The 128989-nt window shown below is 36.3% G+C and overlaps 3 protein-coding genes and 1 long non-coding RNA gene across 7 annotated transcripts; 1 reads left to right on the forward strand and 3 right to left on the reverse strand.

Moving 5' to 3' along the window:
* Positions 1-7209: 7209 nt before the first annotated feature.
* On the reverse strand, positions 7210-33799 carry LOC149803866 (heme-binding protein 2-like). Of its 2 annotated transcripts, none has more exons than XM_089953676.1 (5): positions 33666-33799; positions 23894-24184; positions 18530-18659; positions 11923-12103; positions 7210-9460 (listed from the first exon to the last, which is right to left on the reverse strand). In XM_089953676.1, exons 2-5 carry the CDS (start codon positions 24164-24166, stop codon positions 9283-9285), a joined length of 762 nt encoding a protein of 253 aa, XP_089809802.1. In that variant the 5' UTR covers positions 24167-24184; positions 33666-33799; the 3' UTR covers positions 7210-9282. The 2 variants fall into 2 exon arrangements, with proteins under 2 accessions (XP_089809802.1, XP_089809803.1); XM_089953677.1 differs by having other exon boundaries at positions 33568-33707.
* Positions 33741-53084, forward strand: LOC149803867 (heme-binding protein 2-like). Of its 3 annotated transcripts, none has more exons than XM_089953680.1 (4): positions 33741-33868; positions 37289-37374; positions 48934-49069; positions 50895-53084. In XM_089953680.1, exons 2-4 carry the CDS (start codon positions 37291-37293, stop codon positions 51248-51250), a joined length of 576 nt encoding a protein of 191 aa, XP_089809806.1. In that variant the 5' UTR covers positions 33741-33868; positions 37289-37290; the 3' UTR covers positions 51251-53084. The 3 variants fall into 3 exon arrangements, with proteins under 3 accessions (XP_089809806.1, XP_089809805.1, XP_089809804.1); XM_089953679.1 differs by lacking the exon at positions 33741-33868 and adding an exon at positions 33890-33909; XM_089953678.1 differs by lacking the exon at positions 33741-33868 and adding an exon at positions 34055-34214.
* An 83-nt stretch (positions 53085-53167) lies between these two features.
* LOC149803868 (uncharacterized) lies at positions 53168-53966 on the reverse strand. The gene is made up of 2 exons (XR_016420269.1): positions 53508-53966; positions 53168-53442 (listed from the first exon to the last, which is right to left on the reverse strand). It is a non-coding gene; the product is annotated as an uncharacterized LOC149803868 (long non-coding RNA).
* A 6693-nt stretch (positions 53967-60659) lies between these two features.
* Positions 60660-69402, reverse strand: LOC149803869 (heme-binding protein 2-like). The gene is made up of 4 exons (XM_089953681.1): positions 69306-69402; positions 68415-68470; positions 63056-63197; positions 60660-61051 (listed from the first exon to the last, which is right to left on the reverse strand). The coding sequence occupies exons 2-4, from the start codon at positions 68463-68465 to the stop codon at positions 60723-60725; spliced, it is 522 nt and encodes a 173-aa protein (XP_089809807.1). The 5' UTR covers positions 68466-68470; positions 69306-69402; the 3' UTR covers positions 60660-60722.
* Between the last annotated feature and the right edge of the window lie 59587 nt (positions 69403-128989).

Genomic DNA, 128989 nt, shown 5'->3' on the forward strand with positions numbered 1-128989 from the left:
TAAACATCCTCTATGTCGCAATTCTCTGTTTTCCGAATTTGCGTAGTATTTAGATTTAATAAAGATGTCTAGAGAGATATTTCTCAGGTTTGGGCTTTTACTTTACACTGGAAAGTGTCTATTTGTGACCAGTTTGAAGTAACATTCTAATTTGTATTCAAATTATTTGGATTCTAAAGGATAATTCTTTTTCTGGAAATATTTGAGTGCTCATACAGAATTCTTGGAAAAAGACATTTATTTAAATTTTATTCGGAAAATCAAATACCGGAATAGTGTTTGTGGATTTAAAAAGAACTGTAGACACATCTGTACAAGAAAGGCTACAGTATACGTCATCGTCTTCCCAGTGTATCCCCCAGGGGTGTAAAACTGAGGGTAAAAAAAACGAACCTTGGTGTCAGAACTGGGGGTCAAATAAAAAATGTGGGGGTCAAAAATATACTGATAAATTTTCATCCGACTCGTACTTTTTCAGCTTGAAATAGGATATTGCAACTTGCACAACATACTCTCTCTCTCTCTCTCTCTCTAAACATACAAATAAACCAACATGCACAATTAATAAACAAATGCATTGTCCATTCAAAGAATAATTTTATTAGTTCATTTTTCTTTTAACAGTCTCCTTATAATATTTTTGAAGCATTATTATAGACCAACATATTACATACAAGCCAATACAAAAAGCTTAATAAATCTTTTTAACCGAATAGCAGTCAGTTTACTGCCTGTCATAAAATGTGTGCTATTATCGGTTTCATTGTACTTCGTCCTAGAACCAATTTATGCAAAAATCAAGGAGGCTAATGATTCATCTTGTTTCTAATAAGTTGCACTTGAACTTTAAGGTCTTTTTTTTATTGCAGCAAAGTTAAAAACCAACAAAATCTACAATGACCCCCTGACTGTGTAATCCAAATAAACGCATTTGTCTCGGCAAGTTTACTGATTTCTTTGTTGTGAAAGAATGTAAGAATGTCTTGGGTTATAATGTGTTCTCCAGATATCTTGTGGCGAACGAGGGCATATTTGTTAAAATTCTTAAACCCTGTCACGAAAGGATTATTCGCTATTGCAGTCTTCGCAATCACGCTATCAGAAGTTACACCGGTAATCCTAATGGATGTGCCGTATTGCAGTCAAGGGAATTATTTTCTCCATTTTTCATTAAAGTTAGATCCACAGTTACTCTTTTGTGTTCTGCTTTTTTCACTTTCTTCGCTAATGATTTTTAGTGCACGACGTTTTAATCTGGAGATCACTTTCTAGTGCAACAAGCATTGAGGTTAGACATCAAGATGACATCTTGCTAAGCTCAATGAAAATCGCGTGAGAGCGCGCGAGATTAGGGGAAGCTATTCCGTCATGACATTGCCTATGCTAGTCTGGTTCCTTATTTCGTATGTTCCCTGCGTTCCACTCCGCTATACGAATAGAGGAGCCCAACACTGGGAGTAAACAAAGCGGGGAACCAGTCAATGCCTATGTTCGAAGTATACACGATGCCACCCTTCGCCCAACGCATTGGATATTAAATAAATCCTGATCGCATTATGCGAATCCCTTGCGTCAAAAAAAAATAAAAACAACGCACGGCAACAAAATGTGTGCGTCAATTTTCTCCAGCGTGCGTCCCTGACGCACAAATGTGCGTAAAGGGAAACACTGAGTCTTCCATTTTGGATCTTTCGTCGGGACTCGAACTTGAATTCATTAGAACATTTAATTACTTGGACTTCTAAAATTTAATTCGTGGATTATTCTTGGATTATTTTTTTATTTGAATCTTAAAACCGTAAGTTCTTATTTTTTCAATGTTACAGTGTTTTTCCAGGGAAATACATTATTTGTTAAATGTTTCAAAGTTTGCTGTTTTCACTCTTTCTTTTGGTACTGTTGATTAGAGCCTAAACACCTAACATAAGACTGCTCATAGGCAAGATGCAAAAATTAATTTAAAAAACCAACCTTTATCGGATATCTTGTGCGTATACACGTATAAGCACAATCTTACACATGTCGCCATTCGTCTCTAAATATGTAACAAATATAAAATTTTCATAAAAATATCCCGGAGATACTAGAAAATTGTACGATTTTTTCATCCTGGTTAGTAGTTTTCTAGCTACCATTTTCTACTGTTAAAGTCTGAAATAACAAGTTTTTTTACCGTCCTCAGTCGTCAAAACTGTCCATTTTCCACTTGTGGAGCCCGAGAAATAGGAAAAACCTGAAATAAAAACTGATCCAAGTGGGCCCGAGATCGCTCGCCTTTCTAACATATACATCAAAGCCGTCTGCTACGGCAGATGCCCAAGAATTCTTGGTCATGACGAAGCTTGTTGATATTTAAAAGTTGTTATATTTTAGTACATATCCCAAGTCGGAATAACGTCAATTTGTACAAACTTGTAGAGCATTCATTCCCGTATGATATCAGTCCATTCGGTAAAATTCTGTTCAACGGTTTTTGAGGAGTCATCATTGAAGGCTTATTCTACTAACACAGCTGCCATATTGAATGACAACAGATCGGTATCGTTTGTACACATCTGAAAGGCTTTTTGTGCAAGGTTACTACCTTTAAAATTTGGTTAAATTATTCTCAACGGTTTATAGCAGCCCTATTTGGGGGTAGATCGGGATCTTTTGTCGAAACTCTAAAGACGTCTGCGCAAGGATGCCGAATGTCAAATTTGATCTGATTCTATTCAGCGGTTTGTGAAAAGTCGCTAAAGTTTTTTTCATTTGAAGTAATGGCAGCCACATTTGTTTGTATATCAATATCATTTGTGTAACTTAAAGGCTTCCATGCCAGTAGACGTTCTGTCAAATTTTGTCAGATTCTATTCAGCGGTTTGGGAATAAGTCGTTATTATTCTTCTGTTTTTAGGATATGTGATGTCAAATCGGCATTATTTGTACAAATCTTAAAGGCCTACATTCCTGGATGCTCTCTTTTAAATTTTATCAAATTCTGTTCAAATGTTTCTAAACAGTCATTTTAAGGTATTATATTATTTTAGAAAAAGGGACTAATTTTATAGAGCGGCTCGAATATTCACTTCACCAATTTTTGAGAAGTCATTAAAGTTTTGCCTATTTTCAGTAATGGCGACCATATTTGATGGCAGATCGGCAATATTTGTTCAAAATGGAACGGCCCTCATGACCGAAAACTATCTGCCAAGTTTGGTTGAATTGATTCGGCTGAGTTGTAGAGGAATTTGATGAACGACAAACGCTAAACAAATGGCTATTCCTTAAGTCCAGTTTGCTTAATGGACAGGTGAGCTAAAACTTCTTCAGACCATTAAGGTCCATCCATTTAGTACGTACGCATGGGGGTGGGGGTGTTTAACCCAAATGTATTGTGTGTGTGTGTCTACTGATAATGTACTTACACATAGGAAACGGGGGCGGGGTGGGTTAAACCTCGATAATAATTTGTCAACGTTGGTCTTCAAATGAACCACAGTTACGCAGCTTATTTCTTTGATGCAGCCAGACATTCAACGTCGGTGGACAATCTGTTTTATTAAACACGTTAATATTATTAATCCTTGATCGTTTCTGCGTGGATTAAATATAGGCCGTTCTATTAAATTCAGGAGGGGGGTGCGTCAAGCGTACGTACGCAGGTGTGGTGGGGGGGGGGGTTGTAAAAAAAAGTACACGTGTACAAGGAGGGGTCAAGCTTTGCCTGATTTTTGTGTACGTACTAAATAGATGGCCCCTTAATGAATTAGGTCCAACATGTTTAGAAACCAGTCCATTTGATCATACTATTAAAGCAGTGATATTTCAGCTCAAAATATATTCTCTTGCAGAGTTCATAAAAGATCTATGAAAATGATAGCGTCATGTCGAATAGCTAATCAACGAAAACTTTAACGAAAGCCAAGAAGGCAAATCTTATTAAAACTGTATAAAACTTATATCAGGCCTATCTTGGAATATGCCAGTGTAGTCAATGTCATGCCTATCTTGGAATATGCCAATGTAGTCGATGTTTGATGCTCTTTGATCGATTCAGAAAAATTGGAAAAACTACAGCTCGAAGCGGCAGGAATAGTTACAGGACTTCCAAAATGCTCTAGTAGGCAATCTCTCTATTTTTAAACAGTGTGAGAAAGTCTGCAGTTTAAAAGAAAAAGACAAAATTTACTAAACTCTACAACATTAAACTGAGCCAAACTCCACACTATCTTTTAATTACTCCCTTCCCCTGCGTCCGGACAAACAAATTATAACCTCTGACGTTAAAATAACATGATCATTTGCAGTTTCAGGCTAACTTCTACCAAATCATCTTTCATACCATCAATAGTATCTTTCTGGAACAATCTTGAACAGGATACTCAACGTAGTTTGTCTAACAGTGCTTTGAAAAAGTGTTTAGGTCCAAAAAATTTATCTAGCAAAATGCCAAGTTTTATTAATCAAACACTGGATATTATCCATACTAGATTACGACACATTGTAAGTTCATTAAAAGCTTATCTTTACCGTGTTCAACTTGCTGACACTCCTTGTTGTTCATGCGGTGGGATCGAAACCACCATGCACTTTGTTATGTTCTGTCCCAACTACATAGTAGATGACGAACTGAGTCGACGAGAAATTTGTCACGTTTTGTCCCAACTAAAGTAGACAACGAGCTGAGTCGATGAAAATTTCTCTCTCCGTATCATATGCAACTATTAACTTAGATTTACTCTTTTAGAAAAGGGCGACGAGAATGAAAAATATAGAAGTTTGCATCATGTATGCAAATATATAACATCTACTGGACGATTTCAATAACTTACTAAAATCGTGATTACTGTCATTGTTGAATATGTTGCAATTCTTGTGTCGCGTAGGGGGAGGTCTAATTTAAGTGTTAGAACTTGTGGCCAATCCCATTGTATCCTACTGTGACAATGAAATATGTTTAAAACAATAAAGGATCTATAGAAATTCAAGGGAGCCGTATGGGTTGACAAAATAATTCAAAGAAGAACACAGCTGAAATTTAAATGGTATGTTACATAATCTACAGTTAAAAACTACCAGACTTAAGTTTTTAGAGCGTCCATCTCGGATGTGATAAGTTGCGGGTTCGAACCCCGGTACCAGCAGCAACCTCGCTTGGTGCTCAGCATTAAGAGGTTAGTGTTAAGAATGGTCGACCTGATGTCAGGATAATGTGCCATGATGCTACATGTTTGCGGATATATACCTCAGTGCTAGACATCATCATAAACTAGCATGCTGCAGACATCGTAGAGATATGACTAAAATTGTAGAGACTACGATAAAGATCCAAAACAAAACACACACTCTGTTCAAAACTACCTGTTCAAAATTTATGTTATATTAACGTTACCGTGTTGAAAACGTGTATCATTAGTACGTAGCTAAATTGAAATTCTTGTAAAACAGAGATTTAAAGATCAATTTAGATTTTTATGTCATTTACCAAGTGTATTATTTACTATATCTGCATTTAAATTTTTCAAAGCTTTATACTAATTTCATGGGCATATTGATAACCAAAACCATCCACCACCCCTGTCCCCCACATGCACTTCCATAACACTGACACCATCCACCCCACCCCCCACATGTAATTACATAACAATGAAACCATCCACCACCCCTGTCCCCCACATGCACTTACATAACACTGACACCATCCACCACCCCACATGTAATTACATAACAATGACACCATCCACCACCCCTTTCCAACCACATGTGCTTATATAACACTAACATCCCACACACACCACACACATAATTATAAAACAATGAAACCATCCAAGGCACCAGTCCACATATTACTTATATAACACAAACACCATCCATCAAATCACATGTAATTACATAACAATGAAACTATCCCCACCCTACATGCACTTATATAACACTGACACCACCCACCTCCCAACTTGTAATTACATAACACTGACACCATCCACCACCCCACATGTAATTACATAACAAAGAAACCATTCACCACCCCTGTCCCCATATGCACTATGCACTTACATAACACTGACACCATCCATCACCCCACATGTAATTACATAACAATGAAACCATCCACCACCTCACATGCACTTACATAACACTGACACCACCCACTTCCCCACATGTAACTACATAACAATGACATCATCCACCACCCCACATGTAATTACATAACAATGAAACCATCCACCATCCTTGTCCCCCATATGCACTTACATAACACTGACACCATCCACCACCCCACATGTAATTACATAACAATGAAACCATCCACCACCCCTGTCCCCCACATACACTTACATAACACTGACACCATCCACCACCCCACATGTAATTACATAACAATGACACCATCCACCACCCGTCCCCCCACATGTGCTTATATAACACCAACATCCCACACACAATTATAAAATAATGAAACCATCCAAGGCACCAGTCCACATATTACTTATATAACACAAACACCATCCACCAAATCACATGTAATTACATAACACTGACACCACCCACCTCCCCACATGCACTTACATAACACTGACACCATCCACCACCCCACATGTAATTACATAACAATGAAACCATCCACCACCCCACATGCACTTGCATAACACTGACACCACCCACCTCCCCACATGTAATTACATAGCAATGACACCATCCACCACCCCACATGTAATTACATAACAGTGAAACCATCCACCATCCCTGTCCCCCACATGCACTTACATAACACTGACACCATCCACCACCCCACATGTAATTACATAACAATGAAACCATCCCCACCCCACATGCACTTACAAAACACTGACATCATCCACCACCCCACATGTAATTACATAAAAATGAAACTATCCACCAACCCACATGCAATTATATAACAATCAAACCTTCCACCATCTCCCATAATGGTGCACGCAATTATATAAAAATGAAATCACCACCACCCCATCCCTACACAAAACAGTACAAGCAAACTGAAAGGTCAACACAGGGCTAACACAGCAGACTGAATTTTGTTTTACATGTATTAAGTATAACTGTATTCATACCAATAAACTTACAGGTATATAGATGTATCACATGTACATGTATAATAAACAGAAAAAGGACATGGATTAGGCTCCATTGTTATAAACCAGTCACTCATTGTTGAATAGGTGAAATAAGACACAGAAAAACATATCTGCTGTATGAACTTTTATTAGAAAAAACATTTTCATAAAAATGAGGTACAGCATTTGAAAAGGTTTTCATATTTCAATTTATAACATCAAACAAGTTTATTACTAAATAAAATATATGTATAGAATATAATGCTCAGCCTCCTGAAAAATAAGTCTTGGGATTGCCAGACATCACACAGAGGTCTAATCAGAACTGAGATGCAAACAAGATTTGGATGAAACCCAATAATTCTTAATAAAGTCAAACTGCAGAAAGCAAATTAATGAGGATGGGCAATCAGGGGCCATAACTCCTACACATGATGTTTTGGAATGCTGGATATCCAACTAGGTTTTGTCAACATCAAGTGGCTAAATTGGGTTGAAATCCAACTATTCGCAGTTATGTAATGCTGCTGAAACAGAAGTCAGAAACACAATGAGTAACTCCTGTAAAATATATAGCAGAATACAAGAAACTAAACTAATCCAAGGTCTTATCAGAATTTGGTGCTACGATAAATTTGGTTGATATCCAAGAATTTTTCATAAAGTTATGCTGCAGAAATGAAAGTCAGCAGGACAGTAAAATCAAGAACCATAATGCTTCAAAATGAAGTGGTGGAATGTTGAACAACTAATTCAAGTTCTTGTTAATATTAAACTCCATACCAAATTTAGTTGTAAGTCATCAATCCCTTGTAGTGACATGTTGCAGAAGCAAAAGTCAGAAAGATGATTTATCAGGGGTCAGAGTTCTTGTAAATGAAATCCTGGTGTTCTGAAAACTGAATTCATTCAAGGCCTTATGAATATGTACACATGAATGCATTTTGTTTACTGGCATGTCAGCACAATAGTTGATATTTAGTTCTAATTACATGGAAAGTCCTAAAAATGTCAATATTTATTGGCCAAAAATTATTTTATGAAGATAAAAACCATTCCAAATAAATATAAACAAGAGATACAAAATGAAACATAACAGGTAGAGATGTTACAGTTCTGAAAAAAGGGATATCAAATAAATAAAAAAGGATAAAAAATATAAAATCCTTTATGAAAAGGGTCACAATTTGTCATATGAATATGAAATCCTTGAAGAAAAGGGTCACAAGTTGTCAAAGGAATGCTTTTTGATTACGTTCACTTCTGCCTCATTGGGTGAAAGACAATACATTCAACAAATGTCTTCCAACATCAGTGGAACATGAAGCCACATGCCAAGTTCACATGAAATCCAACATGCCTTGGTAAAGTAATGCTGCAGAAACCAAAGTCAGAAAGGGCATTCAGAGGAAATAACTATTGTCAGGGGAAATAACTATTTAAATTATGCTGTGAAACATCAAGAATCAAATTCATTCAAGTACTTATCAATATCTGGCCACAACAAATTTAGAACAACTTCAAATAACCTAGGTAAAATTATGCTGTGGAAACTTGTCAGAAACAAAGCAATCAGGGGTCATAAATCTTGTAAATGACATTATGGAATAGTGACAACTGAACTCTTCAAGGTCTTACAAATATATAGCCTTCCTGTAAATCTGGGTTGAAATCTGATAATTCAAGGTAAAGTTAAACTTCAGAAACAAAGATCAGTACTATAATTAGTCGGAGGTTAAAATTCCAAATTATGATGATTGTTGTAGTACTTGTTGTTGTAGGGTTTAATGCCCTTTTTCAGCACATGATAGGTTATACATGGCGGCCAGTATAAATGCTGGAGGAAGAACCCGGGAAAACCCAGGAAAGAACTACCAAACCATGTGAAGCTACTGGCAAGCTTTCTCACATACCCACATTAGGTGAACCCGAGATTTGAACCCTCGCCCAAGTTATGATGAAAATCAAACTCCTTTGAGCTTCGATAAATAAAGATCTGCATTTAATTTGATCCAAGCAATGCTGTTTTGCAGAAATCCAAACTGTCAACAGCCAGATAGCTGGACCAAGTGATATCACTGAACAGGACTTTAACAATCCAACAGACAATTATAAAAATGTAATACATGAGAAAAAAGAAATTTTAACTTGTCAAAAATCACTGTACAATGATTATCTAAATTATTAGATGTTGATACATCATCTATTTCTTGAGGAACCAGATCTCATTATGCCTGTTGAAGATCTTGAATGGGCTGTCATACCCAGCTGTGAAGTAATACTCGGCCTCAAAACTGCGTCCCTTGTTACTCAGAGCCCTGTAAAGGACCTCAGCTTGCGTGGTCCATTTTTCCTCTGAGGGGGTAAAGCCTGAAAAAGATCTGTGAAAAGAATATAATTTAAAGATAACTGAAAGTTCTTTTTATATAAGAACAAGAACTAGCCGCTATAATGCTATAATTGGAGTTCCAAACAAATTGAATCACATTAATAGTGGGGTCGCGTTAATGCAGGGTTTTATAGTATTTTACTTATTTCACAGAAGAACTCGTTGGCACATATACATGTATTCATGTCTAATGTATATGATGAATAATGTATCAACACCGTTTACTATCGTGCCATTGTGGCATGCAGTTCATCCATAGTAATTCCATTCAAAAATTTCACACAGATTTACATTATTCAATAATTTTGTCCCAGATCATTGTCTGAATTCAACATCTAATATACAGCAGGAACAAAGTATTAACAGCGTTTACTTGCCATCTGATATCGTACCATCGGGGCATGCAATTATTCCATAATACATATAATTCCATTGCAAAAACTGCATACATATTTAAACTATTCAATAATTTTGTCACAGATCATTATGTGTCTGAATTCAATGGGAACAATTAACAGCAAAATTAGGTTCAGAAAGACAAAGCACATGTACAGTTCATTATGTTCCAGGGTCTATGAATGGTGTCTGTACAAATTTCATACTGCTAAAATTTTCACATATGCGTTTCCGTGTACATTTATCCATTGCAAATTTCCAATAATTAACGCTTGTACGTCCATTTGTTTGAACGACTACAGCAAGAATGATTAACAATCAACACATACTTTCAGCATGCATTTAACTTCTACTCCAGATTTTGTGAATATCGAAAGAAACGTGTGAATATTACTATACTAATCATTAGGCAAAATGCAACGAATTACTTGCTTTTCCATAATGGTAAAATATTTTTACAAATTATGGGAAATTAATGATGAGCTCATAAGCAAACACAATACACATGTAAAACCAGAGAACTAAGTGCAGTAGGCCTGCAATGCTCACGAGTCACTTTTATAAAACAGTTTAAAGCTGAACGCATGTACAATTTCATGCCCTTTCAATTTCCAGCTAATAAAGCGAACATTATTTACTGGTCAACTAATTTGTCTAATAACACCACCAAGCATGTTGGCAGCTTTCATTTTTTTATGTTTATTAAATTGTGAGAAAATTTCATCAAGCACCGCTTTGTCTGCTGCTTGGCTGTATATGCAGCCAAAGAAGAAACACATGTCGGCTATTGTTTGAGCAATGATTGTATGCAGAATTAATAGAAGACAATCACAAAGACGACTTACTGGCTTTACTCATGGATATAAGTAACATTTCTGATACTGTCTATTTTGGCATAACACTTCAAGAATCTGGTGAAATTGTTAAATTTCAGAAACTACACCACAATCGTATTTATATTAAAATTCATACAAGAACTCTTCCCCAAAATGATAATAAATGTTTTATACACTATTTCTTGTACTTAAAAAAATATACGAGAAAAATACAGATACATGTATTTAAAATGTCATGAACCACACCACAATTGTATTATACTTGAATTCATAAGTGATCTCTTCCCCAAAATGATAATAAATGTTTTATACACTATTTCACGTACTTGGAACCAAAAATATTTTTTCTTGTGCGAATGAATATACAAAATTTTGGGGGCCAAGCCACAACCGCATTATATCCGAATTCGCATTATGGGGGGTAGCACTGTATATGTGTGTGTGTGTGTGTGTCTCTCTCTCTCTCTCTCTCTCTCTCTCTATATATATATATACACACACAAATCATATGGCAAATAACAATCCTTTCAAGTGTACTGGATCCAGCAAGGGATCACGTGTGTCAGGGATTGATTAAGATAGATGCAATAATTGACAATGAACAGTGCGAAACTAGTATCTAACTAGCCTGAGCGCTTTCGACTCTTTCATGAGTCTTTTTCAAAGGCAATTACAAAACATAGACAAGGCAAACAAATAAAACAGAGAAATGGTTATGTTTGCGAAACTTTACATGGCTGTTTCTACTGGAATTAAACCTTTTAACTTTATTATGTTTCAACTAGTTTGTTTCAGCTTGTTGCTGATACTGGAAAATATTTGTATTACCCTAGAAATTGATGATTCGTAACAACATGTTATTTTATGTAAATTTATGTAAGCACAAATTATATCCCAGATATTTCATTGTTATAGTAGTCATAGGCTATTAACCAAATTTAGAGAATTATTTAAAAGAAAATGTGTCTGCTGCAAAAGATAATTTTATTTGTGCATGGTTGTCTTTTTCTAGTCTTCTTGGTTTAAACTGCTTGGTTTCAATGTTCTAAGGCAGTGTGTCCAGTAAGATTCCTTTTCTTTCCTGGTTTGGGAACTCCTGTTGGGGTTGTGAGCAATTACAATAAGTGTTATATGACTAGTGAAAAGGAAAAAACAAAAATATCAAAGTCATAGCAGATTATTGCTCTTGTACTTTATGTAGTACCATAAAGCCAAACATTACCTGACATAAACTGTGTAATTCTGTGGGGTCCTGGTAATCAAAACCCTTGTATCATTGGGCCTTGGAGGAAAACCCATGTCAAGATCAACAAAGAAGGACATAGTAAAGTTGTTTTCACAGGCAGGTCCTGGTCCTGGTATTAGTTTTGTTGTAACAGGAACTGTCATCTCTATCTTGATACCTGAACAAAACAAATAATAAAGATTATTGTGTATCTAACATGTATACTGAACTGTAAAATTTGTAGACCAAGATCAGTCAATTCAATACATCGTTGCAGATGCAATGTTTTTAAACTTTTTTTTTAAAGAAAAGGTGGGGCCTTAGTGGCCGAGTGGTCTAAAGTGCTCACCGTTACGGATCACTGCCATCTCACCTCTGTCTGCGTGAGTTCGAGTCTCAGCCTCGGCTAACATTGGTACGTGAGAAAGCCTGCCAGTAGCTTCTCATGGGTCGGTGGTTCTTCCCGGGGTTTTCTGGAGTTTTCCAGGGTTCTTCCTCCACCAATTATACTGGCTGCCATGTATAGCCTATCTTGTGCTGAAAAATTGCGTTAAACCCTACAACAACAACAACAACAACAACTTTAAGGAAAAGGCACATTAAGTATCAGTAGATGTAGCACAGTGTGTGCAAAGACTACACCTTTACAATATTAACTACAAACATTTCATCTTGCTGCTGTTCATTTACAAAATACAAGATTATATAGTTGTCTGTTAAACCATATTAGTTTTTTTTTTTAAAATTCACATCCATTTGAACTCTTCTCTGCAAACATTCCTCAGAATTTGGCATGAAAGCTAGCCAGATCACAATCATGGAAAATTGCTTTAAAACATTTTGATGTAAGGACTGTAAATTCCATTTCCGACTGCAGTATTCATTAAGACTAAAACGAATTATCCAGGACTATCAAACTGTTTAGTACATAAAACAAGAGTCCCTCAAAAAAGGACTAGCCAAAATGAATTCCAGAAATCCAAGCTAAGACTTATTTTAACTTCTGAAAGTTAAAACCATTTCTGATATTCTTGGTCAAAAAAAAAATGTCATGATGTCCACCATGGTTATCATAATGGTTACAAGACAGGCAATATTTTCACTTAGGGTAAAGCAGACATCAAATCAAGTAGTTTAGTGAAAACCCAATGTCAACATACAGGAGAAGTACTGGTAATCATGAAAAGATTTTCAAGACGCCACAATAGTGGCCATTTGTGAGGTAAGGTCAGTATCACTGTCTTTAGGGCAGACACCCTAAGAAGCCTTTTCTTGAATTTGTGTCCATATACCCTTCTTTTTAAAACTGCTCCAGTGGTTTAAGTGGTTAGAGCATCCACCTAAGATCCAGGAGGTTGTGAGTTCAAACCCTGGCCAAGTCATACCAAAGACTAATAAAAATGGTACTAGTAGCTGCCATGCTTGATGCTCAGCATTAAGAAGTGTTAGGACTGGTGTCTGGATAATGTGACTGGGTGGGACATGATAATATATGACTGTGCCAGGAAACCCAAGTGTTAGACATTACTATAAACTGCATCACTACAAACATTTCTAGTGATATGAATGAAATATTATTAAAGCTATGTCAAAAATCTAAATCACACACATACACACCTTTTTAGGTGGAATACCAATAAATAAAATTTCAAGGTGCTGAAAATTCCACATCTCTGTCCTTACGTTTACAAGCAGCAGCAATAACTATGTTTTCAAGATTACTGCCATGGTGGCCATATTGGAGGCATGATGGGCAATATACTAAATTTAGGACTAACTATACATCATAAGAAATCTTTTGGTGAAAACCTCAAGATATGACCAAACAAGATTAGAAAAAAAAGAGCAATTTTCAAGATGATTACATCCCATGTCAATATGAGTTTCTGTTTACAAGTAGCAAAAAATTGACTTTCATAAGAGGGAAAATCCCAGGTAAATGTGACATTCTGTTTACAAGTAGCAATAAACTGATTTCCATGAGAGGGAAAATCCCAGGTAAATATGAAATTCTGTTTAAAAGCAGAAGCAATTAATTGATTTTCATGAGAGGGAAAATCCCAGGTAAATATGACATTCTGTTTACAAGTAGCAATAAATTGATTTCCATGAGAGGGAAAATCCCAGGTAAATATGAAATTCTGTTTAAAAGCAGTACCAATTAATTGATTTTCATGAGAGGGAAAATCCCAGGTAAATATGACATTCTGTTTACAAGTAGCAATAAATTGATTTTCATGAGGGAAAATCCCAGGTAAATATGACATTCTGTTTACAAGTAGCAATAAATTGATTTCCATGAGAGGGAAAATCCCAGGTAAATATGAAATTCTGTTTCAAAGCAGTACCAATTAATTGATTTTCATGAGAGGGAAAATCCCAGGTAAATATGACTTTCTGTTTACAAATAGCAATAAACTGATTTTCATGTGAGGGAAAATTCCATGTAAATATGACATTCTGTTTAAAAGCAGTAGCAATTAACTGATTTTCATGAGAGGGAAAATCCCAGGTAAATATGACATTCTGTTTACAAATAGCAATAAATTGATTTTCATGTGAAGGAAAATGCCAGGTAAATGTGACATTCTGTTTACAAGCAGTAGCAATATATTGATTTTCATGAGAGTGAAAATCCCAGGTAAATATGATATTCTGTTTACAAGTAGCAATAAATTGATTTCCATGAAAGGGAAAATCCAAGGTAAATATGACATTCTGTTTACAAGTAGCAATAAACTGATTTCCATGAGAGGGAAAATCCCATGTAAATATGACATTCTGTTTACAAGTAGCAATACATTGATTTCCATGAGAGGGAAAATCCCAGGTAAATATGACAATATGTTTACAGATAGCAATAAATTGATTTTTATAAGAGAGAAAATCCCAGGTAAGTATGACATTCTGTTTACAATGACTTTCAAGAATGCTGAAATGCTGAAATGATGACCATACTGGAGACCAGATCAGCACCATTTTCAATCAGGACCAACTGAAAATCACAAGAAGTCTACTAAGATAAACCCAACATTGAAATGACTTTCCTGGAGAAGTAGCTACAAGAAAATTTTCAAGATGGTTGCTCTTATGGCTATACCAGATTTCAGATCAGCACCATTTTCATTTAGAAACAGCTAGACATCATAAGTAGTCTTTTAGTTAAATCTCAATCTCACCTTCAATTCCGGAGGAGCAGGAATTAGAGTTTGAAGATGGCAGCCATATTGCACATCCAATGGAACCAATTTTGTTTAGGACCAACCAGACATCATGAGGAGTTTTTCAGTAGAAGCCCCATGGTCCTAAGATTTTCAAGATGGCTGCTGTGGCATGCTTTCATTTAGGACCAACAGGACCTTGGATGTAGCTTCCTTTCATTTAAGACCAACATGACATTGGATGCAGCATCCTTTCATTTAAGACCAAAAGAACCTTGGATGTAGCATCCTTTCATTTAAGACCAACAGGACCTTGCATGTAGCATCCTTTCATTTAGGACCAACAAGACCTTGGATGTAGCATCCTTTCATTTAGGACCAACAGGACCTTACATGTAGCTTCCTTTCATTTAAGACCAACATGACATTGGATGCAGCATCCTTTCATTTAAGACCAAAAGAACCTTGGATGTAGCATCCTTTCATTTAAGACCAACAGGACCTTGCATGTAGCATTCTTTCATTTAGGACCAACAGGACCTTGGATGTAGCATCCTTTCATTTAGGACCAACATGACCTTACATGTAGCATCCTATCATTTAGGACCAACAGGACCTTGCATGTAGCATCCTTTCATTTAGGACCAACAAAACCTTGGATGTAGCATTCTTTCATTTAGGACCAACAAAACCTTGGATGTAGCATCCTTTCATTTAAGACCAACAGGACCTTGCATGTAGCATCCTTTCATTTAGAACCAACAGGACCTTGCATGTAGCATCCTTTCATTTAGGACCAACAGGACTTTGGATGTAGCATCCTTTCATTTAAGACCAACAGGACCTTGGATGTAGCATCCTTTCATTTAGGACCAACAGGATCTTGGATGTAGCTACCTTTCATATAGGACCAACAGGACCTTAGATGTAGCATCCTTTCATTTAAGACCAACAGGACTTTGGATGCAGCATCCTTTCGTTTAAGACCAACATGACCTTGGATGTAGCATACTTTCATTTAGGACCAAAAGGACCTTAGATGTAACATCCTTTCATATAGGACCAACAGGACCTTGGATGTATCATCCTTTCATTTAAGACCAACAGGACCTTGGATGTAGTATCCTTTCATTTAAGACCAACATGACATTGTATGCAGCATCCTTTCATTTAAGACTAACAGAACCTTGGATGTAGCATTCTTTCATTTAAGACCAACAGGACCTTGTATGTAGCTTCCTTTCATGTAGGACCAACAGGACCTTGGATGTAGCATCCTTTCATTTAGGACCAAAAGGACCTTGGATGTAGCATCCTTTCATTTAGGACCAATATGACCCTGGATGTAGCATCCTTTCATTTAAAACCAACATGACCTTGGATGTAGCATCCTTTCATTTAGGACAAACAGGACCTTACATGTAGCTTCCTTTCATTTAAGACCAACATGACATTGGATGCAGCATCCTTTCATTTAAGACCAAAAGAACCTTGGATGTAGCATCCTTTCGTTTAAGACCAACAGGACCTTGCATGTAGCATCCTTTCATTTAGGACCAACAGGACCTTGGATGTAGCATCCTTTCATTTAGGACCAACAGGACCTTACATGTATCATCCTATCATTTAGGACCAACAGGACCTTGCATGTAGCATCCTTTCATTTAGGACCAACAAAACCTTGGATGTAGCATTCTTTCATTTAGGACCAACAAAACCTTGGATGTAGCATCCTTTCATTTAAGACCAACAGGACCTTGCATGTAGCATCCTTTCATTTAGGACCAACAGGACCTTGCATGTAGCATCCTTTCTGTTAGGACCAACAGGACTTTGGATGTAGCATCCTTTCATTTAGGACCAACAGGACCTTGCATGTAGCATCCTTTCATTTAGGACCAACAGGACTTTGGATGTAGCATCCTTTCATTTAAGACCAACAGGACCTTGCATGTAGCATCCTTTCATTTAGGACCAACAGGATCTTGGATGTAGCTACCTTTCATATAGGACCAACAGGACCTTAGATGTAGCATCCTTTCATTTAAGACCAACAGGACTTTGGATGTAGCATCCTTTCGTTTAAGACCAACATGACCTTGGATGTAGCATACTTTCATTTAGGACCAAAAGGACCTTAGATGTAACATCCTTTCATATAGGACCAACAGGACCTTGGATGTATCATCCTTTCATTTAGGACCAACAGGACCTTGGATGTAGTATCCTTTCATTTAAGACCAACATGACATTGTATGCAGCATCCTTTCATTTAAGACCAACAGAACCTTGGATGTAGCATCCTTTCATTTAAGACCAACAGGACCTTGTATGTAGCTTCCTTTCATGTAGGACCAACAGGACCTTGGATGTAGCATCCTTTCATTTAGGACCAAAAGGACCTTGGATGTAGCATCCTTTCATTTAGGACCAATATGACCCTGGATGTAGCATCCTTTCATTTAGAACCAACATGACCTTGGATGTAGCATCCTTTCATTTAGGACCAACATGACCCTGGATGTAGCATCCTTTCATTTAGGACCAACATGACCTTAAGATATTTTTGAGTGCAAAGTTACCTAATAATCTTCTACATCAGTGGTTCATAACCCAGGGTTACAATCCAAAACTGCATCTCTAGCTGTTTTGAGTGGGTTGCCAGAGTTCAACCATAATAACTTGAAATATCCTACCCAAGTGGGTTTTTTAGCATTTAAGGGTGGCGAGGCTAACACCTCAAACCTTATCTGGATCATGGCCCAAAAATCACTGTTCTTAACAGTTTAGCAGGACCAGAGATAACAAACTTGTGCTAACGGACAGATGGACAACTGACCAGACACCATTCCCTAAGCTCTTCTAATCCCAGTAGAGCTAATTAGTGATAATTATATGGTCCATTGACCTTAGCTCCCCACTTCACATGTCCAGGTCTGACCCATGAGGATTACCCCAAATCGGATACACAGGTTATGTATCCTCCTGCCATGACTGCATGTATTAAGTTTGGTAAATAAACATTCTAACAGCACTGCTGTAACATAACTCCTTCCATGGACTAGCACAAGGTCAAAAAAAGTACCAAGTTTTGGAAAGTTCCATTATACACAAGTCTGATATGTCTATCTTAAATATCACTGTAATTTAACCCTATCCAAAGGACCCCCCACCCCACCCCTGGGATAGGCACAAGGTGAACATAAACACCAAGTCTGGGGAAGTTGCATTGTAAATAAGCCTGAAATGTTATACAACTACAGGACCCAATCAAGAATGAAATTTAAAGACAAATACTGTCAAAGTCATCTAGCATAAACGGTACTAATGACCATAATTAGTAACCATATTGCTGATGACTTGGCTTGTTTGCTTGGTCACTGAAGAAAAAAAAATTAAAATTTATTTACACATAAGATATAATCTTCTAACTAGTTTCTTACCTTTTTCATTATTGCCTTGGATGTATTTAAACAGTCTCATAAATGCTTCATATGTTGCCTGTTTGAAGTCTATTCCAGCAACATTTGTTGTCACCCACAGACTATACTTGTAGCTTCTTAGTTCATAATCCTGAAATATTTAACAAAACATATCTCTGTATGTTCAAAGTCTACTTCCAAATTAGATTTGTGCATGTAAGGCTGCAGACTGAAAAGTCAATTAAAGAGTTTGACAAATTGATACAACATAAACAAGAGTCCCTCAAAGGTATTGTTACTCTACCGACATAAAAGAATTTCCATGAATTCAAGATAACACTGATCCTTTCAACTGCCAAGTGTTGGAACCATCTATGATATTCTTTGGCAATAGCAAGATTTTCAAAAAAGCTACTGTGGTGAACAAACTGCATGTCAGATTAGCACCATTTTCATTTAGGACCAAACAATGCATCATTCTGCACCACCAAAACATCATAAAAAATCTTTGGTGGAAATCCTATATGGATATGATTTTTTTGTTATTTTGGACAAACACTAACAAGATTGAAGTCATCGTGGTCAAATTAGATATCAGATGACACCATTTCCTCTAAGAACCAAGTAGACAACATAAGCAGTCTTTTGTGAAAGCACAGTACTGTATCAATATAACCAGCCATCAAAGAGAAATAGCCATAACAATATTTCCAAGCTGGCCATTGTGGCAGCCATATTAAAAGTCAGACTGGCACCATTTTCATTTATGACCAGCCAGACATCACAAGATGTCTTTCTGTGAAAACCCTATCCAGATATCACCATTGTTATGACTATGTTCTTTAACTAAGTAACAGAAAAGAGTGAAAGTAAACAAGTTTTGTAAAATGCAACAAATAATTTATTTCCCGAAAATACAAAATGAAAATTTAAAAAGAACTTACAGTATCGTAAATTAAATCCCACATAGTCCAAAAAGTTCTATAACAAATCCAAAAATTATAGAATATTATGACTGAATTCCAGTGGTATTCCGAATGAATTCCAATCTTGAATGTGCTGATGAACCAACAGCCTGGAATAGTGCTAAGATGTGCTAAGAGTCTTGATGTATCACAATGAATAATCCTGAATGTCTCTCAAGAATTCAAAATAATACCAAAATAGTGTGTTATGTATATTTTATTTAATTTATATTTTATTTAATTGCCTGTGAGTTTTAAAAAATCTTTTTATTACATGTTAAAGTAATGTAATTTTGTTTACTGGAATTTGAGTGTGTGTGTGATTTGGATTTTTAATGTAGCTTTAACAATTTTTCAGTCATATCGCTACGATGTCTGCAGTGTGACAGTTTACAGTGATGTCTATCACTGGGGCATCATGCTGCAGACATGTAGCATGATGTCCCACCCAGTAACATTATCCTGACACCAGGCCGACCAGTCCTAACACTAACCTCTTAATACTGAGCACCAAGCGAGGCAGCTGTTAGTACTATTTTTGTAAGTCTTTGGTATGACTCAACTGGGGATCGAACCCACGACCTTCTGCATCCAAGGCAGACGCTCTAACCACTAGGCCACCAGAGCGGTCTTACTGGAATTTTATATTTTCCAGAAATTAGTTTGACCTGACTGTTCTGTCAAAAACACCTAAAAATAGAAATTTGTATCCTTATGCTGACCTAGTTCCTGACCTTGATTGAGAATCAAGTAAACAACTTCTTTTTTTATTATTCATTCACAATGTGGGATTGATAATAGTGAAATCGAGGCTGACTGGGACTATGTGACTTTGGACATAAATAGCTTCTACAATGTTCTAGAAATTCTGGTGTTACCAGAGGGTTGACCCTCATCCAGGCATCTGTTTTGCACAGTATTCAGGTTTTATACCGATGTCTATAGAGAATGTAGTCAGTTGGGTGTTTTACTTTCGAGGTGTTTTGTTGTGACCAGTTGAGTCGTAATTTTGTTTTGGAATTATTAATTCATTTTCCTGGAAATATTTTAGTGCTCATACAGAATTCTTGGACACAGACATTTCTTTAAATTTTATTTGGAATTTAAGCACCAGAATATTATTGTCTGTGGAATAACAAAGAACTGTAGACACAACAGCACTATACTAGCTATAGTATATGTCATCGCCTTCCATTTTCAATTTTTATCAGGGATCAAACTCAAATTTCATTAGAACATTTTATTATTAGTACTTCTAATTTTTTAGTTCTTGGATTATTCTTGGATTATTTTTGGATTTGATTCTTAAAACCTTAAGTTCTTTTCCTCATTTTTACATTGTTTTTCCAGGGAAATAAATTATTTGTTAAATTTTACAAAGCTTATTGTCTTCACTTTTTACTTGTTTTCTGTTTATTGGAGCCTAAACACGTAACTAGTGATTTAGGAAGAGGGCTTCATAATTCCAATGAATATAAATAAATAAATCCTCTCAAATTAAAACTGAAGACAACTTAAAGACTTATTCCCCTTCAGATGGTAATGGTAAGATAGAAATTAGTAATTCTATTAAAACAGAAACAACCTTAATATAAAAACCTAAAACACAATACAAGGACCAGGATGAGGATCAAAAGTTCAATTCTTGAACATTCTAAGTTCTCAACAAGATCAGGTCTTTAACTTAAATTTAAATAAAGCACATGGCAAACATCAGGAAGACCTGAAATTCCTGAGGAAAAAACTAATGTCTTGAACTCAAATCCAAGTAAACATGTTTACCTATAAGTAATAATTTTTCTTAATATATAATCTACTATCATTTACAAAAATTAGGTATAAAAAAGCCCATTCAGGTATGCTCAAACTACTATCCTCAATTATGGACAAAGGTCAATCAAACAATACAAATTAAATATACATAAACACCATTCATTCAGGAGTAGTGGACAGGGCACCAAAAAAATGTGTGCTTCTGGTTGCTCAACCATCCTTGTTTTTCGGTGCCAACCCAAGCACCACCCCCCGTTAGAAAATTTATGAAATTGATTTGTGCATCTGAGCCAGTTTTGCCCAGTACTTGAAGTACTTAGTACATTATAAATACTAATCATTATTATGTATATATTTAATGCAAAAAAATTAAATAAAAAAATTCTCGAAAATTGATTTGTTTATCTAATTGAGCCAGTTTAGCCTAGTACTTGAAGTGCTTAGTACATTATATATATATATATATATATATATATATATATATATATATATATATATATATATATATATATATATATATATATATATTAATCTTTATAATATATACAATGTTTAAAAAATACTTCCCTACCCTAATTTTAAAACCAATGCAATAGAAAACACACATTTTATTTTGGCCTGGTCACTAGGGCAGCCTAATGGCTCTGAATCAGCACCATTTTCAACATTGGCCATATTGGATGTCTAAAGGACACCATTTTTTATTAATGTACTTGTAATTGCATTTTTGTTGGTTTTAACATCACTTTAACACATTACTGGCATTAACATGCCAGGGAAACAGCAGTAAGGTATATTTCCCAAGAACACACTGAGGTAGCTTTCATTCATGACCAAACAGACCACGGGATTAATGTGTAAAGTTTTGTGCTAATCTTACCAGCAGTTTAGAACCACTCCGGTGGCCTAGTGGTTAGAACGTCCACCTCGGATGCAGGAGGTCATGGGTTTGAATCCCAGCCGAGTCATACCAAAGACTTACAAAAATGGTACTAACAGCTGCTTCACTTGGCGTTCAGCATTAAGAGGTTAGTGTTAGGACTGGTCGGCCTGGTGTCAGAATAATGTGACTGGGTGGGACATCATGCTACATGTCTGCGGCATGATGCCCCAGTGCTAGACATCACTATAAACTGCCACAAATCCAGATCAAACATACACCAGCAGTTTAGATGCAGTATGATATCAAGCTTGTACAACAGACAGAAAACCATCACATAAGCTTTTCTGGTTGGTAATTAGCAGAGCTATTGGTTAAATTATAATTCATAATGCTTGCCATGTACTGTCTAGTTTTACTATTTGGATGAAAGAGAAAGGATACAAAAATTAAAAGAAAAAAATGTTGTCAAGCTCTTAATCACCCACCTTTCTACCTTGATGAAGCATTGGAGTACACAGTATTTGTTTGCCATGCAATAAATATTGGCAAAAAAAATGTCACTGACTCCACTTTTCTGGCTTGTTAGTAAATACCGATCCTGCATGAACTATTCTGAATCTTTACACATCCCAATTTTTCACTGATGCATCAAGGCAAACAAAAGACACTTGCATAAATTGGGTATGTATGCATCATTACACAATGAGCATGGGATGATAGATTTTCTGCAATTTATGGTCACATGTCTTTCAAAATTTTATCCATCTGCACCCCCTCCATTGCATCACTGTTTCTAATATAAACAATTATTTGTCTCTTTGCAACATTTTGTATTCCCAAGACATTATTCCTAGCTCACTAAATCCTAGTGTACAACTACTAGACATTTACGATTTAAATAATTTGGCATTCAAAAATAAACCTTTTGTTTAAAACTCAACAAATCTGTCGCTCAGAACACATTTGTGTTGTAGCAACTTGGCATACAATTACAGGTATACTGTAACAGTGAAAATACAATCCCATTTAGATCGATCATTCTAGCGTTCTCCTAAATAAAGTTAGACTGTTTTAATTCTGGGACTTGAGACTGGATTTGTGTATAATATGCTTAAAAGAGGTTTCCCAAGTATAGTGCCAGATCACGGGCAAGATCCCAAGTATAGTGCCAGATCATGGGCAAGAACGGAGGACAATGTAAAAAATATATAGCCAGTTCAATTACATCAGTTTTTAAAACAGAAGAGCAGATCAAGAAAATGTGAAATTCAGCATCTAAATCAAACACTTTACTGACTTGGAAGCAGTATTACAAGACAACGACATGCACTGCTGCGTGTGATTGATACTGCTTGTAGTAATATGCACACAAAATGTCTAATACGGCATGAGCTGATTAAAAATCATGCTTTATTAATAAAATGCCTTCCACAGGAAGAACCAACAGCATCTTCCATGTCTGCAAACACAACTGTACAAAGAATACACTGGCATTCAAAGTCTGTCTACTGTATTGGCCTGGCATTCAAAGTCTGTCTACTGTATTGGCCTGGCATTCAAAGTCTGTCTACTGTATTGGTCTGTATAACTGTGCCATATTTCTTGTTTTCTGCATTTGCCTTCCATTAGATATTTGAAAGAGGAAGAAGATCTGCTGAGAAGAGACATCTTCTTTACAAAAACTTAACTGTACTGTCCAATAGACTTGTTTCTTAAGATATTTATTGCACATGTGAAATACAATACCAGATAAACATGTCTTACCTCAGTCCTTTCAAGTAAATCATAATATGGACACTTCAGCTTATGACAGAATGCTGGAGGCCACTGGGCGCCAACCGGCACAGACTGCTGTGAAATTCCATCATTGTCAGAGCCCACAATTTTCTTCACTCCTGACTCCACCAGATTCATCAAGCTATCATCTGGGCTGCTAACTGGAAACTTGGGGAGGTATTTCAAGACATCCAAAGATGAAACTATGGCAAAATGGCAAGTATGAAGAAACAAACCCAGAAGGTAGATGGTAATCTGCATCTTTGGTTTTCTTATAATCTGAAATTTGAAGTTAATACATGTGATGAGGTCTGCGCAATAATGCAGATGAACAAAAATTCTTCTTCTACTGATGGTTTTATTTATCTATCAATACAGTCATTATATATTACTAAGCTCAATACAGCTTTTCTTAACCATTATTGTCTCCTCAGTCTTTATTTCTGACAGAATCCAAATTCAAGCCTTTCTTCTGATGACAAGTGCTAGCCATCCAGAGTCTGGTTCAGGCATGTCATATAGAACAAATGCTATTGTGTAGAGACAATTATTTATTCTTTCATTCACAGCTACCATGAATTTGACCTTTTGACTCAAAAAATCAATAAGGTTCTTAATTACAATGAGTACAAGTGATCCAGTTTTTTTTAACTGTAGATGATGAAAAACTGAAGTTAATCTGCAGAACCATTTTTCTTTTCTCCATCCACAAAGTATGCTAACTGTATAGGGTAGACACAATAGTTACAGGTATTGTGCTGGAACTATTTTCCTTCCTTCAGTCACAATGTCTACGTGGATTTGAGTCTCGGATTCGGCCAATGTGATTATGTGAGAAAGCTTGCCAGTAGTTTCTCGTGGGACGGTGGTTCTTTCTGGTGAATTACCGGGTTTTCTTCCACCATTTATACTGGCCGCTATGCACAGCCTTTCTTGTACTGAAAAATGGCGTTAAACCCTACAACAACAACAACATCAGTCACAGTGACCTTGACCTTTGATCTTTTGAGCCTGAAACTGATAGACTTTTTCCTTACCCCAAGTGCAAGCCATCCACACAGTTTGGTAGCTGTATATGGTGGACAAATAAAGTTATTGTGCAAAAACAAAATTGATAACACAAGGATAAATTGATGGACAGGTGGATAAACATAACATAAACATGATTGCCTTATGGTCAGAACACAAAAATGTCCATGATATCTTTTATATCACTGTCAAAGAATGGTAAATCTTGACATTAAAAAGTTTAAAGTCCTCTCCTGAAGACTGTTCTGGAAAATGCTGACCAATGTTGAATGCAAGAGAAATACAAGAATTAGAAAAAAGCATATTTCCTAAATTGCTTTATTGCATATTTTATTTCTCTCAAAATTATAATAATCTTGTGTTAATTTTTAAGCATTTCTTCTCAGATATGTGACTTGGGAATGAACATCAGAAGAAAATTAATTAACAAGGTCAACAATGATGTCCAATATACTAATTGCAATCATGACCATAATAATTAATATTTATACAATGTGGACACTGAAAATGCATGTATGAGTATTTTTCATTAAAAAGATAATAATAATAATACACGTAATATTACTAATAATAATAAGCACATAAAATTATTATTATTATCCTAATTATTATTATCATTATTGTTATTATTATTATTATTAAAAAATGAACAATAATTTTATTTTCTCACAATTTCCTATATGATGTCCAGAGAAATGTGGATAATTACAATTAGCAAAATATTTTCTTCAGAGAAGTTAATTTGAAGATATGAAAGCTTTGAAGAAAAGAAAAAGAAAAAATGAAATGTGCTTGTTAACAGTTTATGAATGTCCAAATTATACAAATTTACATAATCCAGTTACACTTTGTGATTATTGTATTAGACACATACTACTAGGTTAATCCTAGTTACATTTTGTAATCGTTATATTAGACATGTCCTACTCAGTTAATCCTAGTTATGTTTTATAACCATTGTATTAGACATGTGCTACTCAGTTAATCCCAGTTACATTTTGAATTATTGTACATATTAGACACGTGCTACTCAGTTAACCCCAGTCATGTTTTGTAATCATTATATTAGACATGTCCTACTCAGTTAATCCTAGTTATGTTTTATAACCATTGTATTAGACATGTGCTACTCAGTTAATCCCAGTTACATTTTGAATTATTGTACATATTAGACAAGTGCTACTCAGTTAATCCTAGTCAAGTTTTGTAATCATTGTATTAGACTAGACATGATACTCAGTTAATCCTAGTCACACTCTGTGCTCACTGTATTAGATATGTGCCACTCAGTTAATCCCAGTCACATTTTGTAATCATTGTATTAGACGTGCTACTCAGTTAATCCAAGTAACAATCTGTGATAATTGTATCAGACATGTGCTGCTCAGTTAATCCGAGTTAGACTTTGTGATCATTGTATTAGACATGTGCTACTCAATTACTCCTAGTTACATTTTGTAATTATTGTACATATATGACATGTGCTACTCAGTTAATCCTAGTTACACTTTGTGATCACTGTATTAGACATGTGTCACTGAGTTAATCCCAGTCATGTTTTATAATAATTGTATTAGACATGTGCTACTCGGTCAATCCTAGTTACATTTTGTAATTATTGTACATATTAGATGTGTGCCGCTGCTACTCAGTTTATCCAAGTTAATCTCTGTGATCATTGTATCAGACATGTGCCACTCAGTTAATTCTCGTTACATTTTGTAATCACTGTATCAGACAAATGCTACTCAGTTAATCCTAGTTATGTTTTGCAATCATTGTATTAGACATGCGCCACTCAGTTAATCCTAGTTACACTTTGTGATCATTGTATTAGACATGTGCTACTCAGTTAATCCCAGTCACGTTTCGTAATCAATGTATTAGACATGTGCTACTCAGTTAATCCCAGTTAAACTTTGTGATCACTGTATTAGACATGTGCTACTAAGATAATCCTAGTCATGTTTTGTAATCATTGCATAAGACATGTCCTACTCAGTTAATACTAGTTACACTTTGTGATTATTGTATTAGATATGTGCTACTCAGTTAATCCTAGTTACATTTTATAATTATTGTACATATTAGACATGTGCTGCTGCTACTCAGTTAATCCAAGTTAATCTTTGTGATCATTGTATCCGACATGTGCCACTCAGTTATTCTTAGTCTCATTTTGTAATCATTGTATTAGACGAATGCTACTCAGTTAATCCTTGTTACGTTTTGCAATCATTGCATTAGACATGTGCTACTCAGTTAGTCTGAGTTACATTATGTAATCACTGTAGTAGAAATGTACTACTTAGTTAATCCGAGTTATATTTAATAATCACTGTTGTCATGTTTGCTCACCCCAGTTCATAAGTCGTGTATAAACTAAGGTATTAGTACAAGCCATGGTTGTTGTCTAAACATGCCACAGGCTAGAGTTAATCTCTTATGCAAGGTTACTGTGACCAGAAAGATGATCCAGCATCCTGAATCGGCACAGGCGTTAGATCGAGCGACTTCCCACCTATGTGTTACAAGGATCAGAGGAACCAGCAAGAATCGGGGCGTATTCTAAATCCGTCCCCATGTGGACAAACAGCGAAAAGGACATTGTCCGCTAAGTTTGATTGGATCAGATCAAAGAGACATCGAATAGGAATTGAGCTGAAGGGTGTGATAACAATTTCGATCCAAATTATCACTTCTAACTAGCAAGTGAAAATGTAGTTCTCCTGGAAAGACTGCTGAGCAAATACGATTACTCCGCGAAAGCCACTAGTAATTTGACGGGAAAACTTGGGTGATTCTAAAAGCTTTGTAAGGGTCGGTAAGTTATTTGCTCGATGTTTGCAGAATATTACAGCATTGTAATTGTAATTATGTGTAGTATGTATACTTAATTACTAGGATCGTATAGTACGTAGAATTACTTTTGTAGTGTTTAATTTACACGCATATTTAAGAAATGTATTTGAGTATTATGTAGAGAATTATTTAGACTGTTAGCTTCTGGTCAGAATTAATTTTGTAATTCGTTATTAGGTTACTTCGTAGAAAACTAGTGCATTTATTCATGTGATATGTTTCATTTTAAACATGCTTGAATTGAATTGTGAATTTGGAAAATGGTTGAAGTGTGTAAGATCAGTTAATATGGATGCATGGACATTTGAACATTTGTGTACTCTGTATGAGTTGTAATGCAAAGAAATGCGTCTGATTGCTGTGATATTGTAAAGTATAATGGAATAAGGAATATGTACTGATGTGATGCAATTTACTGATGTATATATGAGAAGTAATACCGTGACTTTATTACGATGTGGTTTTATCATACAAAAGCGTACAAGCATTTCGATGTGAATGAATGCGTGACCGAAGAAATTTAATAGCCATTATCTAATGATATGCTAGTTGTAGTGTGAGATGAGAGGGCTTAGGAAAATATTGTACAGTCCATGTGTTTTCACAGGAAGCTTTTTGGAAGACAGAACGTCTGGTTCAGTGAGTCCCAGGTCTCTAAGAGGGGAGACGGAAGTAAGACTAGCACAGCAGTCAGAGTCAACAAGTCTAGTCGGTATAGAGTTGAGGAGGAGGAGGAAAAAAAGTCGAGGAGGAGAAAGTGGGGAAGGATGAGAAGTACAGAGAAGTCGAGAAGGAGAAGGAATTTGGAGAAAATCAGGAGAAAGAGGAGAAGGAATTGGAGGAATATGAGAGAAGAATACACAGATGAGTAGAATACACAGACAGGTGGAAGTCTATCTCACACTACTAATCAAATGATGCAATATGCTATCACAGAGTCGACTGGAAGGAGAGTACTTGGGGAAAATTTTAATCATTTGATTACTGAATTGTCATTAAATTGCTATTAGTTGAATTTCACATTTTTGTATATTCAATCATTTAACCATCGACATTGCTGACTGGGGTCTCTGAGCTTTACATCTATCTTCCACTAATCTAACTTCCAACCAAAATCGAGCCTGGGTGGGACTTCGATATTAATTTGAATAAATATTGGAAGCACCCACCCCACACCTACCACAGTGTCGGCAAAACAAACCCCATGACAGGCCACAACTGTATTAGATATGTGCTACTCAGTTAATCCGAGTTACATTGTGCAATCATTGTATTAGACATGTGCTACTCAGTTAATCCGAGTTACATTGTGCAATCACTGTATTAGACATGTGCTACTCAGTTAATCCGAGTTACATTTAGTAATCACTGTATTAGGCATGCGATGTCATGAGAGTGATCCTCTTGCACATAAAGAGCATCTCTCAGAGTTCATGATCACAGTGGAACACTGTATCAAATATCAACGGTCAATTCAGGGTCACATGTCAAATACTTCTTACAAATGTATTCAGTTTATTTGTCAAAAATAATAATTCAAAGTCACTCAGAGTAATTGTAAGTATTCATAATTTGAAGAGCCTCAGACATGAAGTAAGTAAAAAAAATTTACTGGTGTGTTAGAAGTTGATCAAATGATTGTTGGCAATGACTTACTGCAAGAAAAAAGATAACAAGAAATATTTAAGAAATAGTTTTTTTTTTACCAAAAGAAATTGCACTGTTGACAATTATTGATGAGACTACTGTAAGGGTGCAAATTTCTGTAGACCCATAAAGAGCACATTAACTTGGGAAAGAGAACAAATAATTAGATTTATGGGGGCCGGTGCATGTTAAATCGCTATACTGCAATGATTTTTAATGTCTGTATCATGAGAGGAAGTGATTCTTAATTAAGCCTTCGTTTACTTAACAGCCAGACAGACGTAAGGAAAAGATTAACTTCGACCTTTGCATCGAAAATGTCAGAGTTGAAATTGTCCAGAATCAGTTATTTGGAAATCTAGAAGTCAGGCTGACCACAATTTTGGCGTCTAGTTATAAAAGGCGGTATATATATTTAATCTTGACTGGTTACGCTATATAAAGGGCGTGTTTCACACAAGAATGTTCTTGATTTTGATATGCCCCATCGCAAAATTTAGTCAGTCTACGTTTTCCCGTAAGAGGAAAAATATAGGAGACTCCAAGATTGAATTTTGAAGAAATTCTCTCGTAAAATATTTATCCGAGGGGCTGGATGTCTGGAAAGTCGACGGACACAATTCTGCCGGTAGAAGAGAACAAAGCTTGAAAGTACGATGTATCTGCGTCAATCTTATGTAATTCGTTGATAACAATATAATGATTTGCTTGATTGTATTTGCTCATATCTGCATGAATTTATTTGTTTAAATCCGTAAATCAATTATCTTGATACGAGTAGAACTGTTTGATTTCATCTATCTAAATTCGTACAATGATCTTCTTTATATAAGTTTGACGAATTGTTTGAATTTGTCGTCTTGATTGTTATAAGGAATCAGGTATTCAAAGAATTTCATGCATTACTTTAGTTGATATGAGTTACACGAATTTGTGTGAATTCTCCCATCTTAGACGATTTCAAGTATGATAAAGACTTTTGTGCGTACTGACTGAAATTAACGTTGTTAAGCCATGAAGTGAGATTTCATGTATGCTAAAGACTTGAATGTGTGTATTCGCTGAAAATAACCTAATTAAGTCATGTAATGAATTTCATTCATTCATTTGTGTAATTGAGATAAGAACGGAACTGTTATATCTTGTGTGATGTTAATGTGAGTCAGTGATGAAATAACCGTTAGGAAGTACAGTAATCTTATGAAACTAGGTTTGTTTATGGTCTATCATGTTTGGCTAAACCAGATAGCCTTTGGTTTCTGTTTGAATTCCGATAGGACGATATCTGACATAACGAGAGGGGAGAAATTATATATTCCAAGTAGGATATCTGACAGAAGATTTAGGTTGCTTCTCTGTTTATTTTGAAAGGGGAAATATCTCCACTGAAGTATCCACGTATCCACACAAAGTTTGAGAGCTGAAAGAGGCGAGACAATAGAGAGTTTGGAGAAGCAAAAAACAAAAAAACAAAAAAAAAAAACGAAAGGACCAAGAAGGACAGCCACAATAAAGTTGGAGTGAACCGGAAATAAGCAGGTTATGAAACTGTACAAGGCAATGACTTCGATTGTTCACTCGATTATATGATGAACCAATTCTATCTTTAAAACAGATCGGCTATTTATATAAGTATATTTGTGTTTGAGATTCGGTGAGTCATTTATTTCAAAAGAAAAGTGTATCTTCCTAATGTAACGTATTATCACAGCTGTTTATGTAATTGATTAAATTGGTGTTTTTTCATGTACGGGTGCTCGTGTCATTCTGTTCTATATATCTGCTCAGATTTCTATTTATTCCATCTATAAGTTTCACACTTTATATTAACATTTACTAGATCCCAATCACAACACCGAAGGCGATCACCATCTAGATAACTATAACCAAATAAAGCGCACACCTTGTAAAAAGGTACAATCCGCCAATCAACCCCACCAACACTTCTAGCCCCACAAATATCAGAAATTCAATTCGAAAGAAGAACGTGCACGACTGACAAAAGTGTGTGCGCGGTATTATTGGTATATCACGGTATCTTTTTTTCCCGTGATACCGTACCATGACACTTTTTCACTGAACAGCATACGTGGGTAGTTTCCGTTAATAAGGAATGTACTGAAATCCCCCAATGAATCTTGTTACAATTACTAATGACATGAACAGCTTCCATTATTCATTACAAAATGTTTTTAAAAATTTATCTTTTTGTTTTTACAAAATGGATGTAAATTAATGATGATCATTCAATCCCGTCTTTGACTCCATGTACGTATGCCAATGTTGGCAAACGAATTGTGAAACAGGTTCGGGCAAAACTCCAACTTTCAAAAAAATTCGGACGAAAAAAAAAAGAAAACAAAAACACGCGATTTTTTAAAAGTATATTCATTCCTTTGTAAGACTACGAATCATCATACGATTTTCAAGAGCGCACGTTTTCTCTCTGAACTATACATAATTTCTCAGGTCCTCGAAATATTTTCATGTTGCTAAGTAAGCGTGTTGAATGCTTACTAGTCCTCTGATAAAAAAAAATCTTGCCTGGGTATTGGCATCACACTCAAAATTTCCCTTTATTATAGCTATGGTGTATCTAGAAATGTGTAGGCTTCAGTATCAACACAACATATATTAATCAACAGGCTCTCTAATGTCAGCACTGACTTACACAGTATCAGGTACAGTAAACGCCGAATCATCCCACTGTAATTACAGCTTATACAACAATGAACACACACAAAGCAAATTCATTTACTAAGGTAATGAACATTTCATGGGGGTGGGGGTATTTTGAGCTGAAATATTTTCTTTTTTTTACCTCAAGATAATTAATACTTTTCCTAATAATATAATGGATATAATCTGTGTCAGTTTGCTAAAAAGCTGAACAAGATATTTTTTCCAGTTATTGACAGACGGAATTAAACAACAAAGTGTCAGGCTTCTGTCCAGAACACTGAGTTGTTCGTCCTTAATATAACTGCCACATACCGCGGTACACAGTTTTATGGAGGTACCCAGCTCTATCAGTTATAGTTTCAAGATGGAAAGTCAGTTATATAAAGTTTGTAGCAAAAATTTCAATGGAAAATTTGTTCCAATTATTCTAAACAAATACAAAAATTTCACCGAACAACCCAAAATGCCTCATAAAATGCATTACCTGAAAATAAAGTGTAAAAAAAATAATGGAAATAATAACTTAAAAGTCGGTTTCTCGGCATGTACAGTCAAGTTAGCGCAAACCCAACATGCCTGGTTTTAAACAAAAGAATGACACTTTTTATAAATATTATTTAAAATGTTTATAATCAGTTATTTTCGTCAATATATCACCGAGACTTGCAAAGTCTCATGACAGAAGACAAAACCCATTGTGCCATTTGTAATTTCAAGAGAGTCAATAGCAAATATGATACAGTGCAGTGTCCGGTCAAAGGTGACCTTTAAGCTTTATGTGTCCTTCTTGATCAAGACTTTGTCCAAAAATCAATATTTTGTTTTGAATTATTCCCCTAAAGATGTAGATCTAATCTGGAGGTTACTCATTCATAACATGGGTGACAGCCATGGTTTGCTGACATGTATATTCAAGCGGTTGTCAAAATTCGTTTTCAAAAATGTTTTCGACTTTTCGTTTTTCTAGTGAAGTTTTAGAGACTAAAAAAAAAAAATTGCCTGTTTAAGTGGCAACTAATTAAATACTGTTACCTTATTATAACTACAATACTATAAACTAGGTACTGCTCCCATATGATAAAAATAATTTTCAAAAAAAATTCTGTAGTTCGCATTGGAAGTCATACGGCCAATATACAGTGTAGTCATCAAACCTTGGACACATAACGGTTGTTTATTTAAGTCGAAAATTAAGCAATTAAAACCCGGAAATGAAAGAAAATACATACATTACGATAAAAGAAGTGTAAAATTATATTTAAAGGACGAAAACTACCCATGGACGAATTCGATTTGGTATGAAACGTTCCTTGGACAGATTTTAGTCGAAGTTTGTGAAAGTATCAGTGTAGCAATAAAAAATCGTCAGAGTTCACACGTGTGTGTGTGTGTGAGAGAGAGAGAGAGAGAGAGAGAGATTTTACAAATGATAGTTACTGTACCTTGATCTTCAAGGCCTTTTGTGGGAATGGTGCATGTGCACTAAGCGCGCTGCGACTGGTTCAAGTTATAAATCAATGAGCGCTTATTTCATACTTACAAGTTACAAAACAGCAAATGTCGTGAAGGAATCTTATTCCTGTGCAACGTCTGGTCTTAAACTGAAGTGTGATTCTATATATAGCAAACCCAAAGTTCTGAACTTACATAAGCATCAGTTATACAACGTCCTTCACTAATGCGCAGTCACGCGTTACATGTCTTATGCGGTACAATTGCAGATTTGGGGTGATCTTTAAGAATGTGTGTCACACAATTGATTGTATAGCTAATTTTAACATTAAGTATGAATGTTTGTAGATTTCTTTATTATACAAGCCGAAAACTCAGGAAGCTGTCGTAATTATATTTGAAAATGTGACCTTGTTAACCACACTTCTATACCTATAATTCCTCATTCATATGATAGACTTGTCCGACGTATTGTAATCAAAACAAAGTCACGTGTCTTTTATATAAGCTATGTGTACCGCAGCCGCTGTCGGTTACTTTACTTCAGTAATTTTTATGTTATTATCGTGTATAAATTGAATTTGTACAGTGTAGCCTGGTCAAACCCATATTACAATAATTGCAAGAAGCTGCTGAGGTAAGTATGTTTACGCTTGAATTAAAATGAGGGGAAGGGTAAAAATGGTAGATAATGGATCCGGAATGGTGTGATCTCTTCAGTATTTTGGTATATTTTTTTTAAATATAAAATCAGTAGTCTTTCACTGTAATTAATTTTCATGTTTATATGTATGTGTAAGGAAATACACTTACAGAAAAGGAACTGCATTTAGAAGAAAACTTTAATGGTATAATCCAGTGAAGTCTGAAAACGGGTACGAAAATGGCAGAATATGAAAAGGGGAATATATATATATATATAAGGCAAGGTTGGCAATATTGTCTTTTACTGTAGATGGGAAGGGGTCCAATATGAAAATAAGTAAATTTTTAAAATGACATTTTCCATCATGCATCTTATCATGACTGTAATTATATTAGTTCCAAAGAAATCCAGAAAAAAAAAAACGTTTTGAATCCAGCATGACACAAATTAACTACATTTCAATGTCAAGATTTGAGTTTCCAAGAGTAAGGCTACATCTTATTCACCGCTGTAAATATCAGTAAAACAGTATTTTCAACCCATATTATCTCCCTTTGTTATTTTCTTATAACTGAGTTTACACTTTATCAAAACAAATAAAGTGTTCGTTTTATTTTATGTTCGTTTTATTTTCAGCAATAAATTTATCAATTGGTACATACATATAGAGTCCACTGTTTATAATTTATTTATAAATCATTATGAATCTAAATATTAAGAGACTATCCCCTGGCATAGGAAACATGACCTTGACTGGGTGTTTTGTTGGATTTACAGTCTTTTTTCTGGATTAGGGGCCATCCATTTTTTTCTGGATTAGGGGCCACCCATTTAGTATGTGCGCAAAAATCTGGCAAAGGCTGACCCCTCCCCCCTCCCAGTACACATGCATACTTTTTTACACCTCACCCAAACCTGCGTACATATGCTTGATGCACCCCCACCTCCAATTCTATAGAACAGCCTATAATCCATGCAGAAACAATCAAGGATTAATAATATTAACATGTTTAATAAAACAGATAGTCCACCGACATTGAATGTCTGGCTGCATCAAAGAAATAAGTTGCGTAACTTTAAAACGTTTGTCTAGTGTCCGCTAAAATTCAAATGCTGACTGAACCCAGTCAAACAGGTTACATATTAGACAAATTATTATTGAGGTTTCACCCCCACCCCGTTTCCTATGGATATCAGTAGACCCTCCCCCCACATACCCAAGCTTATGAATTTGGGTTATCCGCCTCCATGCATACGTACTAAATGGACGGCACCTTAATTGGGATTCACCATCTTATATATGGGGTTTTAAAAAATTTCTTGCACAACTCCCATGGGTTCCAAGTGGCCGAGTGGTCTAAAATGCTCACCATTATGGAAGACTGCCATCTCACCTCTGTCTGTGTGGGTTAGAGTCTCAGGCTCGGCCAATGTGGATATATGAGAAAGCTTGGCAGTATCTTCTCTTGGGTCCATAGTTCTTTCCAGGGGTTTCCTGGGTTCTTCTTCCACCATTTATGCTGGCCACCATGTATAGCCTATCTTGTGCTGAAAAATGGCGTTAAACCCTACAACAACTACAACTTGCCCAACTCGCAGATTCAGCTCGGGCAACCTCAAGTATCCAAGGCACTTGCCTGTGGTCAAGTAAATAATTGAGAGAGGAAGAAAGGGGTTGTGATCTGTTAGTAATGATTTATGTTCAGCAGGTTATGTAATTGTTGTTGTTGTTGTAGGGTTTAACGCCATTTTTCAGCACAAGATAGGCTATACATGGCATCCAGTATTAACGATAGAGTAAAAACCTAGGAAAACGTTAGAAACATTGTTTTTCATTGGCTATTTCGCTCATGCATGAGCAGAAGGGTCAAAGTTGAGTTCTTTTTCTTTTTTGCTTAACGGAACCATCATTCTTGTATCGAGACCACTCTTTATTCCAAATACCCATCTTATCCTACTTTTTGTAAATGTTCATCTTTCTGTGTGCAGTTCAGACTGATCTGCTTTAGATCTGAGTCCAAAAAGTCTTAATTCCAGACACAAAATTAGATTCCGACCACAGGCGAATTTTGGGTGTAAAAAGAAGTCACAGAACCATAACACATGGTAAATAGGTGCATAAACCTTTATGATGTGATTTATGGTTAAAATCATTCTGTTTTCACCTTAAGTTGTGTAATGTGAGAGAAAATTTGCTGCACCTTTGACCTTTGACCCTGATTTTTTTAAAAGCAATGCTGTAAGTTTGTGTCTTGCCTTTTTTTGAGTAAATACAAGATATAGCATCCAGCATCAGCAGCATAAACTCATTGTCAAATTTATATACAAGCCCTAAACTTTATTTTAAAATTTTTTTATAAAATTCAGAACAGTTGCTTTCCCCAGACAACAAGAGGGATAAATTAATGATCCTTTTGTTTACACAGATAGAATGATCAACAACAATATATTCGACTTTCTTGAAAAGGTTTTTCTTTTATTTTATTGTGCTTCATATGACCAGTCAAGAAATTACATATATGCCTTGTATGATACAGTAGAAGTGTTTTACTTGACACAAAATACATATATGCCTTGTATGATTCATTAGAAGTGTTTTAATTGACACAAAATACATATATGTCTTGTATGATACATTAGAAGTGTTTTAATTGACACAAAGTACATATATGCCTTGTATGATACATTGGAAGTGTTTTAATTCACACAAAGTACATATAAGCCTTTTATGATACAGTAGAAGTGTTTTAATTGACACAAAGTACATATATGCCTTGTATGATTCATTAGAAGTGTTTTAATTGACACAAAGTACATATATGCCTTGTATGATACATTAGAAGTGTTTTAATTGACACAAAGTACATCTGTGCCTTGTATGATACATTAGAAGTGTTTTAATTCACACAAAGTACATATAAACCTTGTATGATACATAAGAAGTGTTTTAATTGACACATTTACTTCTTTTACAAGTCTGAAAGAGCTTGTATCTTTATTTTGACAATTTGAAAAAGTCCGTTTCATGGAAGACTTAAAAACCAGTATGTTTTGTTATTTTGCAGCAATGTCTGTTTTCCGTACAATCCAGCAAGCAGTAACCGGAGGTGGACTGAATAAGCCAGTCTACAATGCCAAGAAGATAGACAATGTAAGCATTTCCATTGTGTAAACCTCACAGTGGATAATTATTGTGATAAACACAAACCATTACTTTTCATTATTTACAAAATAATAGTTCATACATGTGCATAAAAATAGAACAGTTTTACACCCCTAAATTAATTTTGATGATTGTACAACAAATTTTCACAAAATGTAGCAAAAAACTGAATTTTTAGAAATATTAATTAATCCAAAAGACTATGACACCATTATCTGAATAAAGTTTTGTACTGCGGTTGGTTCCATTATCAGGTGGGGATCCCCTTTCTTAGGGCAGTTTGGTGCTGACCCACAATACATCCAGGGCTTCACTGAGCTGATCCTCAGCCCAGAACCAGCTAGCTTTTCCATTGCACCTATCTCTGTAGGACACCGTATATAGAGCCCAGAACCAACTAGCTTTTCCACTGCACCTATCTCTGTAGGATACCATATATAGAGCCCAGAACCAGCTAGCTTTTCCATTGCACCTATCTCTGTAGGACACCGTATATAGAGCCCAGAACCAACTAGCTTTCCATTGCACCTATCTCTGTAGGACACCGTATATAGCACCCAGAACCGTTGCACCTCTGTCTCTGTATGACACCATATATAGAGCCCAGAACCAGCTAGCTTTTCCATTGCACCTATCTCTGTAGGACACCATATATAGCACCCAGAACCATTGCACCTCTGTCTCTGTATGACACCATATATAGAGCCCAGAACCAGCTAGCTTTTCCACTGCACCTCTGTCTCTGTATGACACCATATATAGAGCCCAGAACCAACTAGCTTTTCCACTGCACCTCTGTCTCTGTATGACACCATGTTTAGAGCCCAGAATCAAATAGCTTTTCCACTGCACCTCTGTCTCTGTATGACACCATATATAGAGCCCAGAACCAACTAGCTTTCCACTGCACCTCTGTCTCTGTATGACACCATATATAGAGCCCAGAACCAACTAGCTTTTCCACTGCACCTCTGTCTCTGTATGACACCATATATAGCGCCCAGAAGCAACTAGCTTTTCCACGCACCTCTGTCTCTGTATGACAATATATATATATAGAGCCCAGAACCAACTAGCTTTTCCATTGCACCTCTGTCTCTGTATGACACCATATATAGAGCCCAGAACCAGCTAGCTTTCTATTGCACCTCTGTCTCTGTATGACAATATATATATAGAGCCCAGAACCAACTAGCTTTTCCATTGCACCTATGTCTCTGTATGACACCATATATAGAGCCCAGAACCAGCTAGCTTTTCCATTGCACCTATGTCTCTGTATGAACCATATATAGAGCCCAGAGCCAACTAACTTTTCCATTGCACCTCCATCTCTGTATGACACCATATATTGAGCCAAACCCGTCTGATTCCTCGTTATAGAATAACAAGGCAAACATGGGAAGACAACATTAAAATGTTGACAGGCATGGGATTTTGAGATTTCCAAAGGGCAGTGGAGAATGGGGAAAGATGGAGAGAATTAGTGGTGAAATCACCTGTGATGCCTTAACATCCTCTTTCGGCACAGGATTGATGATGATAATGTAAATATGAACACGATTAAAATTTTACATTGATCCATGGTGTGGTTACAAAAATATCAAAGTTTAGAAGTGTTCATCTCTTTTGTTGCACCGTTAGGACTTGGTTTACTACTTGATTTCCTGGCCTTATGGAAATGACCTGTAGTGAACAAGTTGTGATCAAACAGAATAATGTTGTTTGCACTGACATCAGCACTTTGATGGACACTTAAACATGACCAGATGCTGAAACACTGACCTGTTGGTCATTGTAAATAGCCATTAATTTCTTCAAAATATCTAATTTAATAGCCAATAATTTCATCCAAAATATGGAATTTAATGATGAAAAATGCATAACTTATCTGTTTTATCATTTTCAGTCAAAGTTTGTAAATAATGTACATTATAACAACATTTGAAGTCCGTTGTGGAATATTATTCAGTAAATGCCACTGGCATTGAATTCTGCTGCTCGTTGACCCATGTCAACATAAACATCATCTGTGCTGATAGGCGTCCACAATGAATCCATTTCTGTATATAACATATTGTTTTTTTCACCGTATCATGGCTTGATCAAGTCATAAAAAAAACTTGTACTTACAAAGCTTCAACAAGTCAAGCACTGATGCACCAACACAGATTGGGTTTGTCAGCTTTTGTTTTGAATTTTTACTGCAGAGAGCAGTGAGTCCACCATTAAATATTTTTATTAATGCTATGCCATGACAGCATGTCAACGTTTTCTTTGCTATTGTTCTTCATACCAGTTCAGCTGTCATCCATTTCCATAGATTCTCTGGAATTTTGGCAAACACAGTATTTTTCATGAGTTTGAAAAAAGTCTTTCTCAGATTCATTTCTCATGACCATTCTCAGGTTGGTGTTTATCTGGATGTATGAATCCATTCATTCCTAGCTACCCTAGCACTCAGAATTTTTCATACACACATCCCCAGCTGTGAACACAATTAATGAATATTGCACAGATGGATTTCATAATTAGGTTTCATGAGCAGGTTCAGTACAAACTTGTAAACATTCTGTAGACTTGCATCTGGAATTGTCCATGGTTCCACACTTACATGGCATCTGGAATCGTCTGTTCATCCATGCTGATATGGTGACAGCCACTCATGGGGCACTGACAATGCTTACGAGCCAGTAGATAATTATTATGGGATATGTTCGGCTCATCTGGATACTCCAGGAAAAACTTCCATGAAGTATCCATGATTGCTTTTTCTTCTGTATTAATGTATGTTTGTGTATGGCTACATTCTCAGTATCAATCCATGAGAAAATTCACCTGCAGGTATAGACTGCAGATTATCTGTATAAAGATACACATTGTAGCTGTTTGGGGGAGACAGGTCATATCCGTTCATGAGCTGGTTGTTTTCACAAGAGTAATGGTGATTTGCCATTGAAATACAAACATGGATACCACATTCAATATATAAATGTTGATCAATGTGAGTGAACAGTACCAATTCAGTCCTGGTTTTTAAAAGCAATGCAACTAAGGCCATTCCTGTTGATGAGAAGTAATGTGTGTGATTGAGCTGGTACATGCACATGGCCATGTCTCAAGATGCCTCAAGCCCATCAATGAGCAGTTGCACATTGGTATGTAGATAAAGGTCACCTAGATTTTTACAACCAAACACTGACCAGGCATCGTTAGCATGATGTGGTTGTTGTCAGAATACATTCATGAGACATTTCATGAATAAAAGGTGACAACTGAGTTTAGGCAAAGTTCTCTATGTAACTCGTATACTTATTTAGGTACACTCCTTTGTGAGTAAGTAACTTAAATGTTTCATTTTTGGCACCACTATATTGGCTAGTAATCTTAAATTTGATTGTCGAGACTGTAATTCAGGAACTCAGTGAGTCGCAGTCTAGACATTGTATATTTCTCCATATTATTGGGATGATACGTATGATTGCATTTGATGCAATTGTGACTCCTTGCAATATGATATGGCCATCTTACCCACAGAGGTTATGAAGCACTGTGGGAATTTGTATTTTGCTTGGTTAAGTTCACAGCTATAGAATACATGAGCCATTTGTGGCTCCTCTGTTCACATTGGTGATATGATTGTGATGTGTAACGTTTTCATTGGTGGAGCTAACAGCGCCTTCACAGATCCAACAATGAGTGGTCGTGGAAAACTCATGAATATTAACATGCGTTGTAAATACGTTTGCAGGTGAGGAGAGCTTATGTTGAATCCATTTCACAGTAACTTCAAGCAATTTAAAAAACATCTCAACATTGGCATCTCAGTTGCTTCATCACATGTGACAACAATCTAGCAGAACTTGAATGGAACTTGTTCAGCAGCTTGCATTTCGTTTGATTTAACCTATGGATTAGAGGTCACTGGAATGTTCAGATATTTGAAATCTGCATAAAAAATAAACCAGATCATATCAACATGGGGATTTCACAAAAAAGGCGTTATAATGTCTTGGTGCTGATTTGACATCATATCATTGCTACTCCTCCTGAATGGAAAGTTGTATTGAAATGGGGTTTTCATCGATCACATCTTGCGATGTCTAGTTGGTCCTTAATGAAAACTGTTCTGCTAGGACATCCACAGTTCTGAATCCTCTCCAGACCAACATTAGGTGTCTGCCATGCAGTGTCAATGGGAAGTCTTTTTACTCCCTGTTTTAGGTGCTAAATAATCTTTCATGTGCTGATGTGCCATTAAACACCAATTGATCTATTGATCTAATATATTTACCCTTTTGAATATCTAATGTCCCTTTGCCTGTCCATGTATCTTTTGACCCTATTTTTTATCTCTTTTCTGTAATTTTCCAGAATCTGTTTGTCCCCGTGTTCTTTTGTTAATTGTGTTAGCTACCAGTTCAAACTGACCCATCTGCATCATACTTAAATTTTTCAACTGATGTCTCCAAACTCTCAATGCTGCAAAAACTCAAATGAAAAGTCTCACAAGTGCTGTTTTTAGTGTATGTTATACAGTCTGCAACAGGTGTGATGTCACAAGTGCTGTTTTTAGTGCATGAGATAGAGTCTGCAACAGGTATGATGTCACAAGTGCTGTTTTTAGTGCATGAGATACAGTCTACAACATGTATGATGTTACAGGTGCTGTTTTTAGTGCATGAGATAGTCTGCAACAGGTATGATGTCACAAGTGCTGTTTTTAGTGCATGAGATACAGTCTACAACAAGTATGATGTCACAAGTGCTGTTTTTAGTGCACGAGATACAGTCTACATCAGGTATGATGTTACAAGTGCTGTTTTTTGTGCATGTCATACAACCTACCACAGGTATGATGTTACATGTGCAGTTTTTTGTGCATAACATACAGTCAACAGGTATGATGTCATAAGTGCTGCTTTTCATGCATGGCATATAGCCTACAACAGGTATGATGTCACAGGTGCTGTTTTTAGTGCATGAGATACAGTCTACAACATGTATGATGTTACAGGTGCTGTTTTTAGTGCATGAGATAGTCTGCAACAGGTATGATGTCACAAGTGCTGTTTTTAGTGCATGAGATACAGTCTACAACAAGTATGATGTCACAAGTGCTGTTTTTAGTGCACGAGATACAGTCTACATCAGGTATGATGTTACAAGTGCTGTTTTTTGTGCATGTCATACAACCTACCACAGGTATGATGTTACATGTGCAGTTTTTTGTGCATAACATACAGTCAACAGGTATGATGTCATAAGTGCTGCTTTTCATGCATGGCATATAGCCTACAACAGGTATGATGTCACAGGTGCTGTTTTTAGTGCATGAGATACAGTCTACAACATGTATGATGTTACAGGTGCTGTTTTTAGTGCATGAGATAGTCTGCAACAGGTATGATGTCACAAGTGCTGTTTTTAGTGCATGAGATACAGTCTACAACAAGTATGATGTCACAAGTGCTGTTTTTAGTGCACGAGATACAGTCTACATCAGGTATGATGTTACAAGTGCTGTTTTTTGTGCATGTCATACAACCTACCACAGGTATGATGTTACATGTGCAGTTTTTTGTGCATAACATACAGTCAACAGGTATGATGTCATAAGTGCTGCTTTTCATGCATGGCATATAGCCTACAACAGGTATGATGTCACAGGTGCTGTTTTTAGTGCATGAGATAGAGTCTGCAACAGGTATGATGTCACAAGTGCTGTTTTTAGTGCATGAGATAGAATCTGCAACAGGTATGATGTCACAAGTGCTGTTTTTAGTGCATGAGATACAGTCTACAACAGGTATGATGTCACAAGTGCTGTTTTTAGTGCATGTCATACAACCTACCACAGGTATGATGTTACATGTGCAGTATTTTGTGCATAACATACAGTCAACAGGTATGATGTCATAAGTGCTGCTTTTCATGCATGGCATATAGCCTACAACAGGTATGATGTCACAGGTGCTGTTTTTAGTGCATGAGATAGAGTCTGCAACAGGTATGATGTCACAAGTGCTGTTTTTAGTGCACGAGATACAGTCTACAACAGGTATGATGTCACAAGTGCTGTTTTTAGTGCATAAGATAGAATCTGCAACAGGTATGATGTCACAAGTGCTGTTTTTAGTGCATGAGATACAGTCTACAACAGGTATGATGTCACAAGTGCTGTTTTTAGTGCATAAGATAGAATCTGCAACAGGTATGATGTCACAAGTGCTGTTTTTAGTGCATGAGATACAGTCTACAACAGGTATGATGTCACAAGTGCTGTTTTTAGTGCATGAGATAGAATCTGCAACAGGTATGATGTGTCAAGTGCTGTTTTTAGTGCATGAGATACAGTCTACATCAGGTATGATGTTACAAGTGCTGTTTTTTGTGCATGTCATACAACCTACCACAGGTATGATGTTACATGTGCAGTTTTTTGTGCATAACATACAGTCAACAGGTATGATGTCATAAGTGCTGCTTTTCATGCATGGCATATAGCCTACAACAGGTATGATGTCACAGGTGCTGTTTTTAGTGCATGAGATACAGTCTACAACATGTATGATGTTACAGGTGCTGTTTTTAGTGCATGAGATAGTCTGCAACAGGTATGATGTCACAAGTGCTGTTTTTAGTGCATGAGATACAGTCTACAACAAGTATGATGTCACAAGTGCTGTTTTTAGTGCACGAGATACAGTCTACATCAGGTATGATGTTACAAGTGCTGTTTTTTGTGCATGTCATACAACCTACCACAGGTATGATGTTACATGTGCAGTTTTTTGTGCATAACATACAGTCAACAGGTATGATGTCATAAGTGCTGCTTTTCATGCATGGCATATAGCCTACAACAGGTATGATGTCACAGGTGCTGTTTTTAGTGCATGAGATAGAGTCTGCAACAGGTATGATGTCACAAGTGCTGTTTTTAGTGCATGAGATAGAATCTGCAACAGGTATGATGTCACAAGTGCTGTTTTTAGTGCATGAGATACAGTCTACAACAGGTATGATGTCACAAGTGCTGTTTTTAGTGCATGTCATACAACCTACCACAGGTATGATGTTACATGTGCAGTATTTTGTGCATAACATACAGTCAACAGGTATGATGTCATAAGTGCTGCTTTTCATGCATGGCATATAGCCTACAACAGGTATGATGTCACAGGTGCTGTTTTTAGTGCATGAGATAGAGTCTGCAACAGGTATGATGTCACAAGTGCTGTTTTTAGTGCACGAGATACAGTCTACAACAGGTATGATGTCACAAGTGCTGTTTTTAGTGCATAAGATAGAATCTGCAACAGGTATGATGTCACAAGTGCTGTTTTTAGTGCATGAGATACAGTCTACAACAGGTATGATGTCACAAGTGCTGTTTTTAGTGCATAAGATAGAATCTGCAACAGGTATGATGTCACAAGTGCTGTTTTTAGTGCATGAGATACAGTCTACAACAGGTATGATGTCACAAGTGCTGTTTTTAGTGCATGAGATAGAATCTGCAACAGGTATGATGTGTCAAGTGCTGTTTTTAGTGCATGAGATACAGTCTACATCAGGTATGATGTTACAAGTGCTATTTTTTATGCATGTCATACAACCTACCACAGGTATGATGTTACATGTGCAGTTTTTAGTGCATGACATACAGTCAACAGGTATGATGTCATAAGTGCTGCTTTTCGTGCATGGCATATAGCCTACAACAGGTATGATGTCATAAGTGCTGTTTTTAGTGCATGACATACAGTCTACATCAGGGTATGATGTTACAAGTGCTGTTTTTAGTGCATGGAATATTGGCCTACAACAGGTGTGATGTCACAAGTGCTGTTTTTAGTGCATGGCATATTGGCCTACAATAGGTATGATGTTTCAAGTGCTGTTTTAGTGCATGGCATATTGGCCTACAATAGGTATGATGTCACAAGTAATGTTTTTAGTGCATGGCATACAGTCTGTTCATCCGCTGTACATGGATTCAATTGCTGGGTTTTCCAGGGTTCTTCCTCCATCAGTTATACTGGCTGCCTATCTTGTGCTGAAAAATGGCGTTAAACCCTAGAACAACAATATTTCTGAGCAAACTCCTTGAATTCTGAGGAAGTGAACTCGGTTCCATTGTCTGATACTATGATTTCTGGGATTCACCATTGTGCATATGTGCTCTTTAGCTTTCCAATTACCTGCTAGGAGGGGCCCTGAGTGGTCTAAAGCACTCTCCATTACAGATTACTGCCATCTTACCTTTGTCTGCATGGGTTCAAGTCTCCGATTCGGCCATTGTGGGTATGTGAGAATGCTTGCCAGTAGCTACTCATGGTCAGTGGTTCTTTCCAGGGTTTTCCCGGGTTCTTCCTCCACCATTAATACTGGCCGCCATGTATAGCCTATCATGTGCTGAAAAATGGCATTAAACCCTGCAACAACAACAACAACAACCTGCTGGGAGGTTGTTTTTGTTAGATGCATAATTTTCAGATACCATGAAAAGTAGTCAATAGCTGCTAGGTATCTTTCTTGTCTGGCTTCACAAATATCGACTGCAATTTTCTGCCATGGTCTGTCTGGTAGAAAGGTTGTCTTCAATGGTTACCTCTGTGCTGGCTTCCTAATCTGACAAAAGTCACATGTCTCTATTTTGTCTTGGATCTGATTTGCGATTCCAGGCCACCATACACAACTTTGGTCTCTCTCATGACATTTGGCTAATCCCTGATGACCCTCATGAATGTTATCAAGAATTCCGGGCCTTAAGACTGTAGGTATGATAACTCTGTCCCTGAAGAGAAATAGGTCGTTCTGAATCGAGAGTTCACTGCATACATTGAAGTATGGATGTACATCGAGGGGACAGCTATTTTTCATATCCGGCCATCCATTTCTGGTGAAAGTCATTGCACTCTGCAGATGGTGGTCAGTCCTGTAACCTTCTTTTATTTGTTCTAATTTCATATTGGAAATTGGTCTGCATGCCTCCATTGACTCTATAAAAACTTCCATTTCCTCTTCGTATTTGGCTTCCTGGCATAGGAGAGGGCTCAGAGAAAGGGTGTATGGAACTACCAAAAGCTTCCCAGCTACATACTCAGCCTTAGCGTTGAAGCGTCTCATCCGCATCAATGTCGTTGACACCTCAAAGGAGCTTTATCTAAATCATGTGTTTTGATCAGTCGCACTAAAGGTTTGTGGTCAGTATGCAATCTGAACGAGTCCAGTCCAACAAGATATCGTGAAAACTTCTCACAGGCTCACACACATGCAAGGCACTCCTTCTCTGTTTGTGCATTTTTAACTTTTGCAGGGGTGAGAGTTCTGGAACAAAAAGCAACTGGTTTTAGTTTTTCTTCATGTTGTTGGAATATTGCCCCACCTATTCCATAACTGCTGGCATCAGCAATGACAACTGTTAACTTGCCAGGGTTATAATATACCAAGACTGGTGTGGATGTCAGCATCTCCTTGACTTTCGTGAAGGCATAATCCTGGTCTGGGCTCAATACCAGGCTGTGTCTGATTTCAGCAGGTCCATAATTGGTCGCATTATTGTAGACAAGTCTGGGAGAAATCTACCAAGGTAGTTGATCATGCCCATGATGTGACGAAGCTCACTGATATTTAATGGAGCAGGTAGCTTTTTCATGGTGGCAACCTTTGCTGGACTGGGGAGTATGCCATCTGAGCTGATTATGTGACCGCAGAATTCCAGTTTGTTCTTCCTAAATTCACATTTTTCTTTGTTGAGCTTGAGACCACTCCTGTTGAGCTTTTCCAGTACTAAATTTAGGCGTCTGTCATGCTCCTCTAAGATTCTGCCATAAATGAGTATATCGTCCACAATGGCCTCTTTCCCTTCATAGCTAGTCAGCAGCTCTGTCATTCTTCTTTGAAAAATCTCTGGTGCCAAAATGGGACTTATAGGTAGTATGTGCCATAAACTCACCTCTTGAATCCAGAATCCCTCCAGGGCTGCACAACTTGGATTCCAATTGTCTCAGCTTTGGTTTTGTTGGAAGACAGTTGTATGTTTCTTCAGACATAAGTGTTGTGTCTGCTCCAGTGTCTATTTTGAAGTGAACTGAGGCTCCACAAATGTTCAAAATCACACACCATGCCTCATTACCATCATCACACATAGTTACTGAGCTAAGGAAGAATGCTTCTTTGTATTCTGCATAATCTGTAGCTGGTGTTTCATTGAATGTGACCTCATTTTACTCTTTTTGAGTGACAGGCAATGGCAAAGGGATCAAACTTGTTACAACTTCTGTACCGTTTTCTTTTAGTGGGACATCTCTCACCTCTACTTTGCCTCCTGTTGCATTTGTGACATGTTTGTTGTTCTGTTGTTTGACCAATCAGATATAGTTTTTGCCATTGATGCTGTCCATTTTTGGTTGGTCAATCCAGGTTTAGTACTTGATGCCTTGTTCTGTTCAGAAATTTCATCCAAATTTTTTACTGTTTGACTTTGGTCACTTATCTGAATTTTTACCATTTCTGACTGTCTATTTGTATGGCCTTCACTAAGGTAAGGTCAGCCTCCATTTGTAGCTTTTCCGAAACCTCTTTATCCAGAATTCCAATTACAAGATGATCCCTTATTGCTTCATCCTTTTGTGTGCCAAAGTCACAATGATCTGCAATTTCATACAGCTTTCTTATAAATTCCTCCACAGACTCTCCTGGTTTTGACTAAGTTGGTGAAAACAAACTCTTTCCTGAATTACATTGCTCTTGGGGATGAAGTAATCATAAAATTTCTGGAAAACTGGGGAGTACATGTCGGCATCTTCGTCGTTAGCAAACTCAATTAAAAATTTGTTCTGCTTCTTTCCCCATTGCATATATTAGTGAACTTACTTGAACTGCCTCATCTTCCTTATTTAGATTAATGGCGATCATGATGCACAAAACGCTTTGTCCAATCCGGCCAATCCACTGGCTTCCCAAAGTTAAAGCTCTCCGGTGCCTGGAATTTCCCCATTTTCTCTCACTGCAAAAGTTTATGTATCTTTTGGAGTCACATCTGACACTATGTCATGAAAACGAGGGAGTCTCAAGTAGTTACACACACAGTATTTTTTTTACACACGTTCTGAGTACACATCAATAAGCTTCCATGATGGGTCATGGTGCCCCCTGCCTCTGGGAGCAGTCCCTATCTAATGTTGCAGCTACTAATGGGAGCAGTTATTAGTTAGAACTAGCAAGTAAACTAGAATACCACACAGCAACCATGTGACCAAACTGCCAGTAATTAAGATTCAAAATGTGGTCCAAACTAAACTCTGAAGGATTATTACATCCAAACACTACCATTTAACAAGTTGCCGATATTGTCAGTCTTTTCTGCATAGTTGTACAATATTTATATATGGATGCAAATACAGAAATTTATAACCGATCCTCTGTAACTAAAATCATAAATAATTTGGTAAGTAGCAAGCTAATACACACTTAGAATGTAAACTTTTATATGAACTTCAAGTGTATCGGCTTTACATTCAACTAATTGTTTTTCAGAAGACCAAGGTGGAAGAGAGACACTATGAGTCAGCCATGTGGGTGAGTACTACAGTGCAAGGTATGGATTATGAAAGAGCTGTTTCCACTGGATTCTGGAGATTGTTCAAGTATATTGGAGGAGAAAATGATCATGGTAGGTTCATAGACAATTGTCTATACTGTATTCACATGCAAGTCAAGTCCAGATGCAGTCAACATAGACTACGGTCTGCCAGCATTATGCTTTGGCAGATCTAGGTCTGTGCAGTTTGCATTTGGAGTTGACTTATAAGCGAGTACATTTGGTACTTATTTTGATGTACGAATAAAGAACCTATAAAATTAAATTCTGTGAATTGATTTCATAACAGATTAATTCTATCCATACTGGATATATTTCAGTTAATAGACTTTCTTCTGTTATAGAGTGAATGTAACCACAGTTTCTGTTTTCTCTCTTGTATCACTTTTGCATTGTTCACAGTATGCAACAGCATTGCATGGATTTTCATATGATGTAAACATCATCTCAGAAAAGCTATATAATGAAGAGTTCCTGTCTTCTCCATGCCTAAGTAGTACCAGTGATATTATGATACCCTCTGTCTGTTTGTCTGTCTGTCAGTATATCTCCTCCTTAACAATTTTGTGGAGTTTCATGAAACTTTGTACATGTAGCTGTGGGGCCCCAAGTGGTTGAGTGGTCTAAAGCGCTCTCCATCACGGATCACTGCCATCTCACCTCTGTCTGCGTGGGTTCGAGTCTCGGGCTCGGCCAATGTTGATATGTGAGAAAGCTTGCCGGTAGCTTCTCGTGGGGCGGTGGTTCTTTCCGGGATTTTCCTGGGTTCTTCCTCCACCATTAATACTGGCCGCCATCTATAGCCTACCTTGTGCTGAAAAAAAGGTGTTAAACCCTACTACAACAACAACAACAACATGTACTGTTTTGTCTCTATGGTAACCATGTGCAAGATGGGTATTATTCTTGGGTCTTGGGGGTTCCTTGGATGGGGAGGTAGGAACTATTCTTTGCTTCTGAGATGAGGGAGGGGTATTAATTGTGGCTAATTGGGTCCTTAGGATGAGATGGGGCAGTACAGTACTATTCTTGGCCTTTTGGATCAAGGAGGGGGATATTGTTTTTGGTTCCTGGGTTTCATGGGTATAGGGAAGCTGAGTGTCATTTATAGCCTCAGGGGTCCCTGGGATGGAGGACAAGGTATCATTATTGGCTGCTAGGATTATTGGGATTGGCTAGGATGAGGGGATCTTTATTCTTAACTCCTGGGATCCCTGGTATGGGGTGTATTATTCCCGACTTCTGGGATGGGCAATTGGGATATATTCCTTGGTTGTTCATGTCATTGTAATTACATGCATGCAAATTTTAATTATATTGACATTTTCAAATATCTTTGAACCAAACTTCAATTACTATGACATTTTTAGATATCTTTGTTCCAAACTTTAATTCCTATGAAATTTTCAAATATCTTTGTAGCAACTTTAATTACTGTGATATTTTCAAATATTATTTGTACCAAACTTTATATATACAATCATAACAGGAAGATCACATATATGTATGTAATGGTTTTGGTTTACAAACACTGAATCACTGTCCAGGTATGGGGTTGTTGGAATAAGGGTAGGAGTAATACACAATAAAAGAAATAGTATTACCAAACAATTGAATTAGCTCTTGTGTCTTCATTTCTTTGTTGAGGACAAGTTTTTTTTCATATTTTTATAAGTTGTTATGGGCTGATACTTTAAAAGAGTTCAAAACACTCCGTCATCAACCATTATTAAACAGATTTTTTCAGCAGATTGTTATAAAATTTGACAAGTAGGGACAGAAGTTACCTCAGCTATGAGGGGAGAATGGGGTGAAAATGTCTAGCTCACAGGACAACATAAATTGCATGCAGACTATAAAGTTTCCATATTCAGGATTCTCTCATTTTTTTCTTTAGGTTGTAAAATTGAGATGACTGCACCTGTTGCCACAAAGATCATTCCTGGAGCTGGACCAAACTGTGAGAACACCTTTATAGTTTCCTTCTATGTACCACCAGAACACCAGGAGAACCCTCCTGTGCCAACCAGTCCTAATGTAAACCTCCAGAGATTTCCTGAAATGACTGTTTTTACCAGGTCTTTTGGGGGGTTTGCCAAGGAGGCCACATGGCTGGCAGAGGCACGTAACCTTGGAGAGACATTGCTAGGCAAAGAAAAATTCCATCAGGACTTCTACTTCACAGCAGGCTATGACAGCCCATATAAGCTTTTTGGGAGAAGAAATGAAGTTTGGTTTGTAAAGGAACCATGAGAAACCAAAAGCTAATGAGGATCATTGGATATTAAGGATGAAGGAAACTTTGTTACAAGGTTGCAGTATCATAACATAGATGATAATATCTGAAGACAGTAAACGTTGTTATAGAAAATTCTTACAATTTTACTGTGTTAATCCATACCAGGTCATTTAGGACCATCTTTGTACATGTAAAGAATAATAACAATCACCATAATGTTGTATGACTATTATTGGTAAATTAAATATAAAAGATAATATTTTATATGCAACACATTAAATTGTTTGTGCCCATTTGAGTGACGCTATGAGCATGGCATTGAATGTTATACCCATAAGAGTGAAGCTTGGAGTATGGGCATAAAATCTACAAGAACACACTCCTACCTGTTAAATCTAGATTAATCCAAAATTGCAACAAGAAGGGATCATAGCAACAAACAGCTGACATACATACACCACATTATGCATACAATATGTTGTCTGTATTCCCATGATTCTTCTTTCAAGTGATCGAACAAAACTACAAGCTTGTAACATTTCAAAATAAGTCAGCTGTGAGTAAGTTGCAATTTTTGGACCAGGTGTTTTAAGACCATGAAACAAGATCATGTCTTCCTAAATTATTCAGATTTTTCAAAATAAAAAAGGTTGTTTGCAATATAAGATTGATTCTATTTAAAAATGAGTATAAAAAGGAAAAAAAAATATTTTTATAGAATGTTTTTGAAAAGTTTAACTTTTTAAAAGCTTTTTTAACTTATAATTTAAATTTTCAGAATAAATGAAAATACAAAACTGCTAAAGTTGCTACAGCAAAGTTAATCACAGGCAATTACATTTAAGATATGTAATAGCCTGAGACAGTCCACTTTATTGTATTTTATCCATATGTAGTAAAGAATGTTTGCTATGTGTAATTTTTGAGGCAAAGTAAAATAAATGTTTATCTATATCATATATTAATTTGTAATTTATTTTATTTAAATCATTTGGGTTTATGTTATTTATTTTTTAATTCTTTTAATTCAGGGACTGGCTTGTACTATAGTAAAAGTACATGTACGTTACTTTGCTAAATTTCCATTTATAAATCGATTTTGAGTGCCAAGGTCATATCAACAGCTCTGTTGGTCAAAGTATGCCATGCATTAGTTGAATGGAGGTCACAAAAACATGACATGATCTATGAGAGCATTTGTGCTATAGATATATCATGAGTGCCACAGCTGTTTATTGGCTTAATAATTAAAGGTCAGACCGTTTACATATTTCACAATACATAACTTAAATGACTGGAATCTTCGCTAGTGTTTCAAATTTGATGATTCAGTGCATACATAGTGGCTATATACAGTAATTAAGTAGGCAGTTTCAGTCTTCAGTTATATTCAGCCTTGTAAGAGATGAGATGAAGTTAGATTTATTTATTATTTGTTTGTTGAAATTGCAGAGAGGAACACATACATTCTAAATAAACAGTACTTTACTGAACTATTGTGAAATTATTCAAGAACTTGGATATTTAAATAATTCTGTTGAATTAGATGAAACATTCAAGGACTTTAGTGATATTATACTTTCATGGAATTTATGTTGAAGTATAAAAAAACTGAATTATTAGAACGGTGATTCTTCAGTGGTGCTAGAATAGCACATAAGCACATTAGAACCTTCATGCAAAATATCTTTGGATAGTTTCAGTATCACTATGAAATTGATAGTACATTTAGGATAAGATTCCTGGAATCCATACACTGTAAGTTATTTTTAATTATTTTAATTTGTTTTGTTTAATGTTTTAGGGAAACATTTATTTTTTGGAAAATTAAATACTTGTTGGGTTTTACCTTGCCTTTTTATATAAAGCCCCTAGATGTAACATGTTATAGTATTTGTAGCTGTACACACTAAAGAAAGACTGACAAGTGCTAATTTTCAGGTTTATTGAGTCAGGTACTCCACCAGTGGTAAGAAGAGACAATAGGACACTCCAGTTACCCCAAGTGTTGGAAGTGGCAACATGTTTTGGTACCAAAAATAGAAAAGTCTTTGAATGCAAACAAAGAGTTGGCCCAGTGATATTAAAATACATCAGCAGGGAGGTTTTACCTCTTTGATCAGTGGTGTTGACCTTGGTGCTGAAGACCTAATATGTATTCAGTCCCATTGTGGTGGTATGAATAATTTATCTTGGTGCTGACAACCTAATATCTTTGATGTACTCAGTCCCATTGTGGTGGTATGAATAATTTATCTTGGTGCTGAAGACCTAATATCCTTGATGTACTCAGTCCCATTGTGGTGGTATGAATTTATCATGGTGAATTTGCTGTCTTTATTAGACTCATCCTGATGGTAACGCAGTCTGACTGCTGGTGACTATCCAAGCCAATCCAGCCAGCCGTTCCACTTCACTGCCAAATTGCCAATACTGAGTTAGAACTAAGAGATTTTATATATATATATATATATATATATATATATATATATATATATATATATATATACATGTTCCCATTACCAGGTCTGACAAGATGACAAGAGATGATGTATATTCCCAATACCAGGCCTGAAAATAAAATAGATAATGTATGTTTTGAATACTGGACCTGAAAAGAGATAATGTATGTGCCCAATACAAGGCCTGAAAAGAGATGATAGCAGGCCTGAAAAGAGATAATATATGTTCCCTATGGGCCTGAAAATAGATAACTTAAGTTCCCAAACTAGGCCTGAAAAGAGATAAATAAACCCAATACCAGACCTGAAAGAGATAATATATGCATCTTTCATCATACTGATCAATAAGATGTAGGCAAATGTAGTGAAAAGTGCTGGATATAGAGATTTATGAAATTAAATTTGGAAGAATAGGGAAATCGAAATTGTGCATAGTAGTGATAAGAAATGTGACACATTGAAAATTGTTAAAAGTGACACATTTTGCATGCCTTTTACTTGAATTGTACATTAAAGGTGGTAAGGCACGTCAAAAAACACATTTTTGATGCCTTTTACTTGTCTTGCACATTAAAGGTGGCAAGGCACATCAAATAACACATTTTTCATGTCTTTTACTTGTCTTGTACATTAAAGGTGGTAAGGCACATCAAATAACACATTTTGCATGCCTTTTACTTGTCTTGTACATAAAAGGTGGTAAGGCACATCAAATAACACATTTTGCATGCCTTTTACTTGTCTAGTACATTAAAGGTGGTAAGGCACGTCAAATAACAAATTTTTCATATGCCTTTTACTTGTCTTGTACATTAAAGGTGGTAAGGCACATCATATAGCACATTTTTCATCCCTTTTACTTGTCTAGTACATTAAAGGTGGTAAGGCATGTCAAATAACACATTTTTCATGTCTTTAACTTGTCTTGTACATTAAAGGTGGTAAGGCACATCAAATAACACATTTTGCATGCCTTTTACTTGTCTAGTACATTAAAGGTGGTAAGGCATGTCAAATAACACATTTTTCATGTCTTTTACTTGTCTTGTAAATTAAAGGTGGTAAGGCACATCAGATAACACATTTTGCATGCCTTTTACTTGTCTAGTACATTAAAGGTGGTAAGGCATGTCAAATAACACATTTTTGATGTCTTTTACTTGTTTTGTACATTAAAGTGGCAAGGCACATCAGATAATGCATTTTTCATGTCTTTTACTTGTCTTGTAAATTAAAGGTGGTAAGGCACATCAAATAACACATTTTGCATGCCTTTTACTTGTCTAGTACATTAAAGGTGGTAAGGCATGTCAAATAACACATTTTTCATATGCCTTTTACTTGTCTTGCACATTAAAGGTGGCAAGGCACATCAGATAATGCATTTTTCATGTCTTTTACTTGTCTTGTACATTAAAGGTGGTAAGGCACATCAAATAACACATTTTGCATGCCTTTTACTTGTCTTGTACATTAAAGGTGGTAAGGCACATCAAATAACACATTTTGCATGCCTTTTACTTGTCTTGTACATTAAAGGTGGTAAGGCACATCAAATAGCACATTTTGCATGCCTTTTACTTGTTTAGTACATTAAAGGTGGTAAGGCACATCAGATAACACATTTTGCATGCCTTTTACTTGTCTAGTACATTAAAGGTGGTAAGGCATGTCAAATAACACATTTTTCATATGCCTTTTACTTGTCTTGTACATTGAAGGTGGCAAGGCACATCAGATAATGCATTTTTCATGTCTTTTACTTGTCTTGTAAATTAAAGGTGGTAAGGCACATCAAATAACACATTTTGCATGCCTTTTACTTGTCTAGTACATTAAAGGTGGTAAGGCATGCCAAATAACACATTTTTCATATGCCTTTTACTTGTCTTGTACATTAAAGGTGGCAAGGCACATCAAATAATGCATTTTTCATCCCTTTTACTTGTCTAGTACATTAAAGGTGGTAAGACACGTCAAATAACACATTTTTTCATATGCCTTTTACTTGTCTTGTACATTAAAGGTGGCAAGGCACATCAAATAATGCATTTTTCATCCCTTTTACTTGTCTAGTACATTAAAGGTGGTAAGGCACGTCAAGTAACACATTTTGCATGCCTTTTACTTGCACATTAAAAGTGATAAGGCACATCAAATAGCACATTTTTCATCCCTTTTGCTTGTCTTGTACATTAAAGGTGGTAAGGCACATCAATTAGGACATTCTTCATGACTTTTACTTCTAAGTTTACCCTTTCATTATGAACATAACTTATAGCATTTCAAAGTGTCGGCTATAAAACATGGCATATAACTTGGAGCTATTTTTTTTTTTGGAGGTGGGGTATCTTCCTGATTTTGTCCAACATCAATGGGAGTTAATTGTGGTCTGATGATTGTCATATCAAAGGGAGTTTTCACAAAAAGACATATTATGTGATGTAATTTGTCCTAAAATGGTTCGGAGTTAATTCAGTATGACAACCACTACCTCTAATCCTCTAGCTAGTCCTAACGTAGTGCTGACAGCCACGGTAGTCATCTTGAAATCCTTGTTATTGCTCTCTAATGGTTTTATCACCATTAAATTTCCACTGAAAGACTTTATATGATGTCAGATTGGTTGTCAGTCAAAATTGTACCAGTCTGACATCGAGTATGTTGGTGTAGACCATCTTAATATTCTTGTTAATTCTACTCCTCCTGAACAGATGGCCATGTACTTATGTCCTGTATGTAATAATTATATGTACTGATGTCCTGTATGTAATAATTATCTGTACTGATGTCCTGTATGTAATAATTATTTCTACTGATGTTCTGTATGTAACAATTATCTGTACTGCTGTCCTGTATGTAATAATTATCTGTACTGATGTCCTGTTGTTGTTGTTGTAGGGTTTAACACCATTTTTCAGCACAAGATAGGCTATACATGGCGGCCAGTATTAATGGTGGAGGAAGAACCCGGGAAAACCGCGGAAAGAACCACCGACCCACGAGAAGCTACCGGCAAGCTTTCTCACATATCCACATTTGCCGAGCCCGAGACTCGAACCCATGCAGACTGATGTCCTGTATGTAATAATTATCTGTACTGCTGTCCTGTATGTAATAATTATCTGTACTGCTGTCCTGTAAGTAATAATTCTATGTACTGATGTCCTGTATGTAATAATTATATGTACTGATGTCCTGTATGTAATAATTATATGTACTGATGTCATGTATGTAATAATTATATGTACTGCTGTCCTGTATGTAATAATTATCTGTACTGCTGTCCTGTATGTAATAATTATCTGTACTGATGTTCTATATGTAATAATTATCTGTACTGATGTCATGTATGTAATAATTATCTGTACTGATGTCATGTATGTAATAATTATCTGTACTGCTGTCCTGTATGTAATAATTATCTGTACTGCTGCCCTGTATGTAATAATTATCTGTACTGCTGTCCTGTATGTAATAATTATCTGTACTGATGTTCTGTATGTAATAATTATCTGTACTGATGTCATGTATGTAATAATTATATGTACTGATGTCATGTATGTAATAATTATCTGTACTGCTGTCCTGTATGTAATAATTATCTGTACTGATGTTCTGTATGTAATAATTATCTGTACTGATGTCATGTATGTAATAATTATATGTACTGATGTCATGTATGTAATAATTATCTGTACTGCTGTCCTGTATGTAATAATTATATGTACTGATGTCATGTATGTAATAATTATCTGTACTGATGTTCTGTATGTAATAATTATATGTACTGATGTCATGTATGTAATAATTATATGTACTGCTGTCCTGTATGTAATAATTATCTGTACTGATGTCCTGTATGTAATAATTATCTGTACTGATGTTCTGTATGTAATAATTATCTGTACTGATGTCATGTATGTAATAATTATATGTACTGATGTCATGTATGTAATAATTATCTGTACTGCTGTCCTGTATGTAATAATTATCTGTACTGCTGCCCTGTATGTAATAATTATCTGTACTGCTGTCCTGTAAGTAATAATTATCTGTGCTGATGTCCTGTATGTAATAAACATTTTTAATTTGATATGCACATAAGCCATAATTATGGTTTACATGTAGAATTAACAAAACAATAAACAATTCATAAGGTTCACACATTAAAGTTAGGCTTTGATATTTTTCACTTTTGACCACCCTGACAAATATAGCACCAGCATAGGCATTTCTAAGTTCATTTGTTTATCTGTCACTATCTTTTGTTTAACTAACTCTCTCTCTCTCTCTCTCTCTCTCTCTCTCAATCATCAGCTCTGTACTCTTGAGAAGTGTTCTGATTTGGGGTGTGGGCAATGGATTTGAAAATTATAAAGTTTTAATGACATGACGATCAAAATTGGTTTTGATCTGTTTCAAAAATCCATATAACTTCATTTGGCAGTTGTTGTTTGTTTCCCTTTTATTTTAGCACAAATGGTCACTGACCAGAACAGCTTGTGTGGTCGCATATTGTCCGTCATTAGTCCATTAACACAAAATTGTTATCGCAACTTCTCCTAAACTGCTTGGAGGATTGCCATGAAGCTTTACACACACATACACATTCACACACACGCTCATACACGCACGCACGCATTCATACATACATACATATTGCTCAAGAAGATGGTTCCAACTATCGCCATTAACAATGATAAGTGATCTTGTTTTGAATTCCATAAAATTTTTTTGCGACAGTGGAGCTTCGGTTATTTGAGGGACAGTGTCATTATATACATTTGTACCTTTTTGATTTTCGAGATAACAGCTAAAGTTCTATAAATGTATGTATTTTAACAAACATGCAGGAGAAGAGGACCACATAAACTGACATACAAACATAGGGTCTGATGATTAGTACACATTTAGGTCGTGGAATTATTAGGGGCCATAAGGCCTGGACAATACATGAACCGTAACCTTTCGGGACGTTTATTGACAACAGTATGGTGTTGCCAGTTACTCATGACCTCTTTTGTTAGGTGGCATTGGTTTTTTTAAAAATTTATTTATTTAATTTATTTATTATTTCTTAATATTTTTTATGCGAGTGTGGTGGTGGTGAGTCTGTGACATATGGGACAGTATGTGTCCTTTACCAACCCAGGGACTAAATTACTCATAGTGTATACGATCTCTTCTGTAAATTAAAATAAAAAGGGGGTCCATCTGAGTTATGCAATAATACAAAAGTATTAAAAAAATTGGACAGTTAAAGAACAATTGTGGAAACAAATAAGTAATATAAAGATATTGAATTTGTTTTATATCTGGTAGACCATAATTTTTGCAGGTAAACTCTGCTAATTAAAAACTGACATTAATAAACTCTGGTAAACACCATTTAATTTAAAACTGACAATTGTTATGTATAACTAATTGAATTTTTGGTCTGTTAGTTTTTTTAAAAAAATGTCTTCCATTAAATGCTACTGTAATGTAATTTTGTTTACTGGATTTGATATTGTCCAGAACAGAGTTCAGTTCTGACTGATTAAAAAAAAAAAATGTATTCTTTCTCAGAGTAAGACTCATTAAGTTGAGTCAAGGTCACAGCTGGTCGACGTGACATTCAGAAATCATTTATCATTAAACGATTACCCATTCAGAAAATACTTGTCATCAAACAGCTGTCAACCCATCTTCGCTAGCCAAGGTTCCAATGTGATAACCATATCTACACCTTGGCGTATCGAGCAGATATTTTTGTGCTTCGGTCTGTGAATTTCACTGGATGCAACCGCATCCAATAAAGATTAAGTTGTTCAAATTTGAACACTATTCCTACATGATCGAGACAAAGGGAGCACACAGTTGGAATGGACTGATAAATAAGCACTTTTCCAGTATGGTCCGTGTTTGCACAAATACCTTTCACTCAAATCCACCAGTAATGGCTTCCATCTGGTACATAGTCATACTTTTGATGTTAACCTTCCAAAGTATCCGTTTTAGGTCTATTGCCACCACCATTTTTGGCAGATGTACAATGCACCACACTATTGGTTAGTGGGCATTACATACTATGAGAGGCAACTCATGAAATCCAATTGATGTCGCTAGGACAAAGCACCAATATATCTGTTCGATACGCCAAGGTGTAGATAGGGTTATCACATCGGAACCTTGGCTAGCGAGGATGCTGTGAACCAGAAAGTGCCAAGCATTTTCTTTTAGAATTTACCAAATATAATGTTTTCATACTGTAGATACACTGCTCCAATATACAGTCATATCTTCTATTTTCACATTTATTTCTTTATTGTCCTTCATCCCTCAAGTCAATCAGTTCACTTAAGTAAATATTATTGTAAATAAGCAGAGAGCTTAAAACAAGCTTATGCTTGTTGCTCACTCATTTATATGATATCCCTTAATAAGTATACTTGTCAGCACTGACTTCCAATGGTGTCAGATTTATCATGAGTTGCTTGTTGGGCCCGATCAGGTCAAGTGTTGGAGTGAGGGGTGACCAAAATTTCAAAAAGGCCACAACTTTCCTTTAAAGGGCACCAAAGCAAACGTTTATGTATATATTTACTCAAAGTATGCATGATATCCAATAAAGAAAAAAAAGATGGTCAGTTTCAAGTGACAACTGACTATAAGTTTGCAGGTGTATATGTTTTCTTTTTAGCAAAGGAGGATGTTTCCGGAAACCCCTTGAAACCCCATACCACCGATCTTTGTTTGACAATATAAAAATATATAGTTTTTGTACTGGTGTGTATGATATGTGTTTTTTTTTTTACTCGCAATTATTAGTATGTGTTGATGTCCCCTTCCCCCCTTTTCTTGTGCTGTGTAACATCTATTTTGTTATACTGATGTTATTTTGTAAGACTACTTTGTCTATCTTGCATAGCGCCTTGATAGCATCCTTCGTCATCCTCACCTCTTACAGAAGAAGAAATGCGCAAGCATAAATTTTAATTGCCTTCAGAACTGCTAAAGATCTAAATTTTGTTTTATATTCTCATTCATGAACAAGCCACAATTCACAACGTCTGCCATATTGGTCATACTGAGCAGTGTAGTAATGTGCATCACTGATCAGTTTTCTTCCTTTAAGATAACTGGTCAGTATCGAAGCCTCGTTCGATAATTCTTCAGTATTTAATCCCCCTTGAAGCTGTTTCACACTCAAAGTCATATCGGGTAATGTCTCCAGAAAAACGTCAGGGTTCAGAGGATATGGAGGCCTGCCTTGAAAAGATGGTGGCACGAAAAATGATATCGTTAACTTTCTTGAATTGTTGGGATGGACTTTTGTCAGCATCGGTGTCGTCCAGGTCATCTGTACACCTTGAAAATAAATAGTCACAAAGAAAATGACCGTGACATTTGGTATAGGGGTTCTCGATTATTGCAGAGTTTCGTTGTCTTCTGGATAAATTATACTTTTGTTTATTGTGTTTGGAAAGGGAGGGGTTCTCCCACTTAAACTCGTACCAATATGTACAGCCCAAAAACTTAGCTTTGGTATTTTGGGGAATTGCACTGTAGCTGGTATGTTTTTAGTTTTGAAACCAGTCGTGGTAAATCTGGGATAAGCCTTGTACGTTCGATACTTTCAAGCGTCCACTCACTTAAAAGTATGCATATGATAACAGTATATAGTAATAACGGTAATAATGCAAATAAAGCCATTTTGTTAAACTTACTAATAAAATTACATACGGAAACAGTGATAATGCCTTTTATCATATATGTATTAATAAAAACCAGATACAAGAATAACAATTTTGTAACCATTGAAGAGACAAAGCATAAGAGCTTTACAAGAAACCAATATTTATCAGAATTGCAGGAATATCAGCACTTTTAAACATATCATAACTTTTAAATATATTATGACTTAATTAACAATAACCAAGAATTTCTAACTGCCCTTATTGAACAAAATTTCTTATAAACAGTTATATATAAAAAACAAATGAAAACTACTTGCAAAATTTAAAAGACACAAATATCATTACGAAAGTCAAACAATATAACAAGGTATGCACCACTCAACAAGATAACATTTACTTCACAAGGTAGTTGTATTTAAATGTTTCTGTCAATTTTGGGAAAAATACAAAATAGATTTTAAAACTCTTGAAACAGTAAGATATAAAGTGTTATTATTGTGCTGAGATTCTTCTCAGTTAAAGCTGCCTACTTGTTGCTTTTGCTTGTGACACGACAATGGTTGATTGCATTCGATGCAGCAAGCCGTATTAGGATATATACACCCAGATCTGATGTTCGACAACTCATATTACACATCGAAGGTCTCACTGTATAGTTTCGGATTTTGACACCCCCACTACACCCCTAATTTTTACGATGGAAGGCATCAGCCTGATTATCGTAAGCCTATCGTTTATAAATTCACACCTAAGGTAAATTTTATCTGGTTGAAATTTACTTTGAGTTGGGCTTGAAAATGTGTTGGCTTGTTTGGTGATTGACTGACACAGTTAGACTAGCACTGGAGATCAAATGCGTAACTTTGGCTGCAAATGAACATCTTACGTATTTACGTATGGCTGCTACAGAGGTAAATATAGAAAAGTTGAGATGGTTGATGTTGTTGTTGTTATAGGGTTTAACGCCATTTTTCAGCACAAGATAGGCTATACATGGCGGCCAGTATTAATGGTGGAGGAAGAACCCGGGAAAACCCCGGAAAGAACCACCGACCCACGAGAAGCTACCAGCAAGCTTTCTCACATGTCCACATTGGCCGAGCCCGAGACTCGAACCCACGCAGACAGAGGTGAGACGGCAGTGATCCGTGACGGAGAGCGCTTTAGACCACTCGGCCACTCGGGGCCCCCCGAGATGGTTGAAGGGTGAAAAGATGGCGAACTTGTTATAGTACTAGTGAACTTTAATCATGTATAAGGCGCATTCAGATTCTTTTAACCTTCTTGTCACAGGAAAATATTCAAAATGGTTATTGGCTGTCAAAAATGAATGTTAAAAAGAAGGTTGTTGGTAGTGTCTGTTAAGTATAAAAGCACCAGTTGTAAAAGGAATTAACCTTAATACCTCATTTAAAATCTTGCAAGCATGCTCTCTACAAAAATCTTTCGTTAGTTTTTATTTGTGTCTTTAATGTTACCTTATTCTAATATTTCTGCAATAGGTTATTGTCGGATGAAAAATCACCACAAAAAAAACCTGTCCAATGAGACCGAAGAGATGTAAATTAATGCAGGATTTTGGAGTAATCGTCCTTGATGGTTCATGTCTATTATGTTGTGATTGGGTTATCGGTAGATTATTTATTTATTTATTTTTAACGGAATACGTTCTTACCTGTCTCATTTTCGCCCCTTATGTAATGAAAAAGTCTCCTGAACCCTACGATAATGGCTTCCTGGTAATCGAGACCAACCAAAACGGTGCTTGCCCACTTGGCACGCCCGAGATGACGAGTTTGAATCACCGGGATAGAGCGCTGTGCACAAATAATAAAATCTGATTTAGAATTCGTGCGACTGTGTTTTATTTCATTTAAATTAAAGAAATATATTTAGTATCATAAAAATGCACTCCAACGATGAGTGTTGCCTTTCGACGAGTAAATTCGTGCCTGTAAAAGAAGAATTAATTGAGAAGCCTATGAGATCTTTCAGACGAAGACGCCTGATTACTGGACAAACGATACTCAGTTTATCACAATTTCATACGGTTAAAAATAAAGCCATTTTTTTAAATATAGATTTTGCATAGGTATGGCTTATTTCGGTATACGTTTCGGTTTATTTCGATATAAAATAATAGTTTTTTTTCTGGTTCAATGACAAGTTTCGGGGGTTAATAAAACTGCTTTAAAACGTTTAATCAATTGCTTATCAAATCTGCCTCATTGATTGACCTTTGATTATAGTTGTGTGCTTAAGAGATAAGCAAGATATCATTTTATACTAAAATGAATAACGGGAAGATAATGTTTTATTGTTACTATAGCGATCGAAAAGAACAAATATTTCTGGAAATTATTGCCCATTTAGAAGAGCCGCACGTGGCTAAAGAGATAAAAATAGGGAAACTTAAATTTTTTGGAAAACAAGCCAGTGTACAGGACGAGAGTATTTCAAAAGGATATATCACATGTTTAATTCATGCTCGTTACATGGAGGATTTGCGTGTGATGTTTAAGACTAGACAGGACAGTAGCCGAAGGTCTTTACAACTCGAACATTTAAATGGTCTTTAATAGTTCTACATGTTCACATGATTTTGTTAACAATTGCTGCTTAAAGCCGCAACGCCATTGTTGCGTGCGAAAAGTCGCATATGCCATATCATCTGAACAATACTGAATCTTGAAAGATATTGGCCCTAAACATCATTGGGTTCCATTAAAACCAGATAATATCGACATTTCATCACATTATGAGCTATGTAATATCTCCCTCTAACTGAAAAGCCATGCCATTTTTCACATGTGTACGAATTAATCCGATGTTGATCGGTGACATCCGTGGGATTTCAGTCAAATGGAACACAAGATCTGACATTATCGTTGTTAACATAAGAAGCTAACACCACGCTAACACCATATTGGATTGTTTTCAGCCCATCTTCGCCCTACAAGGTATTCCAACGCCCAAGCTGATCACCCAAGTCTTATTTTTATTTATTTTACGCGTTTACTTCTCACGTCGGTTTCTTCATTCATACGCGAATTAATGTGTGCGTGACGTGCGAATGTTGTTGCTATTAGCTTAGTCATTAATGAAATTTGTCGAATGTACCACATCATTATTTCTGAAAAAAGAATGGAATTACAAGCGACTTTGTTGACTAAATTAGAAGGCGGCACTTCTTAATTCAAAACTGAACATTTCAACGTCGCCTAATCCTAACATCTTGATTATTTCACAGAACGGTCTGTTAACAAATCATTTCCTTCCTTCCAAACTTGAGTTTGATTGGAAGAATGGTAAAATTTATGATAAATGGCGGCATTTGGGCATTAAAAGCTTTTTAGACAAGTACCACATTTATGTTTAAATTTTGTGTGGTGCAAAATCTTTACACCAATTTAAGCATTGTCTAGACAGGTTATCTTGTTTACGATGTTCGCATACATATTTAGAGTCGTATGACATAGACTTGTCTCCTAAACAGTTCTGTTGAATATAACATATCACTGCAAAATCATAAATATTAAACAAGGGGTTTTGTCACCAATTTTGCCAAGTAAGTATTGTCCATGCCGGATATATAACAAATGCACACACTAGACTGAGCATGCATAAAAAATATTTAAGAGACTGATATAACATAGACTGATCTCGTAACGTCAGTAAATGGCACACATTTACAGATGGTAAAATGCCATTACATTGATAAGCACCTTGTTACATACATACATACATACATACATACATACATACATACATACATATACGGATCAAGTTTATATATAATGCTAAAGTTATATTGAAAAAAGACAATCTGGAGATAATTTTAAATTGAAGAGGTACTATATGGCGATAGCAAGCGGGTACATTTTGTTGCAAATATTTTATTCCTTGAACTTCAAATTCTAGCTAAAAATTCAACAAATTAAATTAGGTTTGCAGCTAGAAAACACAAAAAGTCGAGAATTCATAAGCATAAATGTCAGAGAAGCAAATAACGTACAGGAACGGGAAATTGGACATGAAGGTGATCTTATAATCGGCCCAGACAACATCATTACAAAAAATGTTACTTGGACAGTGGTGGCGACCACGTGCTGTAAAAAGACGTCAAACATTTTACGCGTTAAGATTCAAATTTGAGTAAAATAAAAATGTCGGACTCTAAGGTTTGACCAATACTTAAAAATCCTTGGCTCAATTAGTATTTAAGTTGCATAGATTTGATGATTCAATTTGTAACAATAATCACTGTTTCAACGTTAACCGTACCCTTACATGATACAAAGAAATAATTACCAAAATTAAATCCGGAGCTTGAAGTCACATTAAAGCCAATCGCCATAATAGTCATTACTTCCATTGTTTAATTTGGTTTATATCAATTTAACTGTAATTGTGCTATTGGCGATTTTTCACATATCCACAGGATTTGTCGTCGGATGGCATTCCTAACTGTATTTTGCATGAAGTTTACTTCACTAATATGAAATGTTGTATATTTTAAACCAAAGAAACATCAGAGACCCTCATCAGAGTTCTTGTTCAGGTTTTAAGGGGTGAAAAAGTAATCACCTTCCAATGCTTGATTTTGAAAGAAGAAAAAGGTAGATCTGTGGTGTGTACCACTTTGTTTGGCAAGTTTTGACGAATAAACATAATTTTACTTAACTAAAGTATTTTCCTTCAAAATATCTTGATCCAAACTCTGATTTTGACTGTAATAATGGAATAAATTTGTATGTAGAAAATTACGTACAGACGTCAGAATTGTCTCCGATGTAAATTATATACTTTTTACTGTTAGTTTATGTATTTTATGATCTCTAAAATGTCTTTAAAAAGTCGTCAAGAAAACAATGCAAGCAAATTTGTAATATGCTTCGGCATGGATGTAAGATGTCAAACTGCTCACGCATGCTTACCGAAACTACAAAACAGAATGCTTCCCAACACATCCAATTTGAACAATAATTACACAGGACATAAATTTTCATTATTTCGTTGACACGAACACGAAGAAACGTTCAACAAAATTAAATCTGGTGTTTGATGTCATGAAAAAGACAAGTCATGTTTTTTATGTTTAACAGTTGTTAGTTTATGGGAGATATGCAATTACTCAGAATTTAAACTACATTTTAAAAGCTATAGAAGCTTTGAATGGAATACTTTACACGCACACATTCCAGTTACGGACTAGTTTTTGTGTTTAGTATTTCCGGTGTGTCCTGCTTGTCTCTGTTCGAATGAGTGCTATCTTACGAAGCGTTCACAGCAACAACAAAAATCAAAACAAACAACACCATTCTTTCTACATTAACATCTAGACGGATTTAGCTATAATCTGAGTATGAAAATAACACAGATTGTGCCTAAGATCGTCGTAAGGGCGTTTAACCCATGAAATAAAATATTCGTTTATAACTGACTAATTGTCAGAATATTTTTGCCATATAATATAAAGTAAAAGGCCGAAGTCGACCGCATGAATCGATTTTATTGTTGTTGTTATGGGTTTAACTCCATTTTCCAGCACATGATACATGCTGACCAGTATATCTGGTGCAGAAAGAACCAGGAAAAACCCCGGGAAGAACCACCGACCCAGGGGAAGATACTGGCAAACTTTTTCCCATATCCACGCTGACTGATCCCAAGACTATAACCATGTAAAATAAAAAAATGTTCAGTCTTCGATAACTACAGTTTATGTGAATGTAAAAACAAAACAAATCGATAATAATACAAAGAATGGAGTTCTATATATTTTGCTTTTTTTTAAATTTATCTAAATGAAGCATAAACAGGCGAATTTCCGCTAAATTTATTTAAATATAGATTACAAAGTCGAAGGAGCAAATATTTCTGTTTTAGTACAAGTTTCCTTTTTTTTCTCTCATATAACAAAAAGACTTTAAAAAGCTGTATTCCACTACTTACTGTCAGAAGATACCGATAATATGTTCCTTCCTACCAAAATTTTGAAGGCTTACATTCATCTACCTTCAATTGTTACAGCAGATAACCGTATGAAACTTGACGTAACCGATGCCGTCTTATCCATCTTATTAGTGATGAAAGAATACCCGCACCCTTCCTCATAAAGAGTAGAATAGAAATCCTGATAAAATGAAGCTAGGATCGTTTATTGTTGAACTTCTTCAGGCTACATACAGTAACGGAAGGCTATTCCAGATAAACTAAGTGTATACGATAAATTGTAAGTTTATGACAAATGCCAAGTGTAGATGATAAATACTAAGCGTATCACAAATACTAAGTGTATATGATAAATATTAAGCGTATGATTAATACTCAGTATATATCATATATGCTCAGTATATGTGGTAAATACTAAGTGTACATGATAAATACTTTGTGTACAAATAATTACCAAGTGTACACAATACATACTAAGCGTATCACAAATACTAAATGTGTATTATAACTATTAAGTGTATATTATAAATATTAAGTGTTTGGTTAATACTAAGTTTATATGATACATACTAAGTGTATGACAAATAATAAGTGTATATGATTTATATACTAAGTACATATGATAAATTCTAAGTGTACATGATAAATACTTTGTGTACATGACAAATGCTAAGTGTACATGATAAATACTTTGTGTACATGATAAATACTAAGTGTACAAGATAAATGATAAGTGTATGACAAATAGTGCACATGATAAATTCTAAGTGTACATGATAAATACTTTGTGTACATGACAAATACTTTGTGTACATGAAAAATACTAAGTGCACATGATAAATACTTTTTATATATTTTTTATGTTTTCTAATTTCATGGTGTTTGTGTTTGTAATCATATCATTAAAAATGTTTTTTATCTTATAGGTGTTGTCTAATGTTATAAAGCGCTTAGAGCTTCTAAATATTAGGAGCTATACAAAGTCCTCATTATTATTATTATTATTATTATTATTATGACAAATAGTGTACATGATAAATACTAAATGCATATGATAAATACTACGATTGACAACTTACAGTTTTTCGCCATGACATGTAGTCTTTGTGAGAATCCACTCTTCTTCTCATTCTTCCTGGAAAAAAGTTAAACGAGATAGTAAAACAGTGCACGAAAATAGTACATTTTTGTTTATCACAGCACAGTTTTCTTTCCGGGAAGCCATATTTGCAGTTCCTGACGCTTACTTCAGTTCGATGTGTGTGTGTGTGTGTGTGTGTGTGTGATTTGGATTTTTAATGTAGCTTTTAAAAAAATTCAGTTATATTGCTACGATGTCTGCAGTGTGGCAGTTTATAGTGATGTCTAGACAGACATGTAACATCATGTCCCACCTAGTCACATTATACTAGCAAGGGAACTGTTACAACCATTTTATAAGTCTCTGGTGTGATTCGGCCGGGGTTCGACCCCGCGACCTCCAGCATCCGAGGCGAACGCTCTAAACACTAGGCCACCGGAGCGGTTACTTCAGTTCTGAAGTAATAGAACCATAAAGGGCAGTAACTATCTGATATTCATTTCGAATGTGTTTTTGTATGCGGTTTGCACCATCATTTGGCATTATGTTCAAGAGGGCAAACAACTGGATGGGTGAGGACAAGCTAGAAAGAATATGGTGTATTACGGTTCTACACTTGCGATATTTAAGATAAGGCGAGTATTATACATGACCTTAATATGCAAGAATTACTGTCCCTGGCAAAATACAATATCAATGATTGGTTTGCTTATCATATTACATATGGAGTAAGTAGTGGCGTTTGTCTGAAATTAAACGTTCAGCAATGTTAATCCAAGTGTTAAATTCGGACAATCACGTACCGACTTTGTCAACACGGTTAACAGAGAGAGAGAGAGAGAGAGAGAGAGAGAGAGAGAGAGAGAGAGAGAGAGAGAGAGAGACTTACTTTCCCAATAAAACCGAATATACAGTAAAACAGTTTGCAAGATAGTGGCTATATCTGACCTGTCTATTTATCTACCGCAATAAAATTAATATACCAGTAGTTCATTTTGTGGAATGCCTATCAATAAACACTTGATTATGATAAATGTACAGAAACATATAAAATTTCGACAAGACTCTGGTTATTGTCATCAGGTCTTGGTAAAGAGACCTTTTACACAGGTTTTGATATCAACATTCTTTTTGTGTCATGACAGCACGCGAGCGGAGGAATATCAGAAAAATGCCAATTAATGATTCGAAACCCCACATTGAATGGGTACGCCCTCCTAATTAGTGTTACTTTACTGGTCCCTGGCGGATGTTTGACTGTTGTCTTTGTTTGCGGCGCCGTGATCTAATGCCATGTTTCTTTATTTGTATCTGAATTACGTATGATCAATGACAGGAGGTAATTAAAGCTTGTTAATTGTTTGTTTTCATGAACAACTATGAGATTACTATAACTTTACAGTAGACTTACTGTTGTTTCTGCATCTACTGACCTATCGACAATAACGAACGTTATCTATTATCTAATTTCTGTTGAGTATAAAACAGTTTCCAGTCCAGGGTCGTCTAATTCTCCACCCGCCGATTCTGAATTTTCTACCTATTATAGAGGGCGCCAGGGAGTCAGTCATGTAGTGCATGTAGCTATTTGCAAGAAGTCGAAGGGACTGACGGCCATTATGTATTACCGAGACCTTAACGTTTATGATATCCATACAAAGACATGTGTACACAGTTAATTAATATGGAAATCTCTCTCTCTCTCTCTCTCTCTCTCTCTCTCTGTAACATGACTGTAATTTTTTTTCAAATAAAAAAGACAATTATCATATGAATTTTAGTATCTAACTTCATATGCCAAAGAAGTCGAAGGGACAGACGGCCATCACGTCTTATTGAGACCTTAAATTCTATGACATCGATATAGACATAGTGTACCCAGGTACATTTATCTGTAAGAATCAAGACTTACATAAATGGGACTAACAGCTGCCTCGCTTGGCGCTCAGCATTAAGAGGTTAGTGTTAGGACTGGTCGGTCTGGTGTCAGGATAATGTGACTGGGTGGGACATCATGCTACATGTCTGCGGCATGATGTTCCAGTGCTAGACATCACTATAAACTGCCACACTGCAGACATCGTAGCGATATGACTGAAAAATTGTTAAAACTACGTTAAAAATCCAAATCACATCACATCACATCTGTAAGAATAACCGCTGCTAGAGTCTCTCTCTCTCTCTCTCTCTCTCTCTCTCTCTCTCTCGGGGCCCCGAGTGGCCGAGTGGTCTAAAGCGCTCTCCGTTACGGATCACTGCCATCTCACCTCTGTGTGCGTAGGTTCGAGTCTCGGATTCGGCCAATGTGGGTATGTGAGAAAGCTTGCCAGTAGCTTCTCGAGGGTCGGTGGTTCTTTCTTGGGATTTCCCGGGTTCTTCCTCCACCATTAATACTGGCCGCCATGTATAGCCTATCGTGTGCTGAAAATGGCGTTAAACCATACAACAACAACTCTCTCTTTCTCTCTCTCTCTCTCTCAGCTGTAATTTTTAAATAAAAAAAGACGATATCATATGAATTTTAGTATCTAACTTCAAATGCCAAAGAAGTCGAAGGGACAGACGGCCATCGCGTCTTTCTGAGACCTTAACTTAGACATATGTGTACTCAGGTAATTGTACATATCTCTGTAAGAAAAATCGCTACTGGTCTCTCTCTCTCTCTCTCTCTCTCTCTCTCTCTCACACACACACACACACACAACTTTAATTTTTACATTTAAAACTTTATATGCTAGGTTATAAATATGTAACTTTATTGAGTAAGCGTCCATGTTTTTTGTTTTTTTTCAATGATTGTGTGATCTCTGTTCTAAACTGTACTTGCTAACCGAATACTCATATTTAGTGTTATGAACTATTTTTGCAAGTATTAGCAGAGACAGATTTTTCCCTGTCTGTCTCGGATGAGAGTTGAAGTATCAGTTAGAAATCCTGTGGGGTTTTGTTTTCATTGTTGTAAGGTTTTACGAGAGAAGGTTGTGGATCAATAGCTAAGGTATTAAAAAAAATACCAAAATAACCCATGAAGACAGATGGACTGATGACAGATATGCTTCAGCGTTTTCACCAAGATATTGTTTGGGTTTTTTTCCTCCGAATATATATGTGCGTATATTTTTTAATTATTTGATGAGATTTTTGTAGTTTCAATTAAATACCGAATTGAGATTTGCAATCATATAAGGGAGGTAACTCGTACACTTATGTTGATTTTAAAAGCTCGTTATTTCCCTTTCTTCACCTAATCTATGTAAGCACTAGTTGGCCATATCTTTCATTGTTCTTGATCTTGTTTTTCGTGCTGTTTTGGAAATTAATACGTTTGGAAGGAAGAAACGTGAAGAGATGGACACACTGGTTCACTCACCCCCACTCCAACCAAACCATTTTGTCTGCATTTATTTCCCACGTACGTTGTACTGTGAAAAAATGTTGAAGGCATATTTGTAAAGAAAAACAAGGAACCGGAAAGCGTACAAAGTTATGTTATCCGACTTTTTTTGGTGTGTAAGTAGCTTTGGTCCTTTGGTCCTTAACCGTTGGCTCCTCACACTAATGTACATGTAATGAATGCGAGCAGAACTTTGTTTTTTTTCCCGTGAGTTTTGGAAACTTGGTAGTAGACACAGGCGGTTTATAACACCACATTATCGATACTTACGTAAATACTAATACTTCGTCCCGGCAAACAAACTGTCTGGTATGTAAATAATACTTATCTTATACAGCACTCATTCATTACCAATGAAGCCCATTACTAGTGACACCACTACACTCAAAACAACATAAATCTGGTTGTATGTTTAATCTTTCTGTCTTACGTCAACGAAGAAATAGGCAACTAACCATTTGTCGGTTAATGCCGATGCATACATGCCTTGATAGCCATTTATCGGTTAATACCGATGCATACATGCCTTAATAACAATTTATCCCTCAAACGATGGTATAAAAGCACAGTTAACCATTAATCAGTCGAACGTGATGCAGAAATGCGCTCATCGCCATTTATCTGCCGTGTTCGAGTTAATGAAACAAACATGCCGCCGAAAATATGCTGCATAGAAAAAGATATAGTTTGGGATTTTTGTTCTTTGCTGGAATCTTAATGCTTCATTACAATTACATTCGTTTGAAGAGCGATTACAATTCAACATGACACATGCATGTATACCTGAACCTTGCTGCATTGTACCATTGTTTTATTTAAGATTAAGTCCAAAAGCGAGATTAGCACATCTATATTACCTAAAGAAAAAATATGGTCTTGCTTATATAGTAAAATTTATTCAAATAAATTGATGGATATTGTAAAATGTTACATTTGAAAAAAGATGGAAATTTAATTGCATATATAGTAATTAGTCACTTCACCTAGAGAGTTCCAGGGTTTAAGTGTTCGTAAATCTGTAGTGTGGTTGGTTATTCATCCACGTTACGCTAGTGTTTATAGAGCTAAATAAGGATTTTCGTTCATTGCTACAGCACAAGTAGTATACAAGTTACAGATTCTGGCTCACCTATCCTCTGCTGTTTTAAAAAAATAATGTGTTGTTGGTTTGTTTGTTTGTTTCGTTATGTTTGTTGCAATTTGAATTTTCACATAGCATCTCCTCTGCTTCACAGAACGGGTGCTGATTAAATTCCTTGCACAAACACGTTGACCAGTCAATAATACATGGTATGCCAGACAGTCTCACTGTCTGTTGTACTACAAAATAACAACAAAGGCAATTTAAAAGTACATCAATGAACCATAATATGACATGTCTTGGAATAGATGATTAATGATTTATGACACCACCCCACCCCATTAAGAGTAGTATACTCAAATAGCTGAAACGTCCACGGACAAAAAAAATCATATATATAACCTAAATAAATGTTATCTAATGACTTTGATATAAATCTTTCAAAAAAGTAATTTAGTCATCAAAACTAATTTAGATAAAATTGTAATTATTTCAGGTGGCATAATAGGTAAATAATGAAAGCTGAGAGAACGAAATTCATATATCGGTAGAATGCAACATGAGATGCGAGACATAACAGACATTTTTGAGAGGCATCAGGCGTTTTAATTATTACGAGAAAGGACACAAAAACAAAAGAAAAATTATGTAGAATGATAATAGATGTCTATGAAAGTTTTACACTCGATATCAAACCATGTATGATTTAATATTCTATAGTGAGATCTGCTATAGCGATTGATAAACGTAATACGAGAATCCCGTCAAAAGACATTTTTGACTGTGGTCCTATAATGCAATTAAATAGCTTTTCAAACAACGTAATATTATTAGCTATTAAACTTGCGTCTTATCGTTCCAAGAAAATTAAATTTATTATCTTCTTTGCCTGAAACAACTTGTCTCACAGACACTTACTAATTTATTTAGCAACAAACAGTGAAAAGAGATAAAAGATATTCTGTGAGTGTATTAATTAAAATTCATTTGCACAAGAGATACAACTCGTCTCTGAAGGTGAGGTGTCAAAACAATGACGAACAGGAAGAAGAACATGTTTAAAATTTCAAGACATGTTAAACAATTAATAAAGGGGTAAGGTTAAAATTAATTGGATGTTATAAATACCATTTAAAAAAATCATAATGTCAGCCAATATGTACATTATAACGCTTTATCTACAGCTTGTAATTCATCTTTGTGCCTTGTTGAGTTTCTTAGCACACGTATGTACTGTGTACATACTTCACCTGCGTACATATGGCTTATACTACTACAGCACACCTTGTAAGTATGAACTATCAATAGATCTAAATAACTTTATTTGATTCATATTTTATTTTATCTCTCACTGTGAATTTTGTGTGAGGCAAATGATCCAGTCACCTTGTAGAGGATTTTATATTGATATGTCTAACACAGACTGCTCCGGTGGCCTAGTGGTTAGGGTTAGAGCGTCGCACTGGATGCGTGAGGTTGCGGGTTCGAATTCATACCAAAGAATTATTAAAATGGTAACCCCGGCCGAGTCTTACCAAAGACATAAAGATGGTACTAACAGCTGCCTCGATATGCGCTCAACATTAAGAGGTTAGTGTTAGGACTGGTCGGCCTGGTGTCAGGATAATGTGACTGGGTGGGACATCATGGTACATGTCTGCGTCATGATGCCCAGTGCTAGACATCACTACAAACCGTCACACTCCAGACATCGTATAAATATTACTGAAAAAGTGTTAAAGCTATTTTAAAGGCAAATATCACACACACACACACACACACACACACACACACACACACACACACACACACACTGTTAATCCAATTTATGAAAAACCCAATAAACGAGTGTTTCTGTGACATATTTGCCTGATAAGTTATTTCAATTTGAATTATAAGGCTCGCATGAATCTTCAGAATACAACGGTATACGACAAAAAAATTAAACATCTACACCTGTTACACAACTAAAACATGTTTGATGGCTTACAATGCTTTGTTTTATGAACACGGATAATTTCAAATAGGAAAATTATATTAAAATGTAACAAGTTTGCTTTTAGAATATTCTGGACTCAGAAAACTATGTTAACATCTTATTTACATCTTACAATCGTGGACAAAAGTAAGCTATGTAAACATGTTCTTTAAAAATTACCAGTTATCCTAAAGTTAATTCTACAATCACATACAAAATGTAAGCACACAATACAGATACATATAACAACGAAGCAATATACAGAACACAACAAATTGCTAGTATATATAATGAAAAATATGTATATCTTTAATATTCTATATTTATCTAAATATATTTCCTCTAAACCTTATATTAAAATGTGTATATTGATTATTTATTTCATGACATCTAATTTATATTCGTTTTTATGTGGGTTAAATTGCATGAGTTGCTATTTTTTAACATAAAATGAGAGAATTTCTGAAACACTGTGTGGAGTATGTATTTGGTAGTTTTGTGCTTCAAACAACGAAATAAAACTGCAGCTGTTCTGCAAAGCAGAGAAGATGCTGTGTCAAAGCGAAATAAGAATGCCGGAAATGTAATCATGTATACTACTGGCTAGTTTGTTTACAGTATGCTGGCATTTCTTTGTAAGGTATGTATTACATGCCGACAGTCTTGTGTATAGTTACTTATTATAACAGACGCCATTTGTCGGTGAACAGATATAAATATAAGCTTTCAGATTTTTTAAATGGATTATTTGAATGTGAAAAATTCATTTATGCGTATGAAATTTTACAATGTTATCTTGTTGCTATTTCCAGCATAAAAGGTTACAGTGTAGCAATTTCAACTGTACATGGATAGAAAGACAAAGGTCGCGAAGAAAGCAAATAATTAGTTATAATTGTGATGACTGTTTTGGCGCTGGATTAATTTACTTTTGAAATAATCCATTATTTGTTTGAACAGTCTTAGTCTCCTCTTACAATATTTATTATTTTTTATTCTCCTGGTTGTCATGTCTACACCTTGGATGAAAACGGTAAATAACGGGACAGCAAATTGTTAGAATAAACAAAAGGAACATATCAGCCAATAAATAAATAATTTATCAGATTGCTTATAAAAGCCAGTTTATTACTACCAATGACGCCAGGAAATGTTGCTGCCGCTTTCTGACAACTCTCTCTCTCTGAGCGATCTTTGCAACCTTTCACTCAATGGTAACATTTCTCTGACCTTTGAGTACATTATATCAAATGTTGTTTTTAAAGTCATAATGGAGATTTGTCAAATATCCATGTATCGGCCCTGTTATGTTCAACACTTTCCAACAGTTATTTTAATTTATCATTTTTGGTGCATCTTTTTCTTTGTTGATACCCTTCTTCTTGTCCTCTGTATATTTGTCATATGTTTCAACGCCTGAATGTCTTTAAATATTTGTATGACCTCTCTGAATGCTGTTGATTTTATTACGTTGTATCTTTGTGTCATTACTTGTGTTGTTCTAGACATTTACAATTACTGTGTCCTCATCAGACTTAATCTGGTAGAATGGTAAAGTGACTTGAGTGAATATTTTACTCATATAACTCTGTCCATAAATCAGACCCGGTGTGGACTGAATACTATCTTCTTGACTGGTACAGACAACACTGACCCATCGAATTTAGCCATTTTTCCGGGTTGAGGTGGTTTAGAAAAGACATGCCCACTAAACTCATGTTTTGTATTGTAGAAAAAGAATCAATCGGAACATACGGTACTACTGTGTGTTTTAGAATCTGTCATACTTGTAAAATTATTTTCATGCTTTTAGTAATTTAATTACCTACTGGAATTGGGACTTAAACGAAATTAAATGAATCAATCATTGCCAAAAATACTTATTCTACTATGTATTCAACATGTAATTATTACCGAATTTACTTTTCTTGAGATTAAATATCGATCCTCTTGTTAGTTTTTTTTCACACTCGGAAGTATTTATTTTCTGATTGTTTTCCCTTCCTTTTACACTTCGCTGCATCACGATGCCAGTTTGATTTTATTAAACTATCACACTACTTACAACAATGGTATTTTGTATTTCGTTTCTCTATCTGTTCGACGGTCTTTGTAACAACGGATAGTAGCCATTAATTTACTGCACTGCTGTTTTACAGTCTATTTTGATGTATTTTTCGACTATAATTCCATCGTATCATCGGTACTAATGTGTTTCCATTGTCAGATGCTCTGAGATATTATTTACAAAATACCTTTGCAAATCCACAATTATCTGATTTGCAAATCCACAATTATCTGCAAATCCACAATTATCTGATTTGCAAATCCACAATTATCTGCAAATCCACAATTATCTGATTTGCAAATCCACGATTATCTGATTTTCAAATCCACAATTATCTGACTTGTAAATCCACAATTATCTGATTTTGCAAATCCACAATTATCTGATTTGCAAAGCCACGATTATCTGATTTGCAAATCCACAATTGCCCTGTTTCTTTGGACATATTAATTCTGTTAGAGTCCTGTCTGTGAATCTATGATAGGTGTCATTATATCCATCGACATATGTATGCAATTGATCTGTTTATTTCTGGTCTTTTGTGTCACGTATTTCAACATTTTTTTCTTGAGGCTGCTGTTAGATCTTTCCATATTCTGCATTTTCTTTCTCATACAATTGTTGTTATCGTTACAAATTTCCTTCTTTCATCGGGCTGTCTCTATTTTGGTTTTCGTTCTTTGCACTAGGTGAAGTAGCAGAAACATATAGTAGCTAGATGGAAGATGGTCAATGATTACCAGTCACGTCTTGTTGAGCTATTGGTAGGGTGTCCAGGATTTAGCCCTCATTATAAAGTAGGCCTGAGATATATAGAATCTATGTTGGTGTTTGGACCAAGATAAGGAAATCCCAGTCAAGGGGTTACATTATGTGTCTACCAACGAGGCTTGCCGAGGGGGGGGGGGATATAATGTAAACCCTCGACTGGGATTTCCTTGTCTCGGTCCAAACACCAACGTAGATTCTTTTTCTCACCCAATAATTTCATTTAAAGTAAAAATAACTTCTCACTTGTGCAATATAGTTCACGCGCAAATGTTTACATGCATTGCATTAATACAAATATGTTAATGAGGGCTGTGGCGTGACCGTGTCATCCGAAGTACACAGTTTTTATGCGTGAACCAAAAATGATAACAACATAAAACGTTGCATAGTATTGAGATATTATCACATTTAATGTATGGATGCTATATGAAATTAACAATAAATAGTTAATATTTATTACAAGAAAATGTTTCATTTTCATCAGTTCCAATTTAGAAAATAATATTGAAAATAAAGAAACGAAACTTGGTCTACACCTCTGTTGTAGTTTATAGGCTATTACATAAAGCATGAGTATCCGTGCTTGGGTTATTCACGGGTAATTGGTGATCTGTGTCACTATCGTATGTAACTCTCCCTTTCTTTGGAGGAGGTGGAACTCTTTGTGACATAGTTGTGTTGTCCTTAATATTGATTTTAAAATTACCCCCGTGTATAAAAGACCCTCCAAATACGGACCTTAGCGGATAACCATGTGCTAAACTTTCAAGTTCACGGATTCTTTGAAAATTTATTTTTCTGTCTTGGAAATATGGCAAGTGATGCCTTGAAATTTGCTTATGGATTAATGTGTTGACGGATAAATGATTCCTTCTGGCTGGTAAGTGCATTATTTGTTATTAAATATTATAGGTTTATTTTTTATTCAACTGGGGCACAATGGAGATGCTTAACAAAATTAGAATATAGCATGTTTGACATAACACATTTCTGGTGGTTACTAGGTTTTCTGTAGTTGTTAAGAGAATTGGGAGGCTATGAAGTGTATTGTTTTATATTCTATGTGCATGGATCAGTGTTTTCTGTCATATATAATTTCACACAGCATTGGGAATTTTATCCTATCTGTAGCAGTAAATTTTCAGGTCAGCGTCATTAAATGTAGCTAACAGTATATAATTTGTTTCACGCGAAGTATTTAAAACTAGTTACGTAGCTTTAGTTACATTTAATGACGCTGACCTGAAAATGTATTGAGCTAGGCCTGCATATAAGATAAAAATGACCATGCCGTGTGGTTCGAATTAGCATAATACCAAAAAGCTCGACATCGTATGCGTGTGTGTCTTTGTCTCTCTCGAAATGTTTTTGTATGGTGTGTTCTCAAAGATGGATTTACCTAAAGTTACTATGATTTTGTTATATATTTATTGTTGTTGTTGTTGTTTGATTTTTAGAGCAACTATTTCAGGCACAATGAAGACAACAAGGGTTTCTTTTTTAAAAGTGGTTTTGAGCGCGTGGACACCTTGACTGAGACAAATGGTCTGAGATTACTAGACCAAGATAAGAAAAGTAAGGTTAGCAAAATAGCTAGATTTCTCTGTCGCATGGGTGAGAAATTGGTAGGTTTTCCAGGGGTAAGACCTCCTTATAAAGTAGCCCTGAGATATTTGTAGGTTGCCCAGGGTTAAGCCATCATTATCAAATAGCCCTGAGATATTGGTAGGTTTTCCAGGTTTACGCCCTCATTATAAAGTAGCCCTAAATAGCTGAAAGTAGTTTGGCGTAAATCTGCATTAACTGAAGGTTGGTGTCTCATAAACATTATACCATATAAATGTTTCGTATGCGTCTTGACTGGTTAATAATATGTCTAATGGCTGAATTCCGATAGCATTGACCTTGCCTTACAAGTAAAAACAATGGTGACCCAATCTGATCACGCATTGCGTGAGGGCATGCCACTTCATGACAGTGTCGTCGTTTTGAACAAAACATATCCAAAATAATATCAACTCATCAATGTGATTGTGTAATTTTAATTTATATGAACTTTCCACTTGCTCGGAGGGCATTGAATTCTTAGAGTTTGATATAAAAGGGAATAATTACACATAACAGTGCTTATCATTTGCTTGTCGTCCATATACAATAGATCACAGATCTAATACATTTTTTTGAAACTCACTCAGTTTTTGATTATAACTATTGTAAATCAATTACACCAGTCTAAAGTACGCAAAAGTGATATTGTACTTTGACATGGAAAATGTGCCCAGTAACATCCTAATTTCACTTTTCGCATACAGAACATACGATCTAAATCACTACATTGAACGATCAGCTTATTTGCATAACTTTATCAGTATTATAATTATAATTTTGATAAATATGCATGACTGTTAATTGATTCCATCAAGTGTAATGACGAAAAGGACAACTTGCTTAACGAAACTAATTACCATTGACAGGCATTAATTAATTACAAGTTCGCAATTTCACAAATTAGGTTTCAATACACGTATCACTGCAAATTATGTGGTGTAAAATTACAAATAGTTTTTTAGAAGTATAATGGATTTATTGTACTTAAATGGAATGAAATACAAGCACTGAGTTATAAAGCTTTTACGAATATCTTTTGTTCCTTTGCCATATTTTTATATCTTGAGGCAAATAACTTTAATTACACGGCAACGGTCTGTTTAGGGTATATATATATATATATATATATATATATATATATATATATATATATATATATATATATATATATATATAATTATACCCGTTTTTCCTATATTGATTCTGCATATGTCTGATTTATTTGAATGCATTGGTCACATGACGAGACAGACTGGTTTTTTGTTCATTCGTAATCAGAATAATTGATATGTACAGCTATCATATTTCTGTTTCAAGGTGAACTAGTATTATGCCATATAGATATAGAAAGATAGTCTGGCAGTCACCGTCAAATTATGTTATGAATGGGGAGGTTTGGGAGAGAGGTAGTTAAGCACTGGAAGAAGGAGGAGAGTCTGCAAAAGTGAGGTTACCAAAACAAAACAGCATTACCAACAACAGCAAAATAGATAGACTCGGTCTGCATATTCATTACGCTGCTGTTTTTCATTGCATGTTTCTGAGCCGCAAGTTAGCGGTCTGTTTCTCTGTCTGGCGCTTTTCATTGCATACTCCTGAGCCGCCATGAGAATGGCGTGTTGTTCTGTCAGCCGGCTCTGGAATGTTGAATAGACCCAACGCGTTATCCTGTTTGTCCTAAGAGCCGACTAACGGCGCCCGGGCTGTGATGGTCTAGTAGACTTGCAACAAACTAAAAAAATGGTGCTGGTCAGATAACCCCTGGTCACTTTGCGTGGTGTGCCCCTGGGTAAGGCATTGTACTCCAACTAACTCAGCCATTCAAATCGCTAATTGTGCCTGTAGGTTAAAAAAGACTTTCCATTTAAGATTTTGCTACCGATCGAGTTAAAGTAATGTTGTTATGGGAAATTATTTTTGATTTGCTGACAATGACACCAGGCTTTAAAACTTCGCGATTAAGATATGGTTTAGAAACAGCAAACAACAACAGCAACAACATAAAACAAACTCCTAACTGTGTTGTTGTTGTTATTGTTGGGTTTAACGCCATTTTCAGCACAAGATTGGCTATACATGGCGGCCAGTATAAATGGTGGAGGAAGATAAATTTAAAATCGCCCTCTCTACAATAACTCTAGCAGATCTTTATAGTGATAACATCGATCAATACAATCTAAATGTAATGAACGCCCTAAGTGAGGCACCTAAAATAAGTATACCAGAACAGGAGAACAACAACTTAATCCCACTATCCAATGGTGGAACGAAGAATGTAAAGTAGCTCAAAAACTTAAAAAGGGCTCTTAATCGATTTAAACACACAGGGAACTCCGGTGACTTTAGGATTTACAAAAATAGGGAAAAAGAAATGAAAACAATAATCCAAAATGCAAAAGAAAAATCATAGAAAGCCTTCTGCTCTGACATAAACTTCAAAACCAACGCAAAACAGGTATGGGACCAGATAAAATCAATAAAGGGGAAAAGCAAGCAACCAACTCCCAAATTGACTGGAAATCTAACCAACAAAGAAAAGGCAAACTGCTTGGCATCACACTTTGCAAGTATGAGCAGCAACTCCAACCATACCCAAAAATTCCAAGAGCACCACCAAAATGTAGAACAAAAGTATCCAAACCTCTTCTACAACCTAGGATCTAAACAATCTAAATTAAACGAGGACTTCACAATAGCAGAATGGATAGCTGCACTTGCTAAGAAAAAGGCAACCTCACCCGGAGAAGACCAGCATGGCTATGAAATATACAAACACATCCCGGAAAACATAACAGAAATCGTACTAGATCTACCTCATAATAGCTGGCGGAAGGGCCAACTACCCAAACGTTGGAAAAAAGCTATCGTCATTCCAATACCCAAACCTGGCAAAAACCTAAAAGACATCAATGCATGTAGACCCATATCTCTAACTGATAACATATGCAAAATAATGGAAACAATGATGAATGACAAACTAAAACACCATCTAGAAAGCAACAACTACATTGCAGAAACACAAAGCGGCTTTCGCAACAAAAGATCCACCCTGGACCAATTGTTCAGACTAGAAGCAAGCATCAAGCTAGCATCTAATGCAAAACGCAAATGCAATAGACGTCTAATCGCAGTATTTCTCGATCTAGAAAAAGCATTAGATTTGGTCTGGACAAAAGGTCTTATTGCGAAACTTAATCTATACGAAATAACTGGCCGCATACATAACTGGATAGCAGACTTCCTAAAAGATCGGAAGATACTGACAAAAGTAGAGGATCAATATTCAGATATATATAACCTAGAAAACGGTACGCCACAAGGTAGCGTGCTTAGCCCCACTTTATTCAACATCATGGTAAACGACATTGACACTGTAATTAACAAAATAAGGTAGATCTATCCCAATTTGCTGACGATAGTGGGAATTGGAAAGCAGGCAATCCAAACAGCAAAACAGTCATAGGGCAAACACAAGATAGTCTTAACCAAATAGGTCGGTGGGCAGATAAATGGGGTTTTAAAATATCCAACACTAAAACAGAAGCCATTATGTTCTCGCCAAACAATAGAAATACCATAGAATACCCTAAACTGTACATACAAGGGAAAATAATAAAATTTGTCAGAATAGCCAAATTCCTAGGAATGTTCATTGACAAAAACCTGACATGGAAACACCACATTAAAGAGCTCACCCAAAAATGTAAGTTGATCTAAGTCTATTAAGAAACCTCAATGTAACTACATGGGGGTGGGGTGGGGTGGCCAACCAAACAACGCTTTTAACTATATATAAGGCACTTATAAAAGCAAAAATAGATTACGGATGCCAAGTCTATGCATCAGCTAATCAAACATCACTTAGTAAACTAGATTCCATACAACACAAGGCACTAATCTTTTGCACTGGAGCACTAAACTCAACCTCCCTAGAAGAGTTCCAAATACTGACAGGAGAACTACCACTGCAAATAAGAAGAAACGAAAGCATATTAAGATATGCCGCACGAGTTTCGATCCACAAAACAAGCCACCCCACCAAGGAAATTATCCAACAAAGTAATATCCCTTTCATTAAAAAACTGAAACCACAACCACCCGCTGCAAAAAAAATTCATGAACTAACTGAAGATCTTATCCTATCCACTTTACAAGCTGAACAATGCAGTTACCCCGACCCAACACCATGGATGGGAGGTAACTCTAATTGTAACACAATAGCCCTTACTTATGGCAACATTCAAGACCAGGCACATGATATAAGGACAAAAATATTAGCCGAGCTAGAAGAAAAATAAATAGTGTACACCAAGATATACACCGATGGCTCAAAAATTACAAAACCGTACAAAACCGCTGCGACAATAGTAATCCCTGAAACCAACACAGAATTTGGAGCTAGATTACCCGACATCTGCTCCATTTACACAGCCGAATTTTGGGCCATTATTGAACCTCTAAAATGGATCCAACTAATAAACACTAGACAAGCAGTTATCATTAGCGATTCCCTTAGCGTCATCAACTCGATTAAATCAAACCACTCTATCACAAGAAGCAACTTCCTGAAGGAAACCAACCACTTAATTAAACAACTGCTAAATAACAAATATATAACAGAGTTCATGTGGGTGCCCTCCCATATCGGAATAGCAAGTAACGATAAAGCAGACCAAGTAGTTAAACAATATCTCCATGAACCTGACTCCATAGCATTATACTACAGCGTCCAAGAATTGTATAGCATCGTCAGAATTAAAATCGACAACAAGTGGCAACAACAATGGGATAGCGGCAAAAAGGGACGCAAGTTATATCCCATACTAAATAAGGTCGCAAGACATACCAACCCACCACAACTCGTTAGAAGTCAGGATCATACACTTATCAATAGGATACTAATAGGCAAAACTAAATTAGACAGCAGCTTTGGAAAATATTTGACAATCAACATAAACTCAAATGGCAAATGCCCACACTGTCCACTCCAAGAAGATTTAGAACATGTATTTAACACCTGCCATATGTATGGAACCCAAAAAACTAGGTTTAGGACTAAACAACATAAAATAGGGGCCCTGCCCACCTATCCAGATTTACTCAAAGAACAAAACTTAAATAAGGACATTACTTACGAAAATATTATAAACTTCTTCACCGACATTGGGGAAAAAGGGGGATTCAAACAAAAGTGTATGACCCGCTAAACAATAAATAAATACCATTTAATTAATTACAACTAGGGGACAGGCTAACAAACTAAATGTAATGAACAACAAGACCAGATGTCTTTGACATGTCTTAGCGACCCGAGTTTTCAGCAAAGATATCTGTCTTATCAAAATAGATTTAGCCTGAAAATAACATCACATAAATAACTCTATTCACAAGCTAGTATAATAATCAAAATAAAATAAGACTAAGCCTACCAAAACTAGCATACAGGCTCACAAACTTAAAAAATTAGGGAATAAATAAGAACAGATGTATTTGACAAGTCTTAGCGATCCGAGTATTCGGCAAAGATATCTGTCTTATCAAAATAGATTTAGCTTGAAAACAAAATAACATCGCATAAATAAAACAAAATAGGAACAATTATCATGACTAGTAGACAGGCTAATAAATTTAAAATTATGGAATAAATAAGAACAGATGTCTTTGACATGTCTAAGCGACCCGAGTATTCGGCAAAGATATCTGTCTTAATCAAATAGACTTAGCTTGAAAATAAAAAACAACATACTAATAGCTTCATCCAAAAAACTAGGAAAATAAATCAAACATAAAGATAGATTAGCAAGTACTTAGCCCAACCAAAAACCTTTAAAAAAAATAATTATTTTTATAGGGCACCACAATCCTACAACATGAAATTAAGTACACTAACATCTTTTCCTACCGCAAGGTAACCGCACATTATCTGTAGTACAACAAACGTAACTGCAATAAGGCACAGCCTCTCCTCGAGGCACTAAAAACAGTTAGAAAACATAGATAAGACCAACAAAAAAAACTAGAATATATAAGGTGGTCTAAAAAGCCCAAGACCATCAGGCCCCGCTGCACAAGGCGGCAAAGTCTGTCTGATAGGAAAAATTACTATAACCCCCAAATCAATACCTATTGGGTGGTCCAAACCCCAAGGACCATCAGGCCCGGCTGCACAATGCGGCAACCCAATACCTAGCGAAACTAGTTAGGACCCTAAACTTAAGAATATATGAGGTTGTCCAAACTACAAGGACCATCAGGCCCAGCTGCACAAAGCGGCGCACCATCAAGCTTAGAAAAGTTTAAATAACCATACACAAATTGGTGAACCCAAACCAAGAACCACCCCACCCAAATCAGACTTAATAGATAAAGTTTAAATAACCCTACAGACTATCACTAAGCGATCACTGGTACGGTACTATCATTAAAAAGAACGGCACAGAATATATCTCCAAAAATCTGTCAAGACGACAATTTATTAACCTTTTGGCAAGGGAGTCAAAAAAATAATACCCTTGATAAACCAAGGTGACTTTCTAGTGAGCAGGCTCCTCCCTGACCGAACCTTCCTGCTCGCCACCGCGGGACATTAAATTAATAAACGTGCATAGCACATATTTAAATACATGAAGGGAGAGAAACTTTTTCCTCTCTTCATGAACAATTATTTACCCTCTACATGGGAATAAAAGCCTAGGTGACCCGATGTAGCCTCATAGTGGCGACCAATCGCTACTGGCGTCACATACTGCTTGGTTGACACCTAGCGCAGCGAATGCAGGACACACGGCACTAATTATACGGAAGAACTGTGAACCAGTCTAGAAAGGGGTGAACAAATAATAGAGTATTTACGTGTTTGGTGGTCCATAATTAGTTAATAATGAAAATTAAAATTTTAGTAAAAATATCTTTTGAGAGCTTATCCTATATGTAATTTTAAAAATGTATAGACAAATTTCTACTATGCAATTTTAGTATTTTTACAGGCTTGACTCAGGAGTACTCAATAATGAAAGTAGCACCTGATTCATTTGGTGCAGAATCAATAACATGTGTTTCATGCACATGTAGGTAAACAAAATGCCGCGGCTCATATGGTGTTCTCCACACATAAGCTTGCACCAAGGTTAGATGTGCACGGAGAATTATAGGTCTCATCATCAGCACCCAGAAATTTTAAGTTATTGAATTTTGAATATGACAGTGTTTCCATATGTTTACTATTGGAGTTGAATTAGTACCGTGAGTCCTGCAGACTGAATTGCTACCTTTAACTCGAGTGTGTGCTGGGTCTATCCCCACTCGAGTATAGCCTTACATTCAGGTCGATATAGTCTATGAAGCCAGTCATGTTGACCCAAGACCTGACAGCTCAATTAAATAGTGCCTTTTATGCACAGTAATGCCGGGTGGGTGGGTGAGGCTCTAATTCCTTTCCCCGGGATCAATTAAATAGTCTGCTTAACCAGACGTACATGCCCGTATGGGCGAAAACCTGTATAATTTAAATGATGAGGATGATGACCGGGAAAACCCCAGAAAAAAACACCGACCCACGAGAAGCTGCTGGCACGCTTTCGTACATACCCACATTGACCTAACCCAAGACTCGAACCCACGCAGACAGAGATATGAGCGCTTTAGACCACTTGGCCATTCACCTTCCCCTCTTCTCACCTGTGTTTTAAACTTGTCCTGTTTTTCCGCTTTCTTTTGTCGTCTCTACTTTGAATAGTATCCATACGGTCACTGAAATTCTTGACCTATTTCATACAGGCAAAGAAACGATTAACTGACTAAATAAAACTGTGGGTCGAGATTTACATCGATTAATAACGCACCCACTAGTCTGACACATAAATGTGTTGCACGTCATAATGAAAGTGAACAAAGCTTTATGGAGTTGTTTAATTAGTATTTGAAATTTTGGAAATTGTACAGACTAGTCCAGGATAGTGCATAATAAATACGTCTTTGATAACTCATCAACGTTGCTGGTTAACGAATTTTCAGTTTTCCTTCTACCGTCATGCAATCGTTTGAAAGCCAACATGTGTCACTGGCTACATGTAATGAGTATCGAGTAACTAAATATAATAATTCTGAACAGGTTTTGCATTTATTGAGTTATTTATCTGTCATACACAGAGACACAGAGACACACACACACACACACACACACACACACACACACACACACAGATACATGTGTAGTATTTATATTCTACTACAAGAAGGACAGCTAAATGTGTACTGGTATCTACATTATGAGTCTAACATTTTCTAATTAAAGGAAATTGGTTTTTAAAGAGCGCGTCAAGCTGTCACACTACAGAGTGAGTTACAGAAAGAAGGAAGGAATATTGCTTAATAGATATAAATTAGGTCAAGAGATGTAAAACAATTTTTGATAACAACTGAAAAAAACCCAGCAGAGTTGTTCATGTAAGTTAAGAATAGCTACAATCGTGCATTATGCGACAAGTGTCACAAGCCAATCGTTGTTCTTCGAGCTATCAATAGATTTTATGTTGCTTACTTCGGGCAAGGAGAAGACAGAATCGACCACATGTCAAAAGGGACAAGGCTATATCATGTTGTTCCAGGTTTGCGTAATATAATTTTTATCTTTGTGTATATATCAACTTGTCGGAAATCTTATTGTGAAGTGGACGCTTCCCGTAATGCGACGCACCAGTAGTAATATGAGGCAACTGAGCGTCAGATGAGAACTTGAGCGTGAAGGGGGAATTTAACATGGGAGGGACACGAGCGTCAAGGGGAATTTAACATGGGAGGGACACTTGAGCGTCAAGGGGGAATTTAACATGGGAGGGACACTTGAGCGTCAAGGGGAATTTAACATGGGAGGGACACTTGAGCGTCAAGGGGAATTTAACATGGGAGGGACACTTGAGCGTCAAGGGGGAATTTAACATGGGAGGGACACTTGAGCGCCAAGAGGAATTTAACATGGGAGGGACACTAGAGCGTCAAGGGGAATTTAACATGGGAGGGACACTTGATCGACAAGGGGAAGTTAACATGGGAGGGACACTAGAGCGTCAAGGGGAGTTTAACATGGGAGGGACACTAGAGCGTCAAAAGAAGTTAACATGGGAGGGACACTTTTGATCGACAAGGGGAATTTAACATGAGAGAGACACTTGAACGATAAGGGGAATTTAACATGGGGTGACACTTGAGTGATAAGGGGAATTTGACATGAGAGAAAAGAAACTATAGGGACAGAAAAGACACTTTTGGGTCAATACGGAAAGACAACGGGAAATTCACTCGAGGACAAAAATTGCACTTGGTGACCCTTCAGAACAAAAAGTGGCACTTGGGGCAAAATGCACTTAATGATCCATAGACAGCGACGCATGACGTCGCATGCAGTATATAGGTGCATCAGATAAAGGTCAACTCGAACAGTGTTTCTATTTATTGCACTTGAGATCACTTGGAAAATAAGACGTTGAAAATTCGATGTGAACAAACATATATGCAATAAAATGGGTTTATGGGGATAAACAAACACAAAACACATTGTTACTTGTTACTGTAATGGGTGACGGTAGAAGAGGCGGTACTCTGGGGGGGGGGGAGGGTAAATATAGAAACGTAGGGCATACTTTTTTGTTCTTTCATTTTTTTGCGGTAGGAGAAATTAACATGACTACCTTGAGTTTCTGAAGACAACGATACATTCTGCGAGAAATACTCATGGGGAATAGTTTTCAATGATTAATTTCATAAAAGGGTAATGCGATATTTATTGTGTCTGACTGAAGTAAAATTTGCTTTAAACCCACTCCCAAATATAAGCGATGAGAATAAACAGCACCAAAACAAAGTCTTGTTCTCTGGCATTCTTAAATCAGCTGATGAAAAGTAGTTTAAAAAATTGTTACATGTATTCTCCGATAAACGTATGTATTGGCTCTACAATGAGAGTGCGGATTAGGGCGTGTAAACAACAGGTTATTTTTATAATGTAAAGCTGATGGTCTGCTTTCTTAGTGTGCTTCTATTTTCTTCTTTTTTGGAAAACGGTAGATGTTAGAATTTTTTTTCCGTGACACATTGCAGTACTAAAATAATAAAACCTGACATGCACAGCACAATTTAACACAAAATTTATATTTACCTATGGAAGGAAATCGTTCTACATTTTTTTAAAAGTTATAAGTGTTTGAATAAATTCCAAAACAAACGTAACAGCCCGTGGGACTACTGACCACGTTTTTGATGAGGTAACTTAAAACGGGAACATACGCCGTTATGATTTCAATCTAAATCTAAATCATTTTATAAGAAACTAAGGCGTATGTATATGTTTGTGAAACACAGAATTGAGATTACGACGGAGAGTGAATGTTTTATTCCAACTTATAAAATTGTGAAACAGAATTGACATGAAGACGGAGAGAGAGAGAGAGAGAGAGAGAGAGAATATTGTATTCCCACTTTTAAACATTTCACTACACTTACGCTTTATATATGTTTTCCTTGAGAAATTTCATAAACACACACCCCACTTCAAGAATAACATCAATAGGAAAGAATCCACACTTTCAATAAAATATCACAAGAGTGAACTGAAGACCTAGTTGACTAAAATCCTTCCTTCGAAAACGTTGATGTAAAGTTCTCACAAAATAAGACATCCAAACATTCCGCAATGTATTTTGTAATAAGACTGACAGTTTCGACTGGCTACAAATTGTATGATTGTTAGTTCGTTAATCTTATGTTTTTTGTAAAGCGCCTAGTGGTTGGGCGCAAACAAAACACACCCGATATTCTGATTGTGTGAATAGCCTACTGAAGTCGATTTGAAGCGAACGCGGTGAGAAACTATTTTAGCCAATGAAATTGCTTATAACTAATGACGCTTTGTTTCGGTGTAAGGCAGTGTGTCAAAATAATATTTATGCTATATAGCGTTTTACCATTGCAGGTCAGACAGACTAGAGTGTGCATTTGCAATCCTTTGTATACTGATACTGTACAATTATTATTGCCACACTAAATATTGTACTGTCATATTATTGGTTCATGGTTTGAAACGGACAAAAATATTTCTCACTTAGACATTTTGACATACACACACTCACATAGGTTGAGAGATAAGAGCTACACTTTTTCAAACAACTGAATTTGGGGACTTGAAGGAAGTGAAGATTTTTCTTTACGTTGCAAGTGTGAGCGTATTTGAAAATGATAAAGATCAATAAAGATTGTTCTCGTGACAAATGTAAAGTGGAGAGTCAACCTTTTGTTGTTGTAGACATTTAGACTTTAGAAAATGTTAATTATAACAAATCATTATCACAAACAGAAATAGAGATCGGGATGTGACGGTTGTTGTCATACACGTTTAATAGGTGTTCAAAGTTACAACTTTTTAGCATAGAGTTTAAAGAAGGAAATGAAATCTCACAAAGATATTATCCACCACACAACCTATACCATCCAACACACCATACACACCATCCAAAATGTCCTGTGTAGTGCCTAAAACCCGACCAACTATCAAATGGAACGGGTGGGATGTAAATGAAGAAGATGAAATCGTCCAAACATACTATCCATCACACCACATATACCATCCAAGAACACAAACACACTATCCCAAACGCCTTGTGTATGGTCTTATATTCCACACCAATTTTCAGAAGATACGGGTAGTGTGTAAAACGAGATGAAATCGCATAAATATGCTATCCAAACATACCTATTTCATGCAACACATTATACGGACAATCCAAACCACCATCTGCAGCCTCCATGCAGACCAAACGGGGAAGGTTTTTAAACAAGCTACTTGTAATGCAATATAACAAACTAACCAATAATAACCTCTACCATTCTACACACACACACACACACACACACACACACACAAATACACATACACACTTTTTCCAAAAGAGTGATGGAAAATGGTTTTAAGTTTGAGTAGAAAACATACACAAACACATAAGGACACTGAGACAAAACACAATGTTTTTGGCAAGAGTGAAAGTGTAATTTTTTGTTAAACGAAAGCGACTTAACATAGGTCGCATCTTACCTATCGTCTTCTTTTCCTCAAACTTCGTCTCACAGCGGAACCTATAACAGACAGAATTGCTTCCCTATCTATATCCTTCTCTTCCAAATAGCTGTCTCTGTCATCTTGATGATAGCCCATAATGATTTCATATACAGTACATCGGATAGTTCAGGTTGAAGAGCATCGTCGATATGAGTGTACATGCTAACATGGTATACACCTTGGATTCTCCAATAGTCAGCATTCTATGTATCTTGGTCGTGAGAACTGGCGGAACCATAAGACGAGTCGCTGTTAATTATAGCCTAAAATTGGATAGAAACGGATTTAAATGTTCCACCAATCCAAAGAAGCGTTACAAAATTCAGTCAGAGCGCGGAGTCTCTCTTCCAGTCAGCAAAGGGCGGTGGGTGACGTCACATGCAGAATATAGGAGCGCCGGCGTTCGCACGCATTGAATCGATGCGACATAGTTTGTGTATGGCTCAAACAACGAAAACGATTTATTAGGGATGCACCTTCTGTGGCAACTAAAACCACGATCATGCTCCCAGCAAAGAATGATTGTAACTTGGATTTAGTGGATTTTCCTCCGCAAGAATTGTTACCGGCACCACAGCCTTCACTGCCTTCTCTCTCGTTACCTTGGGTAGAGGATTTCAGAGAGACAGAGTGAAAAATTGGAGAAAGTGTTACAACAGCAGAAAGAAGCACAACAAGTTTTTTTGTGATCCAGCAACAACATGCAGGGGAAAGGAGAGGAGACAGTGCGAAGGCGCAGGACAGAAGAATGACGGTGAAAACCAAACATTGTGTGTGTTACAAGACTTTATAGCAGAGTTACCAGTGGCGTCGCTAGGCGGGTGCGGGGGGAAAGGACCGCACTGGGTGACACCATCTCAGAGGGGTGACACCAAAATGGAAAATTGCAAATTTTACAAAGCACACACTGCTCGGTCTAGTCGGATTTCATAAGCGGATAACCGATCATAGTTAAATACATGACTAGCAGGCACGGCAGTGGCGTCGCTAGGGGGATGCGGGGGGTGCGGACTGCACCGGGTGACACCATCAGAGGGGGTGACACCAAAATGACATTACTAAGGATTCTGTATGGTCTGCTACGGAAGGAGGACCATGGGGGTGACACCATGAGCTACCGCACTGGGTGACACCAACCCGAGTGACGCCACTGAGAGTTACGGTACCTAAGATACATATATCCGACTTCTTTAACTTGACCCAAGAGAACGAGACCTTCACGATCCTAGCATTCCAACCCAGCCATCATTACCTCTAAGCTGACTAACCCCGAGATGCCATCTATAGTGACAACTGCCACAGAAGCAAGACAAGAAGCAGGACTTGGTCGTTGTGAGGGCTTAAGACAGTTAAAGCTCATCATGTCAAACCACTGACTTTCTCAAAAGAACAAACACCCAACAGTCCTTGCCAAGGCCACTCACATCCTTAGAAAGCAGATACTACTCATAGATTGCTAGTTCAACTCAAGCTTAAACCATGTTATGAGTAGTGTTTGTTTTATTGATTGTATAATAAATCAAGACAAAGAGACATTTTTGCTTAGATAATTCGGTTTTGAAAATCGCAATAAAAAAATTCACAACACGTTACAAAAGTATATTGTTTTCTTCTTTAAACTTTGAATGCAAAGGGTACCATCGTAATACCAGTCTCATTTACATTGCCCAAAATCAACAAAGTACAACCAATCGTACCATCAGCCTCAATGCCTATTACGCAGTCTTGTTTGAAAGTTCCAGAGATAAATCTCAAGTACACGTGTTAACCAAATAGTTAGGAACTCATTGGCTGACTTATGCGTACGACGATGCCACTCAAACACCTTATAACGTCGATTTTAAAACCACCACACCCGATTATTTGGGATTTCGTACCCATTTGTTTCACGACTGGTGTCAAGAAGAAGGCCCCGTCATTTACACATCCCTATCGGCATGTAAAAACTATAAAGCCATTCTTGGATGGAAAACTTAGAAACTGATCCTGCTGTAGATACTTATATAAACACTATAAAAACATCCGACACTTCTTTTCTTTCTCACGCTTGTCATCATGACTTACTTATTTGATGGATCATACTAACGAGTACAAGACCGTCATCGAAGAAGCTCGACTCAACGGAGCCTTCTATTAAAAAACGTTCAAGTTTAAACACTAGACATTGTTCAAGTCAGAAGTCGCTTGAGCTGGCCAGACCGTTCGAACCTTACTTTGAGTAGAAAATTACTTGAGATCGTATTTGTCCATGTATGAAGCCACGGGATCAACGCTAGTCACGACGTTTCGTACGAAAATTATGCAGGATATACTTTGTAGGCTTTTGATTTCACTCCTGACCAAGGCACCGACGAGAAGCGATAAGATGACTCATCCTTGATCACTATAGATATACATGGAGAGAATACTCGAACTTTAACACGAAGAGTAAAGAAGAAAATTTGGAAAAGTATCTGGATACCGCTTGGAGTCTGGTTCTGGAAGAGAGAGTGCTGAAGTGGTATTAAGACTTGTATGAAATTCCAAACACTCCAATTAGTTGCATGGAGATCCAACACATCCAGGATTTCTTGAGGCAGGGTAAAGAGACAAAGCGTAGTGAATAAGTTTTCTTGACAGATATTTTCAAGGAAAAACTCAGAAGTGATTTGATAAATTTGCATTACCTTGGAACTGCTATTATCCAATAAATGGATATAGTATCGACTGGATTCAATACTGTGAGAATATAAGGAACAGATCGATTCCATCGTGCGTGGACAATATTGTTTGTATTTTCTTCATTAACGCAGTCTTGGATATCCGTTAGAACATTTAGTGACGTGTTTTGAAGGAAATGATGCTTGAAAAAGATGATATAAAGTAGACATATATTTTTGTGAGCACTACGGTTATCTTCTGTCTTTAGCTAATAAACGTAGTTTGGTTAGATTGCAAAATGACCTATATCATTATGAGTTCAGACTGTCTCCACAATATTGTCAACCTAGTAAATATGTTCCTGTTTAAAATGGTTGACTTGTTCATTTCCATTTTTGTATTGGAGAAGCTTCTTCTTGGAAATAAAGATGCTATTTATTTTATTTAAAAAAATGCCGTATGTTGTTTTTTAATTGATTGACACTGTAATCATCTGTTCTTTTCCTTTTCTATCAATCTGGGTTTAGTAATCAAATGCCCTGATGAGTGAGTACACACGGAACTAGAGTGGCGTCTTGAGTGGGGTACTATTCAACAGCAAGCGTTTTAAGTGATACCGACTGTATCAAGATGAGTATTTGTGCGGTTCTATTCCAACTCAACTGGTGTCCCGTGGGTCTTAATTGTCCTGAAATCGGACAAAATTAAATAGCACACATCATATGCATTAGCGTGTGTGGGTGTGTGGCTCTAATCCCCACACACAAATAATTAAGAAGTCCACTGTGTAGATACCAAACAGTCGCACATGCTTTGTTGGCGCATGCGACTATAATCCTAGCAGAGACAGACACTAAAAACATCGAGTAGTGCACGCTAGCAATGAATCGATGTTGCTTTGGGTTACCAGCTAATAATATTTTACCCACGGCTGCATTAAGGGCCCTTTGGACCTTAGGTAGGGCCCTGGATACCGTATGGAAGAAATAGGACTACATTAATACTTTTATGTGACAACATAAAAGAAGTCGTTACTGCGAGAGCTGTCACGAGTGATATGGAAGGCGGTTACGGAGAGGGAAAATAGATCGATGGCAACGAGGAGGAAGGATGCTCGTTTACGGGCTTCTAACCACGCTTTGAAACTTCCAGGAGATCCAGATCAAATATGGAAATCTTCATTCAGTCTTCAACTTGATAATCTATTTAGGACTTCCCCCACCCATGTCAACAACGGTGGACTACAACTGTTGATCAAGAAACACAAACGGAAAGATCATCACCTGATAATCTACTCAACAGGACAACCAGGATGACGCAGTTCGGTCATCAGAAGGACAAGAAGAAGTGGAAGAAGAAATATGCGACCCCGATATTCAAAGTCTTCTGGATATGGGATTCCAGCCTGCATTGAATTTCGCTAAGAAAGCCAACCTTTTCAGGCGACTGTAATCCAATTAAGGAAGGATGCATTCTGACTATTAATCGTTGACTCGTGAACCAGTAAAGATGTCTGAACAGATTCGCAATCTGAATGGGCTCATATGCATTTAGACTAAAACAGGCAGAACCTGATTAATAAACCAAAGGAACTTGAGAACGTGAGAATGTTGAAAGTGGCACAAGACCTAATAGAAGAGATCGTGTGTAAATAAGTAAAGGAAGATAGAGAAAAGTGGAAGGAGTGGTATAGGCAACAGAAACAGTAGTGACAGAAGCAAGAACATCAGCATCAGCAAGAGAGAGGCTTCGTAGACTGTGGAGTGGACACAAAGGTGTTCTACTTATCCTTCAGAAGAAGAAGGTCTTATCCTGTGTGGTGTGCAGATTTTGTGCTCGATATTTTCCTTCACGTCCGTGCTTCTCGCATATAAAGCGACCAGTTCCTCAGTCTGTCTACCCATCGTCGACGGATCAACATCCAAAAAATGAGTAGAGCACAAAATGTAATGAAATCCATATGCAGGAGAAGGATAATAAAGAGGGCATGTTCCCTCGGGTGAGACCGATCTGCCCTTTGGTGAGTACAACATAACAGAAACCATCACAAACATTCACGGTAACCGCAGTCCAATGACTGGGACATGGACCTCAGGCAACAGGAAGAAAAGCAACAGCCACAACCAATACAACATTATCTTTAAGTGCAGCGCATACGTCTGAGGGAACTAATAACCTTCACAATACGTCAAGCAGACGATTGGGAGAGTTAATGCGAATCAACCAGCTTCAGCACTCCCCAGATTCACCAATAGACGTGATGAAGATAGATGGAGGCAACGCAGTGTTTGGTGCTTGGCCTGTGAGTTCCGGCCATGAGCCAGGCGCATTGGAGGAAGAAAATTTTCATCTTCAGATCCATCCAGATCTCTAGAAAAGAGATTCATCATATTACCAAACTTGTTTGTGTTTGTATGTGTGTATCTTTCACCAAACAAAAATCCCTTTCCCTATTCAAAATTGTATGTGTTTGAATGTGAGGGTTTAGAGGTGTATCTATAAACACGTGCTATCCTTGCTTGTGCATTTAGTAGGTTTGGTGCATGGATGTGTATGTCTTTGTCTTTACAACGATTTCCCTTTTGCAATATGTGTGTGTATGTATTATATTGCGTTTTTTTTATAATGGTGTGTTTGTATGCAAACAAAAGTTGAGAGAGTTTCATTTAAGTCCGAGCGATATTATTTCTTTTGGTTGTTTTGGTCTTGAATGTGATATGTATTTTGTGTTATGACATATTCTTTGCTTCAAGCATATTAAACGATGGACTTGTCAGTCATACCGCATCACGTTTTGAAATGTGTGCATGGGGTGTTGGATGGTATTAGCATGTTTGGATAGTATATTTGTTTGATTTAATCTCTTTTCGCACAATACCCCTAGCTTCTGGTAGTTGGTGTGGAATGTTAGACCCTACACAAGGCGTTTGGGATATTGCTTTTGCAGACTTGGGTGGTATAGGTGGTGTGATGGATAGTATGTTTGTGCAATTTTATCTTCTTCTTACATTCCAACCGTTTCATTTGATAGTTGGTGAGGGATTTTAGGCATTGAACAAGGCATATGGATTGTGTGTATGGTGTGTTGGGTGGTATAGTTAGTGTGGTGGATTGCATCTTTGTAGATTTCATTTCCTTTCTTTAAAATATGTCCCTTTCTTCTGAAAGTAAGTGTGGAGACACTATACAAGGCGTTTGGATACTGTGTATGTGGTATTGGATGGTGTAGATTATGTAATATATAGTGTGTTTGTATGATTTCATTTTCTTCATCTACATCACACCCGTTTCATTTGATAGTTAGTGAGGGATTTTAGGCACTAAACAATAATTGTGTGTATGGTGTGTTGTATGGTATAGTTTGTGTGGTGGTTAGTATCTTCGTGAGGTTTTATTTACTTCTTTCAAATTCTAAGCTTGAACAATTGTAACTTTGATCGGATATTAAACGTGTATAAACATTATAAAATGTCTTATGTCGTCAATAGAAATATAAAGACAGAGTATGTGTGCTACAAAGTTAACTAGATTTATCTTACAACAACTGTTCTAATCCAATTTCTACTTTTTTTTGATAATGACTTGTTCTACTTAAAAATTGTTTAGTCCAACTGCCTACAAGCAACAGAAAGCTATATAACTTTATTCATTAGCCTGATTGCGATGGAAGCTGGGATTGCCGAAATTGGATTAAGTTGAAGTATGTTTCTTTAACGAAACGAATAAAACTAAATTAATATCGAAGAAAGTATTTAGAGACCTTCGTTTCGTTTAGGATACTTATCATCCTTCTAAGCCACATCGGCATTCGCGGCTTTCATCGCAATCCAGCCAACTGAAACGTTGGTCGACGGAACTTTGAAAACACGTCCGTTTGCTACTGTCAGAATTTGAATTTATTACAAAAAGACACCAGAGTAGTAAATTCCGACTAAAGCAACGTGACTTTAATTTGTAGAAAAGCTATTCTCGTTCTGATGTTCGCCGACCTCGGAACATGCTACAATGCACCGTTATTGAGGCATCACGACCGCGACACAAAAGCATAAATATCAGGGTTGATGTCTTACATCGTAGAATTATCCTACGTTTCTGTCCTTTACCATCTCTCTCTCTCTTTATCTCTCTCTCTCTCGGGGCCCCGAGTGGCCAAGTGGTCTAAAACGCTCTCAATTACGGATCACTGCCATCTCACCTTTGTCTGCGTGGGTAAGAGTCTCGGATTCGGCCAAAGTGGGTATGTGAGAAAGCTTGCCAGTAGCTTCTCGTGGGTCGGTGGTTCTTTCCGGGATATTCCCGGGTTCTTCCTCCACCATTAATAATGTGCTATCGTGTGCTGAAAACCCATACAACAACAACAACAACAACTCTCTCTCTCTCTCTCTCTCTCTCTCTCTCTCTCTCTCTCTCTCTCTCTCTCTCTCTCTCTCTCTCTCATGTTAAATTTCTCTGATGCTCAAGTGTCCCTCCGAAGGTAGATTCCCCTTGACGCTTAAGTGTCCGTTCCATGTTAAATTCCCATTGACGCTCAAGGTCTCATCTGATGGTCAGTCGCCTTATATTACTGCTAGCAATACGCACTTAATTCACGAACGTTTAGATAAATACTTTATCTAAGCAAATAATAATACGTACCATATGGATACACGGCCGGGGGGGGGGGGAGGGTGGCAGGTGCGTTGCAACACTTAACACTATACACGTTTCAATCAAAGAGGTACAAGAATTTAGCACCTTCCCCAAAAGTTGCATCGCATAACAAAAAAGAAAACCATGCAACAGAACGTCCAGTTTTATAAACAATCACTATTCACTTGCACGTATGAATTTTCTTTTGTCTGAAATAATAAGATAAATCCAATGACAATGGAATAATATTATGTTAAATACACTGGACGTTGAAAGAATTACTATGGTAAATCCATTGACATTATCAGACCTACTATCAGTGCCGGGTTACCAAATAGGCAGAGTAGGCACCGGCCTAGGGGCCCCGCGACAACGGATCAAAATAATATTGATAAAACGTATTAGGAGATAATTTGCGAGGAGGGGGGGGCAAGATTTCGACTGCCTAAGGGTCTAAGGGCCTCCACAGGGTTTAATCCGGCACTGCTTACTATGGTAAATCCGTTGACTACTACTATGATACAGCCATTGACATTCTCCGAATTACTATGGTAAATCATTGGTGATATCCGAATTACTATCGTAAATCCATGGATATTGTCCGAGTTACAACGGTGACAATGAAATAATACTTTTGAGATTGTGACGTATGTAAGGTGAAGTTGTTTTCATTTAAAATATGCACAGTGGAGAGAATGTTGGCATAACTCTATTCTACTTTGATATAATATGGCTGACATTTCTTTGGATATTGTTGTGTGGAAATTGTACATGATCTAACCACACTGCTAACTAAAATGACTGCTCCCTTGTGCTTAAAAAATCAGCCTAAATTAGTCTAAATTACATTATCTTTAGCAGCTATTAAGACAGGGAAAATGAATTTTGCCAGACTAAACAATACCAGGTTCTAAAAGTGCACTGAATAAATTACCAAATATATAAAATGTAAAAACAAAGTTATCGGATCTTTTTTTTAAATAAGTTACCTCTGAACTAGTGAAAATGACCAAGTGGAGCAAACAGTTTTTTGAAAGGAGTTCTTCTGGAGCAAGGCCAAGTTGTATACCCTATAACCCATATTATACCCATCAATCATACACCAAAATAAGAGAAATTATTAAAGTTTCTTTGAACAATATTTAAGATATACATGGTCTTTTTTAAATATTCGGTATAACCAGTGAGGAAACCCAGGGAAATTCGTTTTCTTTAAAATTCTAACCCTATGCAAAAGACAAAACCGTAGAGCGCCACCTTTAATAAATCCATTGGCAATGAAATGTGATGTGTGTGTGATTTCGATTTTTAACGTAGCTTTAAAAAAATTCAGTTATATCTCTACGATGTCTGCAGTGTGGCAGTTTATAGTGATGTCTAGCACTGGGGCATCATGCCGCAGACATGTAGCATGATGTCCTACCCAGTCACATTATCCTGACACCAGGCTGACCAGTCCTAACACTAACCTCTTAATGCTGAACGCCCAGCGAGGCAGCTGTTAGTACCATTTTTGTAAGTCTTTGGTATGACTCAGCCGGGGATCGAACCCACGACATCCCGCATCCGAGTTGGACGCTCTAACCACTAGGCCACCGGAGTAGTCTGGCAAAGAAATAATTCAAATGGTAAATCCATTGGCAATGATATAATTACTATGGGAAATGCATTGGTAATGAAAAAATTACTGTGGTAAATCAATTGACATTGTCCGAATTACTACGGTAATCCACTGATCTTAAACGATTTACTGTGACAATTCCATTGGAAATGCCGGAATTACTATGGTAAATACATGGATATTGTCCGAGTTACTATGCTGAATCCATTGGTAACACCCGACTTACTTTGGTAAATCAATTGACATTGTCCGAATAACTATGGTGAATGCATTGGAATTGTCCGAATTACTGTGGTAAATCCATAAGCAATATCAGAATTGCTATAGTAAATCTACTGACATTGTCCGAACGACTATAGTAAATCCCTTGGCATTGTCCGAATTACTGTGGTAAATCCACTGGCAATATCAGAATTATTTTGGTAAATCCATTGACATTGTCCAAATTACTATGATAAATCCACTGGCAATGTCCGAATTACTATGATAAATCATTGACGTTGTTCGAGTTACTATGGTGAATCCATTGAGATTATCTGAATTACTATGGTCAATCCATTTACATTGTCCGAATTTATATGGTAACTCCATTGGCATTGTCCGAAGTTTGGTAGGCTAGAGCCTTATTTGTCTCCTTGTTTTAGGCTTCTAATCCCGCCAGGGTACGCTTAATCTTATAATCCAGTATCTAGTTAAAGGTATGACTCAAAGGTGTCTGTTATTTATAGTTGTTTAGCCTTACTGGTAGCAATATGTATACCCCAAGAGATAAATTATTCAATCATTACTTAGGAATTTTCTACTCCACTTCTGTTTCGTACCCATCCATCGTCCATTGCGACGACTTTTTCTGTGTACCATCAAATACCATATATTTCGACATGTTCAGGGAAGAATGGGGGAGGTGTAGGGGCGTGAAACAGCCGAAACGTTCCCAAGAGTAGCTTCTTTGTACAGTTTAATTTACATGGGTAGAACATTTGGTAAATCAATGGTTGCCCAGGGCAACCAACTGTACAAGTCCCGATTGCCTTGCAGATCTTTTCTTCTAAATTACTGTTTTTGCCTTCAAGATTGCTGTATGAAGTAATTATTGGCATATGTATAATCAGTCTGAAATACATACAATACTTGGAACTCGCAATCAGTCATTTTAATGGAAGGTGTCACACATGTTAACACTTATTTAATCTGTTTTCATATCAGTAAATAATAGAAAATAGAACAATTCCCTTCTGCTGTCTGTGTCTTGTTCGTCAGATTTCTACTAATTGAGCAGCCCTGACAAGGAAAGTACCGGGTATCTTCTGTTATTGTGAGTTGTAGTCATTATGGTACACGTCATTGTTACTTTGATTCTATTAAATCTGTGTATAATTGTCAGTTTAATGGTAAATGACCCTGGTTCGTATCTCCGTAGAGTACGAATTAAATTTCTCTAACCTGTACGATGATGCTATTTATTCATATTTATAAAAGTTATGTTAATGTTATCAAGTATTCTCCTTTAGATCTCTGTGTGTGTGTGTGTGTGTAATTTGGATTTTTAAAGTAGCTTTAACAATTTTACAGTCATACCGCTACGATGTCTGCATTTTGTAGTGGTGTCTAGCACTGGGGCAGACATGTAGCATAATGTTCCATCCATTCACATTATCCTGACACCAGACCTACCAGTCCTAACACTAACCTCTTAATGTCAATCGCTCCAACCATATATATATATATATATATATATATATATATATATATATATATATATATATATATATATATATATATATATATATATATATATATATATATAATTCATAATCTTTTATAAGTAGGTGTCCTTCATTTACATATTTCTACAGTGTTTGAATTTACCGTAGCATCGAGAGGTTAAGACCCTTCTTAATCTTCAAGGTACTTAATTAGACACCAATTCAGCAATAATTGATGAAGTTATGTTAAACTTTGGTTCCAAAGCTCAGCAAGTTTCGCCGAACCTATTTGTCCCCAAAAAGTTTAAATTATTTACACATGCACTTGATATTGGATTCATGACACTTCGTTAAAAACAAATTCGATGAATATAACTCTTCATCGAATTTGACGCTTCGTCCAATGCAGTATTACGTTGAATACGACATTTTGAATAATGCGATACTTCGTCCAGATTGTTCCTACAATACAGCCACTACTGTTGCAGAAGCCAAATTTTCTTCCTCCAGTGTGGATGGATTTAAATTAACATTGTAAGTCTTTCAATTATCATTCCATCAAATCGATCATCGACGTACAATTATCATTCCATCAAATTGATCATCGACGTACAATTATCATTCCATCAAATCGATCATCGACGAGCACATGATGAAAAGCTGATGTCTAGCTTTTATTTTGTTTACTTTCGGTCCGTGTTTTTAAATATTTGCTTCTAAAATCATCTTTGCGCTAATAGTCATTGTTTTGTCCTTGAAATCTGCTTTCCGCAACGATGATTAGGATTTATGTTTCCTTTGAAAAACATTAAGACATTCTCTGCATGCCAGAGGGGATATTTGCATTTTCAATGGAAAATTCACGAGCAACTTCAAATGCAACAGATGCAGCGATGATGATTGTCGACTGTGAGAAAAAGACGATATTTGGCGCAGGTGAAAACTTTGTACAGTGTAACTTCCAGTTTTCCATATGCAATTTCGCTTGCTACTCACGGTACAGCATTTACTGAGCAGGCACTCGCCACAGAGCAACCCCCACCCACAATAAAACCCCACATAAACAACAAAAAATAAGATTTGGTTGCATTTTCTGTTCAATACAGTGATCTTTAACATTGTTAAACTCATAAACGATGGAAGGAGCAAGAGCAGTCAGTGTATAATTAATATTTGAAAAGGATTTTTTTTAAAGCTTTTATTTTAAGGACACTTTTGACGCGTTATAGGATATATCATGCCGAAGTAATAGAAGTTAAGTGCCTTTCACACGGGAACACCGAGGCAGAGTTCTTAGTTATAATATCTTAAATAAGCGGGAATGGAAGCCATGCCAAAAGTGATCAGTCGTTTTGATATTTTATATGTGTCGGCACAGCTCATACTGAAAAAAATGGCCTTACTATTTAACTTGAGATTCAGACTTGTATTTATCACTCCCCTTGTATAGGTAGTTCGGTAGGAACACGATTGATAGATAAATAGATAGACAGACAGTCATACAGATAGATAAATAAATAGAAGGAGGGAGGGAGGGAGGGGTTGCTGGCATTTCGAATCAAAAGGGAGTTTCTTTAGCGACAGGGTCGTCATATTTGTTTGGGCCAGTCTATGTTTCCAAGATGTAATGTAATTCAAGGTCTTTGAAAATCTCAATAATTCCGTAAATTTTGGATTTGCATCTCTTTAAACACATGCATGCAAGAGTTCTTCCAATTTATTTGTTCAATTTGTTTTAGAAATTTTAAAACTAGACAATTGAAAATATTGGACGCAGACGACACAGTTTTTACTGAAATTGACTATTCTAGAAACCAGAAATGGATAGCGAGCAGTGTGTTTGTTTGTTTACATCGGGGGTTCGGTTTGCGTTGAAACGTCAAAATTTGACAGTGTTATGGACCGCTTGGCGACAATCAGGTTAGAAAGTATAAATCAATTAAAGAAATTACTAAGTTTTATGCATACTTTTAATCATTCATGTTTTCCGTTTTTAAAACTGGTCGGAGGGTACAAACAAATGGGTGGCTTGAGAATACTATAGTGTCGTGGAAAATCAGACCCCATCCCGATTCCGTGCTAAATTTCATATATCGCTGCCTCGTTCAGGCAATCATAACTTATATGAACGTAAATGAGACTTTCCAGACTTTTGCCTATGTTTGATTAAGACATTTCAACAATGCTTTAATGTCTTCATTTACGCAAAGTTTCTTCACCGCTTTGTATATTGTCTACTTGAGTTGTATGATAATGGCATAGTCAGACTATACATCCCCGTTTATTTGTACACCCGCCTCCGATTTCAATAACGAAAACGTTTAATGTGATAAAAAGTGCACAAAACTATGTCAATTGAATCATTGATTTATAATTTCTAACCTGACAGTGACCAAAATGACACTAATATTGGCATCCCCTGCGTCTTTCATGCTCAACGGACTTTTCCATACTAACACGGCGCAATATTGCATACACTATGTGCTAGTTTATTTCCATCAGACAACATAATGACGTAGTTCATCCTATTCGGTAACTGCCGGATAATTCCGCAAATTACCATAACGTTGAATCTGGAACTATATCCCTTTGCACACATGAACATATAAATCAACCCGCTTGTTAAATCCACGTGAAAGGCAAATATGTTGTCGTTCTTTTCCTTTGCTTGATTCGACATTGTAAATATCGGAAGCAGACGACATATATATATATATATATATATATATATATATATATATATATATATATATATATATATATATATATATATATATATATATATATATATATTATATGTGCATCTGTAGTCGTGCACACACCCCATTCGTGAAAATGGACTTGTCCAGGAACTGGAAATGGATCTCGAGCATGTCCTTCTATTTTATTGAAAACTTCCGATAAGCATGAAACGCGCAGACGATGACGATATTATGGCCACTCTACTCAGTCAGGTTAGAAATTATAAATCAATGAATGACTTGACTAAGTTCCTAGCACTTTTTATCACATTAAAGTTTTCCATTATTGAAATCGGTTGGGGGTAATAACAAACGGGGAGGTATAGTCAGACTATAGTTTTGTATTTTAGTTACTGATCTAGGTCAAAGTATTTAACCTCACATAACTTTGTCCTCACCGCATGAGCGTGCGAACTCGCAATTGGGATGCCTATGCAAGAGGATAGACATGGTGTAGAATACTTCAACCATGATCCGGGAGGTCAGGGGTTCGATAACCGGCTGAGTCATACCAAAGACTTACAAAAATGGTACTAACAGTAGCCTCGCTTGGCGCTCAGCATTAAGAGGCTAGTGTTAGGACTGGTCGACCTGGTGTCAGGATAATGTGACTGGGTGGGACATCATGCTACATGTCTGCAGCATGATGCCCCAGTGCTAGACATCACTATAAACTGCCACACTGCAGACATCGTAGCGATATGACTGAAAAAGTGTTAAAGCTACGTCAAAACTCCAAATCACACACACACACACACACTCAACCATGATCAGTTGTCAAATAGACCACTGTTATGATACTATTAGTCCGTCCACTGTCCACTGACCACGCCCAAGATTGTTTATCATACTGTATATGTTTCTGAGATTTTGTACGTCGATGTGACAAGTGCAGACACGAGTACGTCGCGAGTGTAACGTAGAAACGACGCGGTTACATACACGTATAGCATCAACGTCTACACGGTAAGCAAACCGATGGTCACAAAAATTGGTTTGTGAGTTCCCTTATTCAGTCAGTTCTCCCTCGATTTCTTTTTACCTAACAATTCTTCTGTGAACCGCTTTCCTCTTTTTCCCATCGTTGTTCCATAAAATCGCGTCAGGCTATTAATGAAAGCACTGTAAGTACCAGGAGCTTTTGTTATTGTTGTTATTATTTTGGGTTTAACGCCATTTTTAGGGCATGATAGGCCAATGTATAAACCCCCACCCCCAAAATCCAGAAAAGAACCACGACCAACGTGAACGGGAGTACTGGCAAGATTTTTCACATGCCCACATTATCCTAGCCAAAACATTGAATCCATCCATTACTATTGGAAATTATAAATTATGGGCTTTAGATCTGTCTTGTCGATATCAGATTTTTTTATTGATTTTAACTATCGATTATGTTCATTAGATCTCTCAGCTGTTTTTATTCGCTTAATACTATCAATTATAGGCTGTAATTCCTTTTGGCTGATACCAGGTGTTTTTGTAGGTAGGCAATATTTGAGATAGCAATCCATATCTGATGTAATTGTGTGTGTGTGTGTGACTCTATGGTCTTACATTAAGTACCAGAATAGAGCGAAAACCGACTTGTTTAGAAGAAATCAACAAATAATTTATTTCCCTAAAATACAAGGTGAAAATCGAAGAAATTCCAATATTATAAATGATATCCTATTTAGTCATAAAGTTCTACCACAAGTATAGAGTATTCCGAATGAATCCCAGTGGTGTTCCTAACGAATTTCAATCTTGAATGTGCTGATGTACCACTAGCCTTATATAGTGTCTGATGTGCTAACAGTCTTGATGTATTACAGTGATACAGTCCTAAACGTCTCGAAATGAATTCACAATAATCCCAAAATAATGATTTAGTCCGAAAGTATTAGTCTTATCTTTTTTTTTTTTTTTTTCTTTTTTGGAGTGTGGTCTCACCTGTTTGATCTTTACAGACCAGTTAGGGAGGCCCTCCTGCCCTCATGTTAATGGTTGCTATATTGTATGTTTTGGTATAATGTATGAATTGTTTTATTATACAGGTTTGGGAAAGTGTTATTAATTTTTCAAAAATTTTTTGCTATTTGCTTTTGTTAATTTTTAGTTTTTTAATTTTTTTGTGCTGTTTTTATATTTTTGTGATTATATTTTCATTCATTTAAGTATTTATTTATTTTTTCTCCATTTTTTAAATATTTGTTTTTACATTTTTTTTTCTTCATTCGAAACATTCATCAGTGTCTAACAGGTATTCTTCTGCCATTCTCGCTTCTTCTTTTTGCCGTCTTCTTTTTTCTCTCCTCTTTTCTCTGTTTGATTCTCGAGTTTCTATGTTTGTTGTTGTTGTTACTGATTTTTGTATATATTTTCCGGTATTTTGCTCGCCTCTCGCAGTGCTCTCTTGTATCTTCCTTTCTCCAGTGTTAATTGTTGCGTCTTTGTTTTTTTTTTTTTTTACTGTTTATTCTTCTTTTGTTTTTGTTTTTGTTTTGGTTAGTGGATTTACTAGTTGTGCTGGTTCTGGGATCGTTTGTTGTACTAGGAGCGTTGGTTCTGTTTTCCCTGTTGTTGTTAGTGGTATTTGTGATATCTGTTGAGTCTTATTTATTCGCTCATTTTGATGCATTTCTTTTGTTTGTCTCTGTACCAGTTCTTTCTGGTGATTTTGGTGATGTTGTTGTTCTTGTTGTTGTTGTTGTTGCTTTTGTCCTTGTTGTTGTTGTTGTTGATTTTTCTGCCTTTTTTGGGAGTTGGTTTTTCTTGCAGCTGAAGTTGCCTGTTCTCAGTTACCATCCCTTGTTGGTTCTGCTGTTGTTGTTTTTGTTGTTGTTGTTGGTTCCTTTCTTGTGATTCTCTAATTTCTGTTTGTGTCTGCTGATTTGTTGGGCATTTAAAGGGTGTATGTCCTGTCTTCTCACATCTGTTGCATTTGCGGTCACAGATACATCCTTTATACCATGTTTTTGCTAGGAATCCATAAATGAAGAAAGCTCTCTTTGTTTCTTTCAGTTTGCTTTTTTTCAATTTCTAATATTCGTATCCCATTATATACTGTTGTTAGAGGGAGCGTTGCCAGTCTCGATGTTATTACTTTTATGCTGAATTTCTCTTCGAAACGTTTCACCACTTCCTCTAATGGAAATTCCAGGGGAATGTCAGTCAAATGTAGTTCTCCTGTTTGTTTGTTTTTACTCTACTTAAACAAGGCGTTGGTTCCTTAACCCAGACTTTTTCTTTTCCTACATATATCTCTCCAGAAGGTAGTATCGGTGTTTTCCCTTTGGGTCTAATGATGTATCCTTTGTATCCAAATAGGGTTGATTGAGTACAATCTATTTACGTAGTCCGGATTTAGTATTTTAATTGCAATCATCACGGCTGATTATCCCGGTATTTTCTCTCTCGGTACATGTGACATGTCCAGCTCTTGTGGTTCCTCCTTATATGCACACTCAATAAAACTCAATTCTTGTGTTTCGATTCGCCTAAGCTTGAAGAACTTTTCTTGGTTTTTCAGTTCATTTCTACCCGCCATGTTTTCTCGTGTTTCACGTGGTTTGAGTTCACCCTGGTTTTCAATCTGTACCTGTATTTTTCTGTGTTATGATTTATTTTCTTTTTTATTCATCTATTTCATTCCTTGTTCTCCATCCATTGTCAATTGTATTCAATTGTAATCCTAGTTCCTTTTTCAGAATCTGTGATTTTCTTTACATGGTTTGCTTTGTACGTCAGCTAAGCTACAATCGACGAGAATGATGGAACATATCCAGCCATTTCTTCCTCGATTTCTTTTTAACGTCATCTAACAGTTCTTTTGTCAGGAGTGTAGGGATCTTTGTAATGGTATCGTACTATTTTCGTCGATAGCTGATACCATTTTATACAGCTCTGATATTTTGTCTTCCACAACATTGATTCCATCCATTATTATTTGGAGATTATAAAGTATCGGCCTTAGATATGTCTTGTCAATATCAGATGTTTTCATCGACTTAATCTATAAGTTATGGTCTTGAGATCTCTCTTGTCGATATGTTTTCATTGACTTAAGCTATCAGTTATGGGTTTTAGATCTCTAGAGCCGATACCAGTTGTTTTATTAGCCTAATTCTATCAACTATAGACTGCATATCTGTCTGATTGATGCGATGTTTTTGCACTTGGACAGTATTAGAGGTCATTCGATATCTTGTATTATCCGGTTGTGCAGATTCTATGCATTTGTTGGACAACTTTTGCATGAATGAAACTATGCAGGTTTTGTATTTATTCAATGATATTTGGTGGAAGGAAGGCTTGTTTAATTGGTATTTATATACCTTTTATTTTTGAAAGGAAATTACTAAACTTTGCTGCCTGCAAATGCATTATCCCCAGTTCCTTATATGTGCTCCGAATATTCATGAATGCAGTGGTAATGAGATTAGTTTATTAACGCCACCAGTCATGCCGTTTACTATTGATATGGCACTTAAAAAAATTATCGTTTATAAGTATACATGGGAAGATAAGACTCCTTGTTAAGAAGTACAGTCTGTTTTAGCAATGGCGCGTACCAAGCAAACAAAGTTGAAGTTGCAGTTGGTGAGATCGTAGTTTTGCACAACAATTTCTTACATTTCCTTTGTTTTTCTTTTCTTCCATTCCTTTCCTTATTTTACTTTCTTTCTTCCCTTTTTCCGTTCTCTACTTTTGTTAATTCATTTTTTTCGTTTTTTTTTTCTCCACATTCATATACTTAGTGGTGTTTCGATCCACACGTTGGAAACGACACACTTATTTTTGATAGTATTAGTTCCGTGAATGGTTTTCTTGCTGCACGCAAACTGTGCATCAATTATATTCTAGCTTGTTTATAGGCAATTGTTCCCATATTATTGCCTTGTTTGCTACCATGCTTTAATATATTGACATAGCGAGTTTCTAGTTTTGTACAATTGCCCTTGATATTTTTTGTAGAGCTCTCATACTGCATTTCATAAAAAGGACTTTTATGACATTTACCTGACTGTATAGGTATTTATATTGACAGAGATTAGACTACACATTTGACTTTTTACATTATAAGTGTGACCGGCCAAGTGTGACCGGCTAATAAGTGTTCTCTACAGTCATTCATATACACAGTGTGCAAATTAGTGGTGTGAGACCCTAAGCTTGTGACTTCAATTCATAGACTTAGAATGGAGCCAGCCGAAGCGGAAACAATGCCTGCCAGAGCAATACCTCAAGGGTCAAAGCTCAAGCAATACTTCAATACAAGAGTAGAAGACAGGCGATTATTTGTATTTCACCCGGAAGGATGTCAAACTCTAGACTTCGGAAATAATGCCAACACTCCAAGACTACAAGAAATCCTGATGGCGATGCATACTATGGGTATAGACATTGGGAAGATTGATGGTATCCAAAATGCTGGACTGAATAAATACGTAATTTATCCCGAAACCCACCCAACACAATCCTGAACGTGTCATCATTAGACATTAAAGGGGTAACGGCGACTGTAAGGCCAACGAAACCCTTTGTGAGGGAAATCGAACCAAAGGCTATAGAGGTGCAAATAATTGGACTCCCGTTGGAAATCCCAACTGAGGAAGTGGTTAAAAAAATAGGATCCAAATTCAAAGCCAATGTGGTTACACACAAGATGGCAACAGTGTGGAGCTTTGCCCCAATAAAATCCTGAGGGAGGATTCTATTTATGACTAAGGAAGAAGCAAAGAAGATTTCTTTATTCTTCTACGTTCTCGGATTCCGAGTCAAGAGCTGGTACCGAGGGTTCAGAAAACGATAGGAAGTGCCCCAGGTGTTTCCAAACCGACCATGGCCCAAGGGATTTACCCAATACACCAGTGGAGCCCGCAACACAGAACGCTGCAACATACGCTAGCAAGGTCGTTGCCCCATCCAGCAGCCAAAACATAGACCTACAATATAGAGTAACCACTTTGCTGAGACAGATAAGAACAGAAAACAACAACAACAACATCAACAACAATAACGAAGAGGAAGAAGGCAATGTAATATGCCACCTACAAGCAGTGGACATCCCTGCGATCGGAGAAGAAACTCAGAAGACCCCAAAATGGACGAATATTCTAAGTCCCAACAAAACAGGGAAGTTAAAGACCCCATCAAGAGGAGAGACAATAATGCTAAAGAATAGATTTGAGAGCCTGAGAGAGCAAGGGCAAGAAGATACAGAGGACATTTCAGAAAAGGGAGAAAACGATTTGATCGGCATTAAACCTCTAGCTTCCAACCATCTACCCAAAAGAAATGAAAGAAGAGAAAAGCAGACTCAGGACAAGACTCTTCACAAGAGAGAATGATGGAGAGCGATCCAAAAGAAACATCAAACGCAGACACAATTATAGACGTAACCAAGACGCCAAAGATTCAGAGGAAAAAGAAAAGAGCAGAAGACGGTAAAGAAGAGAAAGATGATTGTGAAATGACTAGCGAAACGGAAAGCGGAAGTGAAAATGACAGTGAGGACGAGGAGGAGAATGATAGGCATGGAACCGAAATGGATAACGCAAAATGACACACGGCACACACACAGGGCCGGCGCTACCATATAGGCAAACTAGGCAGCCGCCTAGGGCGCTGATTTCAGGGGGTGCATTTTTTTAAAAATTTTATTGTTTATAAATTTTGAAATTGATATTTTCCGGTGGGGGGGGGGGGCGCCAGAATCTAACCTTGCCTAGGGCGCCAGATAGTCTGATCGGGTCTGGGGCCGGCCCTGCACCCTGCACACACAAGCCACCCAATCGACAGAAAACACACAAGGAACAATCAACAGACAATACTGAAAATGGAAATGACACACGGAATACGCAATACACTCAATCGACGGATAACACACAGACTACGACATTGGGGGAAGAAACCCCCCAAAACAGCACTCAGGAGGAAGGGGAGACCAGTGCCCCCTAATAAAAGCTAAAAATCAACCACAAATACGTATTTATAATTTAACCTAGGATACAAAAACAACCACTAATGCGACAACCTGGAGAGCACAAGAAATGGAGGGAAAAAACTTCCAAGTCTTGTCGATAAATGTAAATGGTATAAATAAGGAAAAATTACTCAGATTTGATATAGACTTAGAATACGACATATTACATTTTCAAGAAACACACAATGGCTTTAACAAAGAACTAAAAGCATTATGTGAAGAAAGGTTAGACGGCATACTAATACTAAATGATTATGAAGGGAAAGACATAAAAGGGGGTGTGGTACCTTGATTAAGAACAGAACAGGATTGAAATGGGAAAGGAGGGATGAAGCGAAATTTTTCAAAGGTAGACAGTTATATATAGAAATTGATACTACTCACTTTATAAATATATACATGCCCGCGAACAAATACAAAAAGTTAGAATTTCTGGGATAACTAAACAAATATCTAGAACAATATGCCATGGAAAACGTTATAACAGGAGGAGATTTTAACTGGGTGGGGGAAAACATTGACAGAGAGGGTGAACTAACAACTAATGATAATAGATTTAAACCGGAAATGGACAATTTTATCAAAATTCACAAATTTACTGACGTTTACAGAAAGTTAAATATGCCGAGAAAGGAGTACACTTACAACTATAAAACAAACAAGGGAAGCAGACTTGATAAATTCCTATGCACAAACTTCAACGAGAAAAAATACAAAGAAGCAGGTATAACAGATTTCAAAATTTCAGACCACAAACTCATATATCTAAAACTAGAGCTAACATCAAAAAGCAAACGGGGAAAGGGAAGGTGGAAACTAAACAATAAAATATTAGAAGATCCTGATTTTATTAAGGAAATTAAAAAAGAAATAAACAATTTCATTAATAAAGGGAATCTGGACATTATAAGGGAATAGAACCAATTAAAAAAAAAGTTTAAGAACATAGCCATAAAATTCTCACAAATAAGGAGTAACAGATTGAAATTAGAAAGGGAGGCAATAAATTTTCAACTTAAGGGAAATAATACAACAGAGCGGGACAAACAGTTAAAAGACAGACTAAATAAAATTATAGAAGAGGAAAGGGGAGGCAGAGTAGTAAGAGCAGGGAAGTACACGGATTTATATAAAAAAGCGACAGGATTATACAAACGCGAACAACTGGGGGGGGGGGAGAAAAATCTAGAGAGCCTAAAGGTAAAAGGGAATGAAAAAATAGTAGACAAAAACGAAATTTTAAACAACATAAAACTTTTCTACAGCCAATTATACACATCGCAAAACATTGAAGATGGTACGATTGCGGAATATCTTCAAGATATCAACTGTGAGATGATTTCATCAGAACATAAAAACTTATGTGATGATTTCATCTCGCAAGAGGAAGTAAGGAAAAGCATTCAAACATTCACGAAAGGGAAATCTCCAGGTGGAGATGGACTCACCCCAGATTTCTACATGAAATTCTGCGGTGAGTTGTCGCCAATATTAGAATGGTTATATAACAATATTCTACTTAGAAATGATACTATGACAGAAAGTATGAGGGACGGAATTATAATACTAATATATAAGGGGAAGGGAGACAGGGAAGATCTAAGAAACTGGAGGCCCATCTTCCTCCTAAATATGGACTACAAAATCTTAAGTAATATCTTAGCAGAAAGGATGAAAAAGGTAATGGGAATCATTATAAATGTCAACCAAACCTGTGGTGCAAAAGGTAGAGACATACATAATAATATTCTGAACATAAAAACAACTATAGACTACATAAACCAAACAGGGCAAAAAGGTACCATGGTACTTTTTGATCAAGAAAAAGCCTTCGACAGATTAGAACACAACTTTATACAAAAAGTGCTAGATAAGTTTGGTTTTGGAAACAATTTCTAGAAATGGACTAAAATCCTGTATAATAAAATAACCTCAATGATACAGGTAAATGGAGCCGTGAGAGATAAATTTGATATTGAAAAATCAGTGAGGCAAGGCTGCCCACTATCTATGCTATTATATGTAATAGCAATTGAAACCCTAAGCATGAGTATAAAACTGAATAAAAACATTGAAGGTATTAAAGTTCCAAATATAAAAGAAGAGGTAAAAATGTTACAACACGCAGATGAATGCATCAACTTCATAAAGGACCCGAGCTCCTTTAAACACCTGATAAAAGAATTTGGAAAGTTTGGGAAAGCTTCAGGATCTCAAATTAATCATGAGAAAACCAAAATCCTTAAGATAAGGAACTGGCGGGAAAATCACTCTGGATTACACCCACAATTAATTCGAGACAAAGTAAAAGCCCTAAGGGTTTATTTTGGACAAGGCGAGGAAAAGAAAACCTGAAAAAAATCAAAGAAGAAATCGAGAAAAATGTGAAAATCTGGGCTCTAACGCTATTATGCCTCATGGAACGAGCCCAAGTGGCAAAAAACTACATGTACACCCATATAAATTACTTTCTCAAATCTATAGAGATGAGTAACAACACGTTAAATAAAATTGATGATAGGATAATAGATTATATCTGGGATTTTAAGACACACTGTGTTAAAAAAAGAAACTCTATATAGGGCCAGAGAAAGGGGGTGAGGGTAGCCATAACTAGTCCTATACTTTTAAAATGTTCGAATATTCTAAATAAGTTTTAAAAAATAGATGCAGAGCCAAAGGTACCGTGGGAAGGGATCTACATCTACTGGTTTGGGTTTAGTTTAAGAAACAGACCAGATATATACAAAAACAACAGATTAAGTAAAAAAATTGGAAGTACCACGGAAATTTAAAAGCATAAAAGATTTGTTAAATAAATACAGAGATAAAAAAGAATTATGGGACCTAGATGCCAAACTATCATATAAATGGATAAGAGAAGAGATCACAATGAAGATTAAAAGCAAAATTGAAGAAGAAAATATGCACATTAATTGGAAAAGATCATGGGGGCACTGGATGAAACTAGGGTCCCTAAAAATTCAAAGCCTCTACTTCAAACACATGCATAATGCGTGGTTGACAGGAGAGGTAGCAGTGAGACGGCACATGGTCAGAGTACCGCCAAAATGTCCACTGTGTAAAATAGGTCCATTTAGCAAACTACACACGATGATGCAATGCGAAAAATCGAAAGGAAATAGGTTAAAAATCATAAAGAAATATGCAAAAACGATAGATATAAGAAAGAAAATATTTTGTTTCTTGATGGGAACTTCACCAAAAATACCCTTTATATGATAACAAGCTATATCGTAGCAACAATGAGAGCATGTGGACAAATTATAACAATAAGGATATAGTAAATAAAAGGGGTGAGAGGTGAAGCTATGATTTTATCCCATCGGGATAATACCCTAAAAAGACAGAGCCGAGTCTCCTTAAGGTTTCTTCCCTTTGTTTTTTTTTTTTTTTTTTTTTTTTTTTTTTCTTCTCAATTAATATCTCTTTCTCTCTCTGCACCACTTAGTAACACAACAATAGAACATCACTATACAGAGAAACTACATGGGAAAGTACAAGACGAGGAACTCTTGGGGCTATATCACATGGCGCTACGCGAAGTGGAAAGGCTCATGAAAGAGTCTTGGAAAGACCCCATGTAGTACATAAGCAGACCAAACACATATACAAAAAGCTAACAATATTATCCAATTCTCTAACTATGTCTCTCAATCTAAAAATCCATACAGCTCCAACTGTATGGGGAACTAGTCCACGATATAAGTGGCAAGTAACAAAAATCTTTAGACTTTCTGGACAATATTAAATAAATAAAGGGAGGTCTAGTTCGATCCAGGTAAAACACAGCTAAATAAAAAGAGTGTGGATCCTGACTCGAATACAACCTACCAAACTGCTTGCAATACGTTATAACGATGAAACGACACACTTGAACACGCATTTAAAACAATAAGGTTTTGTTTTTCTCTAAAATTAGTGCACCGTTTCATCGGCAAAATTCCAAAACAGAAGCAAAATAACTAACTCAAACCTTTTATCCTCCTAAAAGATAATAAGACAACTGGGCAAAATTTGGAATAGAAGGCTATCCCAACAAATATACCATATAGCATACAAACAATATAGCATCATACACATATAGCATACACGGGATGTAGGAGACCTCCAGCCAAGGTCAACTAGAAAATCAGGGATGAAATTTCGAAGACGGTGAATGAAACCGAGTCGGAAAATCTAACCTGTAGAAAACACTAGGGCTAAAGAACAAATACCCCAACAAAATTACTCCAAGACAAATTTTGTTCGGAATCCTTTTCTAAAGAATACAAACAACATACAATATATCAGGGGGTTAACACACATACATAAAACAACTTCACTATTTTGGTTAATGGGGGGGGGGGCATCTGTCTAGTGCCCCCCCCCCAAAAAAAAAAAAAATTTTTTTATTAAAATTCCGATTGATCTGTCCATAATAGTTGCTGTAGTTATGATTACCGCTAAACCCAGACAAATAGTGGTTGTTTTGGCAATTCCGTAAATGTACGACCACTCGTGTCGGCAAGTTTAAAGATCTATCATTGTTTTTGTTTTTTTAAACTTTTGTATTGATAATGTGATCGGGAAGCATAACTGCTCGACAAGCTGTCTGTATCCAGTTGCATAACTCAAACGCACATCTGACCAATTACTCTGTTTTAGTGGTAAATATAGTATAATATTACCACATTCATACAGAATCGTATCGATTGCGCCTGTGCTTAGTGTCGTAACCGATCGTTATTGTTTTCGCTAAAGAATTCTTTCACGAACAAGCGCGTCCTTGTTGAAATAGCAGTTGAGAATTTTCTCTCCCTGGTTGAGTCAATGTTGGTGATTCCAGGCTTGTCATAAGTTTTTACACTGAAAACAGCTCATCGCGAAATACAAGCTTGCGTTGGAATGAATGTATTTAACAGGAAAATATACAGTCGAAATTCTACACATCCGTCCACAATCCATCTTGACTCTACGATGTCGACGCTTGCAAACGTTTTCAATATTATCATTAATGGTCGCAGTGTCGTTACGGTTTAAGAGTATAAGTGGACCAAAATGAATCTACAGACTTTTGATTTGAAACTCATTATCACGTATACGGTTAAGTGGTACGATCTAATTCACATCGAGAACAATCTCCATATTAACCCCCTTTGCGAAGTAAGTTCGATAAGATTCCGGGACGCATTTTTGAAAGACGTTTCACCGCGTCTTTACTTGGCTCATATTCGATCGGGATAACTGCCTGATACTCTTGTAAATCACCAGAACGTTTATGTAACTCAAACTCGTGTACTTGTAATTCTCTTACTTTTTGGACCGCATCAGTAGCAATGAAATGTGAGATACGGCGATGACGCTCTTGTTTATCACCAACAACCTGTATGAATCTTGAGCCAGTATGAATCTTGAGATGACAATCGCGAAGTTGCTTTGAAGTGGAGCGTCTCTGCGGAACGTCCTTACATTACAAGTATGTCAGCGTTTTCATACTGCCTGATATTCGTTTCCCACGCTCACGTTAGAGTTGCCTTAGTTGAATCATATTTGATGTCCTAATCAGGGAAAATATAGAGAAATATTGGTATTCTTGTTTTTTTTTTTTTTGCGTTACCAGTGTTAGAAACTGCAATCGCTTTAATCTTGGCTATAGTTTAACTTCCTTATCATTTTCATCGGTGTTGGCGTCATCGGCTGTTTCTACAATCACAGGGTCTGTGAGTCTTCGCCTGCGCGCGTGATAATACTCGCAGACTACACGTCTTTACTCTAATATTATATTTAAGACATGGACGAACACCGAAATCAACACGTAACGCTATCAGATATGATTTACAGCATTCGTTATGGCATGTTCTGATACGATGTAGAGTAAACTCTGAATTTACAGTAATCTGGAATACTGTACGAGGGTCTTCTAATAAACATTCGTGTAACATGTAATATGAATAATCAGTAATAAATAAATCTACAAACTTACGACAACTATGTCTTAAGTCGATCTCGACAAAAATGAATTAAACTGATCCATCACTGAGTACTGCACCAACCCCCATACTTCTTTTACTAGCTTCAATTCCAGTTATTCTAAACAGTTTGGATTGTTTGTGTATCTCATATATGGCATTTAACCCTCTGTACAAATAATGGGATTCAGAAAATATACAAACATAAAGTATCTTTCTAACTGATTACTGGATTCACTATCAATAGTGACTTATTCGCTGTCTTCGTCACTAGGCGTCAACGACTTGAAGTTTTCTTGCACGATATGAAGCTATGATTTTTGTTATCTTTGTTGTATTCTTTGCTAAGTTTGCATCGTTTGTTGTCCCAGTAAAATCTCATAAGTCGATTCAAATATCAAGAAGCTCCGGCTATGTATTTGAAAAATCATACATCGTTTGAGCACCTTTCATTTATCTGAATGATAAATTTAGTCGAAATGGCGATTTAATCTTTTCTGCAATGTTTGAGACACTCCGCTATTTAGATTATTTGATTCTTACCTTTTATACGCTTGTTCTGTATACATACGCTTGTAACATACGTATCAATCCAGTATATCCTTAATTGTTTCATAAGAAAGGAAAGAGTCTCCGCACGGATTGTGCTTGAAAATCTTTTCTTTATTTTACATTTTCATATTAAAAATACGCTGCTGAACTTCTTATTGTCGACAGACGGTTGTAGTAAGTGTCAAATATGGGGAGTTTTATTTTGAACCCCAGATAAGCCCCCTAGACTAGAATGTTTGTGTTATTTAAGCTAACGTACGTATCAAAGAAGTATGCATCAGTCGTACTTGTACTTGAGAGCGAACTTATATCGTCTTATTGACTTTCATTTACATGTACAACCAACTTAAGCTTCTACGTCCCCTCAATATTAAATAAAATGATTCTAAACGGCAATGTCCTGATCATAAGTACAAACGGGTACTGATTAGTCCAATGAGAACACTTTATGGGCTAAGTGAAAGATTACAAGCTTAAGTAAACAGGCTGGTGGAAAAGAAAAAACATGCGCGCAGCCCTCCTATATTAAGTAAATATAAAAACTACGTCATTTTGAATTACTATTCCATGGCTTATTATATACATATCCATACGTGGTCCCTTTGAATCGTACGGATATATAGTTATGGGATATTACTTATATGTCTCTCAAATATCGATAGCAATTTTGCTAGCAATAATTTGAGTAGTTTTCACATTGATAATTATTCATTTGGCTGACTCTTGTATAAAGACTAGAAATACGCAATTCCGTTTTTGAAACAATGGGAACGCCAGAATATAACATTTCTTGGCTAAGTCAAGAAATCGCTGTTTTCCATTTGAGAAATAAACGGCATGCATGAAATCGAATTTAGTATATTCTTATAATGTCAACACTGCTCTATCAACAGATAACAAAACAACCTGCAGTAAGTCTATCTTTAATCAGCAGTCGGTCTTTATGCGCAGTCCTAGAAACCGCGGCATCGATACTGGTTGTGTGTGTAATATAATCCTAGTAGTAGTGGTTGGTTTGTTTACCATGCGGGCGTTGATGCAAAGTATATATTCCCGTACGTCTTCACATATCTTTGTGTACGCACTTGTCATTTGACGGATAATCTCAGATACGTGTATTGTAGTATTATAAACAATCGTGGATGTGGAGAGTGGTCGGTCAACCGTGGACTGAGTAGTAATATATGTGTTACTGGTTACTAACCAAGGTTGAAGTCTTCTATCCTACAAAACTTATCCTCTTACACTGGCGCCTAATGGTGACGTTTGCAGATTAAAATCGCAGGCTCTCGCTCGGGATTACATGTATGTGCGTGTGATGTGAGGACGAAGTCATTGGGGGTGTAGAATGATTTGACCTAAATCAGTAAAAACAATACGAAATCTATATTACCTGCTGCTACTTGGAGCCAGTTTAGAGTTGATACGTTTCTGGCATACCAGGCAGTGAATAGTCTACATTTAATTCTGAGTTGTGTTTGGCTCAGCCCGTAAAAGAATCACGAGGAATCGGCAAGGAGTCTGATTTCTAAACGCACGAGTTAGTCACCTTGTGTTAATTAGTCTAAAGGGTGGAGGTGGATGTTGTCAATGTTTTCATTTTTTTAATAACAGAAACGAGTGCCTGTGATTTGTACAGTGGGGGGAAAAAAAGACTAAAGAACGATTTCAATTGATATATAAACTAAGATTCCGATTCGGTCTACAGCTTGGAGTAACTATCTGTTATTTTATAAATCTCTTCAAGTTAATTTCAAAGGAGCCATATCTTCTAATATGCTGCCATTATATCGTCAAGAAGAGCGTAGTCGACCTGTAAATGAAATAAAAATGAAAGAATGCAGTTAACGTCTATGAATATGACTAGGTTTTCATACCTCCTGGTGCCGACACAATCTCACTGGAAAGCATAAGTAATTCCTTAATAACAGAAATAGAAAGGTCAATAGATACATTCTATATCATATTAACAAGGGACAAGAGGCGTGAAAGGGGGAGTATTATCGTAATTTTGTATGCCAAGTTTGCTTGGGTGTCATGAAACTAACAAATATAACCATGCTAGCCCTTACACACTCTGCAGTGTCTGCACCATCGTCGTAAGTAAACGCCTCTCCTAAGTTACTATCCAAGTTTGGATATTATCGCTACGCACACCAGACAGGTGTGCTAATCAATAGTCTAATAAAACAGTTTAAAACAATCGGACCTGTTACGTACTTCGTTTTGATAACTTTTAAAGTCAGCCAATGTCTCAATCTTATTTTAAGCTTAGTAAAATTCTTCGTAAAATTTTGCTCACATGAATTATTATTTGCAACGCTCAGATATGCCCATACCCATTGGATCAATTCCGTTGTCAAATCTTCAGTTGCGAAGGTAATTTTGCACGTTGTAAAGCTTTTCAATTTCGAAGATCAGTAAAGTCTGCACGGAGTCTAAATAGAAGTGATCGCTTTTGAAAAACACCGGAACGTATGATGTTTGGCCTTTGCAAAGTATCAGCCCCTTGGGGACGGTCTTTTTGTGGAGGGGTGTGTTGCGCAGGATTTTCCCTTCTACAATGATATTTCTTTTGTTTCAAGATACTTTTTTTAAGTAATATAATCGATAGAATCAGTTCTTTTTCTCTACAAATAAAAGCATTTGTTTGTCATCAGGTTATTTGGGTGCCAAAAGCTTTATTTGATAAATGTTCTCGTCCACAAACCCTTGAAATTGAGCTGGGCTGTCCCTATATCATTTTACGCCGAGTTTAGAAACGCCAATACGTTTTAATCTGGCATGGCATAAGGAAATGTGAATTCTATGGAAACTTCTACGGTCATGTATCGAGTTGTCATACCTCTGTGCAAAAGCATTTTTAAACGTCACTTTTTTATTTCAACTTTATTTCCCAAACGTATTTCCCAAAACGAATGTAAGAAATATACATTATATGTATTTCTGAGTTACATATTTCCTCACTGATCGCTCGTATAATTGGGTTTCTGACAGATTTCCGTATCTCGTCCATATGCGGGTTTCTGACAGATTCCTATTCAATACCCCAGTAACGTCTAGATGTTCAATTCCCACATCCCATTCGTTTAAGGTTTCATTCATACCATTAATAAAGCTAAATTATTTTGAAATCGTAAAAGACAGGGTTATGTACTGTATACAAAACAGCTTATGTGTTTTGTTCCGAATCTGGCAAAAGAACTTGACGGCAACAACGTATCCCTCGTTCTTTGTCAATTCGAAATAAAACACGTATGCAGTTTTGTGCTTATATCATAGGTTTTACACTCTAATTTTACAAATTATTTGTCAATCAATGCCCAAGAATATATTCTGATCCAATTTCCTTTCTTTTATTACATAACCATTTAATCTTACATGCGTCAGCTGTATTTCGATATCGATACATCTGTCCAGCCTTTATTTCCGTATGGCATATCCAAATTGGAACTACTTATGTGTCTTGTTTGACGTCCGCGCGTTGATATTTTTTTTTATTGGGGTGAATCGAACAACTTTTGTAAATCCCAGTCTGTTTGAATTTCATTGATACAGTAGAGATAAAATGTTTCGATAGCGTGAAAACGTGAAAGATATATATATATATATATATATATATATATATATATATATATATATATATATACACACACAATTGGTCCATTTGTGGTTTGCTCCGGGTCGGGGAATAGAACTCTTGATATGACTAATAAATACGTATCCGCCATACATCTCTACGTACACTTACGCCATACTAAGCTTGTTCTTTCTGCCGACTTGTATTTAGTTATTTTAATATATATATATATATATATATATATATATATATATATATATATATATATATATATATATATATATATATATATATATATATATATATATATATATATATATATAATATTTTAAGTGCTCACGTACGGAAGGAAGAGCTACGTATCAGCATTTTGCCATTTATGGTTCTAAAAGCCTCTTAAAACAAAATAATTACGATTGGAATCCATTTGATTTAAATCTAAAGTTCCTAGTTAAACAGAGTGATTAAGAAAATGAGAGGTAAAGACATAATGCCCTAATTGCAATCGAAATCCCAGTGGGTGTTTTTGTACAATGAGCTATCACTCAAAGGTCAGACATCCTTGGACATAACGGTAGGTTAGACGCAAGATGTTCCTAGGCAATTACTTTTAAATATATAATAGCAGAAAGTGACATGCGAACAAAGCATTGTTCTGATAACAAACGTTCGCTGCGGGCACTATTGTCGGCTATTAATCACACTTTGATCCCCCAGATGTGTATCTGTTCGACAGGTAAGTCTTATCAAGGTTTGTTCGTACAAGCAAAACCTCTCGCAACATAACATCACTTAATACTGAAGAACCAATTGTCTCAATCGAGTGACTTTCAGCAATGTTTATATTCATTTGTAAGCAAATTTTAACTTTTGTTTTTATTCAAGTTGATGATTTGACTATTACACACACAAAAGACACACACACACATACAAATATATATATATATATATATATATATATATATATATATATATATATATATATATATATATATATATATATATATATGCTAATGATATAATATAATAATGTGGTGAACAATTAGACAGCTGTATTCTTAATTTTAAACAGAAAGTATAAACCATTAGTTACATTTGCTGTATTCTTTCGCAAACACACTAATCTTGACGCATTCTATTCTGTATTCTTTCTCAAACACACTAATCTTGACGCAATGTATTCTGTATTCTTTCGCAAACACACTAATGTTGACGCAATGTATTTTTCCAGAGTAGTTATACAGCTTTCATCGGTTCCTTTGAAACTCATCACAACTGGATGCAATTACCTCAGAACATCACCTATAAACAGCTGGACAAGAGCTCTCTCATCCATTTTTCTTTAAATGTGTTTTCAGATTTAATAAATTCGCTGGCTTTAGTGATTTGTAGCGATTTTAAAAATATATTTTATGGCGAATCCGAGAGCAAGATGAATATCTTCGGATAAATTTGTATTTAAAATCGGCGAAAAAAATTCGGGCAGGTGCGTGAATTGCAATTTTCTCCCACTAGATCTTTGTCAACTAAGATGGCATGCCGAGCTATTTTTATGCATTCGAGTTGTATTTGGTGATGGTTTATGCTCCAAAATGTACGTCAGACAAGTTATTTTGTTGTTTGTTAATAAGAAATGTTATCTAAGAAATATCAATGTATGACGTCTTTTTAATAGGTAGAAAGAGAATTTGGTTGGAGGTTACCGATGTCTTCACAGGGGGTTAAAAGGTATCACCACCATCGAAGGCATCCAAACAAGGCCGCCACCGATGTTTTCTCTGTCTAGACCGATTATTAAACATTGACTATTTGCTCTGTAGCCATTTCTTTATTTCGGATAGGACATATCTTTCTACGCGCTTTCGTTAAAAGTTAAAACGAGCTTAAAATGAACAATGAAACTTTTTCATAGCGGAGGTGCTCATATTCAGTTACACACTATTTAACGTAAAATTTTCATTGAAAAAAATTATGTGATAGAGAGAAAAATGTGGACAAAATTTGTTCCCACTAGATTCCCAGAGACGAAGGTACGCACACATGCACACATACACACACCTGCTTACAGATTGAACGTTGAGGATGATATATATTTATCTTACTTTACAATATCGTGTTTTGGTAATGGATTAATATGCCGGTTTCTCTGATACCAGTCCAAGATTCGGTGTTCATACAAGAGTAATTGATACTGTATATACCCAAATATATGTACAGGATAGTAAATAATTGTTCGTTAACGGAACCTTTGATGAGTAAAATTTTATTTTAAAGAAAGAACGTTTCGAGATTTTTAGCCACTGCAATTTCTCAGTCATCTTTTAAAATTGTATAGCCTGGTGGAAAATTGAACTATACCAATGGAAGTTCCGCCAGGTAGGCCTGTTGTTTCAGATTATTCAAGTGAGATCTAGTGTATTACCAAATGGATCGATTTTTTTATTTTAAAAAAAAAACTTTGGGTCAGAAGCATTTTTCATTGGTTAAAGATACAAATGGGGTTTTATGCATGCTTTGTTTTTTGTTTTGTTTTTCTGCAAAAACTAAGTAAAATTAAACCTCATAAAAACCATTTGTCTGGTTACAGGAGATTTTGACAGTCTGTACTAAATCGAGCATAATCATGGTTTGGCTTCTTGTAAAATGCTGTACTTGATTTAACAGTCTGTACTAAATCGAGCACAATCATGTTTTTTTTTTCTTGTAAAATGCTGTGCTTGCTAATCTGCATGAAAATCAACCGAACGATGAAATTTTAAATTTATTGAAAATCTGTCTTGAGAAGAACTATCTTTTATAAATGATTTTTTAAAATTATTTTCAAGATAAAGCTACAGCTCTGAGGACGATCATTGTCCCATCTTAGTGACAAATTTCTATTGCTGAATGAGAAAAATAAATATTTGCCAAGGCATTATGATTTTGTCATGCAGATATGTGTAGCAGTATAATTAATATCATAACTATCCTTTGTTTTAACTAAATTGTCCGATATGTTCAGCAAAGACACGTCTTTAGAACTGAACCATATCGTAAAAAGAGGTAAAAGATATACAGCAGTATAAAAACAATCGCAAATGCAGCGAGGTGTCGCATGCATGGTTTACATTCAACTAGCATTCAGGCATATTTGGGAAAGGTTGGGTTTGGAATCGTATCGATTGAAAGTGATCGTTCGGTTATACCGTGTACACGTTTGTAAATTTTGGTAAACGTTGCAGCCTTACTTTTGGACCAGCCAGTCTGCCTCGATAAGAGTATCATTTTAAAATCGTGTAGTGTAGTGGTTTCAAACTCAAACTCAAACCACCCCGAGGGCCGCATGAGGGCATTTTCGATGGCCCAAGGGCCGTACCACCTTTATTATCTCTCACGACATATTGTGACGCTAATCATTCTGCGGGCCACATGATACGGCTTAGCAGGCCACATGCCGGCCGCGGGCCGCCTGTTTGAGACCCCTGGTGTAGTGTGTGTAAGAGCTGACGCCAACTTGAGTCACTGTTTCGAAAACTTTTCAACTTTCTAGCTCTGGACTGAGTTTCTTTTACTCCCAGTGTATGGAGAATATTGTTCCTGGAATTCCACGTCTACAGAGAAGAATGGACACCAAGTCTCGACGAAGACCATCAGAATTTGAAAGATGTTCTCGAGCCAGTTTTATCTGTTAAGCCGACTGTACACGTTATCAATGTCTGATTGGCAACTATTATTAAATGCCGACTCAAGCGAATTAAGCACAACACTTATTGTCACAAACTGATGCAAATAATGTTAAAAACAACAAAATACAACATGTTTTAAAAGGGGTTTGTGTCACCATTTGCAAGAATAAAACAGTTATGCAAGATTTCCACGAATATTGCTTCTGATACACAAACTGTAGCCAAATTGTTTTACGACTGCATTTCGCGGAAAAGGTAGTGACGATGTCGGTAATGATTTGATCTGGTTGCAGACAATGGGTAGGTTGTGGCAATGATGATGATGATGATCGAATCTCCTTGCAAATGAAAGGTAGGTTGTGATGATGATGATGATGACTGAATCTCGTTGAAAACGAAAGGTAGGTTGTGATGATGATGATGATGACTGAATCTGGTTGCAGGCGAAGGGTAGGTTGTGATGATAATAATTAAATATATTTTTGTTCCTTTTGTTCCAAAAAAATAACATAGATAATAAAATGTCAAAATGTATTAGGATGACTCGGTGTAGACGCGATGTTGACGTTTACGTTGCATTTTAATGCACATATTTGTATTCCATTATTGCTGAACACTATTCACTACGTATAACCATATTACCCATTCAGATTCAATGCCTATATTGAATAATCAGTTAATGAATATTCTCAAAGACAAATAATATTTAAAAAAACACACAAGGCACAAATAATATTGTCAATACATCTGAAATTAACTATATGTACAATGAATGACACTAATATAACATCTGAAATTAAGTATATGCCATTAATTTAACAACAATGACAGAGGGTCATTTTTAATCTTTTTGATATGTAATTTTACTTATCAACAAGTACAGGTGTAAATCTTTTTGGTGCCATAGTAAATAATGTTTTTGTTTTGTGTTGTACGAAATCTACATATCTGAGAAGGAAAAGTAAACCCCTGGTAAATGGAGAACAAGTGGCATTTCCTAAACATGACACTGGTCATCGAAAACCGCTGTCAACCAATTTTCTTCAGACATCAAAATGTGAAAACTAGCGTCTGCATCGTGATATAATCTTAGAACGTAAGAAAAATTAACGTTTCATTGAAACTTAATTATGTAACAACTTATGAACTATGCAAATTCTGATGAATTAGAATCAACACTATCATATTACACACATGTATATACCATATTTTCTTTATCACACTTTTAAAGAATTTGGTTCATATTTTTCAACAAACAAACAAACAAACAAAACTGGGCGGTCGGGGATAATCATTATTTGTAGATTTTTATTAGGGAAAATATTCTTCTCTGTTCTAAAATGTAATCCTCGAGCGACGTTTCCGGTGAGAAAACAAGTCTAAAGTTAGTTATTTTAACCCCCAGGGGGCGGGTAGTCTACTTTCCGGAAAGAAAATCGGTTGAGATGGAAAACTCTCAATGCAAGAATTGTGCATTAGCGATATGTTAGTGGTTGCTCTACCCGGAAAAGAAAGACAAACGCTTCAATAAAAATGTGTACCAACTTAACCTAGCCAGTTTCCATTATGTTATCCCGTTGCAAATTTGCACATACCTTTACTGCTATCGTGGCTTACAGGTACACAAAACCCTTTCTGTGTATCTATGTACGAATGTCTTGCTTTACAGTCAACAACATTATACACCAACAAAGGCATTTCATTAATCTGACGGAGATTCGTCATTAGAAACGTTTTGTGTCGGTTGTAAACGGAAATAGCAAACAAAGATTCCAATGCCATGCATACTTTGGCAAGATCAGCACGTAGAAGATATTCCACGTTAGACGTCATTACTTTTGTAACTTGTAAAACATTCGGCTATAGGAAAACAATTATCATTAAGATCTACAGGTAGACAGATTGTACTCCAGTGATAAAGCATTAACAGCAAACTATGTATTTGTTGTGGTGAAACATCAACACAAAGTAGATATTTAATTGATTAAGATACATATGTATCTTGCGATAGACAGAAGCAGTCCCTCAGACACCCAGCCAAATAAATAGATTAATTAATTAATTAATCCGCCCAACTATCATCTAACGTAATCCATCTGCTGGCCATTCATTTAGATTTTCGTTAGTAGATACGAAATTTTCAACAGGTTTATAAATTACGTTTTGCAGGTGAGGCCACTTATTATTTTTTTTTAATTCTTATTAAAATGAGATTTCATATCTTAACAATTTACATGTCGGCGTATATTACTAGTGTCACCGCTATAACACTATTAGATTAATATTCGTAATATTATCCGTAATATTATAAACATTATGAGGTGTACGCTATTTGCAGATACAGTGCATAAATTATTATTTGACTAGTACATCATTTTTTGTTTCTGTAATCTATTTACCTAAAGTCAGAATTAAGTGTGTGCATTTGTTCCTTTTTTCATACTTTACTTTTTGTCTACAATTGCACCTATTGAATGGGGGGATGTCGTTGAACGGATTTAAAAATTGGTTTCTCCAATATTTTCTGCAATATATCTGAATTTATTGCAATTGAAAATAGTAGATGTGCATAGTTTATTACTTACTGGAGTAACGAAATTATTCGAGGCATAACAATGGGTAAAGGTATTCATTACCATCTGAGTGTGAAAGACCAAAATAGTTGCTAACATGTACAAATGTAAAATACAGGTAGCATCCATTAAAAGCTAAGCTACCGAAAGGCAGGAGAAATCACTGAAAGTTGTAAGATTTAAAAACCAAATAAATACAAGCAGAAAGGAATGAAGATGAGGGTAAAGTGTGTCAGGAATATATTATTATATCCTATCTTCAATCAATATTGTTCATGTCAACATGATGCATATACTACGTGTGTCTCTCTGTTAGAATACTTGTGTCTCTCTGTTAGAATACTTGTGTCTCTCTGTTAGAATAATTGTGTCTCTCTGTTAGAATAATTGTGTCTCTGTTAGAATACTTGTGTCTCTCTGTTAGAATAATTGTGTGTCTCTGTTAGAATACTTGTGTCTCTCTGTTAGAATACTTGTGTCTCTGTTAGAATAATTGTGTCTCTCTGTTAGAATATTTATACCTTTCCCTGCATCGGTTTAAAATATATCAAACAGTTTACACTTGTCATTTTTGGTGTAAGCTGTCATTGCATGTCATATTTCAAAATTAGTCTACACTACGCAATAGTGTAATAGAATGCAAGTAACCAAAATCTGTCAAATTGAGGCGAAGAAATTGCACGAACTTCCATTTCACCTTAAAGAAATAGCATCAATAGACAGTCACTTATCACCATAAAAAATGTAAATGTAAGTTAAAGATAATTTGTAGATTGATTACCGCCGTTGCTATTTCTATTTAAAATTACAATATAATGAGTTTGGATTAAACAAATGAATATATATCGAATACTGATGCCTACCTGAAAGACATATAACAGATAGTGTCTACATCGCTGTTTTGAAACACCATTTACA

Source organism: Sinohyriopsis cumingii, chromosome 3, assembly GCF_028554795.1.
Source record: "Sinohyriopsis cumingii isolate HCF-2022 chromosome 3, ASM2855479v2, whole genome shotgun sequence".
In the NCBI taxonomy this organism is placed as follows: domain Eukaryota; kingdom Metazoa; phylum Mollusca; class Bivalvia; order Unionida; family Unionidae; genus Sinohyriopsis; species Sinohyriopsis cumingii.

Bases quoted from the DNA above. Each gene is read 5' to 3' on its own strand.
- LOC149803869 (XM_089953681.1), bottom strand. From the start codon at position 68,465: ATGAGAAGAAGAGTGGATTCTCACAAAGACTACATGTCATGGCGAAAA. The intron at 63,198-68,414 runs GTAAGTTGTCAA...ATTTGTGCACAG, and splicing joins ACATGTCATGGCGAAAAACT to CGCTCTATCCCGGTGATTCA. The intron at 61,052-63,055 runs GTAAGAACGTAT...TTTATTTTCAAG, and splicing joins AAGGGGCGAAAATGAGACAG to GTGTACAGATGACCTGGACG.
- LOC149803866 (XM_089953676.1), bottom strand. From the start codon at position 24,166: ATGCAGATTACCATCTACCTTCTGGGTTTGTTTCTTCATACTTGCCAT. The intron at 18,660-23,893 runs GTAAGACATGTT...TAAATATTTCAG, and splicing joins ATTTACTTGAAAGGACTGAG to GATTATGAACTAAGAAGCTA. The intron at 12,104-18,529 runs GTAAGAAACTAG...TGTTTTGTTCAG, and splicing joins CCAAGGCAATAATGAAAAAG to GTATCAAGATAGAGATGACA.
- LOC149803867 (XM_089953680.1), top strand. From the start codon at position 37,291: ATGTCTGTTTTCCGTACAATCCAGCAAGCAGTAACCGGAGGTGGACTG. The intron at 37,375-48,933 runs GTAAGCATTTCC...ATTGTTTTTCAG, and splicing joins ATGCCAAGAAGATAGACAAT to AAGACCAAGGTGGAAGAGAG. The intron at 49,070-50,894 runs GTAGGTTCATAG...TTTTTTCTTTAG, and splicing joins TGGAGGAGAAAATGATCATG to GTTGTAAAATTGAGATGACT.